The 144,179-nt window shown below is 43.0% G+C and overlaps 1 protein-coding gene across 1 annotated transcript; it reads right to left on the bottom strand.

The window, feature by feature from the left end:
* Positions 1 to 53,258: 53,258 nt before the first annotated feature.
* On the bottom strand, positions 53,259 to 122,472 carry LOC147448022 (protein FATTY ACID EXPORT 6-like). Its single transcript, XM_086524474.1, has 3 exons — positions 122,235 to 122,472; positions 53,911 to 53,998; positions 53,259 to 53,481 (listed from the first exon to the last, which is right to left on the bottom strand). Exons 1-3 carry the CDS (start codon positions 122,431 to 122,433, stop codon positions 53,409 to 53,411), a joined length of 360 nt encoding a protein of 119 aa, XP_086380600.1. The 5' UTR covers positions 122,434 to 122,472; the 3' UTR covers positions 53,259 to 53,408.
* Positions 122,473 to 144,179: the final 21,707 nt, after the last annotated feature.

Raw genomic sequence — 144,179 nt, 5'->3', positions numbered from 1 at the left:
CTCTTCCTTCTTGACGTCAGCACTCTTCACCTCTTTGATGCTAAAAACTTCTTGGATACATTTGACTAGAGCTGGTTACTTCTATTCAAGTGCTCTGTCTCCCATCTTCATCTCCTTTTTTGAATTAATCTTTGTAAAGAAACATGAAGGCACATTGAGCATACCCCGTTGAATTTGTTGAGCCTTGCTAGCTACATGCAACCTCTCTCTTGAAGTATTCAACTCTCTTCCACCTAGTTGAACAAGATTCACAGCACTAGGCATTGGACTACATACCTTCTCATCCATGACCAAACAAAACTCTGCTTTTCTTTGTAGCTTCCACTATCCTTCCTTTGCAAGGTTAACTACTTATTTAAAACTCATGTGCTGTTTCAACTTCCCTTTTAGACATAGGCTCCTTACCAAATTGTTGAAGAACATCTTCTTTATCATACATGGAAGTATGCTCGTTCCAGCGGTGTGCACATAACATCTCACAACTTGCTAAACCTCCTTGATAATCCCTCAATACTCTCATCTTCTTCTTGCTTCATATATTTTAGCATGCACCATATCTCTTCAAAGTCCTTTGTCAGTGCCATTGAGGGCCATTATTGGGATGTTGGACACCCCCTCCTTATTCCCACAAGAACAAGCCCTATATGTCCAAGAAAAAAATTGGATTTGAATTTTGTGAGGTGGCAACATGTCCACCTCCTCCCCCTTTCTCTGCTCATCAAGCTACCATGCTCTCTCTCTCTCTCTCTCTCTCTCTCTCTCTCTCTCTCTCTCTCTCTCTCTCTCTCTCTCTCTCTCTCTCTCTCTCTCTCTCTCTCTCTCTCTCTCTCTCTCTCTCTTTCTGCTCCACACCAACCCTCTTTCCTTGTGCTCCTTTTGAGCATTTCCATGCATGACATTTGTGAATAGCTTGAGGTCGCTTTGGAGCCATTCAAACGCACACACACACACACACACACACACACACACACACACACACACACACACACACACACACACACACACACCATCACAAACCTCTCTCAACCTCAGATTCTCTCTCTCTCTCTCCCCCGCAATTGTCTTCCTTTGTCTACTCTTTCTCTCTCTCTCTCTCGTTCCTTAAATAAGTAGTTGAGCATTCTTGTCTCTCTTAGCATTCACACACACACACACACACACACACACACACACACACACACACACACATAATCTCAACTCTCTCTCATCCCTTTCACCCTCTCCAATTTGAAAACACATACACATACACACACATACACACTTCATAGAACACACCCACTCTTGGATTCTGTCCTACAATCTCTCTCAAATTCATACATATGCACAAAATTGTATATACATACATACGTGCATGCACACACATAACACTCTTACTTATGCCAATGATTACCATAAGAAATCATGAAAAAAGGATAACCAAAGTTGCAATTGTACCATGTGAGGCATTGAATGGTAGAGCACTCATCCATGCACAACATAATTGAGATTTGGAACACTAGTTGTCTATAACTATTTTGCAAGGAAACCCTAGCTTTTTGAGGAATGGCTATGGAGCATATGGCGAAGAGCATCCCTGAATCAATCTCTCATTGGCCGCACTATTGTGAAAATGTGATATACATAAATTTGTGACTTATATCCTCTCTATACCTTTCTTACTCCAAGTCCTTTTTGGCTCTTGCATGTTTTCTTGTAATCTCCATGAAACATGATGTTTTGTATGTGGTATGGATGTATATAAACTGCTAGCACTGACAACCTCTCTTGCATATTATAGAAATAATAAAATTTCATGTATTTGAGTGAGATTGTTGTTCTATGGGTGTTCAATACTAGCACAATGGGATTGCACATTTGTCGACTATTACATCCTAGTTGTAGGCAATGCTAGGTGGTGCCCCTATTTGCTAAGCAAAGTTGTCCATCCTAGATCCATGAGGCGGAGATGGCAGGGAGGTTGTAGAGTTCATGCTAACCCCCCAAGGGTTTTGACGTTCCCAAACTCATTTCGTACCCCCACTGAGGAGAGCTCTTTCTACCTTCACTTTGCAAGACTGATGACGTCCATGCTAAAGTATGGATGAGTGGCACTAGGAGTTTTCCAAGTGGACAATGGCAAGGAGGAAGAAAGTTTTGAAGTCCTCAAGGTGGTCCAAGGTGGTACCAAATGTATTGTATGTGGCATATATGTACGTACTGTACGTTGTTCCATATAGGAAAAAATTTTATGTACGTAAAAATACGTACTCTGGTAAATTAAACTCAATTTACCAAACTTTCTAGGACATTTCTGATAAAAAAACAAGAGAGGTCAACAACTTTTAGAGACATTTATAGACATGTTTTACAAGACAACCACATACTGTGTAACTACTGCAAGAGACTTCAAAGTTTAGACAACATTGATGATTGAACAAGCATATTAAAGCTCAAATGAGAACTCGTTTGGTCGCCCATAAGTCAGCAAAAATGCATCGAAAATCCTCAGCGTGCCACGCTTATCTTCCAAAAATAATTTTTTTAAAAAGTGCCTTGTACGGATCGTACAATACGTCTGTGTAGTACGAAACGGATTCGTACGTACGTTTTGATCCTACCTTGAGGTGGTCATTGAACTACTATTAACAGGCTACACTGTCATCAACATACAAGAAGTAAGTACCTTGTCTCCCCCACATGTTGCTTCATTGCTTATCCTACCCATAGGCAAGGCTTGGTGAGACAAGGTGTTACCGGTTGTCATCACTACTGCCAACAAGCACACTCTACATATCAATGTTCCCACAGGTGAAGTGTGTGCAACTATTTTCTCCCTTGGCACATGCACTGGAGTTGTAACATTAGTGGGTTTCCAAATTGCCCCTAGCTTCTTTGCAGCTACGTCATAGTAGTGAGTTTCCACCAGAATCGCCAAGTTCCAACACCAAAAGAGAGTGTACAAAGTTTGAAAAAGCTTCTATGGGCTAGTGGGCTTATTGTTTCTCTTTATCCAAAAAGCTAAAGTGGTTTTTAAGGGCCAATTCATTGCCACTATAAGTAGAATGGCATCTTGATTGAGGTGAGCTCAACTATCCCATGTTGTTTGCATCCTAATCATAAAGAGTGTGCAAATAGCATGGGCACAGTGTCAAGAGATGCATGAAGCATTAGATGTAGAAGCTAAGTGAGGAGATGAATCAAAACAGTCAGCCTTTTCCTCAAGGGTGACCTTTTGGTGCCACAATGTATCCAATTTTCAAAGGTGATCTTGGTGGATAGGAGAAATATTTTTTGAGCAGATCATTGATGTTTGAGCATTTATGGGGCAGATGGGTTGCCTCATTGAGATAAAGAAAAGAAGCACCAAATTTTGTGAAGAAGGATTGGTTTATGGCTGGGTTATGGCCACCTCTTACGAAGAAACTTTGGGTCCAGGGGGATTCACCATGGAAAACTTACCACACCATGTAAAGGGAGGGGGTATCATATTTAGGGGGGGGGGGGGGGGGGGGGGGGGGAGAAGTGAGAAAAGGGAACATGAGAGGAAGTTTTTATGTTTTAAAATCATGGCTTCCAAAAGATTCTTCCCTCGAACTTGTGAGTCAATAGCTACAAAGATACATGCAAGAACTAACACTGCTTTGTATATAGTTTATTTGTTGAGGGATGAAATCTATAAAGAGTTTGTATAGATGAAAATTTACACTTAGAACCCAATAAAACTTTATAACCATGGTTTTTGAGTAATTTAGATGGGTCAAAATTGGACCCGGGGGATTCACTATGTAGTTTCGTATGGTATCATGTAAGGAAGAGGGATTTTGAATAGGGGTGCCATAAGTGTATACAATAGAGGTAACCCCCTACTTATTTCTTGATGTCTACCGTAGCTAGAGAGGGGTGGGTGCGTGGGTTGTTGGGGCGGGGGGGGGGGCGGGGGGGGGGGGGGGGGGGGGGGGGGGGAATTGGAGGGGGACTCAAAAATATGTAAAACCTTATCAAAAACTCTCAAAGTTGTCAATTTGTATCTAAAATTTTAACAAAGCCCATAATTGTCCTTGACATACATGAACTAATGTGGACTCCATGTAGAGGATTTGTACATAATTTTTGGACAACCCTTCTTCCCCACCCTCCGAAAGAGCAATGTCCATGTGGTTGGAGTCACGGGCCCCTTTACTATAGTTTAATGTGTCAACCAATACGGTTGAACACTGAGCTGATTAGTGGGCCAAGGTCTAGTGTTCAACAGAAGTGTGTCTCAGCTTACACTCATGCCTCTTCAAAAATAAAAAATGCCACTACAATCATGCCGCTTCAAAAACAAAAAATGCCAGTTGAGAGGAAAACGAAAATGACAGTTTCATTCTATATTTTAAGAAAAATAATATAACAATGTGAAACCTCATGGTGGCCTGCATAATGATTTGAAAATGCAATGTCTACTGCATCACTAGCAAGTCTAGCCTAGCAACAAAGAAGTATCTTCTAATGTAAGCATAGTATTCTGATTGTACAACAGTTATGCAGGGTGCGAAAAGTAGAGCAACGTGCTAACCATAAGAGAGAGTGATCACCACTATGTACTACAAGACTCAAGAGCACGGATAGTAAGACACATAGTGCACCCATATTAAGCAATAATTTTTTTTGAAAAGTCATAATCTTGTCATAATGCATTAATAGTTTCCTTAAAAGATCATGAATTGCTTTAGCTACATGGGAAAACGACATGGAATTCCTTTCCATGAGAATATTTTTACACTAAATTATTCAATATTTTACCCCTGTGAATTCATCCTCTATGGAATTTCTATTCGCCTTTCATACCTTCTCTCATGTCAATTATGTAAACCCTAATCTCCATCTCATCATGTTGACCATGCCTACTACAATCTCCATCATCATCTCTTCAATTTATGCCTTCTACTTTCACACCTTCTCTCATGTCAATCACATCTACTACAATCTCCGTCATTACCTCTTCAACGACTTCTACCCTTGTATCGATTGTCGTGTTTATTTTTACTATCATGTCTACGACCACCACCGCTTTTGTGTTGTTCCTCTTATTTCAACTTAGCCTCATGCTCAAGCTTTTATAGGTAAATTGCCTTGATTTGAAGGTTTTTGCACCTTGAGCAAGAGTCCACTTTTTCCGAATTCAAAATTTAGAGGTAAATTGGCTTGATTTGAAGGTTTTTGCACCTTGAGCAAGAGTCCACTTTTTCCCACCTTCAAATTTTAGAGGTAAATTTCAAAATTTGATTTTAGAGGTAAATCTCAAAATTTGTTGGCCAGTGTGAAGTGTATTGGGTAGGGTTTTAGTTATGCGTGAGACTGTCGAGGTAAACATGGCAATGGTGGGTATTGTGCCCAGATCGGTGGAGAAGGCTCATCGACTTAAACGACGCAGCAGACAGACGTGCATGCACCTCCAGTATATGGGCGCAGGGAGTTGCAGACGCACGTGTGTGCAGGTCTTGCAATTGTCGATGTAGATGGGCGTAGGAGGATGAACACATGGCATCAAGGTGACATTCGTGCATCACAAGTATATTCCCCACACAGTGTGTGTGTGTGTGTGTGTGTGTGAGAGAGAGAGAGAGAGAGAGAGAGAGAGAGAGAGAGAGAGAGAGAGAGAGAGAGAGAGAGAGAGAGAGAGAGGGCATCGCTTACTACAACGTGTCACAAAAGCGAGGCGAACAAGGGGCCAAAGAGAAGCCAGCAAGTGTTGACAGGAGAAGATGGGTCAAGAGGGTGATGGGCTGAGGCAGTACTACACCCTCCACATCAATGAACTGAACCTGCAGTTACCAAACTAGAGAAAGGGAAAAAGAAACTAAAAAAGTGAGGGTGCTGTTTGGTGGTGTTGTAGAAGGATTGGGAGAGCAAAAATCCTGGTAGACTACCCACTTGCCTTTGGCTCACATTGTGTGTACTTTCATGAGATGTTTGGCTTAGCAAAATCCCCTGCACATACCAAAGCAAAGAGCTCAAAAAAGTAGCATTATATCCATGATAGATGAGAGAAACCTCTACACTAGCAAGCTCTACATACATCAACTCATTGAGATAGAATAAACACTATGCGCTCCTTGCCGCACTGTCGAAGCAAGGGACTTGCCAATACACCGTGCGCGAGCCACAAATGGCTCCAAGCACACAACAAGCCTAAACTAGCAAGCTAAAGAGAGCAAAGGGTGTGTCACTCACCTCTCTACGCTCGCCTTCGTGGTGGATTCCTCGCCGCGATGAAGAAGAAGCTGCAGTCGTGCCGCGCTCAACCGCTTCGCCGCCGTCGTGCCTTCGTAATGCTCGATCGCACACACACTCTCCCTCTCTCTCTCTCTCTCTCACACACACACACACACAAGGAGGTGAAGAAGAAGAAGATGGAGATGGAGATGGAGCAAGAGCACTCTTCTATTGCACAAATGAGAGAATGAGTGAATTTTAGGTTTAGTTGGCTTTTATATGAGCTCACCCCATTCACACTTGGGCGACCATTCTTAGCCAACTAACTCCTTGAATATTCCAGTTAGAGTGCGCCTCTCATCGGCGATCACTCTACCTTTCCCTATTGGACCGACAAGCCCGGTACCTGACTCTACCAAATACATAATACGCGTCCGTCGTAGGTGATGGGGTGTCCGTGAGCCGTGAGGGTTAACATGCCCCCCTTCCTGATGTAGATTCCGTCCTTGGAAGCTATTGAGTTGAAGCTGGTTCGTCGAGGTGGAAGAGCATTTGAGATGAATGTCCTTAGCCTTCTTTAGTCACTGCAAAATCAAACAACATTGGCACAGTACTTGCATTCTCATATACAATTAAAAATCACATGCAATTTTAGACAGACAAATTGATTGGTAAAAGAATTTCAAACAATTTGTTAGCAATGAACATTAAATTACAATGTAATCAAATGCATAAACAGATGTAAAGGTAGAAAATTAAACAAGTCTGGGATCGCTAATTTGACGGTCGAAAGGCACTAGAGATCGAATATTAATACCATGGATAAGCTTCTTAATTATCTGTGGTCAATTAAGTTGTTTAATCGCGAGAGCCAAGTATTCATGTTCGAGGGCTGACTAGAGGCTATATCTAGAAAACCTTGGAGTTAAGCTACCATAAAAGGAATTTCTCATGAAATCATCGCCTGACTGATTACTTTTTCTTTGACCCCCCAAAGTCTTTTCACATTGATTCAATTATGATGTGTGTGCTTATTTTGTATGCCTTGGGTTTTTTGCTTTTCAAGAAAAAGCGTCTACACTGGGAACCTCTAGGGCTCTAGTACCATAGGCGATACATGTGAGTGAAGTACCAATTTAAGCAGGGATTTCTCTTCCAGCTTAAAATTTTACATTGTGGCACTTTGATTTTTTGTTTGTTCCTTTTCAGCATTTTAATTTTGTAACTTTGGGGGGTCATATAACACTGTTACCCTCCCCAGGCTCATCACATTAATAAACTCCCTTTATAATACTTAAGCTAAAGGTCACTAGGGTTAAGCCCACTAGAAAGCCCTAGTACATTTCATACAATGCTGCCTAAATCGGATTAAGAACCTAAGTAACCATTGTTTATTAGGAAGGCATTCCCCATGGTATTAAGAGAAGATTTCTAATACCTAGCTTGGTCAAACTAGCTTAGTCGGACTGCTTGAGTTTTAAACCTAGACAACTGATTATGACAAAACATTACATTGAATATTATGCTACCAATCACAATCAAGGCAGACAAACATGGATGCAAAAAGATAAGGGCAATGCTAATGGATATAAAACACCTGTTTGTGTTGATGGTCGCGCTTGATTTGAAGTGTGAACGAGAGAAAGGTTCCATGAAGGTCCAAATCCTATCAATAGCAACACGCTCCTGTACACACTAGGAAACAAAAGGAATACCTCCAGGAGGCACATTAGTGGGAAAAGAGAACTTCGCTAATCTCTCAACTCTAAAACAGAAACACTCCTATCGTACTAATCTTACCTACCCTCCATCACTCAAGTGATGAGGATCAAAGGTGTTTTATGGCATAGGTTTCTGTTTCACTGTGCCAGATGTGACATGTGTAGGTCTGAGTCAATGTTTTGACTTTTAATGTGCATACTCGTTTGCTAATTGCTCTTGCTCTTTATTATTTTTTTTGTGAGTATAAAGCTTTATATGTACATTCCCTAGGATTGGGAGATATAGAGGTCAGGGAGAAAGGTTGAGAGGGAAGCAAGTGAATGATGGATGTCCACAAACACTTCCCCCCTTCCTTGGGTAGATCATACCGTTTGAAATGAGCTTGTCACCCTTTGAAACCAATTGTTCCAGTTGGTAATAGGTGAGGATTTTTGCCAGTAGTTTTCTATTACCCTAGGTGTCTCGTCAAGTTGCAAGGGTGGTAAGGTACTCTCCCAGGATCGAACTTGAAGTGGTTCATCAGGTGATTCTTGAACACTGGGAGGTGTGGATTTATTTGTAGCTTCATGGAGGTCCACTACTATAGATGGAGGCTGTGTAGAAGCTTTTACCTCTATGGATGTATTACATGAGGAGCTAGAAGCTTCATGGGACTCCCCCCTTCCTGAGCTAGGTGGAACAAATCGTTCTTTCTTTGGTACCCAAACTAGCTCGGGAGTGGGTGTGTAGCATTCTGTGATTTTTTTCTTTCCACGATCATTGATTCGTTTTGGAGCTACGGGATTGGGCTCACTTGGGTCAGGTGATAGGTAAGAGCACAATCTACGTTTTGGCACCCAGATTTGATCATTTCCTTGATAGTAGCCTTGGCCTTCCAATAGTCGTTTAGGGATCCATCGCAACATTTTCTTACTTTTCTTGGAGTGAGTGGTACGTTTCTTACAAGGCTTTTGTTTTTTAGCACTAGCTATGGTCACTAAAGAAGCTTTAGGGACCCACTTGTATGTTTTCTTCGTTACATTAGGATGAGTCTTGTCGGAAGCGATATGCATTGCTTGTAGCATATTTAAGGGTATAGGCATTTCATCCCCCTCAGGTGTTACCCAAGTCGTCCCCCTATTTCCCCAAGTGTCTATGGTTGCTGCTAGGTGCACCCAATCCACATTGTCCGACTCAGTCATCCCAGGTAGGATATCCATATAAGGAGAATCTTGGCCAATGTCTGTATCCTTCTTACAAGTGTAACAATATTGTAGTGGGGCCGAGTGAACTGTGGTGTTAGAGCGATGATCAATAATGGTTTTACTCCCTAAGGGGTGTACCTTACCAGTCACCAAATCCACTCTAAGGACAGAGTCTTGGAATTGCAAATAAACATGATTTTTAGACCAATCATGAACCATTTGTGCTTCCCTCATGAATGGTCGTCCTAAAATCATTTCATATGACATAAGGTGTTTAGAGAAATCCATTACAATGAACGTATGTCGTACCTTGTGTCCTAGAACTTTGATCTTAAGATCCTTGAGCATCCCCATAGGTTTGGCTATGGTACCATTTGCCATCTTTACCACAATGTTAGTAACACTGAGGCGGGGTTTTCCCATGGATTCCCAACAATCTTTTGTAACGATGCTAACTCCCGCACCACCATCAAGAATTCCCTTTATAGTTAATCCCTTGGTAGTGATGGGTAGGGTCGCATTAGACTCGTCGCCTTCAAAATACTGCCCTAATTCGTTAATGGGTACCTCGATCACAGACTCGTGTCCATCTAAGTCAAGTGATTGCACATGATTTTCCTCATCAATCATAATCGAGTCAGGCCTATTTGGTTGCGCAAACTGCGGTAATCCCGTTCGTAGCTCTCCGTTAAGGAATGCTCGAACTGCAAGGAATAACTCAGGATCTCCATACAGCTTTGCTATGATCGTGGTTCGGACCTCAGAAGACATGAAGTCCACTAGTTTGGCAATAACTCAGGATCTCCATACAGCTTTGCTATGATCGTGGTTCGGACCTCAGAAGACATGAAGTCCACTAGTTTGGCAACATTCATTGGCATTTTGCAGGGTGTAGGTCCTTGACTAGGAAATGGTGAGGATGGAATCTCATATTCCTCAATGGGATCAGGTATTCCTTCGTTAAACATCCTTTCCAACAAGAAGGGTGTATGCTCACTTTCTGATGTCCCGTCCTCACTCCCTTCTTGGATGATACTAGATATGGCTAACGGTCTATGGTTCATGTGGGGTGGATGAACTTGCGTGGGAAACACTGTGTCATGAATTTTGACATGCATGGGTTCTGGTTCTGGTTCTAGTTTCCTTTGAGTCTCCTCCACTAAACCTCTTAGATGTTTCACTTGCTCAATCTCGTCTACTGGGTTTGGGTACGTCCCAATCTTCTTTTTACGATTCTTCCCTTTTTGCCCCTGCGGTTTATCTTGGGGGTCTTGGATTGGATTTGGAAACACTTGTGGTGTTTTCAGAGGCTCTTTATGGTTTTCTCTTATTCGGTTTTCATTTGGTTCCATGTTACGGTTTTCTTTGTCGGTCTTACCCTTTGTGGTATTGGTTCTAGTCTCCATTGTCTCGACTGAATCTGAATCATCCTCGAGGTCATTCATATACACGGGGTCATCTCCTGTTCCTATGTTTGTTTTGGAACTTGACTTTGAATTTCCCGTATTCTGCGACCTCTTTCTTCGTGTCTTCTTTTTCTTTGCTTGGATAACTGACGCGGTATCTCTCTCTTCGAGGATATGGCCTGGCCCTTGAAGCATGGACCGTGTAATCGCATAAGCGGGTGCGACGGGTGGTATTGGCGATGTCACACTAGCAATTTCGACCAAATTTAGGGGTGTGATTTTAGGCGCATTTGGGTTATAGGGGCATTGGGCAATCAAGTGATCTATGCCACAACGATTACATGTGAGTATTGGCATTGCAGACGTGCTCCCTTGATTCATTTGCATCTGTGCAGCATTCTTTTGCAGCCTAATAGGGCACTCCGCTGCCCGATGTGGTCCACCACACTCGTAGCATTGAAGAGGCGGCCTCCTAGCCTGGGTGTTGATATTTTGACCTCTGGATGCGAGAGCAGCAGCTTGATAAACCGGCTTGACTTGCCCCCAACAATCTTCCATGTAGTATATAGGACACTCTTCCAATGTATCAAGTCCGTAGGCAATACTAGTGTCTATTTCCTCCTCACAGCCATCTGCATAAGCATTTGATGGCTCGCAACCCACTTGGTTCATAGGGGCGACTCTTGGATGCAGGGGCTGCGGTCCTAGCACAGGAGGTGGTAGCGGTGTATCTTGTACAACATTTTGAGATCTAGGGACCATGTGTTGCGGTAGTTGCTCAACAGGTGGAGCATGCATCAATACAGGAGCTCGAGGCGCATCCGTCCAGGCTACATGTGGTCTATTTGCCATCATACGTTTGATCATTAAACAATCCTTAGCTTGGTGACCATACCTACCACATGTGTTGCAAGTTCCATTAAATTTTACTCTAAACGTAGGGCACTCACTAGTGCTATGTGGACCTAAGCAAATGGAACACCATTGTTGCTCCCTTCTTGGATACATGTGACTATTTTGAGGGGGTCGATTATCCTTAAGAGACTCTTGGATGGCCTTGGTGAGGTTTGTCAAGAATGTCTCAAATACCTTTGGCTCATTGGCAATGGGCTTTGCAGTCATGGGTTCATACTCAATGGCTTGTGAGCTAGTGGATCTCGTGTCCGTAGACACCCTCATGCCTGCTATCATCAAGTTGTCCTCTAATTGGATTGCATTGGCAGTGACATCTTCCCAGGTTGTGATACCTCTAATCACTAGTCCATTATAGATTCCTTCATTCCTCAACCCTCGAATGAATCGATCAAACAGTTGGTTATTGTTGAAGCGCTCATTTACAGGGCAACGAGAGTTTAAGTGCTTTAGACAACTAATGAAGTCCCTTACTGACTCTCCTTCTTTACGTTCGGCCTTCTGTAGCTGAGATGCTACACCCCAAAGCACACCTTCTCGTATGTACTCCTTTAGAAACAACCTTTGAAGGGTAGGGTAGATTGTTTTCTCGTCCACCCTTAGGGTTCTATACCAATCTCCAGCCTTCCCACTTAATGTCAAGCTTAAGGCATTGCACTTATGTAGTTCGTTGCATTCCCCTAAGAAATCACATACTTGTTCAAACACTTCAATGTGTTTTCTAGCATCTTCGTCCCCATTGAATTTTTGCGTGAGTTTGGCAATTTGTAATGCCTTACTTCTAGGCTCTCTATCAGATGCATGACGCATATTTTCCGCGATAGATCGACCTATGGTTTGAGCAAACGCTGCCAAGTCACCTATGTGAGGAGGCAGGGCCGCCGGTGGAGGTACTCTTGGAATCATATGTGGGAGATATGTGTGGATGATGCAGGATATGGAACATAACCGGGCATAGGTCCACTCGGATAAGGGCTAGGGGGCACTCGAGGAGCATAAACAAGTGGTACAATTGGAGGTGTGGGGGCCATGTGTGCATAAGGGGCTAGAGGCACATACGGTCGAGGCCCCATATTAGGTACTACGACACTAGGTAGTGGCACTGCGCTAACCGTAGATGTCATTGGTACATTCTCTGTCAGGCTTATCCCTGGAGTAAGCACTGAGTTTTCCTTAATAGAGGGTTGAGCCAAGTTAGGGAAGCTAAAGTTGTCGCTCGGAGGCTTAGATTGCATAGAGACCCCAGGTGAAATGACGTAAGATGGGTCCATGGGACTCATTAGAGGAGTCTCCATTTGTGATAGAGTGGGCTGTTGAGCCTTGCTCGTATCCAGAAATCTCATGGGGCCAGTTGAGAGTATATTTACCCCTCGGTTTTGCCTTTCCGATTGAAGAATGCCATGGATAACATTACAGATAATTTTCTGTTGATCTTCGATGCTCGTGGCACTAGACGTGGATTGTACAATCTCTATCCATCCTACATGGTAGGCGTGGCCAGAGTGTAGATCCGTCAACACCTCAGTGTGGAGGTCGTATGTCCAATGATCATTAATGAACAATCCTTCTAGAGTCGACGTGTTAACGGTTTCTTGTGAGGTAGAAGCAATGTTGCTCCCCGTGGTTTTACTTGTCACCAACGGTACTCTAGAGGGAACTTCTGAAGGAGGCAGCTCAAGAGGGCCTTCTTGGTAAGAAGTTGGCAAGATATCCACATGGACACTCTTTGGGGGTGTGGGGTCCACGTGCGATGTGAAAGGAGAGTCCACTTCCCCACCCCCTTCGTGTGCTTCATTTGCATCAGGTTCCGAGCGAGTAGCTCTACCTAATGTTTCCATGAAACGGCTAAACATACCAGTACTAGGCTGTGGAGCTTCGGGAGGTGCATGGTCTTCTCTCTCAGTGTTTTGGGTAGGGTATGCTTCCATGATTTCTGAGTCGGAGGAGGAATCACTAGCGGCTATTTTAGGGTCTTGGGTGGTGCTACCTTGTGTCCCCGCTGAGGGTCTAGAGCCTATCGTGGATGGGTAATGGGTGTCCGTATGAACAGAGGCACCCTCAATATGCTCGTGTTCTAGCACCCGCCCAGAGCGTAAGTGCATGTGCTTTTGATACCCTCAGGTGTCAAAAAGCTGCTCTAAGAGGCCTTGTGACTAGTTTTTTGCGTGTTTTTTGTTTGCTTTTTTGCTAGATTTTTTAGAGCGTGTCGTGGAATGGGCCGTGTGATAGCTCGAAACGAGCGTATCGCTAGGAGGGACGCGCTGTGCTTTACAGCCCACCGTTTGGTTCTATTTTGCTCCAGAAAAGCCCGAAACAGTCTTTTCCTAGCTGGGGAACTAGGCTCCAAATAGCAAGTCTAAGGGTGCAAGTGGGAAGAGAAGGGAGGAGAGTGGAGGACTTGCCCCACATGCTCTCATTCCCTCTTGAGGGAGTAGGGTATAAGAGTGAGTCTAGTATATATCATAAGACTGAGGACTGAGGCCTGGGCTTGGGCTTGGGCTTGGGGAAATGATCCCGATCTAACTTTTATACAAACCAACCTGTCCGTTTTAAAACTCACGTTTTTTATTTTTGAAAATTTAACCTTCCCCTCACTCACGTTTTTATTTTTCGGAAATTTATTTATTTTTCGGATTTTTTTTTCAAAAAATTTAATTTAATTTTTTTTTTGGGTACGCGTTTTGGTGCACGTTGACCTCACCTGCCTACTTTCTGTCTCACCTAATTACTAGCCTGCTTAATTAACTAACTGTGCGTCTAACTGTGCACAAACCAGAAAACACAGAAAATGCAGAAATTAAAACTTGACAGAACTGTGCAGTGCAAACCAGAAAATGCAGAAAACGCAGAAACGCAAGAAATGCTAACTGTGCAGTGCAAACCAGAAAACGCAAAAAACAGAAATCTCCACACAAGTACACACACTCATTCCCTGCCTTTCCTATGATAGAAATTGCACCACAACAAAGCGTAAAGTGCTTAACCGAGCTTAGTGTAGGGCATTTCCCCGGCAGCGGTGCCAAAAATGTGCGCTCCTTGCCGCACTGTCGAAGCAAGGGACTTGCCAATACACCGTGTGCGAGCCACAAATGGCTCCAAGCACACAACAAGCCTAAACTAGCAAGCTCAAGAGAGCAAAGGGTGTGTCACTCACCGCTCTACGCTCGCCTTCGTGGTGGATTCCTCGCCACGATGAAGAAGAAGCTGCAGTCGTGCCGCGCTCAACCGCTTCGCCGTCGTTGTGCCTTCGTAATGCTCGATCGCACACACACTCTCCCTCTCTCTCTCTCTCTCACACACACACATAAGGAGGTGAAGAAGAAGAAGATGGAGATGGAGATGGAGCAAGAGCACTCTTCTATTGCACAAATGAGAGAATGAGTGAATTTTAGGTTTAGTTGGCTTTTATATGAGCTCACCCCATTCACACTTGGGCGCCCATTCTTAGCCAACTAACTCCTTGAATATTCCAGTTAGAGTGCGCCTCTCATCGGCGATCACTCTACCTTTCCCTATTGGACCAACAAGCCCGGTACCTGACTCTACCAAATACATAATACGCGTCCGTCGTAGGTGATGGGGTGTCCATGAGCCGTGAGGGTTAACAAACACAAACACCTGTTGCCCACACTCCCCATGCCTCCTCTGGTTATGCAAATTTAGAGTCACATGATCCTAATGAATTGAGAAAATTGTGTGTATGCATATGTGTGTGTGTGTGTGTGTGTGTGTGTGAGAGAGAGAGAGAGAGAGAGAGAGAGAGAGAGAGAGTGTTGACTGGAGGAACACTAAGAGGAAACACCCATTTTTATAATATCTAATTTTGATAGATATGAGGGATTATTTTTTATGAAAATGTACCTGTCAAGAGGAATTTATAAAACCAAAGTATTATAACCCTAAGGGAAGACTTTTTAATTAATCAATCTTTTGCGTCTACTGTGTGCCATGTGTGTGACTGAGAGAGAGAGAGAGAGAGAGAGAGAGAGAGAGAGAGAGAGAGAGAGAGAGAGAGAGAGATGTTAGCATATACATGTGGTAATGATGTGTGTGAACACACTTAGGACCAATGGGGCATTTTGTCCCTCACTAGGAGGTTTTTCTCCCGTGCATTGTATATACGCCCATCACTCTAGGGCTGAGTCATATTTCCATTGCACACTAAGTAATACACTCTCTGTTGTGTGCCTTGAGCTTCCTTCATCTACTCCAAGTTGTGTGTGTTTTCCTGCAATCCTAATTCCAACAATTGGTATCAGAGTAGGTTGCATCCTCCCGGGCTTAGTCACTAGCAGCTCCAACACATGCCTACTCAAAATTCTCCGAATTTAGTGAGCTTTGGCGAGTGTTCACAAGTCGACAAAAATTTGGGTATACTCGTAGAGCTTTGTTTGCTCAGATTTTTGTTTCGGGCTCATTTCGACCTCTGTTTCCACTACAGAGGCATTACTGCACATGGTATTTCGTCATTTTGTGCAAAATTTTTGTCAGTGCCGCTTTTTGCATAGCACGTCCCTTACAGCCTTCTACAATTTGTGCTACATAGTAGCATTGTTCCCGCTTTTTTCCCCCTCTTTTCAGGCAGTTTTCACATCAGGTGCACGCATTCAATATGGCCGACACTGACACAGATGTGTTTAAGATGTTTGCTGCTGAGGACAGATTGGATGGGGACAATTACCTTATGTGGGCTTATATGATGCAACATGTTCTTGTGTCAAAGGGTGTCTAGAATATTGTGCAAGGCATTGATGTACGTCCTGGTTCAGAGGATGTACGCGATGTTGAGGATGTTGCAGGTCTTGCTGCAAGGATTGCTCCTGTTAGAGTTGTTTTGCCTACGACAAAACAAGCTCGTTGGGATGTAAAAGATGCACAGGCTCATGCGTTGATTGTGTTGTCTATGAAGCACACTATTACTCCTCACCTTCGTTCAACAAAATCTGCAAAATAGGCTTGGGATATTTTGGCTAATCTTTATGCAAGCTGCAATGAGGCAAAAATTGCATTGCTGCATAAAGAGCTGGAGTCGAAGTTTATGCATGAGGAAGATGATATGGACACTTTCCTTGCTGGTTTCAAGGATATCAATGAGCAACTTATTTCTGTAGGTGAAGTCATTTCAGACAGTTCCCTTGTGCAGACTATTCTTGATGCCTTGCCAGATTCTTACGAGACTTTTGCTAGTACTTGGAGACTTATGACCCAAGGAAATCTTGAAGTTGGCAAGTTTGATGCATTGTGCACATTGCTCTTGCAAGAGTCATTTTCTAGAAAAAACAGGACTAGACAGTGTGCAGTTGAACGGGCTTTTATTGCTGCTCAAAGAAAAGGTGGTAGCAGCAATGCAGCCACTTCTCATGGTTCTTTTGCGAATGGAAAATCACCTGTTTCTAATGCTTCTGTTGGCAGCAATTCGTCTGGGAATTCTGGTGTTAAGGGCAAAAAGAAGCTGCGTTACGATTACTGTAAAGCTAATGATCACTTGATCAAGCAGTGTCCTAAGTTGAAGGCCAAAGAGGATAAGAAGAAAGAGGGTGGTTCCATTGGAAATGTTGATTCCACTACAAATGCAACTATTGTTGAGTCTTTTGTGAAAGAAGATTGTGATGTTGATGTTGATGTTGATGCAGAATGGGCTTTTAGTGTAGAGTGTACCTATAATCCTACCGTCCATGATGCATGCATGTCAGTTGTTGCAAACTCACATGTGTGGTATTTTGACAGTGGTGCTACAAAGCACATTACCTCACATCGTGGTTTATTCACCTCTCTTGAGTCTGTCCCTCATGGGAATTCAGTTACTTGTGCCAACAATGCCTCTTATCTGGTTAAGGGAGTTGGAAAGATTGTGCTTTACTGCTGCAAATGGCAGTTCTTTCACACTTATTGATGCACTTTATGTACCTGGGATCAAGAAGATTTTTTTTGTCTGTATCTGCACTTGCTAGACTTGGTCTTGTAGTCAAATTTGTAGATGACAAATGTACGGTACATGATCTCAGTTTTGGTGATGAAATTGTTGCATCTGGCATTTTATGTTGTGGACTGTATAAGCTCACTTTGTATGACAAGTGTGGGTAAAATTTTGCAAATAGAGTTGTGGATTCAAAAGCTATTTCAGATGCAGAACTTTGGCATGCACGTTTTGGTTATCTAAATTTTTCCAATTTGTTGCATTTGTAGAAATCTGATATGGTTGCTTCTTTACCGCCTCTTGAAGCACCTGTCAAACATGTCTGTGAAGGTTGTGTTTGTTGGGATTCAGGCCAACTGACCGGACATCCCACTTACTACTAACCCATCTAGTAACTTAACCATATATACACTTATTCTTTAATACAACAGAATAAGGAGCTGCACAACAGGATAACGTTGCTGTGCGCTCCACCCAAAGCAGGTCTCTCTCTCTCTCTCTCTCTCTCTCTCTCTCTCTCTCTCTCTCTCTCTCTCTCTCTCTCTCTCTCTCTCTCTCTCTCTCTCTCTCTCTCTCTCTCTGCTCTCCCACTTGCACTCGCACACGCTTCCCTTGGCACCTTCAACTGGTATCAGAGCAGGGTTTGTGCTTGTCGTTTTCGCGTTTGCACGCGCGCACATTTTCAAAAGTGCAAACAGGTTTTCGATTTCAGCATCGGCAAATTTAGCATTCCGAGAGCGTTTCCAGCAGGTGTCCAGAAGTTTTACCCTCCTTTCGAAGCTGTTCGTGCAATCGAAAGCTTCATCCAAGCTACACTTCAGGAGTTGTATTTTTCAACTCCACTTTTGCTACAAATACAGATACAGGTACAGGTATAGGACACATGTGCAGGTTGTTCAGAGACTATTTTGGGATGGTATATAGCCGCTTTATGGCTATTATGTGCTATTGAGATGGTGTTTATGGGCTGATTAGGAGCACTATTCGGCATTGACATTGTCTCGGGTTTTTCAGGCATCCATCTCCTCACAGGTTCTTGCATACATACAGGACATCCAGGTTTCTTACAGGTTGCAGTGTTTAGGATCAACACAGATTTCAGTGGGAGTATTTGATGCGCATATGCATTGTTTTGGCACTTTTGATAGTGCTTGAGTTCTTTTGAGAGCGGTTTTACTCCCTGCAGGGATTTGTTTACTGCTTGTATATTTTGTTTGGAGCCTGTTTGAGTGCGTATACTGCACCTTGCAGTATTGTTGACAGTGGATGTACGTTGAGTTGAGGAAACTGCCATATGTACCTTTTGTGGAGCCAATTTGGTTTGTTTCTGGCAGTCCCGATCATTTCTGAGACTCGGTTCGGAGGCCCTTTCCGAGACTGGGCTGGTTTCTTGTCTGCATAACCTTTTGTGAGGGTCGATACCGTGAGGTTTTCTTGAGCTGGGGGATTCTTGAATGTTTAGATCCTTTCAATGATACAAGTTGCTGGAGTACCTCTTTTTTGTGGCTTCGCCGCCGTGTTGGCAGTCTTGGGTCAGCTTTTGACTTTTTATGCACAGTTAGTGGTTGATGCGCTTGTCTTATGCTTTGAGAGCATTACTTTTGACGCGTTACCGATCTCTTGTGACAGTTTTGGATTGAGATTCTGTCAGTTTTTCTAGGAAAACTCTGCCAAATTTTTTCCAAAATTACCAGTGTTTATTGCCATATTATCTTTAGCTTGCAGCCATGTCATCTAGTGGTGAAAAGGATATTTACAATATCCAAAAATTTGATGGGATGAATTTTGCTATCTGGAAAGAGAAGATTCTAGATGTTTTTATACAAAAAGGCCAGCTGGATCCTATCATGGAGCGCCTAGAGGGCGAGTATACAGATGTTGAGTGGGAGAAACTTGATGCTAAGGCCAAATCTACCCTCCGTTTGCATTTGGCTGAATCTGTGTACTTTACTATATTTAGAGAAAGGACTGCTAGAGATGTATGGGATAACTTGTGTTCCAGTTATGTGAACAAAAGTGCCACTAATAAGGTTTTCTTGATGAAGAAGCTGTTTGACCTTCGTAGGAAGGAAGAGGGCACTATTTCTACTCACATTAATGAGATTGATCATTTTCACTCAATTGACCACTCAGGCTTTGGTCTTCGATGAGGAAATCAAATGTATCTTCTTGCTATGCACTTTACCCTCGTCTTGGGACATGTTCTGTACTGCGATTAGCAACTCAGCACCTGGTACCGGTCTAGTGTGCAATGACGTCCTTGGGAGTCTATTTACCGAGGAGATTCGCAAGAAATCTCTCAAAGTCGTGCCAAAAGCAAGGAACATGGGGGCTCACGCAGTAAGTCTCGGGGTTCTATGCGTAATGTCGAGTGCTATCACTGCCATAAAAAAGAGCATGTGAAGAAGGATTGTAAGAAATGGCAGCAAAGCAAGAAGGATAAACAATCAGATGAAACTTCTAAGTCTGATGATTCAAACAAGGGCAAAGCAAAGTTAGAGGAGATCAATGTGCTAGAGTCCTCAAATGGTCCTATGTCGACCAAATCTCTAGGGGGGCCCAACTATTTTGTGACATTCATAGATGACTCTAATCAAAAGGTGTGGGCATATCCCTTGAAACATAAGGATCAAGTTCTTCCTGTGTTCCAAATTTTTTTAGCACTCGTTGAAAATGAGTTTGGCAAGAAACTCAAGAGGTTGCGGACTGACAACGGTGGAGAGTATGTCTCCAAGGAGTTTGACAATGTCCGTGCTAAAAGGGGGATTAAAAGGCAGTTTACTGCACCATACACACCAACTCAAAATGGAGTTGCTGAGCGCATGAATCGTACGGTTCAAGAAAGAGTCACAACCATGCTCTCTAGAGCAAATCTCACACAAGGCTTTTGGGCAGAGGCCGTCTTGACTGCGGTGCACATTATAAATCGTCCGCTTAGTACGCCATTGAATTATGAGATTCACATTGCAGTGAGTTGATGGGCATAGGTTGAAGCCACTAGATTGCTTCACGGTTATACATACCAGGTCACTTGGGCTGCGTTGGCCTTCAAGTGGGAGTTTGTTGGGATTCAGGCCAACTGGCCGGACATCCCACTTACTACTAACCCATCTACTAACTTAACCATATATACACTTATTCTTTAATACAACAAAATAAGGAGCTGCAATAGGATAATGTTGCTGTGCGCTTCACCCAAAGCAGGTCTCTCTCTCTCTCTCTCTCTCTCTCTCTCTCTCTCTCTCTCTCTCTCTCTCTCTCTCTCTCTCTCTCTCTCTCTCTCTCTCTCTCTCTCTCTCTCTCTCTCTCTCTCTCTCTCTCTCTTTGCTCTCGCATTTGCACTCGCACATGCTTCCCTTGGCACCTTCAGTATTTTGGGCAAGATGCCACGTTCTAAGTTTCCAAAGGATGGTTTGGTTAGGGCCACATGTAGGTTGCAGCTTGTGTATAGTGATGTTTATGGGCCCATGCAAACTTCGTCCTTGGGGAATTACCTTTACTTCGTGACTTTTATTGATGATTACTCCAGGCATGCATAGGTATATCTGCTTAAAGTGAAGTCCAAAGTATTTATGTGCTTCAAACAATTTTGCCTATGGGGGTGGTAGCATGAGTGGGTGGTACACTTTTATGGGTTGAAAGCTGTGTTTCCATAACACTTTAATAGCTTAGTCCTTAGCTGCTAGCTTAAAAAAAGTCACGTTTAAATAAATTCAAGAAAAGTCTTTAGCTGCTAAGTTTAAAAAAATCACTTTTGAAAAATTTTCAAGAAAAGTAGTGGGAACGTGTGAGAGAGGGGGGAGTACTCTGTGCGGATTCGCATTCTTGCATGGGCAATAATTCTACAGGAAGGCAAGGTTCTCCTACAGGAACAACACATGCTATGGCTCTACGGTTCTCTCTCTCTCTCTCTCTCTCTCTCTCTCTCTCTCTCTCTCTCTCTCTCGGTTTGGATGTGATTTGTTTCTGTGTGGGAGAAGTATGGTGTGATGGCTAAGAGGTCGATAGAGATGCTGCATCAATGTGCATTTTCAAAAATGGAAGGAGATTGACTTATCTACATAAGCTCCCTCATCTATCATGATCACACTATCATCACTAAGTAGCATTACTTGCATGGACTGTGTTGAAACAAAACTCGAATCTTGTTTCTCAATGGGAGCATCGGTACTAAGAGTGGAAAATATGACCATCTTGTTGTCGTCATTAACCACCATAGCTTGTACACGCTCTTTTGCAAAAGAGGTTTGTGCTGCTGTGTGAATGGGAGTATCCATACATGGAGGGGGTGTTGAATGTGTGCTCAATTTCCTTCTTGTCTTTGCATCAACAACATGTTCATTGATCAAAGTAACTTGCAAAGAGTCCCTTGCGACAGACCTGAAAGATGTTGTGTGAATGGGAGTAGAATCAGGAGGTGCAATTGCTTATGAGATGTTCTCATGTGCAGTCTGTGTATTTGTGTGTATGTGGTTGTGATTTGCCTGTAATATGCACCTGTGTCATTGTGCATGTCTATGTGTGTGGTGTGTGACCTGTCATATGCTTCATCTTTTTGTTGCTAATGTTATGGACTTCATCTTATTATTGCTATTGTATATTCAAGTGGACCCCACCTTACTACACCAAAATACAGCATGCAAAGGCTTGCACTACAAAGGAGGAGTTCCATGAACTTTACAATCTCAGCTTGGATGGGGTTGACATCACGCATATGATGGATGTCTTAGACATAGATTGGCTGTCCATGTTCACGGTGGTAAGAGAAAAAGGGTAGAAAGTAAAGCTCCGCACCTTACGACTAGAGTTTTTCAACAAATTCATCGTGCTGTATCAAATGGTCTACCAGGAGTTACTTGTAAACGGCGAGTGTGTTGCCTGGTTTGCAAAAGCGTTTACTTTCAAAAATTGCCAATGGGCAGAGCTGTATAAGGACAAGTCCAAGCACAAGGTTGCTTGGGCAGCTGTGGCTGCGAGCTCAGTTAGTCCGCTCAAAGCACACAAGCAAGGGCTCTCCAACAAGAGGCCTAGATTAATGACATGCATGAACGAGGGGGAGACGATGAGCACATTATCATTGGAAGGTGCACCACTAAAGGCCAATTTGGCTGCAATAAATATTCAGCATGTGGATTTGGCACTGACCTTGTTGGATGATGTACATGCCAAAATGAGGGATGTGGAGACTGATATAGAGCAGATCACAAAAGAAATGCAGTAAGATGAAGTGGCACTGTAGGTTCAGTCAAAGGGAGACACCTTTTTGCAGCAACTATAGGAAGCTAGAGAAGAACTAGCCACATTAGAGGCTAGTGGGAATGCGCCTTTGGAGCGGTTGATACAATTGCAAGCTGTGATAACTACAAACAAAGTTGTCCTTGCTCTTCTTGGAGTGACCGAGAGTGGCATGCCCGAAAACAACATTGTTGCAGACATACAAGTTAAAATGTGAACACTTTACAATTATTATGTTTTTTATTGTGTGTTTGAAGAGTGAAGACTGATTTTTTAATCTTTGGACACCAGGAGCGGCTCCAACAAACGAACCTGCTATTGGCAACACTTAACAATCAGGAGGCACAAGGCAAAGGTCCACTATTCTCTCCCTCACCTCCTATGCCCAATGTATGTCAAGGATCCATATATATCGAGGAGCCGTGCACCACTTGCAGAATGGGTCTTCAAGATGAGATGATGGTGGGTGTTTGCATGCTACCATGCAAACACCCTTATCACATTTTTTGTGTTGCAAATTTATGCATGTTACATGACTTTTGCTTGGCAATGGGGTGCAACATAGAGATCCTTGCATCTCTGAAGACGATGTTTTGTGCGAATACAACTTTCGTTATAGAAGGCAAAGATACCCCAGCAGGTATGTCCCCAATAATTCACTGATAGCTATACTGCCTTTTTAATAGCTGTTGTACAATGGTTGTTGTTGCTTATGTTATGGTTATAGTAGTAGTTGTTGCTTGTGTTATGTTGCCTAGCTATTAACACCCAGTAACAAGCTATGACATATCCAAAGTTTGCTAAAGCTATCTTACAAGAAGCTTCTAACCAGCGTTTAGTTGCTAAAGACTTTCATAGCTAGAAGGTAATAGCTATGGTCTTACTTAGGTAGCTATTAATACAACTATTACCTGTCTAATAGCTGTTGGCTACCTTATATAAAGCTACCATGTACATCATTAACCATTTAAGACCATTTTGATAGCTATGGAACAACTTCTAAATGCTAATAGTTGCCCAATAGCTTGTAAGTAGCTATGACTTATCCAAAGGTTGCTATAGGTGTTTGACAAGAAGCTTTTAACCAGCTTTTAGCTGCAATGGACTTTGATAGTTAGAGGGTCACAACTTTGGCCTTAATTGAGCAGCTATTAATATAGCTATTGGGAAATGAAAAGGGAATAAAAAAATAAGGGGGTGCTTTTTTGAATGCCCACTCCTTCTTGGATGTGGTCTATAGACACCGAGTCAGGCTCTCCCTCTCTCCCCCCTTCTCTGCTGCTTGTGTTTTGCACAGAGCATCCCCTTTCTCTCCTTCTCTATGTGCGTTTCTCTGCTGTGTGTCCACATCTCTTCTCCATAGATCTCTCTCTCTCTCTCTCTCTCTCTCTCTCTCTCTCTTTCTCTCTCTCTCTCTCTCTCTCTCTCTCTCTCTCTCTCTCTCTCTCTCTATGCACACAGGATGGAGCCTTCTCTTGAGCTAGGTGTGTGATGATATTTTGTTGTCTTGGTGCATTGAACTCTTCTTTGTGGTTGTTATGGATGCATAAACATGCCTTAAGATCTTTCTTTGCAGGTATTCTTGACCCGGCTCCATGCCCACTAGTGCACACCCGAAAGTTTCGGAGTCATCCACAATAGCAACCTTGCCATGGTTCTCCTCAATCACTATTGTTGCAACATCCATTTTGCAAGGAGGGCTATCATCCATGGTTGTGTCCTTGAACATCTGAAAACCATCAGATAGTTCTGTGTTGTTTTTGTCAAATGCAAGCAGAGAAGAACTTTTCTCACCATTGGTTTCTGTGAAGGAATGATCATGTTACTCTTGACGGACTAATCTCATGTCAAGTGGAATTAAGATGAGTATAGTGAACTCAGCCCCACGCTCTGTGTATGCAGTCCCGAGCGCCCAACACTTGGCAATCTCTAGAATCTTTACCATGCACATTGGGAAGGTGCACTATGACATGGTGTTGCATTGTACTGCAAAGCAAAACGGGTGATACTTATGTTGACATTCCAACAAGAAAACCCCTACCATGTGGTTAGCTGAGAGGGTTTTGACACATGCAACACATTCGCCACCAATATGCGCAACCGATTTCAAAAAAGAGGCCATTGTAGGTGGTGAAGGCATCATGAAGGCTCTACTCTCCTGCTGCATTTATTAAATTGTTTTATCATGGATGCTCTTTGAGACGTCAAGAAATGTGATTCAGGTTCCAAAGCATTCTTGCTCTCCTGCCAACCATAACAAAGACAACAACATAGAATAAGATCATTTGATGCTTGGTTGCACTTAAATATGCTACCCAACTTATTCTTAACAATTTAAAACAGATTGAAGAATGCTCAGCAAGCACTTTTGAAACACCTACAAAGCACTTTTCTTGCATTTTCTTATTACTTCCAAGGACCTACTAAGCACTTCTAAACCACACGTGCTCTCTTAGCTCTTTCTAAGCACTTCTATGAACTTTCTTAGCAACATTGAGCACTACAAAGCACCTCTAAGCAGTTGCTACACTGCTTTGTCACCACGCTAGGCACTTTCTAATCACCTCACAACACTTTGTAGCTCTTTTCTAAGAACTTCAAAGTATTGGCTAAGCACCATTGACCACTGTAATGCACTGTAATACCTTTGCTTATCTGTAATGAGAATGGCCTATGAACTTTGAGAGTAGCGGAATTAGGAAATTAGGGGAAGCACTTTTGAGAGATTACTTTGTGAGAATAGTGGGTGAACTTAATTGATGCTAACAACATAAACATGGTACTTAGTTAACTTGGCATGAACAATACTTTTGCAAGAGAGAGAGAGTTTAGAGAACATGTCAATAGTTGAGGACAAGATTCATGTGGAGTTGGTCCCCCCTCCAATAGGCATTTGTATTATAGTTTCTCCCATCAAGAGAGACTTGGTACAATACAATCTTTGTGTTCCTTGTGACCTACGTGATGCAATGAAGATGGAAAGCTTCATGAATCACAAGCATAACATAAACTTGTAGAAAGCATTAACTATCCCAAGCCTCAGTCCCAAGGCCTCAAACACCTTCAAAGGTGGAGAGAGCTAGCGGGGAATCAGGGTAGGGAAGAGGAAGAAGAAACATTCCATAGGAGAAAGAAATAGTTTCTCACTTATTATTACTCTTCTTGCTAGCATACATAATTGCATAGTAATGGAGAGGGAGAAGATGGCAAGCTTAAGCATTGAAGCATGGCTCTTGGTTGGATTTGCATTCCATAGCCAAGAGTGTTGATGTAGGCTCTCACTTCTCACAAGCTTGGAGAAGGAGGTGGTGTTCCTCAACTTTCACCAAGTGAGAATGCCCCTGCAAATGAGTGTGTGTGTGGAGTATATCCCCCTAGCACCCCCCTTGGTTGCTTTGGGCGAGTGGTGACTTTTCTACATGCTGCAAGCTCATTGGACCCCTCTCCCCCTAGCCAATCACATGCAGCATGCAGTCAAGTACATGGGTAGTCTTTTGACAAGTGTCCTCCTTACCCCTTAGAGAGAGAGAGAGAGATTGAAAATATCTAGATATTTGTTGGATGGAGTAGAAGCTCATTGGACCCCTCTTTAGCCCAACCAATAGCATTCAAGCACACCATGTGGTTAAGCTTAGTAAGAGTTTGACATGTGTCTCATGTGCCTTTTTAGAAAAGGGGTGTCCCTTGGGTGAGTGGAAGGTTAGGTCAAGGATTCCCCTAAATTTGGGACTTTTATGCATAGAAAGCTTCTCAAGCAACTTCCTCATTAAGTGTGTAGGGTCTCTTTTTGACTCAATCATCTTACCCCCAATGCATAGGAAGCTTCTCAAGCAACTTCCTCATTAAGTGTGTAGGGTCTCTTTTTGACTCAAGTATCTTACCCCCCATGCATAGGAAGCTTCTCAAGCAACTCTCTCATTAAGTATGACAAGTACCTTAAGTACCTTAGTCATCAAGCATGACAAGCACCTTAGGTGGACTTCCCACCTCAAGCTCAGCCCAAGCTTGCCTAAGGTTGCCTAAGGTCAAAGACAAGTTTAGGTCGGGTTCCCACCTCAAGCGCAGCCCTAGCTTGCTTAAGGTCAAAGGACTTTTAACACTAACCATTGGAGGTCTTTAATGAAGCTAACCCTAAGGTCTTTTAAGCTCCATTTGTTAACCTTGCTCTTTGACATACCATCTCTCATTTGAGCCCCTTTACCATTGGCCCCGTGTTGAGATAGATCCGTAAGCAGATGTCTATATTCTAACCCTTGTTCCCGTTTATTATCCCACATTAGATGATCAGTTTAATATGAGAAAATCATTTGGGTTGGTTAGATATTAGATATTTAATGACATTACCTCTCTCTTGAAATCATAGTCGTCCTCAACTATGAGGTAAAAGAGATAAAGTCATAGTCATTAGTCAATTTTTCTTAGCAAGTATAGGATCCCTTTTTACCCTACGACATCATTCCAAGATGGATGACTAATCCATTTGTGCTTGGGAGATATAGCTGTCGCAAGCATGTCTGCTCTTTAGTCGATTTCATCTTCCCAAATAGAGTGACAAATTCTACATGGTGTTTGAGAGACGTCGTCATCTCAAACATGATTCTTAGTATGCGTATTACTTAAATTTGTGCACAATAAAGAAAGAATTAGTCTTATAAGACAAAACTTTGATCATTAAAAGAAACATGTACATTTGCTTACTCTAATGTAGCATTGTAAGCGTTGACAAGGTTCATACTATCCTTAAGCTGGATTTCTTGCATACATCTAGCATCTTCAAAAGGATAGCTTTTGAACTTAATAAGATACCGTTGGGATAATCTTACCATGTCGTAGTACCTTGTCTTCATGCCGAAGGATAGCTTCAGGTTGTAGTACCTCTTCTTGATCTTCGATTTCAAGAGGGTCTTCAATAATTTGTTCATTTGGAGGCTCTCCTTTGTAGGGCTTGAGTAGGATCACATGAAAAGCATTGTGTATGAGCCAATGGTTAGGCAACTTGAGTTGATAAGCCACCTCGTTGATTGGCTTCAAAATTTGAAAAGGACCATAGTATCTTTTTGCTAGTTTAGCATAATACTTTTGATGGCCCGTAGGATTTTTGCCCGTCGTTTGCCTCAATCGAGCCTTAGAAAACTTAAGTAAGACCCGATCATTTTCTTTGAACGTTAAGGCCCTTCTGTGCTTGTCAGCAGCAACTTTTGCCTTAGTTGGGAGATGGATATAGCCTCCTTAATCTTTTGAAAAGATGCTTGCAGGTCACGGCTATACTCATTCGGCAATGAAGATCTTCCCATGTACTTTAAGTAGCAAGGGACTTTTAGGTCTTCCCTCTATGATTTCAAAGGGTGCTTTTCCCGTAGAAGTATGGATAGTATTATCATACGCATACTCTATAAGAGGTAAGTATTTTTCCCATTGTGAGCGTTGATCTACTTCTGTAACATAGGTCTTTAGTAGATCAAGAATCGTAAGATTGGCTATCTCACTTTGGCCATCCGTTTGTGGGTGATAGGCCGAAGAGAAATTCAATCTTGTACCTAGATTTTTGAAGAGACCTTTCCAGAAATTACTGGTCATTCTAGGATCTCTATCTCACACGATGGATATGGGCAATCCATGGTGTTTGAAAATTTGTGATATGAAAAGAGTTGCCATTTGGTGTGCCTTAATAGTCTTCTTGACAAGGATAAAGTGTGCTTGCTTGCTAAACCTGTCGACTATTGTCCATATCTCCGTATTCCCATGGATAGATTTTGGTAATCCAAAGATAAAATCCATGGATATACTCTCCCATGGTGAATTAGGAATTGGCAATGGCTCGAGTAATCCAGGTTACTTCCCTCTATCATACTTGGTCTTTTGGCATACCACACATTTTGAAAGATACTCTTGTATGTCCACTTTCATGGTAGGCCAATAAAAGTACATCTCTACTCCTCGAAGAGTAGGTTGAATGCCTCTATGCCCCGCATAGGGAGGAGCATGGGATTCATACATGACTTTCTCACGAAGGGAGTGGGTAACACATAGCCTATTGCCATGGAGAAGATAACCATCCTGCAAGGTGAATGGTTCCTCTTTCTTCCCAAAGCAAGGGCTGACATTATTTCTTTAAAGTCAGGGTCAGTAGCATACTCATCTATCATAGAAGATAGATCATTGTGAGTTGCTATTGACACAGCATTAACTTTTGGTCGTTGTGAAAGTGCATCAGCCACTTGATCGTGCTTACCAGCAATGTGAGCAATGTGAAAATTAAAAAGAAAATTTGCCCACCTCATTTGTTTGTCGGGAAGCTTTGTTTGTGTCATGAAGTACTTGAGACTTTGATGGTCTGTTTGTAAGATGAATGGAGTCCCCAATAGATAGTGCTTCCATGTGTCTAGGGCATGTAGAACAACTAACGGCTCTTTCTCATAAATGCCTAAGACCCGTTCATCCGTGTTGAGCCTTCGGCTCTCATATGCTATGGCATGTCAAATGGCATACTCCAAGGCAATCACCAGAAGCATCACATTGGACCTCAAATGGCTTTGAGAGATCTGGAAGCATAAGGACTGGTTGGGAGATAAGCTTCTCTTTGAGCTTGTCAAAAGCACTTTGCTCCTTAGCAGTCCATGAATACTTAACGTTTTTCTTTGTTAAGTCATGTAATGGTCCTGCTATTTGAGAGAATTTTTCTATGAAGCGTCTATAGTATGCACACATACCAATAAAGCTTCTTAGCTCATGTAGATTCCTTGGATTAGGCCATGCTTTTATTACCTCCAACTTTGATGGATCCATACGGATACCATCTTGAGAGATAATATGACCTAAGTATTGAATCTCTTGAAGGAAAAATTCACTTTTCTTTTGATTGAGAAAAAGCGTATTCTCCCTTAATGCTTGAAAAATCACTTGGAGATGTTGCTTGTGTTCCTCCAAGGAATTGGAGTAGATGATGATATCATCAAAGAACACTCCAGTGAATTTGCGGTAGGGTCTAAAAAAATTCTCCATTAATCAATTGAATGTAGCTGGTGCATTAGTCAAGCCAAAAGGCATGACTAGATATTCATAAAGGCCAAATGTTGTACAAAATGCGGTCTTTAGGATATCTTCATTCACTATCCTTATTTGATGGTAGCCACTTTTAAGGTCAATCCTACTGAAGTAGGTAGATCCATGTAGCTTATCAAATAGATCTTCTACCCGAGGTACGGGAAATTTGTTTTTGATAGTGATATGGTTTAGTGCGCAATAGTCCACACACATGCGGTATGTACCATCTTTCTTTTGCACTAAAAGGACTGGAGAGCAAAAGGGAGAGGAGCTAGGCCTCACCATTCCTTTGTCTACCAATTCTTGTACTTGCCTCATGATCTCCTCTTGTTGAGCTTGTGAACTCGATAAGGAGGTTGTTAGGCGGTGAGCTTCCTGATAGGAGCTCAATTCGATGGTCATCATCCCTTCGTTTCGGAGGTAAGTCCATAGGGATATCATCGATGAACTCATCTTGAAATCCTTTTAGAAAGTTAGACAAGTCTAACTCTTCTTGATTCCTACCATTCACCTTTGATGAAACATTAGGACCTTTTAGGGATTCTTTGACAAAAATCATGTACGCAGAAACTGAGCTTTTCATTGATTTACCAAGGGTGAGAGGATTTACAAGTGGTATAGTACGACCAGACTCATTAGTATCTATATACATATTCTTTCCCCTATAGGTGAAGTAGATTCTCCTTTCAGGGAACTTCATGCTGACAGCCATGTGGTTGAACCATGGTAGCCCTAGGATAGCATCCTCATGTTGGAGAGGAGAGATAAAGAAGTCTTCTTTGTCGACATAGCTTTGGACATGAAGCCTCAACTTCCCAATCAAGGGAGTAACGGAGGCTTGCTGTCCCTTGAAAGCGGCATTGGCAGTTACAACATCTCCCATCTCAAAAGCTTGAATGCCCAACTTGGTGGCCAACTCCATTGATATGAAGTTGAGAGTAGAACTAGGGTCAAACAAGATGAAGGCATCATGCTCCTTTACCTTTCCCCAAGCATAGGAGAGATGTGATCCTTTACAATGAGTATCCTCTTTTGGAGCTTTGAGAGTGGAAGCTCTAGGAGTCTCATTGCGAGCAATTCTTTTGGGACAAGAACGATAGCCATGTCCTTGCTCCCCACACTTAAAACATTTGTGATCCTTGCAATAAGTTTCAGCTCTTCAAGAGAGAGTTTATTTTGACCTTTGTAAACTCCTTTCTCCTTGGACCGATTGTTGTTGTTGTTGTTGGAATGGCCGTGGGAAAAATTTTGGGCCTTAATCTTTCTCTTTGCATCACTTTTGTCTTCATTTTCCATGTGTTTGACATTCCGTCTAATCCCTTGTTGGAAATTGATGTGTGAAGCAACCATGGTATGGTGGATTACTTCGCTCATAGAGCCAGGCCGTTGAGAGTTGACATACTCGGCCATCTCTTCAGGTAATTCCGCATAGAATTGTTGTTTTTGCTCAGCAAAGTCTATCTTTTGAAAGACAGTAGCCTTGAGATGTAAATCCCAAAACTTGTCCACATATTTGTGGATAGACTGATGAGAGAGAAGCCTTAAACTCCGCCATTCGGTGAGCACTTTGTCCTTTTCATCGCTTGCAAGGAATTGGTTTATGATGGAAACTCGTATAGTTTTCCATGTCTTTGGGGCTTCGCCATTGCCACGAAGGCTAGCCCACCATTGACGAGCCGTTTTTTGGAAGTGCATAGCTACATGGCATAGCTTGGAGGATTCAGTGAAGCCCTCGTCTCCAAAGGCTGCATCAAATTGTTGGATCAAAGACAATACTTTGTCAGTAGCACCAAAGCTGCCATCATAGGTGAGAAAAGAGATACTCTTTCCTCCCTCTTTGAACTTCTTGAGCTTTTGTAACCTTCGCCATGCAAGGTAAGATTTGCGATGTCCTCCCCTCTTATATTCTCTAGGAGAATAGCCATAGCTTTCATCGGTAGAGGAGGAAGGTGAAGAAGAAGGAGAAGAGGGTGACCTCTTTCTTGCCCTTTTCTTCCTTGGTTTCCTCTCTTCCCTTTTGGAGCGACGAGGAGAAGGACTATGGGTTAACCGTTTCCTCTTGGGAGGAGTTGGCAATCTTTAGTCCGCCTTCTTCGTGGAGCCACATCTTCGAAGAAATTTAGGGATTCATTGCTTTCTTGATCTTTGGATTCCTCCTCTCGTATGGGAGAGAGTCTTCTTTTGGGGTTCTCTTCAAGAGGCCTCGTAAGCTCTCTCTTCTCTTGGAGAGGAAAGGAAATCCCATAAGCACGAAGTTGTTGAGTAACTTCGGCTTGCAAAGTGGGGTTGCCCATAGCTTGTTGCAACATAGTGACAAGATAATTAACAAACATAGGGGCATCATCGTTGGCACCTTCATGTGCAAAATCAAAGTTATCAATGTTCATTCTACTCTCTAGGTTATTGTCAGCCATGCTAAATTAAATTTAAATGTTTACTTAGTGTATGCTTTGGCAAGTCAAAACCTTAGTTGCTACTCCTCTTTGACTTTGAAAATAGGCACTTAAGTATCTACACCCATGGCTCGAATTGGTTAATTATAGAGAGTAGTGGAGTGGGTATAACATAGCGAAGTTGCCGAGGGATAGCTCCTTTTGGACTTCTTATGGCTCAATAATGGTAAAGCCGTAGGAAAGTCTAAATAGACTCCATTATTAAGACCAAAGCTCTCGAGGTGTGCACCATATCCCACATAGTGGGCTCAACAAAACCGATAATAGATCCCAGACCCACTTACCCTAATATAATTAACAAAAACAACCATTAATAGGCTACTTAAGGACCCTCTCTTTTTAAGCAAGAAAAGAGAAACCAAATGCTCTGATACCAATGTAATGAGAATGGCCTATGAACTTTGAGAGTAGCGGAATTAGAAAAATTAGGTGAAGCACTTTTGAGAGATTACTTTGTGAGCATAGCGGGTGAACTTAATTGATGGTAACAACATAAACATGGTACTTAGTTAACTTGGCATGAACAATACTTTTGCAAGAGAGAGAGAGTTTAGAGAACATGACAATAGTTGAGGACCGGATTAATATGGACCCGGTCTCCCCTCCTATTGGCATTTGTATTATAGTTTCTCATATCAAGAGAGACTTGGTACAATACAATTTTTGTGTTCCTTGTGACCTACGTGATGCAATGAAGATGGAAAGCTTCATGCATCACAAGCATAACATAAACTTGTAGAAAGCATTAACTATCCCAAGCCTCAGTCTCAAGGCCTCAAACACCTTCAAAGGTGGAGAGAGCTAGCGGGGAATGAGGGTAGGGAAGAGGAAGAAGAAACATTCTATAGGAGAAAGAAATAGTTCCTCACTTATCATTAATCTTCTTGCTAGCATACATAATTGCATAGTAATGGAGATGGAGAAGATGGCAAGCTTAAGCATTGAAGCATGGCTCTTGGTTGGATTTGCATTCCATAGCCAAGAGTGTTGATGTAGGCTCTCACTTGTCACAAGCTTGGAGAAGGAGGTAGTGTTCCTCAACTTTCACCAAGTGAGAATGCCCTTGCAAATGAGTGTGTGTGTGTGTGTGTGGAGTATATCCCCCTAGCACCCCCCTTGGTTGCTTTGGGCGAGTGGTGACTTTTCTACATGTTGCAAGGTCATTGGACCCCTCTCCCCCTAGCCAATCACATGCATCATGCAGTCAAGTACATGGGTAGTCTTTTGACAAGTGTCCTCCTTACCCCTTAGAGAGAGAGAGAGCTTGAAAATATCTAGATATTTGTTGGATGGAAGTAGAAGCTCATTGGAACCCTCTTTAGCCCAACCAATAGCGTTCAAGCACACCATGTGTTTAAGATTAGTAAGAGTCTGACATGTGTCCGATGTGCCCTTTTAGAAAAAGGGTGCCCCTTGGGTGAGTGGAAGGTTAGGTCAAAGATTCCCCTAACTTTGGGACTTTTATGCATAGGAAGCTTCTCAAGAAAATTCCTCATTAAGTGTGTAGGGTCTCTTTTTGACTTAAGCATCTTACCCCCCATGCATAAGAAGCTTCTCAAGCAACTTCTTCATTAAGTGTGTAGGTGTGAGTCCACGAATGCGATGCGTGTGCGGAGAGTGAGAAGGGGAGAGAGAGAGAGAGAGAGAGAGAGAGAGAGAGAGAGAGAGAGCAGGACATAGGATGTGGGTGGAGCTCCCAAATCTCACTGTGTGAGCACCATGTGAGAATGTGAGTGAGAGCTCCTTATTCTTTGTATGTATAAAGAATAAGGAGATAAATGTGGGCAGCCGGACACTAGACGGCGGACACGAGCAAAGCACGGTGAGGCACACCGCCTTTACCTAACATTCTCCCACTAAAGGCTGTGTACCGATAAGTGGCGAGAAGACTAGCCTACAACTAGTATATACAAGAGGTGAGAGAAGACGACTCTCAACCTATGCCCACTGGCTAACTCCAAACATGCTCTAGTGTAGATGCAACATGCATACCACTAGGGCTAGATCTACAATGACACTCATGATACAGGTATCGAGTGACGACCTGCATGGCTCCACAATGCACAATGCCAGTGTCAGTCATTGCATGACTGACAACTCCCACTGCAAATGCACCAACTGCATAAGCAAGATCAGGTCTCGAAACCAAAAGGTCAGACATGAGAGACCCAAAAGCCGACGAAACATGCACTATGTGTGCCAACCTATCCCTGTCAGCAACCTCAGTGCCATACGCATCCTCATCAGGAACCACCTGACTATGCATCACCATGTCAGCATCCTCTGGCAAAGGCATATCTACTGAGAATGGCTGCAAAACCGAAAAATTAGCACCACTGCAATCACACACAGCTGTCTGAAGGACACTGTCGCCCTCAAACGTATCAGACGCATCATAGAACAATGCATCGGTCTCTGGCTCAATTGATGTCACCTCAACTGATGACTGACAAAGCTGTGCATTTCCAGAGATACCACTGTCTGTGTGAAAATCACCACAAGACAAATGCACAACCTGCTCTCCATGCAGCACATCCGCAAAAGAGACATGCCTCGTCTCTCGCTCCAAACATGGCTGCAAATACACAGAGACTACACCACCACGTGTGTCAAAAATATGCAAAGGGTATACCAAACCACTCCTAGCACTTTTGGCTATCACCAGTGATTCCCTATGCATTTGAAATGACCGCTCTCCAAGCAATACACAATGTCCATTACTCTGCAAAACTGACGCACTGAAATGAGACTCTGACTGAGTCCTGGTACATAACGTACATCTCATAGCGTAAGCAATGCACCGCTAGGTAAAGACAAGCATACATCTCCAGCGCCCTCTATGTCATATGTTGAACCATCAGCAAACTGCACACAACCAAGTCTCCCACTAGAGAAAGAGCAAAACAAATCACGACGTGGTGTCACGTGAAAAACTGCATGTTCCTCTAGTAGAAAACGAGTAGACAATGTGCTATCCCGAGACACAAAGTAGTCTGAAGGCAAGCTAGACTCAAAAGTGACATGCCCGTCACATGCATACTCTCTAACATCTGTCCTCATAGTAGCACCATGCATCTGCCTCTTCCGCTGCCTCATACGCCTGAAGCAATGGCGCCTAATATGTCCCTTGTGGCCACAATACCAACATGTCAGTCCCGTGAACAAAAATCACCTCTCATGGCTATGCTAAACAATGCTCGAGATTACAAAACTCTCCCACCTGAGAGCAAATCACTATCTCAAGCAGACAAAGTGAGCAAACTGTTAAGCTCACAAGCCTCTACAATAGGCAAACAAATTTGACAAAATTTTGGCAGTCTCCCTTGTAACTGGAGCAAAAACTCAACAGTAAACAGCAAATGGAGACAACACAAAATGCCCAAATCCGGGAATGTAGTCGTCCGGAATCACCTCACAAAGTCATACAAAGAGCAAGCACGCTCTAGTCGGAGTACAACTCAACGAAATATTGACAAAACCTGTCAACGTGTTTGCATAAACAAGCTTCAATGGATGCTCATAAACAAGTGCTCAACTGCGAGCATCAACCATGCATCCAAAATACTTAGCCATGATGGCTCCACATCTCCACATCTGTTCCCACATAGAGTATACATCAACACAAAACCATGTGCTGAGAAACTGCATATGGATGTGCCTTAGTCCAAGAACCACATCCCAAATCAACAATTGCAAGTTAAATTAGCACCCAATGGACTCCACAATGTGACGTACATATCCCCATACGCAATCTACACAATGATTTGCAGTATACAAGCCCTTAACTGTCAAATCTTTTGTATCTCAAAAAAATACAGGTTGCTGCAGAGATCAAAATTTCAAAATTTTGATATTGCCATTGCGTCCGGAACGTCAACACCCTGGGGTAGACCCCTAGATCATCTAGATCTGAGTCCGAATGTGCAAGATATGCCAAAAAACACTGTTTTCGGCTCAAAAACGCAGCAAAAACTTGTTGCTGTTGCAGAAATTTTAGAGGTCAAAATCAGCTTAAATGGACATCACCATTGTGCCGGGAGCGTGCCAAAACCCCAGGTTGCACCCTAACCTTGCATAAATCGCATTCCGTATGCAAAAGTTATGCAAAAAACGTTGTTTTTGGGACTCAAAAAATGACCCGCAGAAATGAAAATCTGCATTCTTCCTACAAGTATGGCTGCAAATAACCATATACACTTGCAATACACTCTTCCCTCAAGCTTGGGAATGTTCCTCAAGCTTCGATGAGCACAGATCTGGTGGTTGCTCACAGATCTCAAGCTTCCACCGAAAGCGAGCTCACCATAGCCGAAAGCTCACTTCTCTGTAGCACTCCATCTGTCGCGAAGACAAAGCTCTGATACCAATTGTGAGTGTGCGGATGCGGTGCACGTGCACAGATAGTGCGAAGGGAAGAGAGGGAGAGAGAGAGAGAGAGAGAGAGAGAGAGAGAGAGAGAGAGAGAGAGAGAGAGAGAGAGAGAGAGAGAGAGAGAGAGCACGGCACAGGATGTGGGTGGACCTCCCAAATCTCACTATGTGAGCATCATGTGAGAATGTGAGTGAGAGCTCCTTATTCTTTGTATGTATAAAGAATAAGGAGATAAATGTGGACAGCCAGACACTGGCCGACGGACACGGGCAAAGCACGGTGAGGCACACCGCCTTTACCTAACAGTATGGTCTCTTTTTGACTCAAGCATCTTACCCCCCATGCATAGGCAGCTTCTCAAGCAACTCTCTCATTAAGTACGACAAGTACCTTAGTCATCAAGCATGCCAAGCACCTTAGGTGGAGTTCCCACCTCAATCTCATCCCTAGCTTGCCTAAGGTCAAAGGCAAGTTTAGGTCGGGTTCCCACCTCAAGCACATCCCTAGCTTGCTTAAGGTCAAAGACAAGTTTAGGTTGGGTTCCCACCTCAAGCTCAGCCCTAGCTTGCTTAAGGTCAAAGGACTTTTAACATAACCATTGGAGGTCTTTAATGAAGCTAACCCTAAGGTCTTTTAAGCTCCATTAGTTAACCTTGCTCTTTGACAGACCATCTCTCATTTGGGCCCCTTTACCATTGGCCCCATGTTGAGATAGATCCGTAAGCACATGTCTATATTCTAATCCTTGTTCCCGTTTATTATCCCACATTAAATGATCATTTTAATATGAGAATATCATTTGGGTTGGTTAGATATTAGATATTTAATGACATATCACTTTCTAACCCCCCCCCCCCCCCCCCCCCCCCAAATAGCACTTTGAGGCTCTTTCTAAGCACTTTGAAGATGTTTCTAAGCACTTGCTTAGCACTTCTAAGCACTTTCTTAGCATCATTGAGCAGTATGAAGGACTTCTAGGAAGTTGCTAACTACTTGCTAAGCAGTTTCCAATGACCTTGTAAGCACTTTGTAGCTCTTTCTAAGCACTTTGAAGTACTTCTAAGCACCAATGACCTTGTAAGCACTTTGTAGCTCTTTCTAAGCACTTTGAAGTACTTCTAAGCACCATTGACCACTGTAAAGTACTTCTTAACATTTGCTACACGCCTTTTTGTACCTTTGTTAAGAACTTTCTAATCCCTCCATAGCACTTTGACGTGGTTTCTAAGCACTTATAGGCACTTGCTAAGCACCTCTAAGCACTTTCTTAGCACCATTGAGCACTATGAAGGCCCTCTAAGTAGTTGCTAACCACTTGCTAAGCAGTTTCCAATGACCTTGTAAGCACTTTGAAGCTCTTTCTATGCACTTCTAAGCACCATTGAGCACTATTACGCTCTTCCAAGAAGTTCATAACCATTTGCTGAGCAATTTCTAACCACTTGCTAAGTTGTTTTCAATGACCCATGTAAGCACTTTGAAGCTCTTTCTATGCACTTCTAACACTTTCTAAACACCTTTGAGCACTGCTAAGGAGGTGCTTCACTATGAAGCACATCTAAGGATTTGCATCACCTCTTAGCACTTTTGAGCAGTGTCTAAGTAATTCTAAACATTTTCTAAGCTCCATTGAGTAGTATGAGGCACTTCCCAGTACTATGTAAGCGCCTCATAAGCACTATGAAGCTGTATCTAAGCACTTTCTATGCACCTTATTTAGCATGATAACCACTCATGCATAGCTCAAGTAGTTTCTCAAAATTTCAGAGCAGTACAAGCACTTTTCTTGCACTTTGAGCAACAAGCTCACCTGCAAGGAGTCCAAATCTTCTTTAACCTGGGCCAAATCACTATTGGCACCTGCTTTGGACAGCATTTTGGTGATGGCTTTGACCTCTGCCTCCTTGCAGTCAACCTCTCTTAGATCGGAACTCCTTGCAGTCAACCTCTCTTCAATCGAAACTCGTGAGTTCTTGAGCACCTCTAGCTCCTTGTTTAGTTGCTCCAATAGAAGGAGACCTACTCCTGTCTCGCAGTGGAAACGAGACCACTAAAAAAACAACTATTCCGACCCTATAACTTCCATCATTCAGATTAAGGTTTCCTTATCCAACGCTTTTTTCCCCCTAACATATGTGAGGACACAGCCGTTGGTGGATTCCTCTTCTAAGTGAAGAAGTTTCTAAACGTTTTAGTGCGCGGGAATGGATAGTTACCTGACTAATCAGGTCCACCCGTCCATGATTGACAACCTTAGTCAATCCCCACTTACCACCCCGCACTCACACATGATTTTTGTGTTGTTTAATTACTACCACTTTCTTTTCATAATTAAAACAATGATTTCTTTTAACTTTCATCACTGGATTTCATTAAGACACCCTTGAAAACAGTATTGAAAACATTCTTTTAGCAAACAAACATCTTTAGACTTAAGACAAGGTACTGTCATTCTAAAGAATCTCTGACCAATATTGGCTTGTCTCAAGACCACCTATACAGGGGTGAAAAAAACGGCACCCATTCCTTATTTAGAAAAACCGGGGTGGAAAAAGCCATCACCCAAAGTCCGGGCGCCCATTCGCCAATCGGTTGCCCATAAAACTGGGCGGTTCCTCTAGGATAAACTTGATATCTTAAGTAATATCCACAAACACAAACAAGCACGGGGTAAAGACCCCACGCGCGCTGAGGAAGCCGACTCATCCATGACGGAATCGCCATCATTACTCATTACTTGGAGTACAATATTCCAAGGAATCAGAGGTATCTTGAGACAAGCTGTCTTAAGGATGGTCAAATATTTCTTTCCTATGTCAATCAGTCATAACACAATCATTTCTTTCCTATTTACAATCATTGCTCGTTGGTTTCTTGGAAGTTACCTTCCATTTACAGCCAGTTTATCCTTCCTAACCCTTACGTATGCAATGCTAACTTAAAAATGAACTTTAAAAGATTTAAGCGAACAAAATAAAAATCCACCTGGGACTGCTCGTCCATGTGCTGCTGCGCTGGAGCCTGCAGACTTTCCTCCGTCGGCCTATGGCTAGGCGCAACCTCATGGTCATAAGTGGCTTTATTTCTTTTGTTGCTAATATCCTCTTCCTCGGTAAGAGGATTTCCTCTGGTTCTCTTTGGAGCCATATCGACAGCCTTTATAAAAGGACTTAATTGATTAGAGGTTTAATTGAATAATCTATTTTCTTCCTTTTTTAACTCAAATATTAGAGGTATACTTGATAGTTTATGGGATGAGATCTTTCTCTTGTAACTTCCTTGTACTATTAGTTTTTTTCCATAATTATCATCTAATTAGGAGAGCTATTTTACTGACTTTCTCGTTAGTCTATATTCTATGAGTATCTTATATTTAGCCTTAGTAAATTCCTATTTGCTAATGGATTACTCACCCTAGATGTAATTTGATATGTTCTATCTATAGGAATTTTCATAAAATTGATTGATAACTTTTTCCTCATATACTTATGGTCTAATTTAGGCAAATTTTACCGATAGTAATTTGTTATACCAATCATTTATGCTAAGGTATTTTTCCCAACCTTCAATAGTGATTTCGGACCTCATGTATTTATTTGGTAATTATATAAATTTATTTACTAAATTTTTTTCTCTATTTTATACACAAGATTGGTTACTTTTAATGAAGATAAGTATTTAAACTATTTATCTGAGGTTAGGATATTTATCACGGGTTCTTCAAGGTGTGTTTTACCTCTGATAATTATCTCAAAGGTTTTTAGATTAACTTTCTATTTTCTCCCTTTTATTTTTTTCTAAAAATAATATAATTCTACTAAGATAATTAGTTAAACTATTTATCTGAGGTTAAGATAATTATCACGGGTCTCATAAGGTATGATTTATCTCTGATAATTATCTCAAAGTATTTTGGATTAGTTTACTTCTCCCAAAAACAGTGTAATTCTGTTGAGATAATTAGTTAGACTAATTATCTGAGGTTAGGATAATGATCACGGATTCCATAAGATGTGATTTTACCTCTGATAAATATCTCAAAGCAATTTGGATTAATTTGTTATTTCTCCCTTTTAATTTTTCCTAAAAACAGTGTAATTATACTGAGATAATTAATTAAACTAATTATTTAAGATTAAGATAATTATCACAGATTTTAAAAAATATGATTTATCTCTAATAATTATCTCACAGCATTTTGGATCAATTTGCTATTTTCTCTTTTAATTTTTTCTAAAAACAGTGTAATTCTGCTAAGATAATTAAGTAAACTAATTATCAGAGGTTAACATAATTATCAAGGATTCCTAACATGTGATTTATATTTGATAATTATCTCAAAGCATTTTGGATCAATTTGTTATTTTTTCCCTTTTAATTTGTCCTAAAAACAATGTAATTTTGCTAAGATAGTTAGGTAAACTAATTATCTGAGGTTAACATAATTATCATGGGTTCCCTAAGATGTGATTTACCTTTGATAATTATCTCAAAGCTTTTTAAATCAATTTACTATTTTGTCTCTTTTAATTTGTTCTAAAAACAGTGTAATTCTGCTAAGATAATTAGGTAAACTAATTATCTGAGGTAAACATAATTATCACGGATTCACTAAAATGTAATTTATCTCTGATAATTATCTTAAATCAATTTGCTATTTTCCCCATTTTAATTTTCTCTAAAAAATAGTGTAATTATGCTGAGATAATTAGTTAAAATAATTATCTGAGATTAAGATAATTATCATATGTTGCATAAGATGTGATTTACCTTTGATAATTATCCCAAAACATTTTGGATCAATTTGATATTTTTCCTCTTGTAATTTGTCCTAAAAACGGTGTAATTCTGCTAAGATAATTAGGTAAACTAATTATCTGAGATTAACATATTTATCACGGGTTCCCTAAAATGTGATTTACCTTTGATAAATATCTCAAAGCATTTTGGATTAGTTTGATCATTTCCCCCTTACTTTTCTCTCAAAAATAGTATAATTCTGCTTAGTTAATTATGAAAATTACTCAAAAAATTACATGATAATTTTCCTAACATAATAAGAGTTTAACACAGCTCTGATAATTATCTCATATTAATCTAAACTTAATTAGTATAATTACCATTAATTTATGATTAAAATGGATATAATTTATGATATAATAATTAATTAGCTTAATATCCCTAAGCTTAAGCACAATAATCAGCAAAGAATATTTAATTAAGAGAGGATTTTTTAGTATACATAGGATTAATCTTCAATCAATTAAAAAAATTGTAAATAGGTTAACCTAGCTTTGCTAATTAAGAAAGATTAAGACTAATTATCGTTTAATTAACCAACTAGAGCTTGATCTCTAGTGATTTCTGCGTAGAGGTCTCTCTAGATGAGAGAGAATGTGCCAAGGCTCTGAGTCTAATTTTTTATGAAGGAAGGGAATCTTTTTATAGTTTTTCTGGGCCCCGGGCTGTTCCTTGCACCTCAAGCAAGGCCCCAGCTTCTAGGTAGCGCCACCTGCTTCTAAAACAGACCCAGGTAGGTTTCCCACAGCTCCACACTGCCCCCTCAGCTTCCAGAATCGATTTTGACTATTTTCATTGATTTTTAATGATGAAAATTAGAAATATCAGTAAATTCTAGAACCTTAGGATAAGAAAGTCTTTGTTAATAATAATTACTGAAACCATCCAACTTTACTTAACTAATTGAATTCATAGTGTAACCTTTCAGGGCCCGTAACTTTCCCAGATTTTATTGGAATCTGATTCTGAAAAATACTAACCATAGTAAAGCTCTGGTTATGATTCCAAAAATACCAATATCAGTCATGAGTGAATCATTCTATAGTGTTTTCAAGTTAAATTTACAAGCTTTGTACAATTACTAAGGTTTCAAAAACTGGAAACCTTACATTAGAGGAGATGAGCATGCATTGGAGCTTGGCTCTTGGTTGGATTTGCATCACAAAGCCAAGAGTTGTTGGTGTAGGCCTCCCTTCTCACAAGCTTGGAGTAAATGATGAGCTTTTCATTAAAGCTTGAGAAGGAGATAGTCTTCTTTACTTCACACATGAGCTTGTGTAAGTGTGTCTGTGATAATGCCTTGTGAAAATCAGCCCCCTCTCTCTCTTGGTCGACCCCTCTTGCTAATTACTCATGCTGGCATCCTATTGGCCCCTGCAAAGCTTAGCCAAGGACAATTAAGAAGCGTAAGTGATAGCCTTGTGACATATGTCCCCCTTTCCCCTTTTGTGAGAGCTTTAGGTATTTAAATAATGCAATTAAACTCTTATTGAACCCCTTAGTCTTCTGGCCAATAGGAATCAGGCAAGCCATTGGGCTGCTGAATGCTCATTGGACCCCTTGGGAGACTTTCCACTAGTCTTCAAGAGAGCTTAATTTCTATTGGTTTTTTTATCAAGTGTTTTTTAAATGAATTAAACTAAATGTACTTTAGCCTAATTCTCATTGGTCCACCTCTATGGCCATCCAATAGGATTTGAATGCACCTTGGGGGCTACTAGGGTAGGAAGCTAACATGTGTCGACTATTCCCTGTGTAAAGGGAGCTTGGAAGAGAGTGTGTGTGTGTGTGTGTGTGTTTCTCTCTCATTCCCTACAAGAAAGGCTCACCCCCTCCAATCTAGGGATATGGGAAGACTTTTTGGTCTTCCCCATGACCATCCAATTCCCCCCACACTTTGGCCATTGGACATTACCTTTGAATTTTGGAACCTTAGCATTTTGGAAGTATTAATGGGCTGAACCTTAGGGTCTTTGAAGCCCATTGATGCACATTGCTCTTTTGCAAATGTTCCCCCCCTTTGGATCCCTATTTTCCCTCCTTTGGATCCTCATTGTGACCGGTCTGCCAGCCTAACCAATATTCTAACTTTTTCTCCCCTGGTATTTCCCCATGTTAAATGATCAGTTTAACATGAGAAAATCATTTAGGAGAATTTGATATTAGTTATTATGACAGACATTGTCGGTATTGATGATAGGACGCCGTCACAGACAAATGGTTCTTTGTTGGTGAATCCATAATCAACACGAAACTTGTTGACCTTCCTCTCTAACCCCCCTTTTTGCATCTTGCACTTGTCAAAAGCCTACACTCATCGACAAACTCATCCCTCACATGGTGAAGAAATAGCTCCATGTTTTTCTTCTACAAGCACTTGAAAACACACCCACTCCTCCTTAGGGATATCTTCTTCTTTGAGCTCTTTAGACAACCTCTTGTCTAGGCTGAGGCCATGCTCCTTGTGTAGTTCCTTGATCGAGTAGCAGAATCTGGATAGCTGTGGGTACTCAAACGCTACAAGCACCACAAAATAGAGCTTGTTGAAAGACCATCTTTGCAACCCTTGCAACAATGGAAAACACAATGCAAAATAGTTGCATGCATACCTTTTGATGACTTTGTTGACACCTTTGAGTTGGATGCAGAAGACTCGACCAGGCTGTCAGGCACCCCCTTTACCTCCATTTTCACTCGACTACATAGGGGTTTGCTTCGCTTTGCTAGCTCATAAGGTGGAGGGTCTGAACTTCAAATGCAGGTTCTTGCATCATGTTCTTCAAGGTCTTGTGGCTTGATAAACCGCGGGCAGGTGACTTCATAGTGCGGCATGTGGAAAGAAGGAAGAGAAGGGCTAATGCCTATAGAGTAGCTCGAGAACTTACAGGGTGGGAATGCAAAAACAGGACATGCAAAACACGACATGCAAGAATGATACGCATGGAGAGCAGCTCAAATAGAGATTGGGGTTTACCTTTCAAGTCCAACAAAGCTCCTCAAGGAAGAAAGCAGTCCTAGCACAAAGAAAGTCTGAAGCAGAGTTGCTCTTCATGTGCATCCACGCGGGAAGTTTTGAGTGGAAATGGGAATGCAAAAAACGGTACATGCGAGAAGGACAACACATCCCATCGTTACGTGCAATAAGTGACCCACCCCTACCATACAATGAGTGGTTTACAATTTAGTATTCAAACTAATGGACCATTAACCTTTTAAAATTACCCTTCTCTTTTTAATAAATCGTATTTCTCCTTCCAAAGTAGTCTCTAGAGGTACCCCCTAAAAGTGGAATAGTGGTACCACCAATACATGCTTTCACCCTTGTAGCACCACTGTCAAAGTACTCTTAGGAAATATGATGTAGCTAAATAGATAATTGAGTAGTTTACTTAATGGAGAGAGACAATTTTCACACATGAGAGATATAGAGTAGAGAGAGAGAGAGAGAGAGAGAGAGAGAGACCACACAATATACGTGGTTCACCCAATGTCGGTTACGTCCACGAGAAAGCAACCACTCAATGGCTTTAGTACTTCAAAACAAGAAGTAGATTACAAAGGGATTATTTCCTTTTGGAGCTCCTGCCTTGCTTCACTCTCACCACCTCACATCAACTTCACAATGCACCACAATGCTTCACAATCCGTTTTTGTGCGTAGAAGAGGCATCCTTTTATAGGCCCAAAGGGCTATCCTCTCTCATGAGAGGCAACCGTGTTTAGCCGCCCGTGTGTTGACAAGACCCCGACTTGGGCTCTCTAATGCGCCTATATTTGGTCGCCCTTGAGAATACAAGTCCATCTTGAAATCGGCCACTGATCATTGAATTCGGCCACCAGCCCACCGGCCATTGACTTCCGACCACGGCTGTTTTCGACCACTTTTCGATCGCCGTCCTACCATAATATTCCGATAAAAAGGAATATTCCGACGAAGCTGGCCGTGAAAATTTTGGTTTTTGGTGAGTGATTTTTTCTTCATGCACGATGCCTTCTCCTCATAAAGGGGGCCTTATAAATGTGCATTTTTAATACAAAAAATTAGAAGGGGTAAATTAGGCTCCATACTTAACAAGTACCACACATGAGCATCTGTAGCAACTGACATACATGTATCATGGACATAAGGATCATAAGTGCATTCTGCACTAAATTCCCATTTGCATCTACATCAACATCACAATCTCCTTTCACAGGAGACTCTACAATAGTTGTACTTGTAGTGGAACCAGCCTCTTTCTTCTTAGCATCTTTTGTCTTCAACTTAGGACATTCTTGATCGAGTGATCATTAGCTTTACAATAATGGCAATGCATCATCTTTTTGGCCATTTCACCAGAATTCACAGACAAAGTGCTTCCAACAGAAGCATCAAGAACATATGATTTACCACTCGCAGAAGAACCATGAGAAGTGGTTGTTACCACTTTTCCTCTAAGCAACAATAAATGCATGTTCAACTGCACGTTGTTTAGCCCTATTTTTTCTTGAAAGTGATCTTGTAATAGCAATGTGCATAATGCATCAAACTTGACAACTTATGGATTTTATTGAATCATAAGTCTCCAAGTACTAGCAAAAGTCTAGTAAGGAGCTAGCAAAGCATCAAGAACAATCTGCACAAGGAAACTGTCATATTTGACTTCACCTTCAGAAATAAATTACTCATTAATATTCTTGATACCAGCAAGCAAAGTGTCTATTTCATCTTCCTCATGCATAACCTTCGATTCCAGCTCTTTCCGCAACAATGCAATTTTAGCCTCATTGTGACTTGCTTAAAGACCAGCCAGAATATCTCAAGCCTATTTTGCAAATTTAGATGAAAAAATGTGAGGAGTAATAGTGCGCTTCACACACAATGCAATCAATGCATGAGCCTATGCACCTCTAACATCCCAATGAGCCAGCTCAGCTTAAGGCAAAACAGCTCTGGCAACAGCAACCCTGCCAACAAAACTTACAACATCCTCAACATCGCCTGTATTCTCACGACTAGGATGTACATCAATGCCCTGTACAACATTCCAAACGCCCTTTGACACAAGAACATGTTGCATCATGTAAGCCCACATTGGGTAATTATCTTCAGGATAAAACATCTTGAACACATTTGTGTTGTTGTCAACCATGCCAAATGTCTATACCCGATGTGAAAACTACCCGAAAAGAGGAGAAATAAAACACGACTAACACATGCTATATAGCACAAACTGAAGAAGACTGTAAGGGACCTATTATGCAAAAAATGACACTGACAAAATTCTGCACAAACTGGCAGCATTGCCTGCGCAGAACTGCATTTAGTGGAGACCAAAATGAGCCCAAATTGAAATCTTGAGAAGACGTGTTGACGCTCACCAAAGCTCATCAAAATCTGAAAAAGTGAGTGGGTGTGTGCTGGAAATGTTGGCGACTAAGCCCGGGAGGATGCAACCTGCTCTAATACCAATTGTTGCAAATAGGGTTACAAGGAGACACACACAACTCGGAGAAGATAAAGAATCTCAAGGCACGCAACAAAGAGTATGTATTGCTTAGTGCACAATGAAAGATAAGATAGCCCTAGAGTGATGGGTATATATACAATGCAAGGGGGGAAAAACCTCCTAGTGAGGGAAAAAAAACCTGGAGGTCCTAAGTGTGTTCACACACATCACTACCACATATGTATGGTAACATTACAGCCTTCATAAACATGCTTCACAGGTGCTTCAAGAGACCGCAAAGAAGCAACCATATCAGATTTTTCAAACGCAACAAACTGAAAAATTTTAGATGTCCAAAATGTGTATGCCAAAGTTTTGCATTTGGAACAGTCTTTGAGTCCACAACTGCATTTGCAAAATTCTACCTACACTCTTATACAAAGTGAGCTTATACAACCCACAACATAAAATTCTAGATGCAACAATTTCAACACCAAAATTGAGACCATAAATTGTACATTTGTCATCCACAAATTTCACAACAAGATCAAGTCCAACAAGTGCAGATACAAACAAAAGGTTCTTTTTTATCCTAGGTACATAAATTGCATCAACAAGTGTGAAAAAACTGCCATTCGCAGCAATCAGCGCAATCTTTCCAACTTCCTTGACTGGATAAGAGGCATTGTTGGCACAAGTGACCGTATTACCATGAGAGACAAGAGAGAGGTAAATAAGTCACGATGTGAGGTAATGTGCTTTGTAGCACCACTATCAAAGTACCACACATGTGAATTTGTAGGAACCGACATGTACATGCATCATGGACAAAAGGATCATAAATCCATTCTGCACTAAATGCCCACTCTGCATCTACATCAGTATCATAATCACCTTTCACAAAAGATTCTACAATAGCTGCACTTGTAGTAGAACCTGCCTCTTTCTTCTTGGCCTCTTTTGCCTTCAATTTAGGACAATGCTTAATCAAGTGATCATTAGCCTTGCAATAATGGCAACGCATCTTCGTATTACCTTTTTCACCAGAATTAACAAAGGAGGTGTTGCCAATAGAAGCATTAGGAATAGTTGATTTTCCACTCACTGGACAACCATGAGAAGTTTCACTGGACAACCATGAGAAGTGGCTACATTGTTGTTAGCACCCTTTTTGTTTAGCAATAAGAAAGGCATGTTCAACTGCACACTGTTTAGCCCTATTCTTTCTTGAAAGTGTCTCTTGCAACAACAATGTGCATAATGCATCAAACTTGACAACATCAGGATTTCCTTGGGCCATAAGTCTCCAAGTACTAGCAAAAGTCTGGTAAGAATCTAACAATGCATCAAGAACAGTCTGCACAAGTGAATTGTCACAAATGACTTTGCCTCCAGAAATGAGTTTCTCATTAATACTTTGATATCAGCAAGCAAAGTGTCCATGTCATCTTCCTCATGTATAATCTCCGACTTCAACTCTTTACACAACAATGCATCTTTAGCTTCATTGCGACTTGCATAAAGACTAGCTAGAATATCCCAAACCTGTTTTGTTGATTTAGATGAGCGAATGTGAGAAGTAATAGTGTGTTTCATAGATAATGTAATTAATGCATGAGCCTATGCGCCTCTAACATCCCAATGATAATGCTCAACCATAGGCAAAACAACTCTAGTAGCAGCAATCATGTTACCAAAACCTACAGCATCCTCAATTGAACATGTATCCATAGAAGGCTGACGTTCATCAATGACATGCACAACATTCCAAACGCCCTTTGACACAAGAGCATGTTGGATCATGTAAGCCCACATTGGATAGTTGTCCCCATCAATTTATCCTCAACAGGCAAACATCTTGAACACATCTGTGTTGTTGTGAAGGCTAACATCAATGTCGTGCACAACATTCCAAACGCCCTTTGATACAAGAGCATGTTGGATCATGTAAGCCTACATTGGATAGTTGTCTCCATCCAATTTATCCTCAACAGCAAACATCTTGAACACATCTGTGTTGCTGTGAGCCATGGCGAGTGACTGCACCTGATGTGAAAATTGCCCAAAAAGAGGAAAATGGAAGTAGGACCAGCAAGTGCTATATAGCATCCAAAGAAGATTGTAAGGACCTTTTCTACAGAAAATTGCACTGACAAAAAATCTGCACAAAAGGACAAAATCGCCTGCACAATTCTGACTGTAGTGGATTCCGAAGCTGAAATGTGTGAATGAAAATTTTGAGCAGACGCTCACCCAAATTGGTAAAAGTGAGCATGAAGGTGATGGTGACACTGACGACTATGCTCGAGAGGACGCAACCTACTCTGATACCAATTGTTGAAAATAGGGTTGCAAGAAAACTCAAGACACACAACAGAGAGTCAATTGCTTAGTGCACAATGGAAAGATAAGTTAGGCTTAGAATGAATGGGCGTATATACAATGCACGAAGGAAAAAACCTCCTAGGGAGGGAAAAATTGCATCGGCGATCTTAAGTGTGTTCACTCTCATCACTACCACAATAATATGGTAACACGTACAGTACTCTGGGCGTACCGCATGTCATTTAAAGTGGCTACGGGGTGTACTCGGTTTAAGGTCTTGTTCGGAATAGAAGCAATATCCCCTCTAGAATTCATAGTGCTCATCATGCACATTGGGGTGATTGAAAAACTGATATCTGGGGATTCCGTGGTCTATCGGATACACCAATTGCTGCAATTGGAAGAGGATAAATACACCAGCTTTATATTGATGCAGAAGCTACAAATCAAGAAGAAGAAACAAATGGATAGAGGAATGCAGTTTAAGATATTTAAAGAGGGTGATTTGGTGCTGATGTTCAATTCTCGACAAGGGAAACATAAAGGAAAGCTGAAATTGTTTCAGTTGGGATTCTATTGTCTTCATGGAAGTACAGGGCCAAATGAGTTCCTCTTGCGAAACATGAATGGGACTATGGTTCCAAATCCGGTCAATGGGTTTAAATTGCAGCATTACCTTTGGGCGGTGCCCATGCATCATGATGAGGAGGTTGAGATGGAGATCAGATCTCGATAATCGCATTAATAACGATTATAGACATGGCATTAAGTCTCATGTGGAGTACCCAAGGCATGATGAGCAGGATCTTGTAATCAGTAGGGCAATTGTGATAAGTTGAGGGTTCATTAATTGTCACATGTGTGAACCCGAGACCCTATGCATGGTGTTTTGATTTGGAAATATAAAAGGGATACTATATAAGTGTAGCGATTTCTTTAGTCCTACTTTTACTTCCGGTTCTCTTCTCTGTTTCTTGCTCGCACGCTTCGCTTATCTCTGTTCATCTCTATTCATCGCCAAGCTTTTCGCAGTTTGTGACTCCTCTGTATGAGTTCTCAAGCTATGTGCATGCAATCAAGGGATGGCACAAGCTGTGGATTCTACGAACATGAAGGCTCTTACCCCCCTCAACCATCAGATAACGAAGACGATGAAGGTGTGGGTGGAGCGTAGAGGACTCCTCGAGTATATGCTCATTGATTGGGTGCGGGTATAGACACGTCCCCACACCTGTCTTAATTTAGCAACAAAAGATAGCCAAGGTATTGTTCACCTCCGTGGCGAACTGAAGCAGCTATCATCACAATTGGTACAAGAAGGATGTCACTTACCCTACACATGTGTGACGGTCCCTGCAAAGGAATTTTAGCAGCAAAAGATAGTCAGGGTATTGTTCACCTCCATGGCAAACTGAAGCAGCTATCAGCACAATTGGTACAAGAAAGATGTCACCTACCCAACACAGGGGTGATGGTCCCTGTAGAGAAGATGACCATGCAAGATATGGTAATGGCTTATGGAAACCCAATGAGTAATGAATTTCAACTGCATGGTTATGCGGGTGTTGAAGTGCGGGAGTGTCTTCATTGGGTGTTGGAAGGGGTATGGTTGATGGCCAAGGTATATAATATATCTCGTGCTGCTCATGCCATGATTATTGGGTGGGATCAATTGGACTAAGTACTAATTCAACAGCTATTTAGCCAGAAGGGTAGTCGGCATGATGCACCGAGGTTTTGATGGCCCTACCTTTCGGCTTTATACCCCTACCACTCCATATGTGCTCTTACTCCGTGTTGATGTGACAATGACCTTGATGTTGATCACTTCTGAACAGGGTGAGTCTAGTCGGCTTGGAGCAATCGGCGCTGCTCCTAGTTCTGGTTCTATTGCTACCACAAGTATTGTTGTTTCTATGCCACTGGTCTACAAGACATTGGTAGCATCAAGTGTAGAGGATAGAGTGCAGTAGCCTCTAGTAGAAAAATGGGAAAGAACAAGAAATGCTAGAGAGAAGGCTGCAGGCTTTATCAGTAAGTCAGTCTATTGTTACATGTACTGGTCTCAGACTACTGATGCAGGTCGAACGCTATTTGTCCTAGTCTCTCTGCCACTATCAACTCCTCCGATGACAGAACCAATTACAATCGTCCCTGTACAAACCTATGCTATTGTGGTTTTTACCCAATCTGCAACTGGGGAAGTGGCAGGACGACAAGGAGGTGCACCAACTAGTGGAGCGCCTACAGTTTTCTCAGAAGTAAGAGAATTGGCTTTAGGTTTTGGTAGCAGTGCAGAGTATCCTTGGATGTAGCTAGGGTACCAGTTACAAGAGCAGCATGTTACTCATGTTGCTAATTGTTTACAATTTATGTATCAAGTAAATCTACACTGGCGTAAGCAACGACAGCAATTGTAGGTTGTTCCAGTCCAGCAACATCAAATTTCTAAAGTAACAGCTCGGAATCAGTCTTTAATTGAAAGACTTGCTGAACTGGAAGGCCGGTTGCACGGGTTGAAACACGAACAAGTGTGGCCTGCATATGATCATCCTCAAATTTCTTTGTATGCTCTGATGAATGAAGATATATGCCAGTAGTATTCTGACTTTCTCTGTGTCTGTGTATTGTACTTTTGGTCTTCTGTACCGCAGTTATGGTGTGATGTAAATTTTGTGTTTAACATTCCGATATGACACCCGAGTAACAAGTGATCATGTGTCCTCAAACTACTCGACCTGCACTGCATGGCTCCTAGCACTTCTCTTACCATATCTTTCATGGTTTATGAGAGTGATCATAGGATGATAATCTTTAACTTTTCCCTTCTAAAATTTTAAGGGTTGTATATGTCTCTACCAAAGCTTAAGTTCACATAATTGGGGGCCACCAAAAACTTAAATAGCACTTGCAATGTACAGGAACTTGGAGGGCTACAAAGGTTGTGTGAACAGATTTCATTTCAACCTAGGTGGAAATTTTTTAGGACATGAAGTAGACTTACGTTTTGGGACTTGACAACCAAGGCCCAGATGCTGCTCAAATCATGATAGAAATATCGGCCAATCAAAGGAGACGTCGTCCTCTAATGATTGGGGTGTCTTTAGTCATTTTCATGTTTACACCACCTAATTCTAGGTGATGCCAAGAAGATTGTGGTAGCATAGTGTCACACATGCACCAATAGGTCAATGATTACCTTGGTATCAATTGAAGGTACATTCAATGGAGTATTCAACATGCAATAATAGGTCAACAATAAGCATGCTATCAGTCCACTATTGCGAAGGTACAAGCCAATGGGACAAAAGAGCATAAGAACTAGGCTCACTTGTATGTGCTCTATGACAACCGAAGCAAAAGTGGTACAATGCCATGACCACTCGGAGCAATATAAACTTTTGATAGATTGAACACAACAAAGCAAGTACTGTCGACAATGCAATCTTTTCAATTATCGCATGTGCAGTTTCAATGCTTGTGAGCTGTTGTGTACTTGATTGCAAGGCTAGACACTACTTACATTTTTATAGATTTTGGAGAAACACTAGGACAATTCTTTGATATATTTTTACACGGGACTCACTTTGCCACATGTAAAATTTCGTTGCTTTGAAAAAATTTGTTGTGTTGCAGCTCTTTGAAGACTGGATTTTTTGAATAACAAACATACTCAAATAGACAGCTTGCTCAACAAGTAAATGCTCACCCTCATGCATTGTAGATTGTAGCATTTCATAATGAATAGGCATTTGACAGACTAGTGGGGAATCTCAATCTACCTCATGCATTGTACAAAGAAGGCCCCCCCCCCCCCCCCCCCCCCCCCCCCCCCCCCGCGCTCTCTCTCTCTCTCTCTCATAACAGGTCTTGAGTTCAACTCTTGTTGGATAGATCTTTGAGGTCTCTTGGGATAGTTTCCTACGACGTTAAAATCCTCTTCTTCTGCTCCTCTCTCTTTGCGGAAAATGGAGCTATATACCATGTACACGAGACTTTTGGGGATGCCTTTCTTCCAGAATAAGTACAAACTGGAGGAGTGTCGTATGATTGCTAGCAATACATCATGGTGGCATATAGGAAGACTGCAGTATGAACGACCGAGGAGGTGCATAATGCCATGCCATCTCTCTCTCTCTCTCTCTCTCTCTCTCTCTCTCTCTCTCTCACACACACACACACACACACACACACACTATATACACAGAAATGAACCAGAACCCAATTCCTGACGATTAACTAGTTTTTAAAAAAACGACTGAACTGAAGAAACGTACAGAAAGAGAGTCCAAAACCATTGCTCGTTGATTTAGATGCCATCTCCACTTTTGACACTGTTATTTGAGACATTATCATGTGATAATAGCAGGTTTTATTGTTGTTTCTCATTAAATCTACAATAACAGGAGTTCTGAGCTGAGCTTTGCCTAATTGTCATTCGTGTCTCTTGACAATGTGGTTTCCACCCATAGATAGCTTGTACAAATAGAACAACGCCATGACCCCACTGCAAAGTCAAATGACATTGAAGAGAAGCATAAGCCAGAGAAAACCATGAAGTGATTCCCCCTCCACCCCCTTCCAAAACTTAATGACTTGACGAGTAATGATGAGAGTAAAAAAAGGAACAATATCCAAGACATGACAGGGATCACCAAAAACATTGATATGCACACTCTTATGTTTGATCAGCTACAATATTTGTGATGCGTCGGAGAGACACTTGAAAAAACAATCGGCGTAAGACCATACACCTGATCCTGGAAGAGCCCAATGTACCTTTGCAGGAAACTTGTGGTAACCATACACGACAATACACTCGTCATCACATCATGCATAGTATCGTCTACATAATATGCCCATGGTCACCATGAAACGCATTTCGGCGAGACCAAACATCGCTGATTAAGTGCAAATTTAGAAACCTAAGACGCACCTGATAAACGCTACCATTCCAGCTGGCATTATCTTTCCACTGGCTTGATACCGCTGTCCCATTACCCAAGTCAGACCTACTGAAATAGCTGCAATAAAGGAGCAGATAAGATTATTTACATAAATCCATCCATTTAAAGAGAGAAAATTAAGTCAAATGGGAATAACAAACTAAATCTTTGAAATTTGCCTCATATCTATGCATTATTTGGCACATACTAAAATGTTTACCACGTCAGAAAACACAAAATTTAAGCATACCTTTAAGGTCAGAAAAGTCTAAACTTACGCATTATGATAGAGACTAAAACACACAAAAAAACACATGCAACACACATGATGACTAAGAAGAAAAACTTAACCATCTTATTTGTTTCTAAAAACAATAAATCGTTAAACAAGTTACTATTCTATGATCTGAGTTGCACAATAGTACATTTCTGTTCTTTGCAGCTTACAAAGGATAATTTATAAACCTAAAACCTTGCACCAATCAAAATGTGAAATAAGAAACAGGCAAACTTTTTTCATGCGTCAAAGGCAGGCAAACATGATTTGAACCCTTTCTACGGGACCCTAATTTTTCAATCAATTTCAAATAAGACCACCATTAAAATACATGACAATATGTGGTACTCATAAAAAACACTAAAAAGCGTCATGACTCATGTCTCACTAAAAACAAAGTGCGCGACGCGCATCGCTCATGATACAAGAGGAGAGTGCATGTTTCAAAATCTCTGTAAAATGAATCAAACAATTATGACTGCAACTATGGAACTAGGAAAGCTACACCTACACTATAACCAAAAACATTTTAATATCCCTTGGCAGTAAATCAGCTGAAACATCCAAAGCTTGTTATAACAAGTGTTACATCACAAGCCTCGCTTCATTAATTGGAAGGCGCCAGACGGCGGCAATGGAGAATCCATGTTAATTGGGCACTAGATTGTCACAAAATTGACATTTCATTAAGGGGCTATCCACATTCCAAAATTACCCCGCTGAACAGCTTTCAGAAATAAAGAGCAGGGTGGCTCATGAATTTTGAGGATCGAGGCAATTCCTGAAGAGGAACAATTCATGGTAGGCAGCTGAAAGAAGTGCATGTGCTTTACTACAGACTTTCTTTTAAAGGGACGACTATTTCAACGTTTTTGTTATGCGTGCATAACAAACTTGGAACTTGGACAGTCCAAGTCAAAAATCTACCACAACACACGAGAGCAAACTGAAAGAATTAAACAGAACTGAGAGAGAGAGAGAGAGAGAGAGAGAGAGAGAGAGGCGACACGGCACAGCGTAGTTCCGCGCCCAAAGAGATTGGCCCCAAAGACTGGCACCCCCTTCGGTGTTTCTTTAGTTTTAATGCTTCTCAAAGTACCATAGCAGCCACGATACGAGATGGGACGTTTAATCCGTCGTGTACAATATGCGTACTAGACGTATTTATGAGAATCAAAAATAATATATGTCATGTTTTTTAAATATGATACTTTAATAAGGACAAATGAAGCGGGTTCTGCACCTTTTTAATGACTCTTCAATGTTTAATCATAGCTACATAAACAAGCACCATGAAGCTCTAAAGCATATTGAATCAACTAGCAAAACACATTGGAATAGAATACGTTTTTAGCAAAAAAATGCTAGAATAGAAAACATTATGAGACGTACTGTAAGCTTCAATACGGGATGTCCCATATTCTAAATAAAATACACGCATTATAGCTGCTATGCAAAGTACAATGTCCGAGGGTCCTCGTCTCAACAGTGCTCCCAACGTCTTCTCGTAATTATAGCAACGGCTCTTGGACCTCGTGGGTATTGAGGCAGCTAACTGGGCACTTACCATGCTGTCCTCTTGAAGCTTGCCTTTGCCTTTGTTCTCTAGGCAAATTCGTGCATTTGCGTTTGGCTTCACATTCTCAAGCCAAACAAATCGACAGCTTCCTTGAGAACTTGTGTCGGGCATAGACTGCTAACTGGGTGCTCGCCGATCAACTTTCCATAGCCTTTAGTTGGTGTTGGTCATTCGAGGGCGAAATTTTTTCATGGTCGTTGGGTACCATCTCATGAGATCAAGCCTTGGAAAACGTTGGAATTTCTCCTCGTACTCTAAAGAGACTTCTCAAAGTGTCCAAAGCTTTTGGCCTCCCAAGCCGCACCAAACAAAAAAGGTTCTCTTTGGCCTTCAAACACCCAGGTCAACAAACTTCTGCCTCCCAAGCCCCAAGGGCTATAGCGTTTCAAGGATCCTCCCTCACAAGCCTCGAAGGACAAGGCGGTTCAAGACGCGCTGGGGATGGGGCTTCGAAAGGGTAGCATAGGGGAGTTCCAAACAATAGCCTCTCAAAATGGTACCGAAAAGGAGGAGTTACACCCCTGCCAATACACTAGCATTTCAAAACGCTGGTGATTGGCGGTAGTAGAGTTCACCCCGGGCAAGACTTTGGATGTCGTTTCTAACTGCGTTTTAAAACGTCATGCCGCAACTGCCGCCAATAGAGAAAATGTCAAAGCTCCCTCCACTAACCACCGCCATTCCTTTGTCCTAGCATTTTAAAAGTTAAAACGTTGACGCCTCCACAAATCCCGGTGCCAAATTTTGCCTTGCGTTTTGGAATGCCGCCGCCAACAATGTTCTTCCTCTTGGTGCCAATGGAGCCCATTTCGATTCATCTAGGACCTAGGTGTATCTAACATATAACTATAGAATTTACCAGCCTAGTCAATTTTGTATGAAAACAATTCTCTTAAATGGCAAGCTTTTGCATTTGGAATAATAATAGATTACAATTTCGATTTTGTAAGTAGACATGCGATGTGCCGCCATCCTGTTAAAGTTATAGCATCTCAAGTGAATAAACCAATGTGATCCCAATTTCTATTTTGGCTTTAGGTATTTATTTCACTTATTTGTCAAAGTCTTGGTAGGGTAATTTGCGAAGGTAAGTATATAAGTACCACCTTGCCCTCATTCAGCTATTTATGTCACATGCAGCGGAATTGAAAGAGTGAAGATCGTTGGCTATCGATTGTGACGAAGATAGTGAAGGTGAGGACCGGATGTGCTGCCAAAGATGTGTACAGATCGATGACGATGCAATGCCTCCTCTGGAATGATGCAATTCTCCAAGAAGATGGGAGAGATGGTTGTGCAAATAATGCCAAGACTCCAAAGCTAATAAGCTGATCTGTCTTTCTTTGTCGTCATAGGCCGCTAATACGAATTTCTGTAATTTGCCCTGACCTGCTGATGTGGCAAATTTCTAGAATTCGCGCTAACAGCTGCCATGTCGTAGCCTATACGGATTTCCGCGTTTTGCGGGCTTGCAGCTTTTGGACAACAGATGCTTTTAGAACTTGAAGCTTTTCATGTAACTGCTTTTGAATGGCCAAGGCCTTTAAATATGAACTATGGGCTCTCACTCTGGTATTCTACCACGGGCAGATGCAGAGCAAGAGCCACAGAGTGTACCTTGTTTAAGCAATATAAAGAAATACCAAAACTGTCGTGCATCTCTTTCAGTTCAGTTGTTATTTGAAGTGCTTAAAGTTGTTCAATCTATTCTTTTCCGTTGGCACGTGGTGCCCGTCCCCGTGACATAGAACCACGCACCTTGAGCGTAGGAAATGCAATAACTGTATATTGGGGGCTACAATTGTGGTGCGCCTGCGAGAGGGTAGTTGACGTGGTGTGCATGCTTGACCACCTTGACATAAAGAAATCCTAACATGGATATTTGCAGTCTTAAATTCTTCGACATGACAGATCGCATCATTAAAGACAAGCATTGGAAACATGAAGATGTCGATTGCGAGTATCAGGATTTGTTAGTGGCATGTGACGACAAAGGAAGGCGCCATCCAAATCAGCCTATTAGCTTTGGAGTCTTGGCATTGTTTGCACAACCATCTCTCCCATCTGCTTGGAGAATTCCATCATTCGAGAAGAGGCATTGCATCGTCATCAATTAGTATGCATCTTTGGCAACACACCCCGGTCCACACCTTTTGCATCTTCTTTGCAATCGGTAGCCATCAATCCAGAGCCAAAGGGTTCCAATCTGCGGCAACCACCACGGGAATTTGTAGGCATCGTGAGCCTACATTTGCAGCCACATCCGTTGAAGAGACGAGGATTCATCTAGAGCTTCCATCATACGGCAATCTAGTCGATGCCCCAAGAGGAGCCTCTACCTATGAGGAGTTATTTGGCGGTTTCATGAGACATCATACAAAGGTCTTGCCACGGTTCGTAGGCGTTCCAAAGAACATATCTACCTTTATCTTCCATTCGCCGTTGCTCTTGTCAATCTTCCTATGTGGGGGCAGCATAGGCTGACCGGTTACCTTCATGGGCATCGGTGTTTGCATATCCATCCATTCGCTCTACGTTGTCAATCCGGTTTGCAATTTGGTTCACACCATCCGAGTTGGAGCAGCAAAGGCTAGCCGGTAACCGACAAGGGAATCGTTGATCCAGAAAGCAGCCCGTTGGCTGCAAGTAGATATATCATCACCATCCCTATCTTTTGGACATTTCCACATCACTCGGAGAGGCTCTCTCTCAAAAGTAGCCGTGGAGGACATTATCTAGAATGCCATTCATTCGAGACTATCTTATGCATGAGTGGAGTTCGGTACCAATACCTCACCTTAAGAACGAGGGGATGTTACGTGCACATGGCTCTGTGTGCCACGTGGACATGCTTCATCAACTTCCAGAGCCAGATTTGCACCCATCCCTTGATAGGAGTGCCTAGAATCCTAGGAGGATTAGTATCGGCAATTTTGTATGCGTATTAGCAGGTAATGCATGTCCGGATGAGTCCATTAGATTAGGTTTTCCAAGTTTGGAACCCTCCTGCGTAAATGGTTTGTACAAGCGTTTTGACAGATCTTAGGTTAGAAAAACGTCTCGCTCCAGGCGGTTCATCAAATGGTTCATCGAGCAGGGACTTATCGCCTATGTGCGCACATTTGTACATTTTCCCGACCTAGCCTAAAATTCCCGACACTTAAAAAGTCCTATAAAAGGAGCACATTGCCGAGCGTTTTTGCATAAGTATGGAGCGATAGTAGAGATCCAGCCCTAGCGTTGCAAACAGTGTGACATGAAACGTTTCGTGGTTTCGGTTGTTTCGGGGTTTCGAGGTTTTGAAACGTTTCGTTTCATAGCGTCAAAAACATGAAACAGGTTTCATAAACTACATTAAATTATATATTAATAAAATATGATAAATATGTGTATAATGTAGCACACATGACTCTAGACTTTAATGTCCACAAGAGAAATGAAATGATATAGTAACGTCTTCAAAAGGCCAAAATGACCTATGAGACCATCAGATACAAAGTGGTGAATCTAATACAATGTCTGAAGTACAAGTACAAAAAGTACTGAAAGTAAAAATGAAAACTGAAAATGAAGTGTGAAATGTGAAATGTGAAATGTGAAAATGTAGAATAGGCCCTCAATGACAATTTGGGTATCGTGCTAGAATGCCTCTGATCCTCTGTTGGAGTCTCCGTCGATGGAGTGTGCTCCTGTGTCTCGGTCGTGGTCGTCTCGATCTCCCGAGCTCAGTCGCCCTGTCAATGAGGGTGCCTCTCGTATGAATGCGGGTACAACCCTGTGCTGGTGGTTGGTCTCTTGGCTCCCTCGATCCAAAGAAGTCTGTGATATGTCTCTGCGACTGTCGTGCTCCATGTCTCCTCAACAGACTATCTCTATGTCGGTGTAGCTCAAGTAGATATAAGCCGAGAGAGAGAGAGAGAGAGAGAGAGAGAGAGAGAGAGAGAGAGAGACGTGCTCACTGCTCAGTGCTCACTGCTTAGAAGCGATTTCAAGCGAGCACGATCAAAGAGATGTTCAGTATTGATGAAAGTTAAAACATAGCCACTAGTTTCATGAATCATAACTGATGCATCATTGATTCATTTAGCAAAGTACTTCTATTGAACAAAGTTCAAACTTAATTCAATGTCACAAACCATAAGTTTTAGGGACCACAATCATCTGTTAACTAGAGCTAGACCTCAAAAAAATGGGAAAAAAGCCCCAATTTTAAATGTTTCATAAAAAATGCTTGTCCGTTTCATGCGTTTCGGCAAAATGTTTCATAGGTTTCGGGGTTTCATCTGCATGAAACGCGTTTTTATGTCACACTGGTTGCAAATTAGCTTGTCTAGCATTTTTGCTCCAACATCGCAGATCGGTCCAGCGTCTCTACAAGCAGCAGATCAGCCCAACTTTTCAGCCCTTTTCCTCGCCGGAAATGTGGTGGATTTGCTAACGCTACCTTCATTGCTGCAGCCCTGTGTTTCAATAATCCATTGAGCCTCTTCTCGGCCATCCCCTCGCCGCATCAAATGCTCCCATTCCTGTCCATCATCGGCATCATCAAGATCTGCGTTTTCAGCCCTGCTTTACGCGACAGATTGATGCAGCCAGATTTGCGTTCTTGCAGCCAGCTTTCAGCCCTTGATTCCTCTCACATCGGGAGCTCAAATCAGCCCCAGATCTACCCCTTGGTGGCCATCAGCAATCCCACATCAAGAAGGAACCAAAGGTGCATCAAATCAGCTCCGGAGGTGCTTCATCTTAAAGAGTTACCGAGGCGACATTCCCCATTCGAGACAGTAGAGTCTGCACTTGAGGTATTGCATGTGTGTGCATTCCATTTACGCAATCAACGCAAGGAAAGAAGTAAAGATTTGTGGAAGTGTAAAATCTAGATCTTCACCATTTCAATTCCGCTCCATCTAACATTTGGTATCAGAGCTTCGTAATTTTGCACTAATCCGCTAATCTCTGATTTTTTTTCTCTCTTTCTAGTGTTTGAGTGTGTGTTGTAGCATTTCGCCCAAGGACGCTTCTCTCACTCAAGGAACTGCAAGACATGCCATTGCGTGTAGGACCATGTGCCTTGAGCGTAGGAAATGCAAACATTGTATATCGAGGATTACAATTGTGGTGCGCCTGCGAGAGGGTAGTTGACTTGGTGTGAGCGCTCGACCACCTCAACATAAAGAATCCTAGCATGGATATTTGCAGTCTTAAATTCTTCGACATGATAGACTGCATCATTGAAGACATGCACTGGAAACATGAAGACGTCGATTGCAAGTGTATCAGGAACAAGTCCTACAGCTATATTGGCTTTCTTAGCAAGAGCTTGCTATGGGGGTCTTATCCCCTTTATTAGGACATACATAGAAGGGTTGTGCCTGTCACAAACAGGAGCGCATAACAATATAAAATATTCTTGGATAAATAGAATTTATCACTTAATACTGAAGCCAAAGGATATAGAGAGAAATAGATAGAGAGAGATAGAGAGTGAGAAGATCGACACAGTATTGGGGACCAGAAGATGGGCTGGTCCCCCCCCTTAAAGAGAATTCTTTATTAGGGAGAATCTTTTTACAAGCACAAGAACCGGAGAAAACCCCTCCGTTCTAAATCTCTAACTCGATGGTCGTTCCTTCCCGTAAGGGAAATCCGAGAGACGAGCTCTCAATCCTTTTTCCGTCTGTACTGAGAGTTGAGACTCCACAGACAATTTCTGAATTCCATTTCCGGAATTCCCAAGCGTAGGCCGAAGCCTTCTCGCTTCTCCTTCGCGATGAAGTACCTGCAAACACACACACAAACACACGACAACAATTCGTATGGCGAATCCACAACAGATACCTGTCGCTCTTGCGCGGGAAAAGCGACTTCCGTGCTTCGTAGTCTCGCAATCTCTTGCGTTATTTGGCGGCAGAGTCTTCTCTTGCTGACGCTGGTAACTCCTTTTCAGTGAGGACATGTGGTGCTTTTATAGCTCCTTGGCCACAACAAAAATAGCAGCTCGCGTAGAGATCGCGGCCGTTTTTTTTTTTTTTTTTTTTTTTTGGTTGTTCTACCCGAAATAGGGAGAGAGAATTCGCTGGCTGGTTTTGTTGCTTTATTTTCTAAGTGGCTGCCCACTTATTAAGTGGGTGGCCGGCATATTTTAAAATTGATCTGAACCTGCCCAAAAACTCAATAGAACCTTATAAGTTTAAAACAATGCTTTTCACAGCACTTCCCAGGAGTCCTTGGATGCAATCACATGCACGAATGCAGTACAAACATAGATTCCTCGCGGGAAAGCGTCTCTTCTTCCCAGAAAACTCGTTAAAATATTCCGCTTTCTAAGAAAAGCTTCTCAAAACCCATCTTTATGCGTATTCCTCTTTCCAGTTCGGATTTCCTCTCGACTATGGATATCCCCTTTCCGATGCACCCGTCACCCACCTTGTGACGCATCAAGAATACCCATCACCTAGTCCTTTCCTACCGAACTTATGGTACAATCCCCTTCACGATGCTCTGTCACCCATCCTATGACGCATCAGAGATGTCTGTTCCTGGATGGTCGGATACTTCTTACCGATGCTCCCTGTCACCCATCCGTTGTGACACATCAGGAGTACCCGTTCCTGGTGGCCTTACAGATACTCCCTTTAACACTGCTCCTGTCATTACTTTGAATGACGCACTAGGGATACTCTGTACTCAGATGTTTTCAATGAGAAAAACCCTCTCACTTAAAATTCCAATAATTCATTTAGAATTATTTTTCCTTGGTATTCCAAGCGAGAAAACCCTCTCACTTATAAATCCAATAATTAATTTAGAATTATTTTTCTGTCAGAAAAAGCCAATTTAGCAACATCCCTCTCACTTATAAACAGTTGTCCTCAACTGTAGAGGTCCAACTGAACTGCCGGGGAGAAACCGGAAAGATTCCAAATCTTGCTCAATGGTGAGTTGAGCTGGTCCTTTCTCAAAAGAGAACTTAAAAATTAAATTAAACAGAAATTCAAAAATTCAATAATTCAATAGTTACCTTACTGGTTCATGTCCTTCCTCTAGTACCTCGAGGATATCCTTCACCAATCATCAAACTTACGAGCCATACTCGTCATTCGCGTCTTTCCAACAGATCGGAAGTTTTCCTCATCCGAGAATCTGTTAACTCAATTCCACCTTCTCAATTCCGAGAAGAATAAACCTCCTAGAAATCAATCTAGGTCTATGTCCTTGCGCATAACCTTGAGTTATTAGTCCTGAGGATATTAAACCTCTAGATAGGGAATGCCCAAGTCGTAAGAGCAGTAAGCTCGATGTCTTTCTTTCACAAACAGAGTTCGCTAAAGAAGGTTCTTGTTTCGGGCCGTTGCTCAACGTAGACATACGGTTCTAATCCGAAGATTCCTTGTGCACGGCGGCACTTCTTTCCAATCTTTTCCTCTTGCGGGTTATTACCACCAGCAGTGTTTTCCACTACTTGCTTTGACTCGCTCGTGTTCCTATTGGGCAAACCAATCCCAATCTTCTTGGATGCCTTCCTCAAAGCGTAAAGGAAAAAAATTTGTCGGAAAATTCAGCCTTGAATTGTTGTTGTAAGTTCCTTGCAGAGCTTTGGTATACCACCAAGTACTTGCAATCCCCTTGAGGTGTTTGGTCACATGCCTCACCTTCGAAGCTTCTCAAAAATTGCCGTTTGCAAAGGCAACTGTCGAATGAAAGCGGTAGCTTTCGGGGCATCTTCCGTTCCGTCAAAAGTAACAAACTTGACCGGAGTGTTCTGAGATCTAGAGAGCCTTCTTCATATCCTTCCCGAAAAGACGGGATTTCATGGCTATAGTTCTGGATTGACGTTCATGGATAATTTCTGGATTCTGAAGGATCTCGAGCATTCCGCTCCTTGGATTCTCTAGGTTCTTGAGCATCATGCTCTTGTCGCCTTCTCAGAGAATCCCAAGTCTTGTGTCGACTTCTTGCAGAGAGTAATTTTTTTTTCCAACTTTGCGAGCTTTTCCTGCAGGGCTTAGGGTTCCGCCTGCTTACTTCTCTCTTGGCTTGTCATGGCTTCTTCCCGTATCTTCCCAGACTCGTCCTCCTTTACAGAAAAAGATAGGAGACTATGCTCTGATACCATTGTCACAAACGGGAGCACATAACAATATAAAATATTCTTGGATAAATAGAATTTATCACTTAACCCTGAAGCCAAAGGATATAGAGAGAAATAGATAGAGACAGATAGGGAGTGAGAAGATCGACACAGTACTGGGGACCAGAAGATGGGCTGGTCCCCCCCCTTGAAGAGAATTCTTTATTAGGGAGAATGTTTTTACAAGCACAAGAACCGGAGAAAACCCCTCCGTTCTAAATCTCTGACTCGATGGTCGTTCCTTCCCGTAAGGGAAATCCGAGAGACGAGCTCTCAATCCTTTTTCCGTCTGTACTGAGAGTTGCGACTCCACAGACAATTTCCGAATTCCGTTTCCGAAATTCCCAAGCGTAGGCCGAAGCCTTCTCGCTTCTCCTTCGCGATGAAGTACCTGCAAACACACACACAAACACACGACAACAATTCGTATGGCGAATCCACAATAGATACTTGTCGCTCTTACTCGGGAAAAGCGACTTCCGTGCTTCGTAGTCTCGCAATCTCTTGCGTTATCTGGCAGGCAAAGTCTTCTCTTGCTGACGTTGGTAACTCCTTTTTAGAGAGGGCATGTGGTGCTTTTATAGCTCCTTGGCCACGGCACGAATAGCTGCTCGCGTAGAGATCGCGGCCGATTTTTTTTTTTTTTTTTGGGGCTGTTCTACCTGAAATAGGGGGAGAGAATTCGCTGGCTGGTTTTGTTGATTTATTTTCTAAGTGGCTGCCCACTTATTAAGTGGGTGGCCGGCATATTTTAAAATTGGTCTTAACCTGCCCAAAAACTCAATAGAACCTTATAAGTTTAAAACAATGCTTTTCACAGCACTTCCCAGGCGTCCCTGGATGCAATCACATGCACGAATGCAGTGCAAACATAGATTCCTCGCGGGAAAGCGTCTGCTCTTCCCGGAAAACTCGTTAAAATATTACGCTTTCTAAGAAAAGCTTCTCAAAACCCATCTTTATTCTTGTGCTTGCGTAGTCCTCTTTCCAGTTCGGATTTCCTCTTGACTATGGATATCCTCTTTCCGATGCACCCGTCACCCACCTTGTGACACATCAGGAATACCCATCACCTAGTCCTTTCCTCCCGAACTTACGGTACAATCCCCTTCACGATGCTCTATGTCACCCATCCTATGACGCATCAGAGATGTCCGTTCCTGGATGGTCGGATACTTCTTACCGATGCTCCCTGTCACCCATCCGTTGTGACACATCAGGAGTACCTATTCCTGGTGGCCTTACAGATACTCCCTTTCACACTGCTCCTGTCATTACTTTGAATGACGCACTAGGGATACTCTGTACTCAGATGTTTTCAATGAGAAAAACCCTCACTTAAAATTCCAATAATTCATTTAGAATTATTTTTCCTTGGTATTCCAAGCGAGAAAACCCTCTCACTTATAAATCCAATAATTAATTTAGAATTATTTTTCTGTCAGAAAAAGCCAATTTAGCAACAGTGCCCTGTCTGGAAACATTCGAAGCATCAGCCTTCTTGCTCTAAAGTTTCCGTTGGCAAAGTGTCAAACGAGGTCGCGCGAATCCCGAGGATTTGTGCGTTGTTGTCGAGGATTGTGCATTGTTGTCAAGGATTCTGGGACTTTTTGGTTGATCTTCCGTGACAAATTTCAATCATCCTTTCATAAGCTTGTAGCCGACCGCAGCATGCTCCATAAGCTCTTGATAGTAAAAACTTGCTTGGACAAACAGTATTCCTCTAGAGGTGATTGCAATCCTGCAGTATAGCGTTCGCACACTCGCCCTCCAAGGGTATCAGCTTGAAGAAAGAGAGACACCAGAAAGTAGACATCTAGGAATCTCTGGTTGTAGTCTTCCATAGTTTCCATGGTAAGCATTTTTAGGTTACCCCATTCTACCACAAGCTACACTTCAAAGAGGGATGTCATGTGACTTTGGACAAAAATATTCTTGAATGCTTGCCAGGTCCTTGGAGCGTGCACTTTTGTAGCTATAGAACCCCACCACTACATAGCATTGTCTTCAAAAAAATCGGCGACACGAGATCTTTGATTCTTCAATGCTGTTCCCAAGGGCATAGATGTTGTCAAACTGTTGCACGAGCTGTAAGGCTTTCTTTCTATCTTTCACTCCCTAAAAGGTGAAAAAAGTTATTGTAGATCCACCATCCTTGAAGCCCTTTGGCTAATGTTGTGCAAACAAGATGTGGATAATAGGGGTAGGCATATGGGCTTCTGTCACAAGCTGCTGACGTGTCAAAGCCTAAAGAATGGAGCCAACTTACAGATGCCGGCCGAGGGTCCTAAACCCTAAGAAGAGCAAGTAACAGAAGAGTCCTACCAACTTAAGGGGACCCCATCCGATGGGGCCCCAAGTGACATAATGGATTAAAATAAAGCAGGACCCGCACACACGCAACAACTGATGACGTGGCAGATTTTTGAAAATTGCGTTGGCATGATGACGTGGCATGCTGTACGGATTTCCATAAATTATGCTGGCAGCTTTTGGGTTTGCTTTCTGGACAAGAAGCTTTTGAGTTTTGAAGGCTTTTCACTGTAAGTGCTTTTCAGGCCAAGGGCCTTTAAATATGAGGTTAGGGCTCATTCTCTGGCATGCTTCCTGGAGAAGGTATAGAGTCTGGAGTACCGGCTTGTACTGTGTTGATGCAATATAAAGAAATACCAAAAGAGGCACCAAGGTTTGGGGCCAATACTCTCTGGGGTGGAATTTCGCCACACCGTGTCGCGTGTCGTCTCTCTCTCTCTCTCTCTCTCTCTCTCTCTCTCTCTCTCTCTCTCTCTCTCTCTCTCTCTCTTCAGTTGTTATTGAAGTGCTAAAAGTATGTTTCAGTCTATTCTTTTCTATTGGCACGTGGTCCCGTCTTGTGAGAGCTTCAACCGTTATACCCACATGATGGTGGTGGCAACGGTGGTGGCAAAGGTAGTTGCCCTCGGTAGGGTTGCACCATTTTCATCAAAACTTCCCCGATCGGAATAGAAGACTGAATTGTGTGAGATGTAACGAGACAGACACCATGTGTCAACTCAAAGAACAGACTGAGCCAGACGTTTAGCACTTCAAACAACTGAACAGAAAGAGAGAGGAAATCCACATGAGACACGAAGTCGCGGAGTTCTACGCCCAGTCTGCAATGGCCCCAAACAATGGCACCTCTTTCAGTATTTCTTTATATTGCTTCAACAAGGTACAACTGTCACGAAACTGTGACAAACACTTCAACTTATTTGTTGATTTCCTACCCTTGATTTTTTATTTAATTTTTGGGACCCTCTTTTTGAAGTCACAAATGGCCGGACATAGTATGGGCAGTGTGAAACGGTCAACGACAAAGAGTTTCACCCACAGCAGTGAAGGCCGAGTTGCCACGAGATGGTTGGGCCGATCGGCACTTAAATCCGAGTAGTAAAAGGGTGGCTAGGCTCAATTAAAGTCATTTGGGCCCCACGCGAGACTTCATAAGTTGGTGGATACTAGGAAATTAACTCAAAAGGGCAAAGTGGACACTTGGCAGCTCCAGAGTAGTCTACAAGGACAACTCGGCAAGGGGGGTGCCCAAAATCGATCAAGGGCTGATTTGACTTCATTAAGTGACTATAGTGCGTGAGTGTGTGTGTATGTGTGTGTGTGTGTGTGTGTGAGTAGTGGGTGCAAGTCTAAAGCTTTAATAAAAAGCTTGCCTTCTCCTCTGTCTTATGTAGCACGATGATTCCGTTCTCATGCACCTCTCCCCCCTTATGAATACAAAATCGTGATGCCCAGCTCAAGGGCTATTCATCTGTATGTGAAGTTCTGTGGGTTTATGCGCGATTGCCGAGACAAGAGCCTCTTGCACATGTACAGGTAAGTGTCCAAATCAAAGGGTAAGTGGCCCTACTGGTGCGAGAACTCGGGGGCTTGCTACAGATGCGAGCCCAAAACAAAGAATTACAGCTTGCTGTAATTTCAGATCCGAACTGCTCCGGGGGATGTCTACAAGACAGCTTGGACAACCTTTGGTTTATATGAATATTTGGTTATGGTTTTGGACTTACAAATGCTCCAGCAACATTTAATCAAATGATGGATAGGATTTTCCGAGAGTATCAATCTTTTGTGGGCACTTTCTTTGACGACATTATGGTTTTCACCAAGAATGAAGCAAGGCACAAACATCATTTGCTACAAGTCTTTCAAGCATTGCGGAAGCATAGATTGGTTATCAATGCTAAAAAGAGTGAATTTTTCTTGCCGGAGGCACATCGTCTCAGTAGGAGTGCAGATTGACCAAGCCAAATTTGAGAGTATTCGCGATTGGCATGACCTAAAGAATGTTCATGAAGTTCAAAGCTTTTTGGGTGGGCTTGTGCTCTTACTATCGGCGGTTCATTCGAAATTTTGCAAAGTTAGCTTCTCCTTTCCATTCGAAGTTTATTGTGATGCTCGTGGTCGTAGTTTCGGAGCAGTTTTGATGCAAGAACGCCATGTCATTGCTTATGAGAGCAGGATGTTTTCACGTCCAGAATGGGTAGCATAGATTTATGAAAAAGCGTTATTGGCAGTTATCCATGCTCTTACACGGTGGCGACATTATTTACTCAGAGCTGATTTCACACTCTTTACGGATCATCAGAGTTTACGCTACTTCTTGACACAGAAGCAGTATGATGATTGATCATCACGTCAACATGTGCGGCGTGTGCTCGGCGCGTTCTTACCGCATGTCATATTTTGGTATTTATGAGTGCAAACCCCACTTTTTCTTTGCAATCTTGTGCTCTTAGTGTTGTCTAGTATAGAACAAGTGTTTTTTAACATGCGTCCCTTGACCCGTCCCCCGTCCCCTGACCCCTGTTTTGCCATGTCCCCGTCCCCGTCCCCGGGACCCGTCACGTCCCCGAGACCTGTCCCCGTCTCCATGTGACTATGAGGGGTGATCGTAGAGCTAGCACATCATATGTACATACAGATCCAGAAGTGTAAAGTACTTGACAAGTGTTAAAAGGTATAAAGCTCACTTCTATGATAGACAAAAATGACAAGAGTATAAAGGTTTCATTAAGTCATTTATATCTATGTTTCATGACCTTTCTTGCGGATACATGTGATGATAATAGGGTACTCACCATAGTAAATCATCTAGGACATGTATATCTCGCATACAATCGAGAACATTTGCGATTTCAAGAGGGTGTATGTCACGAGGTTGTGACAAATACTAACCTTATTTGTTAATTTCCTTGCCTTGATTTTCTATTTAATTTTTGGGGGACTCTTTGAAGCCGTAAATGGCCGGACATTGTATGTCCATAATGAAACGAACAATGGCCGAGAGTTTCAGCCACAATCATGAAGGCCAGGTAGCCACGAGATGGTTAGGCCGATCGGCACTGAAATCCGAGTAGTAAAAAAATGGCTAGGTTCAGTTAAAGACAATTAGGCCCCACGCGAGACTTCATAAGTTGGTGGGTACTAGGAAATTTACTCAAAAGGGCAAAGTAGACACTTGGCAACTCCAGAGAAATTTGCAAGAACAACTCAGCAAGGGGGGTGCCCAAAATCGAATAGGGGCTGATCTGACTTCATTAAGTGACTACAGTGTGTGTGTGAATAGTGGGTGCAGGTCTACAGCTTTAATGGAAATCTTGCCTTCTCCTCTGTCTTATGTAGCACGATGATTCCACTCCCATGCACCTCTCTCCCCTTATGAATACAGAATCGTGATGCCCAGCTCAAGGGCTATTCATTTGTATGTTCGGTTCTGTGGATTTATGCGCAATTGCCGAGGCAAGAGCCTCTTGCACGAGTGCCGGATTAGCTAATTGCTAATCCCAAGCAGGTACAAGTTGATTTGGAGAGATTTCTCGCGAGAAATCTCATCCAAATCAAAGGGTAAGTAGCCCTACCAGTGCGTGAACTCGAGGGCTTGCTACGGATGCGATCGGCACGCAAAACGGAGCCCAAAACAGAAAATCACAGCTTGCTATAATTTTCTACAGGGTTAGGGTTTTGACCCTTCTTGATCCCAGGAGCTTCGGGGAAGCTAGGGAACTGTTAAACACGTGTTCCATTGCATTTTAGAGGCGAAAAACAGAGATTTCAGCGTGCTGTCATTTCTCGCCAGATTTGTAAAAGTGCTCTAATGTAACAGACTTGGACACTCAAAGTCGAGAATCTACCGCAACACCACAAATAATCACTTCAAAACAGTTCACAGTTCACAATTGAATCGACATTGGCCAGGTGGAGTTCCGTGCCTAGAGATATTGGCCCCAAAGATTGGTGCCCCTTTCGGTATTTCTTTTTGTATTGATCTATGTTCAAAGTACGAGAGTAGGCAGGCGCTCACTCTCAGACTCTGCGTCCAGATGCTCTGCAGAGTGGGAGACCTGCCCACTTATTTAAAGGTTTACAAGGGATGCTAAAAGCAGAGCCCAAAAGCTGAAAATCAAAAGCTCTCTTTTTTAAAATAAAGCAGTTCAACTCACTAGACTTGCTTGAAAATAAAGGAACTCAAATAAAGCTTTTTGCGTAGAAGTTCTTTTTCAGCCAGCATGCGTAGGAAAAAGCGGGCTACTGCTGCCTAAAAAGGCGTCGCAAAACGCGGGATTCCGTACAGCCAAGCCACGTCAGCCCTAGCAACGTGAAAGCCGGAATCTGCAGCCACAGCCACGTCAACATTTCAGCCAGACAGCCATGTCAACATTTCACGGAGTATGTGTGTGTGTGTGGATGTGTCCTCTGTTGCCCCGGTCCAGGCATGGCACGTCACCAATTTGTGACATACCCCCCTCTTGAAAGCATTGTAATCGCCCTCGATTACGCCTGCAAAACATACAAAAGCCATAACTATCTTAGCAGACACTGACTGTTAGTACCGACGCACTGGGAACACAAAACTGGCACATGTACCAATCGACAGTCACATCACACGACATCACTTGACCTCACAGAACATCACATTCAACATTCATTCGGATCTCAGACCATGATTTATCGGCAATGCAATTAGCAATCGCATCTAGATCCAACCATGTCTATCGAGATCATTTAGACCAAAATGCTGCAATCATTTCGTCTTTCAGTTCCTGCACTCAAACAAGTCAAGAATAAATCAGTTTCATATTTTTCGGAATTCCATTTCATAAAGTCATACAACAGAATACTGTCAACTCTCAATATCCCTGAAGCTCAAAGAGACATCAGCGACTCTAGTATCTAAATCAAGGCATCTGTTGACGAAGGAGCGGAGTGACTCCCCTCTCGTGCATCCCACTGCACCAGATCTCCGACCAAGCTGAATTCTGGGTTCCGTTTGGAGTAGACTATGCTAAACCAAAAGCAGCGAGGTAAAGTTTCACAATCTGAGGAGTATCTGCTAGGTCCTCCTCCTCCATCCACTTCGCATCCAATGCAGGATAGTTCTTGAACTTAACCAAGAACCGCCTTCGAACTTTACCTTTATTCTTCGTATCCTTATGTGCCAAAATCTGTTCAGGAACAAGGATCTCCTCGTTTTCTTCCACTTCGGGTTGCTCATCAAGCTCCCCATCATCAGGCACATCTGTAACTAAGTCAGACTTTGTAAATAATCAATTTATTTACGAGAAAAAGAATTATCTAATTAGTTGTGTGCACACCAGAATAGACCTAGCAGTTCCAAGGCCTCAGGTGAGCCTAAATGCGGGCTAGAACACCTCAGAGGGACCTTAGCAGAAATTACCCCGAAGCCCAAGTGATTGGGAAATCGGGTCTTCAGAAAAGGGTAAGCAGTAGCCTCAGATTTTAGGCTCAGAAAAATACGCGCGTCAGTACAAGCACATGAATGAGATGGGGTCCTTAGAACAGTGACCCTAAGGCTAATAAAGCTAATAAAGCCTTAGGGTAAATTTCGTGAAATTAAATTTAACGGTCCATGCCCGGGCGGGCGGCCGGACAAGTGTGAACAGGTAAAGGCAGTGCAGTGCCGGTGCGGCATTGCGCTGACAGACCTTTGGTGTTCTCATAAAAGAATCATTGGTAGCAGTTGTTAGTTAGTTGCACATTTTTAATTAATGAGCTAGAAGTTTTTAAAGTCAAAAGTTGAATGGTTTTTAAGTTTTTAAAGTAAGTGTGCCAAGTGGCACACTTACCAATGCAAACTAACTCTCTCTCACTCTCACTCTCACCCTCTCTCTCTTCCTAGCGCCCCCTCTCCCTGATGGCTATTTAGGAGGCCCCCCTCCCCCATTTTCAGGGCTGGCAGTGCACCTACCCCCCCTAATGTGAGCGTGCTCTACGCGGTGGAGCCCTCCATTGAAGCCTGAGAGCAGCCCCTTGCGACATATGTGGTAGCCTTGTGCTCCCATTGTCAAGAACAAGGGATCTCACAGTCATAGACACCTTCTGGTGAAGTTTCATCGCGAGAAGTGGCCGTAGACGCTCTCTTAGCAGAGTGCGGCTGCTGAAATTCTCTGTTTTCAGCCCCTAATCACCTCGATTAGGGCTGTTTTCAGCAGATCAACCATAGAAATTCTCTTCTCTCTCCTTATCCTAAGTCTACATCAAGTTTGGCGCGATTCCATCGCGAAGAAGACCCCTGTTTCGGCGTAGGGGTGCGCACAGGTAAGAATTTCAGGTTATGTGCAGAAAATTACAGCAAGCATGTGCGTGTGCATTTTGCTTGTTTCTCTTTTGTGTTCGATGCATGAAGGAATGAGCATGAAGGCAACACATAACGGAAGATGGACTCTCCTCTGTGAGAGCTTCCGATGAGCTGTTTCGGAAGATAGACTCTCTTTTCGAGAGCTTCCAACCAGTCTCGCAGAAGAGGAGAAATCCCCTAAGCAGTAAGAAAGTGGAAACACTTTCTCAGTCAGTAGTCAGAACAAAACAGAAGAAAGAATAGAGGACGGGCGTATGCCCCGTACCTGTGCTTGTAAAGATTCTCCCTTAGTAATAAAGATATTCTCTTTATGGGGGGGGGACCAGCCCATCTTCTGGTCCCCAATGAAGTGTCAAGTTTTCTCGCTCCCTCTAATTCTCTTGAGTATTTGAAGTGCAATTAAACGTCAGTTTACGCTTCCGTATTTTTGTGACAGTGGTATCAGAGCAAGGTCCTCTCTCTCTTCCTGAAGGGATTGACGACTCTTGGCAGACTACAGAAATGGGAGGACGCGAGATAGAGTTATCTCTCCTTCAACAGCAGGTGGAAGAGTTGCAGAAAGCTCTCTCCCATCCAGAAGTCCAAAAGATTCTCCATACTCTTGAAAAAGGGAAGGAGAAAATGCCGATGGGGTCAGGAGAAATTCCGCAGAACCCAAAGGCGCCACAACCAAGAAAAGATCCTTTGATTGGAACTTCCCGCATGCACGAGAGGCAGAAGAAATCTCCAGAACGTCATGTGCGGTTTAATCCAAAAGTTCAAGAGCAGGATCCCCCTGATTCCCCTCAGTTCTCTTTCATGAAGGATCCGGAAGACATAGTTTCTCCGGAAGACATGTTTCTCGACGATCCGTCGCAGCAAGAAGTACATTCAAGGGAAAGGACTCCTGTCCCCAAGGAGTCTAAGCATCGAAAGAAGGAGCACCATAAGAAGAAGCACCACAGGCAGAAAACATTCAAGTCGGGAGATAAAGATGTGAAATTCGACACCTACAATGGACGGCGTGATAATGACAAAGCTTTGGCTTCCATCCGCCAATTTGAAGTTGCATTTGCTGAAGGGAATTTTAAAGAAAGATCCAAGCTTCGCCATGTTAGTTTGTACCTGAAAGGCACCGCAAGCAATTGGTGGTTAACCCTTATCCTGGAAGAACGCAAACCCCAAGATTGGACCGCTTTCAAGAAGGAGTTCTACGCACAGTTCCTTCCTCCAGACTATGAGGAAGAGGTAAAGAAAGATTGGGATCGACTTTCACAGTCAGAGAACGAAACCGTTCCACGCTATGTGGATAGGTTTTGGGACGTTCTCTTGAAAGTCATTCCATTCAAGAAGATTGACGATTCGGAGAAGATGCGCAAGTTTGAAGCAGGTTTGCATGAAGCCTTGCAAAAGGCTATGAAGCTTTACCCTCGAGGTAACTTGCAGATACTTATGGAATCAGCCCGCATAGCTGATGGAATACATGACAAGGGTACTCCCAGGAAGATGGAGCAAAGCACTTACCATGCTAAGCAGAAGGCTCTCCATGAGCAGCCTACCTCTTCTACTTCTTCTCAAAAGAAGAAAAGAACCGCCTCCGAAGCAGAAGCAAAGCCAAATCAGCCCAAGAAAGGGAGATATCTCTCTCCTGCTGAGTTGCGAACATACATTAGTGAAGGAAGATGCTTCAAGTGCGGACAAGTTGGTCATATGAAGGGTGACTGTCCTACCAAACCTCCACAACCACCCTCTTCCAATGCAGTCCCAGATGTAAAGGGAAATACAACCAAGGATGGAAAAGAAAGAGCTCTTCTCAAAGCATGGGGTAGTACCAACAACCAGCGGGCTCTTATTTTGTTTGACCCTGGTAGCACAGACAACTTCATCTCTACCAAGCTAGCTGACGACCTGAACCTGCAGCCCAATCGTTTCGGAGTCTCTATTCAAGCGCAATCTGCTTTCAAAGGGCAGAACTCAAACTCTACTCCAATCATAGGGAAGTTGAATCTAAAGGTCGACGACTATAAGGATCAAGAGTCTTTCTTACTAGCTTCACTTGAAGGATGCGATGTTATCTTGGGAATGCCTTGGCACTACAAGATGCATCCCATTCCTGACTATGTTCAGAAAACCTTATCTTTTGCTCATAAAGGAAAGGAGTATCTTGTACTTGCAGATGCAGGTGATTGGCGTATTCCTATCGCCAACCACATTGCCATCAAGAAAGAAATGAAAAAGTGTGTTTCAGCGTACTTGATTTTTGCAAGAGAGAGAGAGATGTGTCTATTTCACAACTTTCTTCCTCTTTAGAGCAAAAAAGACTTAAGTTAATAGAAAGATATAAAGATTGTTTTGCAGATGAACTTCCAAATGAACTCCCACCTTCGCGACCTGAGGATCATACCATTGATTTGATTCCAGGGAGTTCTCCTCCAAATCAGCCCCCTTATCGAGTTAGTCTCATGCAGCAAGAGGAAATTCTCAAGCAGGTTAACGAACTTTTGGAGAAGGGCTTAATAAGGCCTAGTACTTCTCCATATTGTTCACCTGTCTTGCTAGTACAGAAAAAGGATGGCACATTTCGCATGTGCATAGACTATAGATCTCTAAACAAGATCACAATCAAGAATCGATTTCCAATCCCTCGGATTGACGACATTCTTGATAAGTTACAAGGAGCCAGAGTCTTTAGTCGTATAGACTTGAAGAGCGGTTATCATCAAATCCGCATAGCTCCTCAGGATGTGCATAAGACTTCATTTAGAACAACCTTCGGGTTGTATGAATTCTTAGTGATGCCTTTTGGACTCACTAATGCACCAGCTACATTCAACAGAATGATGGATAGAATCTTCCACTCATATAGAAGTTTTACAGGCGTTTTCTTTGATGACGTCTTAATCTTCTCAGAGACGGAAGACGAACACTATAAGCATCTCGCCTTAGTGTTTGAAGAATTACGCAAACACAAATTATTTGTGAATGCTAAGAAGAGTGAGTTCTTTCTAAAAGAAATCCACTATTTGGGCCATATAGTATCTCACAACCAGGTGAGAATGGACCCTGATAAGATTCAAGCAGTTGTAGAATGGCCTACGCCAACTACAGTACATGATGTACGAAGTTTCCTTGGCCTCTATTCTTATTATCGGCGTTTCATTCGAGCTTTTGCCGCGATAGCAGGTCCCCTCCATGACCTGACAAAGAAGCGGATTCCATTCCATTGGGAGTCTGGACAAAAACAAGCTTTCGAAAAGCTTAAGTATCTACTCACTCACGGACCCGTTCTTACCGTCCCTGATCTTCGCAAACCTTTCGAGGTATACTGCGATGCATCTGGAGATTGTGTAGGAGCAGTTTTGAACCAAGAGGGTCACGCGATAGCCTATGAAAGTCGGCGCCTTAAAGATGCAGAGTTGCATGCCTCCATATACGAAAAAGAGCTAATGACAGTAATTCATGCTCTTTCCATTTGGAAACACTATCTATTAGGAGCTGATTTTATTATCAAGACAGATCATCAAAGTCTTCGCTACTTTCTCACACAGAGAAAGTTATCAGAAAAGCAGATGAGATGGGCCAACTTTCTTTCAATGTTTCATTTTCAGATTTTACACACTTCTGGAACAAAGAATGCAGTTGCAGATGCTCTCTCCAGGCGTCCAAAGATCAATGCACTAACAACAATTTATCATGAGGAACTAGAATCTCTCAGCGAGATGTATCCTCAAGATCCAGACTTCGCCACAATTTGGGCAGATCTTCAAGCTGGTCACTCAAAGCCACCTTATTCTATCAGGGATAATACACTCTATCGTCAACAAGCAATATGCATAGCTCAGCCTTTACGACAAAAGGTGATGGATGAAGCACATAATTCTCCTTATGCCGGGCATCGGGGAATTGCTTCCACCACTAGTGCCCTCGAAAGGTATTTCTTTTGGCCAACACTCCGTGCGGACATTGAAAAACATGTACGTGAGTGTTTAGTATGCCAAAAAGTGAAACATGACAGACATAAAGTTTATGGCAAACTTCAGCCGCTCCCTGTGCCTAACACGCCATGGGAAAGTATTGCCATGGATTTTATTACGGATCTTCCTAGATCCAAGAATGGAAATGATGCAATCTGGACTATAGTAGACAGGTTCAGTAAGCAAGCACATTTTCTTCCAGTAAAAAAGACGATCAAAGCTGATCACATGGCTAGAATATTTCTAGCTCAGATTTTTAAACACCATGGATTGCCAAAGACTATTGTCAACGATAGAGATCCCCGCATGACTAGTCTATTTTGGCAGGCATTGTTTGAAAACTTGGGAACTAAGCTTGATTTTTCATCAGCTTATCACCCTCAAACAGATGGTCAAAGCGAAATCGCTAATGCCACTGTTTTAGATCTCCTCAAGTGCTATGTTTCGGAACGACAATCCGAATGGGAACAGTACTTACCAATAGTTGAGTTTACGTATAATAATACCATACATTCCTCAATTGGTAAAGCCCCCTTCGAAATTATTTATGGAAAGCCACTCTTACTTCCTATTAGGGTGACCAAAGAAAACATCTTCGCCGCAGATGAATTTGTGCGCAATATTGATATTGCCCATCAACAAGTAAAGCAAGCGATTCTTCGAACTCAAGAGCAACAGAAGAGAAAAGCAGACAAGCACAGAAGGAATCTCAATCTTGAAAAAGGACAATATGTCCTGCTTTGGTTTGAGAAAGCTAGATTGAAAAAGCGGATCGGCAAAGGGAAAGTTGTCAAACTTTCCCATAGATTTTACGGCCCTTTAAAAATTACAGATAAAGTCAATGATGTGACTTTCAGATTGGATTTGCCTTCTAACTGGCGCATCCACGATGCTTTTCATGTCAGTCTCCTCCGACCATATGTTGGACCTCCTCCAGTGGCGCCCGTACAAGAAGATCCTCCAGAAGTCGACGAGACTGAGGAAATCCTTCAACCTGAACAGATAATACACCACTCGGAGAGACAACTCAAGTCGGGGAGTCTACATCGAAAGTATTTAGTCAAGTTCAAGAATTACACTCCTTTAGATGCAAAGTGGATGACTGAGTCTGATTTCAAGGACTACCCTGACATCTTGCACAGTTATGTTGACGCTCTACAGTTGAGGTCAACTGTTTAGAACCAAGAGGGATGTAACTAAGTCAGACTTTGTAAATAATTAATTTATTTACGAGAAAAAGAATTATCTAATTAGTTGTGTGCACACCAGAATAGACCTAGCACTTCCAAGGCCTCACGTGAGCCTAAATGCGGGCTAGAACACCTCAGAGGGACCTTAGCAGAAATTACCCTGAAGCCCAAGTGATTGGGAAATCGGGTCTTCAGAAAGGGGTAAGCAGTAGCCTCAGATTTTAGGCTCAGAAAAATACGCGCGTCAGTACAAGCACATGAATGAGATGGGGTCCTTAGAACAGTGACCCTAAGGCTAATAAAGCTAATAAAGCCTTAGGGTAAATTTCGTGAAATTAAATTTAACGGTCCATGCCCGGGCGGGCGGCCGGACAAGTGTGAACAGGTAAAGGCAGTGCAGTGCCGGTGCGGCATTGCGCCGACAGACCTTTGGTGTTCTCATAAAAGAATCATTGGTAGCAGTTGTTAGTTAGTTGCACATTTTTAATTAATGAGCTAGAAGTTTTTAAAGTCAAAAGTTGAATGGTTTTTAAGTTTTTAAAGTAAGTGTGCCAAGTGGCACACTTACCAATGCAAACTAACTCTCTCTCACTCTCACTCTCACCCTCTCTCTCTTCCTAGCGCCCCCTCTCCCTGATGGCTATTTAGGAGGCCCCCCTCCCCCATTTTCAGGGCTGGCAGTGCACCTACCCCCCCTAATGTGAGCGTGCTCTACGCGGTGGAGCCCTCCATTGAAGCCTGAGAGCAGCCCCTTGCGACATATGTGGTAGCCTTGTGCTCCCATTGTCAAGAACAAGGGATCTCACAGTCATAGACACCTTCTGGTGAAGTTTCATCGCGAGAAGTGGCCGTAGACGCTCTCTTAGCAGAGTGCGGCTGCTGAAATTCTCTGTTTTCAGCCCCTAATCACCTCGATTAGGGCTGTTTTCAGCAGATCAGCCATAGAAATTCTCTTCTCTCTCCTTATCCTAAGTCTACATCAAGTTTGGCGCGATTCCATCGCGAAGAAGACCCCTGTTTCGGCGTAGGGGTGCGCACAGGTAAGAATTTCAGGTTATGTGCAGAAAATTACAGCAAGCATGTGCGTGTGCATTTTGCTTGTTTCTCTTTTGTGTTCGATGCATGAAGGAATGAGCATGAAGGCAACACATAACGGAAGATGGACTCTCCTCTGTGAGAGCTTCCGATGAGCTGTTTCGGAAGATAGACTCTCTTTTCGAGAGCTTCCAACCAGTCTCGCATAAGAGAGGAAATCCCCTAAGCAGTAAGAAAGTGGAAACACTTTCTCAGTCAGTAGTCAGAACAAAACAGAAGAAAGAATAGAGGACGGGCGTATGCCCCGTTCCTGTGCTTGTAAAGATTCTCCCTTAGTAATAAAGATATTCTCTTTATGGGGGGGGACCAGCCCATCTTCTGGTCCCCAATGAAGTGTCAAGTTTTCTCGCTCCCTCTAATTCTCTTGAGTATTTGAAGTGCAATTAAACGTCAGTTTACGCTTCCGTATTTTTGTGACAACATCACCCTTAAAAGGTTTCAAGAGACTCACATGGAATGCATTGTGAATCCTCCAAGTATCTGGCATTTTCAATCGGAAGGAGACATCATTTATCTTTTTAGTGATCTGGAAAGCTCCGTAGTATCGCATACTAAGCTTTGGAAAAAGCCTCTCCTTTCCCTTCTTCTTTCTCAGGCGTGCCTTCTCAAAACGTAAGAGCACCCAATCATTCTCCTTCAATTTCAAGTCGCGATGATGGCGATCCGCTGCCTTTTTCTGTCGTTCTTGAGACTTTTGCAAAGTCTCGCGAACCTTGGCAAAAGCCGTATCCAAATCTCGTGTATATTCATCCGCTTCAAAGATCTTATCTTTCGTGCTTAGCAAGGGTGGAACCTTCGCAGCACCTTCAATAATCTCAAATGGCGCCTTCCCCGTCGAAGAGTGTATCGTGTTGTTGTAGGCAAATTCCACCAAAGGTAGATACTTTTCCCGTTGAGTCTTCTGATCTGAGATATAAGACTTCAATAAATCTAAAGCCACTAAATTGGCAATCTCAGATTGTCCGTCAGTCTGCGGGTGAAAAGATGACGAGAACTGCAACCGAGTGCCAATGTTCTCCCAAATTGCCTTCCAAAACAAACTCGTGAATCTTGGGTCCCTGACGGAGACAATCGTTGGGCATGCCATGTAATCTGAGAATCTGGGCCACAAACAGTCTCGCTAAGTGATCCGGCTTGATTGTTTTCTTCACTGGAATGAAATGAGCCTGCTTGCTAAATCTGTCAATAATTTTCCAGATACCATCGTGACCACTCTGTGTTCTCAGGAGATCAAAAATGCAATCCATTGCAAAACTTTCCCAGGGGCGGGTGGGTATGGGCAAAGGTTGTAACAATCCCTGTGCTTATGCCTGTCAAACTTGACCTTCCAGCATACCAAGCAACTGCGCACAAACTCGTCCACATCCTTCTTGAGTCTTGGCCAAAAGAAGTCTCTCTCTACCCCTTTCATGGTGGTAGCAATGCCGCGATGACCCGTAAAAGGCGGACAGTGGCATTCAATCATAACCTTTTCTCTCAACGGCTGTGTAATGCACAACATGGTTTTCCTCATCAAGTAGCCATCCCGAATGGAATATCCAACTACCGTTTCCCCATCCCGTATCCGTGTGAAAACGTCTGCAAAATCCGTATCCGTGGCATACTGATCGACCATATCTTCGAAGCTCCTATGGTGAATCGCGAAAATAGCCAAAACCAAAGGCTTCTGAGACAAAGCATCTGCCACCAAATTCTTCTGTCCCTGCACATGGACAATCTGGAAGTGAAACTGTGACAAGATGTTCGCCCACCGCATCTGCTTTTCCGACAGCTGCTTCTGTGACAAGAAGTAACGTAAACTCCGATCGTCTGTAAAGACAATAAAATCCGCTCCAAGTAGGTAATGCCGCCACTGAGTAAGAGCATGGATAACCACCAAAAGCTTTTTCTCATAAATCTCTGCTATCAATTCCGGCCTTGAGAACAATCGGCTCTTGTAAGCAATGACATCGCCTTCTTGCATTAAGACCGCACCCAGACTACGACCACAAGCATCACAATATACTTCAAATGACTTATGCAAGTCCAGCAAAGTCAAAATTGGTCCCGTAGTCAATTTCTCTTTCAATGTCTGAAAGGCAATCACCTCTGTGGGTCCCCACGAGAAAGGGGCTCCTTTCTATGTCAAGATATGCAAAGGGGAAGCAACCTCTACAAACTTTCGAATGAACTGTCTATAGTACGAACACAATCCCAAGAAGCTTCTAACTTCATGGACATTCTTCAAATTGGGCCAATCACAGATAGTCTCTATCTTGGCCAGGTCCATCTGGACTCCTACTGCTGACACTGTGTGTCCCAAAAAGTGTATCTCTGGTAAGAAAAAGTGTACCAACTTGTGATCTCGTAATGCTTGAAAGACTTGAAGCAGATGATCTCTATGTTCTGCCTCATCCTTGGAGAAAACAATGATATCATCAAAGAAAGTGCCAACAAATAGTCTATACTCTCAAAAAATCATGTCCACCATCCGGTTAAATGTCGCAGGAGCATTGGTTAGGCCAAAAGGCATCACCAAAAACTCAAATAACCCAAAAGTCGTCCAAAAAGCTGTCTTGTAGCCGTCTCTCGACGCGATTCCAATTTGATGATATCCACTTTTCAAGTCGATCCTGCTAAAGCACGAGGATCCCTGAAGTCGGTGAAGTATATCATCGATTCTAGGAATCGAAAATCTGTTCTTGATCGTGATTTTGTTGAGAGCTCTATAATCGATGCACATTCTCCAAGATCGTCTTTCTTCAAAACCAACAACACTCGAGAGCAATACGGTGAAGTACTAGGCTGGACAAGACCCTTTTCCGAGAGGTCTTTCACTTGGTTCATAATCTCTTCGTTCTAGGCTCGGCTCACACGGTAAGGTGGCCGGTTCGGTGGTGTGCTTCCAGGTATCAGATCAATGGTATGATCTTCAGGACGAGCGGGTGGTAGCTTGCCTGGCAAGCCCTCTGAGAAGCAATCGGCATGAGAGTGGAGAAAATCTTGGCGTTCTTTATCAAGTTCGGACATATTTGTCCTATCCTCATCACTCAACTCTTTCATAAAGATCGAGTAAACAAACAGACTAGATTTCATTAATTTGGAAATGGCTGAAGCCAATAAAATAGGGACAGACTCGCCCTTAAGTTTTATATCAAGTACAATGGTTCTGCCCTTCTCTGTGGTCAATGTCGCTTTCCTCGCCCTATAGTCGACCACGGCATTGTTCTGTGGTACCAAGGAATCCCGAAGAGAACATCACAACCTTCCAAAGGCATTATGTAAAAGTCCTCAGGTCCCAAAATACCCCTGACAATGCAACCGAAGTTTGCCAATGACGGGTGTAATGGCTACGTCCCTGCCGGGTGCCGCTAGAACTGCCTCTGCAAGTGGTCCCATCCGATCGGGAGTGATCTCGAGCCGTGCCACCAATACCGGTGAAATGAAGTTGGCCTTGGCTCCTCCATCAAAGAAGATCAGGGCTTCTTGGTCTTTCACTTTGCCCCAAGCTCGGCAAAGTTCCGTACTCTCGTCCAACGTGTTGGGATCGGTACCCACGCAATCTGGAACCAGTCCTATTTTCATCTTGCCTTTTCTTCCACGTTCCTCAGCTGCTCTCGAACTCACGCCTCTCGTCGTCCTTGTCGTTATGTTCTTTCTGTGCCTTTTTAGGGCACTTCGCGGAGATATGCCTAGTTTCCCCACATCCAAAGCACTTCCCCTCCTTGATATAGTGAGCTCTCTCCTGAGGAGTGAGCTTGGGTCGTGCATCCTTCTTTTCTGGGTTGCTCTTCCTTTTTCTACTTTCATTTGTCGAAGTCTGTTCGGCTCTTTGCGTCATGATCTCATCTGTGGGGTAGGTCAAGCTGAGTGAATGGCAAAACCCCGTTTCGCATGACTCATCAACTCCTGAATGGAAGCTGACTTTTGTTCCAAGCAGTGATCTCGGATCTCTATAGGAAGACCCAAGGTAAGCCGCTCAATCTGTTCCTTGAACGAGATCTTCTTGAATGAAGAGACGGGTAGAAAAGAGCTCCAGAATCTCTCGCAATAAGCGTCCACTATATCCTTCTTGGTCATCCGAAGATGGTTCCAAGCAGTTCGTATATCGCGTTCATACTCTCGAGTCAGCCAAGAAGAAATAAAAAGTCTCTGGAATTTCTGCCATTTAATTGGTGCAGTCTTGTTTAATAGAAGCGTGGACCACCAAGTTCGAGCATTTCCCTTAAAGTAAGAGGCAGCTCTCCAAATCTTAGAGTGCTCTGAGTAACGCCCTCCCGAGAAAGCTATGTCAAACTGTTGTATAAAAGAGAAAGCCTTCGAAGCATCTCTATAACCAGGAAACGTGTCAAATTTAATTGACTATACACCTTCCTTAAACTCTCGGACTTCCTTGCTTTTGTCTTCTAGAAAGTCATTCTGGTTGGCTTTGTAAAAATTCTTCTTCTTTGCATAAAAGTTGTTGTCATCAGAGTCCGAACTAGACGAGTCCTCTGTAGAACTGTCAACCACGGGGCGAGATTTAGACTTCTTTGCCTTTTTCTTGCCCTTTCCGAAGCTTTGCTTTTTGCTTCGCTTTTTGCCTTTTCTGTCTTCTTCGCTCGAGTCAGATGAGCTAGAAGAACTGTCAAAAGAAGAAGAAGAAGAACTGGGTACTCCTTCAAATCGAACACGCTTCTTCTGCTTTCTTGCCTTTTCAAAGGTAGACACGACCCAAATAACCCGGGAAGTCAGCGCCTTTCTTCTGCTTTTTGTCGTGCTTTTTAGCTTTGTTCTGCGCGTCAAAAAGTTGAGCAATTCATGCATCAACCACCTCTTCTAATTCTTGCTCTGTATACTTTCTGGGAGTAGGAGGTTTCTTGAGAGCTGGTTTGTGGGGTGGTTTTGTGGTCTTCCGCCATTGAATGTGCACCTCATCGAAAGAAGTCTGGCTCATATATTTTGCAAATTTCGGGTCCTTCGCAAAATTAAGCATCATTTTTGTTGCATCGCCGACCAATTGTCGACGCTCCATCTCTTGACGCTCCGCCTAAGTAGGCTGAGGGGGGCTGTACTCGCGTGAATCTTCGTTGTGATCCCTTCCCGCATCTCCGGATGCAGAGGAAGTCGATTGATCTTTGCCTAAAGCCATAGGTGTCGCGAAAAAAAAGGATCACATTTCCCGTAAAAGAGAAATCGGCCACGCTCTGATACCACTGTAACAGACTTAGACACTTCAAGTCAAGAATCTACTGCGACACCAGAAATAATCACTTCAAAACAGTTCACAGTTCACAATTGATTCGACATTGGCCCGGCGGAGTTCCGTGCCTAGAGATATTGGCCCCAAAGACTGGCGCCCCTTTCGGTATTTCTTTTTCTATTAATCTGTGTTCAAAGTACAAGAGAGTAGGCAGACGCTCACTCTTAGACTCTGCGTCCAGATGCTTTGCAGAGTGGGAGGCCTACCCACTTATTTAAAGGTTTACAAGGGATGTTAAAAGCAGAGCCCAAAAGCTGAAAATCAAAAGCTCTCTTTTTTAAAATAAAGCAGTTCAACTCACTAGACTTGCTTGAAAATAAAGCAACTCAAATAAAGCTTTTTACGTAGAAGTTCTTTTTCAGCCAGCATGCGTAGGAAAAAGCAAGCCGTACTGCTGCCTAAAAAGGCACCGCAAAACGCGGGATTCCGTACAGCCAAGCCACGTCAGCCCTAGCAGTGTGAAAGCCGGAAAGCTGCAGCCACATCCACGTCAACATTTCAGCCAGCCAGCCAGCCACGTCAACATTTCACTGAGAGTGTGTGTGTGTGTGTGTGTGTGTGTGTGTGTGGATGTGTCCTCTGCTGCCCCGGTCCAGGCATGGCACGTTGTTGGGTTAAAGGCCTAAATAACCCCTTTTTGTACATTTTTATACTTTGTCCAGGTTCATATTGAACCTGGACACATTTTTTAAAGGTCACTTATAATAAAAGTGGGAAAACCCAAAACTCACTTATTGAGTTTTCCCCAAAAACGTGAGCTCTCTCTCTCTCTCCCTCTTCTTCTGCTAGCGCTTCCTCTCCTGCTTCTCTTCGCCTCCCCTCTCTACACACACTGCACTTCCTCGCGTGCTCTTTCACTTGCACACACCGCCGCGCGCTCATCAACTAGTATCAGAGACCGATTAGGGTTTGTCCCCAATCCTGCAAACGCTGAATTTCAGCCAAGAAGGTCAACTTTATCGCGAGATTTTGCAATTTCGTTGCCAAAGGACTCGTCCCCTGATACTAAAGAGCTCCCGACAACCCAAATTGACCTAAAACAGGCTGAAATTAGGTCAAAAACAAGAAATTACAGGTTATGACAGCGACAATACAGGTTTTGCAAATGATGTATTAAGGTGTGGGAATACTTTTGCCAAGTACCCGCTCCCCGGAAACCCTGAAATTGCCAAAAAAACAAGCCCTAAAACAGGCGTTTTAAGCAAATTTCAGATTTACGCAGGTTTTTGCAAGTGTTTTTATGGTGCGATTACATTGGGGAAAGTGCAAATTGATGCAATCTACACACGTTTGACAAATTTTGTCTATGTATGACCATTTGTGGCTCAATTCGTGCAATTTTGATGCTACAAATTGGGGCTTTTGTGCTTACATGCTTCTAAAGGCTGTGTTTTAGCCTTATGTATGTCCTGTGAGGGTAAAAACAACCAAAATTGTTGTTTTTGGGCACAAATTAGCTCGCTGAAATTTTCTGCGCAGAAAATTCAGAACTCGATTTTTGTGCCTAAACTGACCCGTTTTGCCTCGAATTGCTCCTGTGACTATTTGGAGTTGTTGTACACACTCATGTGAGGCTGTACTTTGTTTTTGGTGCGTTTTGCCCAAAATTTCAGCAAGTTAGCTCTCCTTTTGTGCAACTATGGCGTCATCCTCCTCGGACGTGAAGAATCTCTTTGAGATCCGGCGCTTCGAAGGTACAGGTTTTGACCTATGGAAGGACAGAATTCAAGGAATTCTCTTCCTTAAAGACTGTGACAGGGCATTAGAGAAACACAAGCCAGAGGACATGTCTGATGATGCATGGGCCACTTTGAACAAGAAGGCCATTACTTACATAAAGATGGCCATTTCTGACGAGATCTTGGTAGATCTCAAAGGTCTTATGACTGCTTTTAGTTTGTGGGCAAAGTTGAAGGCTATGAAAATACAACGCCGGTCAATCAAGTGCATTTGATGCGAAAACTTGTTGGCATGCAATTGGATGAGTCAAAGAGCGCTGCAGAGCACTTGTCGTCGTTTACAGGTACTTTGTCGCAGTTGCAGGATTCAGGCATGCCTCCCTTTGATGATAAGCTGAAAGCTATCTTCTTGCTTATGACCCTCTCTGATTCTTGGGAGACATTGGTGGTTTCACTGTCTAATAACCCCAATCTGACCTTTGATGGTGTTAGGGGTTCTATTCTCAATGAGGAAATCAGGAGGAAAGCAGGTGGAGAGGGAGGCAGCTCAGCCAACATCGTTAGAGGCAGGACAGAGAAGAAGAATAACTATGCAATGAGGAGTAAGAGTAAGAGCAAGGAAAGGGAAAATGCCAGCAAAGGCAAGGGTGATGTGACATGCTATCAATGTGGTAGGAAAGGTCACAAGAAACCCGATTGCAGACTATAAAGCTAAGTTAGAAAGGAAAAAGAATGGCGGAGACAAAAAGAAAGAGAAGAAAGAAGTCAGGACAGATGCACAGGACAGCTCTAAGGACAAGGAGAAGGCCAATGTGGCCTCTAGTGTTGTTATTGAGGAGTTGTCAGATGTAGAGGACATCCTATGTGCTACTTTGTCAACTCATGATGCTCATGAGTTTGATGCCTCTCTCTATGTTCATACACAGGACATGCAGATCACTAAGAGTGATCTTATTGATGCTTTGTTAACTGTGAATGATGCATTGTCCCAGACTTGGATTGTTGATTCCGATGCTTCATTTCATGTGACTCCTATCAAGGAGTGTTTCTCTACTTTTGATGCGGGCAAGCGTGGCCATGTATACCTTGGAAATGTGGGGGAGCAGGAGAGAGAGCCCACTTGCTGTTCTATGCTATGAGAGTGAAGGAGAAGAGAAGAGAGGTGGAGAAGAGGCTCACGCAAAGATAAGCGTGAGAGAGAGAGAGCTCGTTGAAATCTGGGAAAAAGCCACGCTATTTTTTATTTGGGCTTCACCTTTAAGTATATGAGTAAGTGACTAGGGGGCCATTCACACTTGGGCCCCCTCACTTATAAGTCCTTTTAACTTATAAGTTATAAGTACAAGGCACTTAGGCCTTTATTCCCTAACAACCTCCCACCTAAAGGCAATGTACCTTGGGAGATCAAAGAATCAGCTAACTATGATACAACAGCTGATCATGCACTTACTCATCCAACACCCATCATCTGACGGCAATATGCAAACCGCTCTGCTGGAAGACTCTTGGTCAAAAGATCTGCAGGATTGTCATCTGTGTGCACCTTGACAAGTGTAATGCTCTTGTCATCAAGCACACTCCTGATAAAATGATACTTCACCTCTATGTGCTTTGTCTTGGCATGAAAGACAGGATTCCTTGCAAGCATAATAGCACTCTGACTATCACAGTGTAGCACAGGAACCGGTGACTTAATACCAAGCTCTTCTACCAAACGCATGAGCCACAAAGCTTCTTTGCATGCTTCAGTGGCAGCCACATACTCAGCCTCAGTGGTAGACAAAGCAACACATTTTTGCAGTCTAGAAATCCAAGAAACTGCACCTCCTGTGAATGTAAACACATATCCAGAGGTAGACTTCCTACAATCTGGATGTCCAGCAAAATCTGCATCTGTAAAGCCATGCACAGATGTCTCACTCTTCCCAAAACAAATGCACAAGTCTTTAGTGCCTTTCAAGTATCTCAAGATACACTTCACTGCTTCCCAATGCTTTTTGCCAGGATTGCTCATGTACCTGCTTACCACCCCCACCGCAAATGCAATGTCCGGACGTGTAGCAACCATAGCATACATCAAACTGCCAACGGCTGATGCATAAGGAATCTTGGCCATTTCAGCCCGCATATCATCTGTGTTTGGGCAGTCATGTGCAGTCAGTTTTACATATGGAGGCAACGGAGTACCAAGTGCCTTTCCCCCATCCATATGAAAACGATGTAGGACCTTATTAACATAATCTCGTTGAGATAGATACAGACATCTGTTGAGTCTATCTCGAGAGATACGCATGCCCAAAATATGATTAGCATCACCAAGATCCTTCATGTCAAAGCGATTCTTTAAGCTTTGCTGTAATGCATCCAACTCGGTGACATTTTTACCCGCAATAAGCATGTCATCAACATACAAAATCAGCAATAGAAGAGATCCATCACTTGCCGTTTTGATATACAAACAGTGATCAGAATTACTTCTTTTGTATCCTTGAGACCTCATGAATGTATCAAACTTGTGATACCATGCACGGGGAGACTGTTTCAAACCATACAAGCTCTTTAAGAGTCTACATACTTTCTTCTCTTGCCCCTTTGACACAAAACCTTCTGGCTGCATCATATAGATCATCTCAAGCAAATCGCCATGCAAAAACGCTGTTTTGACATCCATTTGCTTTAACTCCATATCTTCAGAAGCAACCAGGCCTAAAACAAGACGTAATGTGGCAAGCTTTACAACAGGAGAAAATATCTCATCAAAATCAACACCATGCTTTTGCTTGTACCCTTTAGCAACCAAACGTGCCTTGTACTTAGAAGAAGCATCAGATGTGACCTTGGTCTTGTAAACCCATTTACATGGCAGAGCCTTATGCCCTTTAGGCAAATCAACCAAGTCCCATGTATGGTTTTTCTCCAAAGACTGCATTTCCGAAACCATTGCTTTGAACCATTTCTTACTGTCTTCCCGTTGCATAGCCTCTTTATAGCAAGACGGCTCACCACAATCAGTAAGCATGACATAGTCCAAAGACGGTTCATATCTATCGGGGGGCCTTGTCACCCGAGTAGACCTACGCACCCAATGATCCATAACAGGTGGATTTTCAGCCTGTAAACCATCAAAAACAGCAGGCTGTTCAGCCGGTTGCATCGCAACAACGGGCGGTCTAGGAGCATCAACCTGTTCCCCTACCTGTGGTGCATCAATGGCAACTTGTTGGGGCTGATTTTCAGCAGCTAATGGCTGATTTTCAGCACCATTTTCAGCATGTAAAGGCTGCTGAACATTGGGCCTTCTTGGCTGTCCATATGTAACATCTTCACGAAAAACAACCCGGCGCACTTCCTCGACCTTTGTGGGTTGTTTGTGCATGCAATTCTCATTGAAGATGACATCATTGCTGCGTATGATTTTCCGTAATGCGGGATCCCATAATCTATACCCCATTTCACCATCCTCACCATATCCTAGGAAAATGCATTTACGAGACTTTGGTTCTAGTTTGGTGCGCAGTTCACTCCGGATGTGAACATAGGCCTCACAACCAAACACTCTTAAATGTGCATATGAGGGTGGCTTGCCAGACCACACCTCCTCAGGCACCTTTCCACCCAAAGCCTTGCTAGGTGAGCGATTAATCAAGTGAATAGCTGTTTGCACAGCTTCTGCCCAAAAACCATGAGGTAATGCAGCATGTGACAGCATACTCCGAACTTTCTCTTGGATAGTCCGGTTCAACCTCTCTGCAACTCCATTCTGAGAGGGATTAAAAGGAGCCGTGAGCTCTCTTTTAATACCTTTAGTAGCACAAAAGTCAATAAATGCTTTTGATACATACTCCCCCCCATTGTCTGAGCGCAAAGACCTAAGCTTCTTGTCTGTTTAATTCTCAACAAACGCAAGAAACTTCTTGAAAGTATCCAAAACATCGCTTTTAGCACGTATTGGATACACCCACACCTTACGTGTAGCATCATCGATAAACGAGACAAAATATTTCTTTCCCCCTAAGGACAACTGTGGCATTTCACATACATCGGAATGCACTAAGTCTAACCTGTCAGACTTCAAAGAAAAAGACCTTTTGTGCGGTGTTTGACTGTGCTTACCATAAATACAGTGCTCACAATGAGAAAAATCAGCATACCTCAAACACGGCAAATAACCACAACGAGACAGAGTTTCCATTCCTCTTTTACTCATGTGTCCCAACCGGCCATGCCACAAAGAAACACTTGGCTGCTCGGTTACGGCGACAACATGGTCACGTACACTAGATACATGCAAAGGATACAAAGTGTCCGATTTACAACCCTTGGCTACAATCCGGGCCCCTTTACAAATTTTCCACTTGCTATCACCAAAAGTGGTGTGATAGCCTGCATCATCTAGCTGTCCTGTACTAATCAAACTCTTCTTGAGTTGTGGCACATGACGCACTTTGTGCAAAACAAAAGTCATACCATCAGCAAAGGAAAACTGGACACTGCCAATACCTGCAATGTCACATGCATAGTTATCTCCCAAAAAAACAGTGCCCTGCACCTCACCTGAGTACTGTGTAAACCAATCCCTATGAGGTGTTACATGAAAGGAGGCACCTGAATCAAGAATCCAAGTATACATGTCCACATCAGAACCCATAGCAAGGGTATGTGCATCCACAGAAGAGGCATTGAGTACATCAGTGCTGCTGTCACTGTCACGACTACTAGCAACATTGATTTCCTCAATCAACACAGTGCTCTTCTTGGCATTTCCCTTGTCCTTTGCATCAGTTTCAGCACCCTTGTTCTTCTCTTTCTTCCACTCATAGCATTCCCGTTTATAATGCCCTTTCTTTCCACAATGATGACACACAACATCTTTCCTACGAGATTTGCTGCGTGTCCTGTCCTTACTGTCAGATTTCTCCCTCTGTTGAGACCTGCCTCTCAAGTGCAATGCATTAGAAGACCCACCTGTGGTGTTCTTCCTGTTCATCTCTTCCATCAAGAGAGAACTCTCTACATCTGCATACTTAAGTGACGCACTTGAGTTACTAAGAGCTGTCCGGAATACATCCCAACTCTCGGGCAATGTGCATAGCAGAAAAGTAGCTTTGAACTCCTCATCAATCGTGAATTTCAGCTCTGTCAGTTGGCTGAAAATAGAATTGAATTCATTGAGGTGCACTGACATGTGCGTACCCACCCTCCTTCATGCGGAGATCCATAAGCTTCTTAAGCCAATACACTTTACTGGCAGCACTCTGCTGTGCATACAACTCGTCTAAACGCTTCCACATGCCCCATGCTGTCTGCTCATTCTCTACATTGAAGAGTAAATTGTCAGACACCGAAAGCATGATCGTGGAGCGAGCCAACTCGTCCACTTCTTCCCATTCTTCAACCTCCATATCAACCGGTTTCACACCCTGTAACTTAATAGGTTTCGCCTGTTTCTTCTACAACATCACATTATGACATTGCTTCTTCCATATAGCAAAGTTATGGGCACCTTCAAGCTTGCGAATGTGCAACAAATTGCCACTTTCACTGCTAGAAGCCATTCTGAGTGATTGCAAACACTGAAACCCCGTTTTGCCGACCTAAACACGCCCAAATGTGCGCAATCGGGCAAAAAACAGCTTGCTGTTACAGAAAAACAGCGAGCAAATTTCACACGAAATCACCCCAAAACTGCGTACATTCACTGCCAAACCCTTACCAAAGGTTTCCACAAGGTGTATACATCATTTGCTTGCTGAAATTCCCTGTTTTAGGACAAAAATCAGACCTGTAAACACCTGTTTTGTTGAATTTTCAGAACCTCGTTGGTGGAAACACCTGTAAGATTGACCTGTGAGACTTGCCCTAATGAAATTGCATCAAATTGACCCCGAAATTGGTCAATTTCAGCAGAAATAGGCTGCTGTTCGCCAGTTTTTGAAACCCTAATTTTGGGGAAACTGTCACCGGAGGTCGATTCTACACGGTGAGAGGATCCCTTCGCGACAGAGTTGATCGAAAATGGTTGAATATCCTTCCCGCAGCGAGCAAGAACAGAATTCTGATCTGTGTTGCGAAAATGGCTCTCTTGGAAACCCTAAAGCTCTGATACCATGTGTGGGGGAGCAGGAGAGAGAGCCCACTTGCTGTTCTATGCTATGAGAGTGAAGGAGAAGAGAAGAGAGGTGGAGAAGAGGCTCACGCAAAGATAAGCGTGAGAGAGAGAGAGCTCGTTGAAATCTGGGAAAAAGCCACGCTATTTTTTATTTGGGCTTCACCTTTAAGTATATGAGTAAGTGACTAGGGGGCCATTCACACTTGGGCCCCCTCACTTATAAGTCCTTTTAACTTATAAGTTATAAGTACAAGGCACTTAGGCCTTTATTCCCTAACAGGAAACAATCATGCATGTTCCATTGAGGGTATTGGCATTGTGCATCTCTCCATAGATGGCACAAATGAGCTTGTCTTGCATGATGTTCGATATGTGTCGGGAATCAAAGAAGAGTCTGCTTTCTGTTGGTCAGATGGATATGCATGGTTACAGCATCTTGTTTGAGAGAGGGTCATGGAAAATGACTAAAGGCTCAAGGCTGATTGTAAAGGGCACAAAGAAAGGGACACTTTACTACATGCATGAAAGGCCGTGTTGGGCAAGTTTATTGCATTGGCTGAAATTAACTCACATGGAGTTGTGGCACAAGAGGCTTGGCCATATGAGCCAAAAGGGCCTTTCTAAGCTTTGTACTTTGAACAAGCTTGATGCTAAAGGCACAAAGCTTGACTTTTGTAATGAATGTCAATATGGCAAGCAAGTAAAGCATTCTTATTACTCTAGTGTCTCTCGTAAATCTTGTGTGCTTGATCTTGTACATTCCGATGTATGTAGCATGCCTACTACGTCTATGGGTGGTGCATGTTATTTTGTCTCCTTTGTTGATGATCATTCTAGGAAAATTTGGGTTTATTTGCTTAAGTCTAAGGATGAAGCCTTTGCTGCGTTTAAGAGATTTCATGCATTTGTGACCACCCAAATTGGTAGAAAGCTAAAATGCTTGCGTACAGACAATGGGGGGGAGTACACAAGTGCTGAATTTAACAAGTTTTGTGAAAATTTGGGCATTAAGAGGGAGCTTACTGTACCATACAGCCCCTCTTCTAATGGTGTGGCTGAAAGATTCAATAGGACACTTTGTGAGAGAGTGAGATGCATGCTGTCCACAGCTAATCTCTCTCATGGATTTTGGGGAGAAGCTTTGACAACTGCAGTGCATATATGCAATCGATCCCCTCACATGTCTTTGAAAGGTGACATCCCTGAAGAGGTTTGGTCTGGCAAGCCTGCTTCATATGATCACTTACGCATTTTTGGTTGCGAAGCTTTTGTGCATGTTAGACCTGAGTTGAGGAGTAAACTAGATGCGAAGTCCATTAAAGGCCTCTTCATGGGATATGGTGAAGAAGGCGAAATGGGTTACAAGATTTGGTTACCTCAGCTCAAAAGGGTTGTACACAGCCGAGATGTTGTTTTTAATGAGGCAAGGCTGCTTCAAAACAATTGTGCCTCAAAGCATGACCATAAAAGGGTGAAATTTCAGCATGACCAGCCACCTGCTAGGCCTATTTTTGACCCTTAGGATGCACCACAAATGGCTGAAAATGTAGATGATCCAGTGGTGTTTGAGCCAGATGATGTTGGACAGCAAGTTGAGGCTCCTGAAGGGCATTTGCAGCCAAGAAACAATGATGAAAATGGTGCTGAAAATAATGTACAGCAGCCCATTGTTGATGATTTTGTCGTGCCACCTGATGTAAACCCATTGCCTGATAATGTGGATCATTGGGTGAGGCGGTCTACTCGTCAAAGACGGCCTATGAGTCGATATGACCCCTCTTTGCATTACATTATGTTAACAGATGAGGGAGAGCCTCTTACGTATAAAGAGGCAAAGACATATGAGCACAGCGACAAGTGGGAGCTTGCTATGCAGAAAGAGATTAAAGCTTTGCATGCTAATCATACTTGGGATTTGGTTGAATTGCCCAAAGGAAGGAAGGCTATTCCTAACAAATAGGTGTATAAAATCAAAACTATTGATGCAAAACCCAAGTATAAGGCAAGGCTTGTGGCAAAGGGATATGTTCAAACCAAGGGCATAGACTTTCACGAAGTGTTCTCTCCTGTTGTGAAGATGACCACTTTGCGTGTATTGTTTGCCATTGTGGCTGCTCTTGATTTGGAAATGGACCAAATGGATGTACATACCGCTTTCTTGCATGGTGATGTGGAAGAAGAGCTTTACATGAAGCAACCCGAGGGTTTTGTCATCCCTGGCAAGGAACATTTGGTATGTATGCTCAATAGAAGCTTGTATGGGCTGAAACAATCATGTAGACAGTGGTACAAGAAGTTTGATCGCTTCATGCTTAAACATGGTTACAAAAGAAGCCATGCAGACCATTGTTTGTATACCAAACGTGATGAGAATGGCAGCCCGATCATTCTTGTGCTCTATGTAGACGATATGTTGATAGCTGCAAAGAAAAGAAGCACTGTTGATGCTCTTAAAGGGCAGCTGAAATCTGCGTTTTCAATGAAAGACCTTGGGGCAGCTGAACATATACTTGGAGTGCGTGTTACACGGCAAAGAGACAAGCGCCTATTGTATTTGTCGCAAGAAAATTACATTGAAAAGGTGCTGGACAGATTTAACATGGCTGAAGCAAAGCCTCTTGGTGTGCCATTACAGCCATATGTTAAAATCTCCAAGGATGATTGTCCCAAGTCAAAGGAAGAAGCCAATGACATGCAAAGTGTGCCTTGTGCTTCAGCTTGTGGTTCACTTATGTATGCTATGGTTGCTACTAGGCCTGACATAGTCTATGCAGTGGGAGTTGTGAGCCGGTTTATGGCTAATCCAGGCAGGTTGCATTGGGATGCAGTGAAGTCCATTATGAGGTACTTGAAAGGGACTAAACAAATGCCTCTGCTATGGTAAAGGACCAATGGAGTTGAAGGGATTTTGTGACTCTGACATGGCTGGTGATGTGGATACACGGAAATCCACAAGTGGGCTATGTATTTACTCTTGCGGGAGGTGCTATTTCATGGTGTTCTAGATTGCAAAAGATTGTTGCATTGTCTACGACAGAAGCTGAATATATTTCAGCCACTGAGGCTTCCAAAGAAGCTATTTGGTTAGCACGCCTATGCAGTGAGTTTGGTTTGCTTGCCAAGGCACCTATGCTTGGTTGTGATAGCTAGAGTGCCATATGTCTGGCAAAGAACGCCATGTTTCATGCACGCACAAAGCATTTTGATGTGCGGTATCACTTCATACGAGAAGTGCTTGAGGATGGCCTTATTACATTGGTTAAGGTCCATACATCACAAAATCCACCCGATGCTCTCACTAAGTGCTTACCCAAAGCACAACATCATCTATGCATAGAGATGGTGGGAGTCACGTAGCTTAAAGGCGCCATTTATGCCTTTAAGTGGGAGGTTGTTGGGTTAAAGGCCTAAATAATCCCTTTTTGTACATTTTTATACTTTGTCCAGGTTCAATATGAACCTGGACACATTTTTTAAAGGTCACTTATAATAAAAGTGGGAAAACCCAAAACTCACTTATTGAGTTTTCCCCAAAAACGTGAGCTCTCTCTCTCTCTCTCTCCCTCTTCTTCTGCTAGCGCTTCCTCTCCTGCTGCTCTTCGCCTCCCCTCTCTGCACACACACTGCACTTCCTCGCGTGCTCTTTTACTTGCACACACCGCCGCGCGCTCATCACACGTCGCCAATCTGTGACATCTAACGCGTGCGTAATGTCACCTTCTACATGGAGATTTTGTCTGTGAGGCCTACTACTATTGTTATGCTGCCAAAATTGGGCTAGAGTAGGCCATTTTCAGCCCAATCAAAGTGGGACAGCTCGTAGAAGTTTACAAGTTTTGTTTAAGTTTAATTGGAATAAAGAAATACCGAAAGGGGCGCCAACCTTTGGGGCCAACAAGGTGTCGTTGTCTACCAGGGAGCGCTCTAGCTGCCAAGCTGTGAATTGTTTTGAAGTGGTGAATTCCAGTTACAAGTCTACTTGTGAAGTTACTTTGTGTCGTAAAGTACAGGTAAAGTAAGAAACGTATAAATCGGGTGAAGGCCAAAGTTCACAACTCTGTGGCTCTGCTTTGCATCTCCAATAGAATGCTAGAGGGAGAGCCCCATAGTTACTTGGAACAGGAATGGGAACGGGGAATGGGAGCGTCCGGAACGGGACGGGACGAGAACGGGGAGGAGGAGGGGGGGGGCGTAACGGGAATGGAGCCGGAACGGTCCACCTAAAGTAAGGCTTGAATTACCTCCATTCAGCTTAGTCCTAAATAAACTTCTAAACAATTCCAAAACTGCTCCCAAATCTGCCCCCTCACCTGCCCTCAAACTGCATCAAATATGTTCCCCGAACAGCCCCAAATCTGCCCCCAAAAGCCCACTTTTTTCCCCCCAAATGCCTACTTTTGCCCGTTCCGCCCCGCGTTTCGCTGTTCCGCATCGTTCCCCCCATTCTGGAACACCGTTCCGGTTACACCCCGTTCCGGAACGGCGTTCCGTTCCCATCTCCGTTTCGAGGACGGGACTCGTCTGGAACGCTGTTTCGGAACATTTGGGCTATGTTCCCCCCGTTCCCTGTTACACTGGGGAGCCCACAACACGTATTTAAAGGCCCTTGGTTTGTATAAAAGCAGTTACATGAAAAGCAGCAAGTCTAAAAGCATCTAGTCCAAAAACAAGCACCTAGAGGGTTGTCCGTACGTTGCTACCACGTCACAGCCATCAACGCAATTCACGGATTTCCACGCAATTTGAAGTGTGAGTGTGTGACCTGCTTTATTTTAAGTTGGGCCCTTGGACCAATGTTCTGTAAGTTGGTTGGGGGTTAGAGTTTTTAATCATAGCCTATTTTAGTAATAGGGCCACTGAGCAAGAACCTGTACGTTCTTCTTCTTCTCCTTCTGCTAGGGTTGAGCCCCTCGGCCAAGATCTGCAAGTTGGTTAGGGTTAGGATGCCCTCAAGTTGGTTAGGGTTAGGCTCAAGGCATCCTAACCCTCTGGGTCTTCAAGGGCTTGACACATCAGCACTTTGTGACATCTCCGTTCTTGAAAGAAGAGTAATCGTCCGCAATTATACCTGCAAAACAACTCAAGTTGGATCAAAAATATTCGAGGGTCAATATGAAGGTCGTTCACTTTTCTCATTCCATATCGAAGCCCTTGATATTCTGGCGCAAACCGCAGTGATCTTTAAAGGGGTGTCTCGATGCACTAAAGTTACATACCCAAGCAACCTAGTTATAAATATTCAGTGGTTGGCACATCACAAATGCTTACATATGCATGTTACAAGAAATAAAAACAAACAGCGCCATTGAACACTGCCCTCGGTAGCACCCGCAATACCAAGTATCCGCAGTACCCATCAACATCAAGCACCACAGTACCCATCAGCACCTCAGCAATACCCAGCATCAGTCACATCACGTACCCATTAGCATCCCAGCATTTAGCATCATTGTATCAGCATTTTGTGCAAGAAATAAAGCAAGTACATATTTCAGCCTAAGTTCAGCGATTCAGTTTTCAGCCCTCAGCATTTTCAGCATCCAGCCCAAAACCTCGTCGCGATTGCAGTCCTTGCAGCAACACCACCAGCGTTTTCAGTTTTCAGCCCATCGTCATCCGTGGCGATAGGGGATCAGCACACAGCCTCCTCCTCGTCGACGCAGTACCAAGCACCCCTAGCAGCACCTTGGTAGCACCTTCAGTACCCAACAATACCCATAGTATCAAGTACCCGCAGTACCCATCAACATCAAGCACCACAATACCCATCAGCACCTCAGCAATACCCAGCATCAGTCACATCAAGTACCCATTAGCATCCCAGCATTTAGCATCATTATATCAGCATTTTGTGCAAGAAATAAAGCAAGTACTTACTCTAGCAATAGAGCAAGGGGGCCCTTGAGGGTGGTTGGGACCCGACATGCCATGTCGTCTCTGCCTGTCACCAGCGTGTGACTACTATCTATCCTTTTTGTTGATTTCTTTCTTATTATCTATTTACTTTCACTTTTTGGAAACACCCCTCGGGAAATCTAACTGCCCTGCATTGCATAGCTAGTGTGGAACTGTCCAGAGGGAGTCCAGGCCTGAGGGCAAGAGAGCACTAAGGTTGGACAAGGACTATGGTTAGCCAAGTGGGGTCATTGACTAGCCAAAGTGGAATCCTTTGCTACAGAGGCTACATTTCAGTTATGGATGTGGCCGCAGTGTACAAAGAGGGTCGGATGACCTAGAAAGATACAATGGCAGCATCTCCTAAAATTTAGGGAACTGCTATTTTGGGACCTGAAAATGTGTTGGCGTCATTACCTCCGGAATGACAAAGGGAACATTTTCTTACTCTGCCGTGAAGTCAACTGGGCAACCGGTTGGGATATTTTTAGGCGGCAACCCCGAAACGGGAAAATGCTTGTAAAAGTGCCAAGTGGCACCTTCTAGTGCACTTGCCTTATGCAACAAGAAGTGGCGCTGAATTTGAAGAGGGGAGAGCCTCATTTTCAGATTTTGTCACAGGTTAAGAGCTATGGAGTGCTTGCTTTCCCTCTTATGCACAGTGCGGTGCCAGGAGTGATGCCCTGCACGCTACGCACTGCCCTCTCTCTCCCCTTTGGCAGTATGTTATGCCCCTCTAGTGGGCTCTTCATTTGACCAATGTACAGTTGTGTGGGTTCATGCGCGATTGCCGAGGCAAGAGCCTCTTGCACAGGTACTGGATTAGCTAGCGGCTAATCCCCCCCGCAGGTACAGGTGAATTCGGAGAGGTTTCACGTCAGAAATCTCGTCCGATTCAAAGGGCAAGTAGCCCTACAGGTGCGGGAGCTCGAGGACTTGCTAGGGATGCGACCGGCACGCGAAACGGAGCCCGAAACAGTGAATTACAGCCTGCTGTGTATTTTTGCAGGTTTAGGGTTTTGGCCCTAAACGGACCCTAATACCCCCAGGAGGTTCGGGGACGCAAGGGGACCGCTGTACAGGCGATCTAGCGCATTTTCAGGGCTGAAAACAGAGAATTCAGCGTGCTGCAGATTCTCGCCAGGTTTTGCAAAGTGCCCGTATGCGTCGGGAAAGTCAGTCAATGCGTGGGAACACTGACCGTGAAGGGTTCTAGTACAGTTATGCTGCCGAAATCGGGCTGGAACAGTGGAAATTCAGCCGAGTTTGTGCGGGGCAGCTTGTAGGAACCACAACGTTTATTCCCTCTTTTGAACAATAAAGAAATACCGAAAGGGGCGCCTAAGTTAGGGGCCAATCTGGTGTCCGTCTACTCATACAGGTGCAATCTAGCAGCCTGTATCCCTCTCCCCTTTGTTGTGTCTTGAAAGTACAGGTAAAATAGACGACTAATAATGGGTGAAAGCTAAATCAAGGTTTAAAGTAAAGTCTACCGCCCTTTTTGGATTGAACAGGCCGGTTTCACTGCCACCATTGTTTGTACCTTTGTTGATGTGAATGCTCCACAAGTTCAAGGATTTATGAGCGAGCAATTAGACGAGGATGCGTTCGAGACACAATTGGTTGCTATTGTGAATGTGTTTTTCGGTGCAGAATCCCAAGTTTACGGACTTTTTGCTAGCTCCACCAGTGTCCCAGCAGGCAAGGCAACTTAGTCAGCCCGTTGAGGCTCAAGCCCAGGTCCCTTATGCGTCTCAGCAGGGCAAGGAGCACTCACATGTTGCGACGTCAATTGGGGCTCCAAGACAATTTTCTTATGTCCACAAACAGGTGGTTAGGACACCAATTCCACAAGCTTTACCAGTTCAGCCAGCCACCTCTCAAAGCCCAAATGTTGGCATGAATGGACAAGGAGTTAATTTCCAAGCTATGCATCACGTATTTCCACACCCCACGGTACATCTTGGGTATTTTGGAGTGGATCTATATTTCAAAGCATGGCTGGTTATGCGTGTAACAGACTTGGACACTCCAAGTCAAGTATCAATCGCGACAACACCAAATAACCACTTCAAAACAATTCACAAATCACAATAGATTTGCACTGGCCCGGCGGAGTTCCGTGCCTAGAGATATTGGCCCCAAAGACTGGCGCTTATTTCTTGTTGTATTAAATCGATGTCAAAGTACAAGAGAGCGGTTAGGGTTTCACTCTCAGACTCTGCATCCAAATGCTCTGCAGAGTGAGCCCCTCACCGCTTATTTAAAGATTACAACGGATGCTCAAAAGCAGAGCCCCAAAAGCTTCCAGTTCAAAAGCAAGTGTTCTCTCTCACAAACTCTCTCTGTGGCTTTAATAAAATAAAGCAAGTATCCTTCTCTCTCTCTCTCAACATATTATGCTTGGAGAAAAGCAAAACGTAGCGTCGCTGGCTGGCTGCTTTTCATCTCCGTAAATTGTGCCGCAAATCTCGAAAATCCGTACTGCTGGCCACGTGGCATTTCAGTCGCCAAACTTAGGGTTTCCACCACATTTAGGGTTTCAGCCACCAGTTAGGGTTAGGGTTTCCAAAAATTAGGGTTTTTGGCAGAAATTAGGGTTTGCAAGAATTAGGGTTTTTGGCGAAAACTAGGGTTTCTGTTGTCAGTAGCCACGTCATCACTTTGTGACATACCCCCTCTTGAAAGCATTGTAATCGCCCGCGATTACGCCTGCAAAACCGACAGAAGCCATAAACCGTCTTAGTACCAATCGACAGTCACATCACAAGACATCACAGGACATTCCACATTCATTCGGATCTTAGACCATGATTTATTGGCAATGTAGCTAGCAATCGCATCTAGATCCAATCGGGACCTCATCGATGTCCGATTGACTAACCCCTATTGCAACCATGTCTATTCGAGATCAATCAAACCAAAATGCTGCAGTCATTTCGTCTATCAGTTCCTGCTGTAACAAACTTGGACACTCCAAGTCAAGAATCAACCGCAACAGCACCAAATAACCACTTCAAAACAATTCACAGATCACAATAGATTTGAACTGGCCCGGCGGAGTTCCGTGCCTAGAGATATTGGCCCCAAAGACTGGCGCCCCTTTCGGTATTTCTTTTTGTATTAATCAATCATCAAAGTACAAGAGAGCGGTTAGGGTTTCACTCTCAGACTCTGCGTCCAGATGCTCTGAGAAGTGAGGCCCTCACCACTAATTTAAAGGTTACAAGGGATGCCCAAAAGCAGAGCCCCAAAAGCTTTTAAAATCAAAAGCATCAGTTCTCTCTCTCTCTTAGAGAGTCTTTTCTCTTTTTTTTTTATAAGAAAAAAAGCAAAAGCAAAATTCGCGTCGCTCATCATTTTCCAAAAAAAAAAAATAATAATAATCCGCCTCCGCGATTTCCGAAATTTAGGGTTTTTGGCAAAAATTAGGGTTTGCAGGAATTTTAGGGTTTCTGGCAGAAATTAGGGTTTCTGCTGTCCGCCACGTCATCACTTTGTGACATACCCCCCTCTTGAAAGCATTGTAATCGACCGCGATTACGCCTGCAAAACCGACAAAAGCCATAAACCATCTTAGCAGACACTGACTGTTAGTACCTACGTACTAGGAACACACATCTAGCACATGTACAAAATCGACAGTCACATCACACGACATCACAGGACATCGCCAGACATCACAGGACATCACATGACATTCAACATTCATTCGGATCTTAGACCATGATTTATCGGCAATGTAGCTAGCAAGCACATCTAGGTCCAATCGGGACCTCATCGATGTCCGATTGACTAACCCCTATTGCAACCATGTCTATTCGAGATCAATCAGACCAAAATGCTGCAGTCATTTCGGCTATCAGTTCCTGCACTCACAAGAAGTCAAGAACAAATCAATAATATAATCAGGAATTCCATTTCATAAAGTCATCCAGCAGAATACTGTCAGCTCTCAGTATCCCTGAAGCTCAAAGAGACATCAGTGACTTTAGTATCAAAATGAGGCATCTGTTGACAAGGGAGCGGAGTAACTCCCCTCTTGTGCATCCCACTGCACCAGATCTTCGGCCAAGCTGAGTTCTGGGTTCCATTTGGAGTAGACTATGCTAAACCAAAACATCGAGGTAAAGTTTCACAATCCGAGGAGTATCTGCTAGGTCCTCCTCCTCCATCCACTTCGCATCAAATGCAGGAAAGTTCTTGAACTTAACCAAGAACCGCCTTCGGACTTTACCTTTCTTCGTATCATTATGTGCCAAAATCTGTTCAGGAACAAGGATCTCCTCGTTTTCTTCCACTTCGGGTTGCTCATCGGGCTCCCCATCATCAGGCACGTCACCCTTAACAGGGTTCAAGAGACTCACATGCAATGCATTATGAATCCTCCAAGTATCTGGCAGTTTCAATCGGAAGGAGACATCATTTATCTTGTCAGTAATCTGGAAAGGTCCGTAGTATCACATACTAAGCTTTGGAAAAAGCCTCTCCTTTCCCTGTTTCTTTCTTAGGCGTGCCTTCTCAAAAGTAAGAGCACCCAATCATCCTCCTTCAGTTTCCAGTCGCGACGATGGCGATCCGCTACCTTTTTTCTGTCGTTCTTGAGACTCCTGCAAAGTCTCGCGAACCTTGGCAAAAGCCGTATCCAAATCTCGCGAATATTCATCCGCTTCAAATTTCTAATTTTTCGTGCTCAGGAAGAATGGAACCTTCGCAGCAGTTTCAACAATCTCACATGGCATCTTCCGCGTCGAAGAGTGTATCGTGTTATTGTAGGCAAATTCCACCAAAGGTAAGTTATTTTCCCATTGAGTCTTCTGATGCGAGATACAAGACTTCAATAAATCTAAAATCACTGAATTGGCAATCTCAAATTGCCCGTCAGTCTGCAAGTGGAACGATGACGAGAACTGCAACTACGTGCCAATGTTCTCCCAAATTGCCTTCCAAAACCAACTCATAAATCTGGGGTCTATGTCGGAGAGAATCGTCTCAGACGTGCCATGTAATCGGAAAATCATCGTGATCATTCTGTATTCTCGGGAGATCAAAAATGAAATCCATTTCAATATTTTCCCAGGGGCAGGTGGGTATGGGTAAAGGCTGTAACAATCCCTGTGCCTTATGCCTATCAAACTTGACCTTCTGGCATACCAAGCAACTGCGCACAAACTCTTCCACATCCTTCTTCAGTCTCCGCCAAAAGAAATCTCTCTCTACCCCTTTCATGGTGGTAGCAATGCCGCGGTGACCCGTAAAAGGTGGACAGTGGCAATCAGTCATAACCTTTTTCCTCAACGGCTGTGTAACGCACAACATAGTCTTTTTCATCAAGTAGCCTTCCTGAAGGGAGTATCCAGCTACTGTCTCCCCATCCCGTATCCGTGTGAAAATATCTGCAAAATCTGTATCTGTGGCACACTGATCGACCATATCCTCGAAGCTCCTATGATGTATCGCGGAAATAGTAAAGACAGTAAAATCCGCTCCGAGTAGGTAATGCCGCCATTGAGTAAGAGCATGGATAACCGCCAAAAGCTCTTTCCCATAGATCTGTGCTGTCATCTCCGGCCTAGAGAACAAACGGCTCTCGTAAGCTATGACATGGCCTTCTTGCATCAAGACCGCACCCAGACTACGACCACAAGCATAACAATATACTTCAAATGACTTCTGCAAGTCCGGCAAAGTCAAATCTGGTCCCGTAGTCAATTTCTCTTTCAATGTCCGAAAGGCAGTCACCTCTGTGGGTCCCCACGGAAAAGGTACTCCTTTCTGTGTCAAGGTATGCAAAGGGGAAGCAACCTCTGCAAACTTTCGTATGAACCGCCTGTAGTACGAACATAGTCCCAAGAAGCTTCTAACTTCATGGACATTCCTCAAATCGGGCCAATCACGGATAGTCTCTATCTTGGCCGGGTCCATTCGCACTCCTGCTGCTGACACAATGTGTCCCAAAAAGTGTATCTCTAGTAGGAAAAATTCACTTTTCTTTGCATTAATCACTAACGTGTGATCTCGTAATGCCTGAAAGACTTGAAGCAGATGATCTCTGTGTTCTGCCTCATTCTTGGAGAAAACAATGATGTCGTCAAAGAAAGTGCCAACAAATAGCCTGTACTCTCGAAAAATCTTGTCCATCATCCGGTTAAATGTCGCAGGAGCATTGGTTAAGCGAAAAGGCATCACCAAAAACTCAAATAACCCAAAAGCCGTCCGAAAAGCTGTCTTGTAGACATCTCCTGGTGCTATCCTGATCTGATGATATCCACTCTTCAAGTCAATCCTGCTAAAGCACGAGGATCCCTGTAACCTGTCGAGTATATCATCGATCCTAGGAATCGGAAATCTGTTCTTGATGGTGATTTCGTTGAGAGTGCTATAATCGATGCACATTCTCCAAGATCCGTCTTTCTTCAAAACCAACAATACTGGAGAGCAATACGGTGAAGTACTAGGCTGGACAAGACCCTTTTCCAAGAGGTCTTTCACTTGGTTCATAATCTCTTCATTCTGTACTCGGCTCACACGATAAGGTGGCCGATTCGGTGGCGTGCTTCCAGATATCAAATCAATGGTATGATCTCAGGCCCTCTCAAAAGCAATCGGCATGAGCGTGGAGAAAAAAAATCTTGGCGTTCTTTTCTTCAGGTCAAAACATATTCAACCTTTATCCATCGTTCAGTTCTCCCAAAAGAATGAGTAAGAAAACTGAAGTTCATCAAGTACAATCTCTAAGCCCTTCATTTATCAAAGTCGCTTTCTCGGCCCGGTAGTCAACCACGGCGTAGTTCTTGTGGTACCAAGGGATCCCGAGTAGAACATCACTCACGTGCCCTGAACACCCCTGTCATTGCAAACGAAGTTTGCCAATGCTCGGTGTAATGGCAACATCCCATCCGGGTGCCAGTCGAACTACCTCCGCCAGTGGCGTCAGTCTGTCGGGCGCAGTTCCAAATCGAGCCGCCAATTCCAAGTGAAAAGAAGTTGGCCTTGGCTCCTTCAAAAGAGCTTCCTGATCCTTCACTTTGCCCCAAAAAAAAAAACGGCAAAGTTTGTACTTTCATTCATTTGATTCGGTGCAAGTCCCACACCATGTGGTACCAGTTCTGCTTTTCTATCTGCCTTTTCTGCCACATTCCTCAGCTGCTCTCGAACTCTCAAACCTGTCGTCGTCTTTATCATTCTGTTCTTTCTGTGCCTTATCAGGGCACTTTGCGGAAATATGTCCATCTTTCCCGCATCCAAAGCACTTCCCCTCTCTGATGAAGCGAGCTCTGAAACCGGCCTGTATGATCCAAAAAGGGCGGTAGACTTTACTTTAAACCTTGATTTAGCTTTCACCCATTATTAGTCGTCTATTTTACCTGTACTTTCAAGACACAACAAAGGGGAGAGGGATACAGGCTGCTAGATTGCACCTGTATGAGTAGACAGACACCAGATTGGCCCCTAACTTAGGCGCCCCTTTCGGTATTTCTTTATTGTTCAAAAGAGGGAATAAACGCTGTGGTTCCTACAAGCTGCCCCGCACAAACTCGGCTGAATTTCCACTGTTCCAGCCCGATTTCGGCAGCATAACTGTACTAGAACCCTTCACGGTCAGTGTTCCCACGCATTGACTGACTTTCCCGACGCATACGGGCACTTTGCAAAACCTGGCGAGAATCTGCAGCACGCTGAATTCTCTGTTTTCAGCCCTGAAAATGCGCTAGATCGCCTGTACAGCGGTCCCCTTGCGTCCCCGAACCTCCTGGGGGTATTAGGGTCCGTTTAGGGCCAAAACCCTAAACCTGCAAAAATACACAGCAGGCTGTAATTCACTGTTTCGGGCTCCGTTTCGCGTGCCGGTCGCATCCCTAGCAAGTCCTCGAGCTCCCGCACCTGTAGGGCTACTTGCCCTTTGAATCGGATGAGATTTCTGGCGTGAAACCTCTCCGGATTCACCTGTACCTGCGGGGGGATTAGCCGCTAGCTAATCCAGTACCTGTGCAAGAGGCTCTTGCCTCGGCAATCGCGCATGAACCCACACAACTGTACATTGGTCAAATGAAGAGCCCACTAGAGGGGCATAACATACTGCCAAAGGGGAGAGAGAGGGCAGTGCGTAGCGTGCAGGGCATCACTCCTGGCACCGCACTGTGCATAAGAGGGAAAGCAAGCACTCCATAGCTCTTAACCTGTGACAAAACTGAAAATGAGGCTCTCCCCTCTTCAAATTCAGCGCCACTTCTTGTTGCATAAGGCAAGTGCACCAGAATGTGCCACTTGGCACATTTACAAGCATTTTCCCGTTTCGGGGTTGCCGCCTAAAAATATCCCAACCGGTTGCCCAGTTGACTTCACGGCAGAGTAAGAAAATGTTCCCTTTGTCATTCCGGAGGTAATGACGCCAACACATTTTCAGGTCCCAAAATAGCAGTTCCCTAAATTTTAGGAGATGCTGCCATTGTATCTTTCTAGGTCATCCGACCCTCTTTGTACACTGCGGCCACATCCAAAACTGAAATGTAGCCTCTGTAGCAAAGGATTCCACTTTGGCTAGTCAATGACCCCACTTGGCTAACCATAGTCCTTGTCCAACCTTAGTGCTCTCTTGCCCTCACGCCTGGACTCCCTCTGGACAGTTCCACACTAGCTATGCAATACAGGGCAGTTAGATTTCCCGAGGGGTGTTTCCAAAAAGTGAAAGTAAATAGATAATAAGAAAGAAATCAACAAAAAGGATAGATAGTAGTCACACGTTGGTGACATACCCCCCTCTTGAAATCTCAAACGTCCTCGTTTGCATCTATGTCGTACAAGCTCCTAGTCAACATTGATGTATTCAACACCTGTCGACACATGTACGACACATACATGCTCATTGTCAACCCTGGTGTATTCAACACCTTGTCGACTCATGTATTGCCTGCGTGTGAACCCTGTCCCAATGACATAGTGGTAGCTTCGCACTCTGCCATTGCTTTGAGTCACTAACTTTCCAATGACAAAATGGTAACTGCACATTTTGCCACTGTCTTATAGTACACGTTGGATCCCGTAACACTTTCGAGCATACCCAAACCGACAGTTTAAGAATGCAGTTACACATGTACTCTTCAATAGAAGCAATCACTGTATCCTTGACAAACTGACAAGAAATACTCACTTCTATAGCACTAATCAAACTTTTGGACATTCCATAAGAGCAATTGCCAAACTGACAATCTGTACAGCTCTAACATTCATGTAACAGGTATTTGATTTGAGCTCACTTTAAATACCATGTACATCATTTGTTTCAGAAGCCATTGTCACACTGACAATCCATGTAGCTTTGAAACTCAAGGGGTCAAGGTAGGTTGCAAATCGAAGGCTTCCAGGTAAAGTGATAACACAGTTGGTGACTCTGCAAGTTCACCTTCTTCCATCCACTTAGCATCCATTGGTGGATAGTTTCTGAACTTTACCAAGTAACGCCTGGCAACCTTGCCTTTCACTTTCCTTTCTTTGTGTGCCAAAATCTGTTCAGGGACCAAGATCTCGTCAAGTTCCTCGACTTCCGGCTGATCTTCAGCTGGCATATCTTCTGGCACATCACCCACATAGGGTCTGAGAAGACTCACATGAAACGCATTGTGAATCTTCCAACTGTCAGGCAATTTCAGCCTATATGCAACATCACTGATTATGTCGCATACTTGAAAAGGCCCATAGTAACGCATGCTGAGCTTTGGAAACAGTCTTTCCTTGCCCTTCATCTTCTTTAACCTTGCCTTTTCAAAGCGTAAAAGCACCCAATCACCAAGTGAATATACCACTTCACGACGGTGACGATCAGCTGCTTTCTTTTGCTTTGCCTGAGTCCTTTCTAAGGCCACTTTGACCTTCTGGTACATTTCATCCATGTCTTGAACATACTTATCTGCTTCAAATATCTTGTTCTTTGTATGCAGTATGGGAGGAACTTTCTTGCCACCTTCAACTATCTCAAAAGGTGCCTTGCCAGTTGATGAATGCACTGTATTATTGTATGCATACTCCACCAATGGCAAATACTGCTCCCACTTTCCTTTATGCTCTGACACATAGCACTTCAGCAGATCTAGGACAGTAGAATTTGCCTCTTCTGACTGCCCATCTGTTTGAGGATGAAATGACGAAGAGAATTTGAGCGTGGTACCCATATTCTCAAACAAGCCTCTCCAGAACAAACTAGTCATGCGTGGATCACGGTCGCTAATAATCGACTGTGGCATGCCATGATACTTGAAAATATTGCTCATAAACAAGCGTGCCATCTCATCTGGCTTTATCTTCTTCCTGATAGGAATAAAATGAGCCTGTTTGCTGAATCTGCAAATAATGGTCCAAATACCATCATTTCCTGTCTGCGTTCTTGGAAGATCAAAGATAAAATCCATAGCAATACTTTCCCATGGTTTATCTGGAATAGGTAGTGGTTGCAATAACCCTGGTGCCTTTTGCCTGTCAAACTTGACCTTTTGGCATATTAGGCATTCTCGCACAAAGGCATCCACATCCCTTCTCAATGTAGGCCAATAGAAGAATGTCTCAACCGCTTTAACTGTAGCATCGATACCACGATGCCCTGCATACGGTGGGACATGACTCTCTTCCATAACTTTGCGTCGCAATGGCTTTGTGACACACAATCTGCCATGCATCATCATGAACCCGTCTTTAAGAAGGTAGTGTTCATGACGTTGTCCATCCATTAGTTGCTCGAAGACCCTTGCAAAATCTTCATCATTTGCATACTGTTCTCTCATATCATCAAGTTCATGATGATAAGGAATCGACACAGCTGAAATTTGTGGCTTCCTTGACAAGGCATCAGCCACAACGTTCTTCTTGCCTTCCACATGCACAATCTGAAAATGGAACATGGACAAGATATTTGCCCATCGCATATGCTTCTCAGATAACTTTGTCTGTGTCAAGAAGTATCGCAAGGTCTGATGATCCGTTTGGACAACGAAATCTGCACCTAGCAGGTAGTGTTTCCAACTTAAGAGCGCATGAATCACAGCCAGTAACTCTTTCTCATAGACCTGCATGGTCATCTCTGGCCCTTGCAAAATTCTGCTCTCATAGGCTACTACCCTGCCATCTTGCATTAGCACAGCACCAATGCTACTACCGCAGGCATCACACTGGACCACAAATGACTTCCTAAGATCTGGCAACACAATGACTGGATCTAAAGTCATCTTTTCCTTTAAGAGATTAAAAGCTGAAATCTCTTTCTGTGTCCATCTAAAGGTGACTGCCTTCTTTTGAAGAGCATGTAAAGGTGAAGCAATCTCAGCGAAATTTCGAATAAACCTTCTGTAATAGGAGCATAATCCCAAAAAGCTTCGAACATCATGCACCGTCTTCAAATTTGGCCATGACTTGATCGCTTCGACTTTTGCAGGATCCATTCTGACACCGTCCTTTGAGACAATGTGTCCCAGAAAGTGAATCTCTTCCAAAAAAAACTCACTTTTCTTTGCATTGATGAGCAACCTATGACTGCGTAGCTCTTTGAACACAATGGCCAAGTGATGCCTATGCTCCTCTTCATTCTTTGAATAGACTATCATGTCATCAAAGAACGTACCAACAAACTGCTGGTGTGGACGGAAAATTCTGTCCATCATCCTATTAAACGTAGCAGGTGCATTTGTGAGACCAAAGGGCATCACTAAAAATTCGTAAAGGCCAAACGTTGTTCTAAAAGCAGTCTTGTGCACATCCTCTGATCTAATGCGGATCTGATGATACCCACTCTTTAGATCTATCCTGCTAAACATAGCTGCTCCTTCTAATTTGTCCATAATATCATCAATTCTAGGTATAGGAAACCTATTCTTGATGGTATTCTTGTTCAGTGCACGGTAGTCGATGCACATACGCCATGAGCCATCCTTTTTCTGCACCAACAACATTGGAGAACAGAATGGAGATGAACTGGGCTGAATCAGCCCTTTTTCTAACAACTCCTGTACTTGGCCCATTATCTCTTTCTGCTGAGCCGCACTAACCCTGTACAGAGGCTTATTTGGTGGGCTACTGCCTGGCACCAAATCTATCGCATGGTCCTCGGGTCTCTCTGGCGGTAATTGAGACGGTAATGAATCGGAAAAACAGTCACTATACTGTTGTAAAAACATTGACCTTTCTTTATCTAGCACAGATAAATTTGATTCATCACAATCTGACACTTCACGTGCAAAAACCAAGTACGCAGAAAGATGCTTTTTCATTACAGAAGTAATAGCAGAAGCTGATACAGTAGGAATAGACTCCCCTTTAAGCTTTACATCCAGAATGTGAGTCTTTCCCCTGCTCTGTACAGTGATCTTTTTGTTGTAGGCATCCATGATTCCCTGTACACGAAACAACCAAGGAATACCTAACAACACATCACATCCGTCCAGTGGCATGATGTAAAATTCTTCAGCATCTACATAGGACTGGATATGTAGACGCAACTTTCCGATGATGGGTGTCACAGCCTCTGTATGGCCAGGACATGCCAAACCTGCCTCTGCTGTATACCCCATCTCTTCAGGTCTGATTCCCAACTTTGAAGCCAATTCTGGGGAAATGAAGTTGGCTTTGGCACCTGGATCAAAGAAGATAAGCACTGTTTGATCCCTAACCTTTCCCCATGCTCTGCAAAGCTCACTTGCATCTGAATTTGGCTTGTCGCCCACCATATCTGGCACTAGACCAGCCATGGGCTTCTTTCCCTTCCTGTCCTCCTTGTCTTCAGAATCAGCTGGCCTTTTCTTTGTAGGACAGTTGTAAGCAATGTGGCCAGGCTGCTCACATATAAAGCATTTGTTCTCTGTCCTCAGGACCTTCTTTTGCTCTTCTGACTTGCGAGGAAAACGTCTTTTCCATTTCTTTGCTGGTCCTTTTTCTGATTCAGCCGTAGCTTTGTCTTTCCCTGCGTTGGCTGACTCCTGAGTCCCTTTAGGAGCCTCATTGGGAACGTGCTTCTTGGCTGAATTTTTCTTGCCTGATCCTGCCTTGACGCCAGTGTTAAATTCACAATCTTCTCCCTTGAGCAAACCATTGCCAGTGTTTGCTACCTCGATGAGCTGCGTCAAAGTAGTGACTTTTGTCTTCGTACAGTACTTTCTCAATCCTTTAGGTAGGCCACAACAGTATTTTTCAATCTGTTCTGTCAATGGCACAAACCTATAGGAAGTTACTGGAAGTAGAGCTTTCCAAAACTTCCGATTGTAATCATCCAGATTTCTGCAAGTGGCAGCATTAAGCTGGTGCCATTCTGTCATGACATCTGCTTCAAAGTCATCAGATAACCATGCTGCTGCAAAAATCTGCTTGAAGTAAATCCATGTGGACGGAGCTTGCCCTTGAAGCAATAAAGTTGTCCGCCATTGTCCCGCATTCCCTGTCAAGAAAGTGGCTGCCTTGCGGACCTTTGAAGCCTCTGTAAAGTTTCCCCCTGCATAGGCCTTGTCAAACTGCTGGAGGAATGAAAGAGCCTTCTTCCTGTCATCAAACCCTGTAAAGGTCGTGAATGACACTCCTTTGCCACCTTCTTTGTACGGAGTTGGCCTCTCCAGCGGCGTTAAATTGTCATATGGAAGTGACTGAAACATGGGAACACTATTAGGGTTCATCTGTGTTCCTTGGCCGCTATTAACTTGACCTGGAAATGCCATATTTGGCTGCTGATTTGTAATTCCAGCCATACCAAAATTTGCTTGTGGCATCCCAAATTGTCCCTGAGTGCTTTGAAACCCTGGTAGCATGCCTGTGACACCATACATGGGGTTAGGCATCATCGTTTGAGCACCCCCAAACACTGTTCCTGGCGTATAAAACTGATTTCCAGGTGCATGACCAGCCATGCTCTGAAATACCGATCCACCTCCAAAATAGCCAGGGTGTACTGAAGGTGGTGGGAAGACCTGTTGCATAGCCTGTAAGTTGCTTCCCTGCCCATTAGAACCAGCTATAGGCTGTTGAAAGGTGGCGGGCTGAATTGGTACAGCTTGAAAAACTGGCATCTCAGCCACCTGTTCTTGCACCTTAGGCACAGGTTGTGGAGACTGCATGTTCTCCGTCAAGTGTAAAGGTGTTTCCATTGACTGTGCGGTATGAATCACCTGTGCTCGAGCCTTAACAGGCTTTTGAATATGATCCAGTGACCCAACTTGCTGAGACGGAACCGGAGGTTGCAGAAAGGCTAAAAACCTCGGATTCTGCATTACTTGTGTGAACATAGCCACAGCAGTAGCCAACTGGGTCCTGAATATATCATCATCAGTCTGTGGTGGTCTTGAGGACTCACCCACTTCATGTGTCTGTTGACCCTGTGAAGAGGAAACCTCTTCAGTCACATCATCTGGTCTGTCAGCCATAATTGCAATTCCCTGTGTTTGGTCTATGATCCCTTGTGTCTTCAAGCCCAAAACTGGCCAAGGCTCACTTCTATGGGAAAAAGTGATTTAATCCCGTCGATGGAACCATGAAACCGGCCTGTATGATCCAAAAAGGGCGGTAGACTTTACTTTAAACCTTGATTTAGCTTTCACCCATTATTAGTCGTCTATTTTACCTGTACTTTCAAGACACAACAAAGGGGAGAGGGATACAGGCTGCTAGATTGCACCTGTATGAGTAGACAGACACCAGATTGGCCCCTAACTTAGGCGCCCCTTTCGGTATTTCTTTATTGTTCAAAAGAGGGAATAAACGCTGTGGTTCCTACAAGCTGCCCCGCACAAACTCGGCTGAATTTCCACTGTTCCAGCCCGATTTCGGCAGCATAACTGTACTAGAACCCTTCACGGTCAGTGTTCCCACGCATTGACTGACTTTCCCGACGCATACGGGCACTTTGCAAAACCTGGCGAGAATCTGCAGCACGCTGAATTCTCTGTTTTCAGCCCTGAAAATGCGCTAGATCGCCTGTACAGCGGTCCCCTTGCGTCCCCGAACCTCCTGGGGGTATTAGGGTCCGTTTAGGGCCAAAACCCTAAACCTGCAAAAATACACAGCAGGCTGTAATTCACTGTTTCGGGCTCCGTTTCGCGTGCCGGTCGCATCCCTAGCAAGTCCTCGAGCTCCCGCACCTGTAGGGCTACTTGCCCTTTGAATCGGATGAGATTTCTGGCGTGAAACCTCTCCGGATTCACCTGTACCTGCGGGGGGATTAGCCGCTAGCTAATCCAGTACCTGTGCAAGAGGCTCTTGCCTCGGCAATCGCGCATGAACCCACACAACTGTACATTGGTCAAATGAAGAGCCCACTAGAGGGGCATAACATACTGCCAAAGGGGAGAGAGAGGGCAGTGCGTAGCGTGCAGGGCATCACTCCTGGCACCGCACTGTGCATAAGAGGGAAAGCAAGCACTCCATAGCTCTTAACCTGTGACAAAACTGAAAATGAGGCTCTCCCCTCTTCAAATTCAGCGCCACTTCTTGTTGCATAAGGCAAGTGCACCAGAATGTGCCACTTGGCACATTTACAAGCATTTTCCCGTTTCGGGGTTGCCGCCTAAAAATATCCCAACCGGTTGCCCAGTTGACTTCACGGCAGAGTAAGAAAATGTTCCCTTTGTCATTCCGGAGGTAATGACGCCAACACATTTTCAGGTCCCAAAATAGCAGTTCCCTAAATTTTAGGAGATGCTGCCATTGTATCTTTCTAGGTCATCCGACCCTCTTTGTACACTGCGGCCACATCCAAAACTGAAATGTAGCCTCTGTAGCAAAGGATTCCACTTTGGCTAGTCAATGACCCCACTTGGCTAACCATAGTCCTTGTCCAACCTTAGTGCTCTCTTGCCCTCACGCCTGGACTCCCTCTGGACAGTTCCACACTAGCTATGCAATACAGGGCAGTTAGATTTCCCGAGGGGTGTTTCCAAAAAGTGAAAGTAAATAGATAATAAGAAAGAAATCAACAAAAAGGATAGATAGTAGTCACACGTTGGTGACAAGCTCTCTCCTCAGGAGTAAGCTTGGGTCGTGCATCCTTTTTTTTTCTCTGGGTTGCTCTTTTTCATTCTACTTTCATTCCCAGAAGTCTGTTCGACTCGTTGTGTCATGGCCTCATCTGTGGGGTAGGTCAGACTGCCAGAGTGAATGGCAAAGCCCCGCTTCGCATGACTCATCAACTCCTGAATAGAAGCTGACTTCTGTTCCAAGCAGTGATCTCGGATCTCTATAGGTAGACCCAAGGTAAACCGCTCAATCTGTTCTCTGAACGAGATCTTCTTGAATGAAGAGGCGGGTAGAAAAGAGCTCCAGAATCTTTCACAATAAGAATTCACTGTATCGCTCTTGGTCATCCGGAGATGGTTCCAAGCAGCTCGTATATCTCGCTCAAACTCTTGAGTCAACCAAGAGGAAATAAAAAGCCTCTTGAATTTCAGCCATGTAACTGGCACAGTCTTGCTTAATAGAAGCGTGGACCACCAAGTACGAGCATTCCCCTCAGAGTAAGAGGCAACTCTCCGAATCTTGGAGTGCTCTGAATAGCGTCTTCCCACGAAAGCGATGTCAAACTGCTGTATAAAAGACAAAGCCTTCGAAGCATCTGAGTATCCTGAAAAGTATCAAACTTGATCGAGTGGCCACCTTCCTTAAACTCTCGGACTTTCTTGCTGTTATCTTCGAGAAAGTCATACTGGTTGGCTTTGTAAAAATTCTTCTTGTTCGCATAAAACTTTCCGTCATCGGAATCTGAGCTGTCTGTAGACGAGTCCTCAGTAGAACTGTCAGTCTCTGGGCGAGATGTAGCCTTCTTTGCCTTTTTCTTGCCCGTTCCGAAGCTTTGTGTCTTGCTTCGCTTTTTGCTTTTTTTCTGTCTTCTTCGCTATAATCCGAGGAGCTAGAAGAAATGTCAGAAGAAGAAGAAGAAGAACTGGGTACTCCTTCAAATCGAACACGCTTCTTCCGTTTCTTTGCTTTGTCGAATGTCGACTGACGACCCAAATATCCCGGGAAGTCAGTACCTTTGTTCTGCTTTTTGCCGTGCTTTTTGCCTTTCTTTTGCACGTCGAAAAGCTGAGCAATCCGTGCATCAACCACGTTCTCCAGTTCCTTCTCCGTATATTTCTTGGAGGCAGAAGGTTTCTTGAGAGTGGGTTTCGGGAGTGGTGTTGTGGTTCTCTGCCACTCCATCTGTACCTCTTCCAAAGAGGTCTGGTTCATATATTTTGCCATCTTCGGGTCCTTGGCAAAATTGAGCATCATCTTTGTTGCATCGCTTATCAACTGGCGATGCTCTATCTCTCACCGCTCCGCCTAAGTAGGCCAAGGCGGGCCATACTCTCTGCCTGAATCTTCGTTGTGATCCCAGCCCGCATCTCCAGATGCAGAGGGAGTCGACTGATCATTGCCTGAAGCCATAGGTGCCGCGGAAAAAAAATTCGGAGATCGGATTTCCCGTAGAAGAGAAATCGGCCGTGCTCTGATACCACTGTAACAAACTTGGACACTCCAAGTCAAGAATCAACCGCGACAGCACCAAATAACCACTTCAAAACAATTCACAGATCACAATAGATTTGCACTGGCCCGGCGGAGTTCCGTGCCTAGAGATATTGGCCCCAAAGACTGGCGCCCCTTTCGGTATTTCTTTTTGTATTAATCAATCATCAAAGTACAAGAGAGCGGTTAGGGTTTCACTCTCAGACTCTGCGTCCAGATGCTCTGAGAAGTGAGGCCCTCACCACTAATTTAAAGGTTACAAGGGATGCCCAAAAGCAGAGCCCCAAAAGCTTTTAAAATCAAAAGCATCAGTTCTCTCTCTCTCTTAGAGAGTCTTTTCTCTTTTTTTTTTATAAAAAAAAAGCAAAAGCAAAATTCGCGTCGCTCATCATTTTCCAAAAAAAAAAAAATTAATACATAAATAAATAAATAAATAATTCGCCTCCGCGATTTTCCGGAATTTAGGGTTTTTGGCAAAAATTAGGGTTTGCAGGAATTTTAGGGTTTCTGGCAGAAATTAGGGTTTCTGCTGTCCGCCACGTCATCACTTTGTGACACCTGCACTTAAACTAGAGCGCTTCGTTAGCTTTGTTCGGATCGAATTAAGATTGAGCAAAATATTGGAAACTATATATGCCATTTCAATACTTCTCAAGTGAAAAAGTTTATGAAAGGATGAGAGAGAGAGAGAGGGGCTATCGATTGTCATGGTTCAGAGGTGTACCTCGCAAGAATGAGATACCGATTGTTGCTTTAGAGGGGTACCTTGCAGAAAACCACGAGAGGGTTTGAGGTTTGTCAAGCTCAATGTTCGTAATCATACAAGATGTCAATGTTATTGATTGTTTGTTGTTCCATTTTTATGTTAAAAAAAAAAAACAAAACATGCAAGTTTCCTTGCATGGGGGAGTTTGCACAGTCCTCCCCAATTTTTATAATACGAAGAAACGTGCCATTCCCACGGCAGCGTGCAATTTTCAGTGTGTTCAATAACTACGTTTGCAATGTCAAAAATCATAATGCTTACTCATCGCACGATTGAATGTCTGTCATCGATGCACCTTACATCAACGATGTTGGGCATCTCCTGCTCTTAACCCGCTGCAAGAGACGACATCCCATGGAGGATGAAGGAGATAGGCTTGTGACTATTTGGGTGGAGGAACTTTAGGAAGAAGCGGGAATTCTTATATTTCAGCTTGTGCCAATTCAGAGCCTATCAAAATTCACTCGTCGCTTCATACGTCCAAATCTGTGGAAGCAAGAAGGATGGTGCTCAGCTGCGAGAGCCAAATTAATAGTGGGCGATCAACATCAACTGGTGTAAAGAGTTCAAACTAGATTATTTCTGCCATCTGCACTATAAGTACTCTTGTTCTGATTAGTTCCAAAGTGAAGTTTGAAAAGTTAACAACATCATTGCAAGCAATAATTACATCAAGGAAAGCGGTCTAAAGCAATTAAAAAAGCAAGCTTGTAAAAATAAGGGGTAGAGTAGCCACGTGGGGTTAAGGAGAGGCCAGGGATTTCAAATTGGCTCCTACGCTACCGAAGTAATGAAGTCAAGAACAAATCAGTATCATAATCAAGAATTCCATTTCATAAAGTCATGCAGCACAATACTGTCAGCTTTCAGTATCCCTGAAGCTCAAAGAGACATCAGCGACTCTAGTATCTAAATCAAGGCATCTGTTGACGAAGGAGCGGAGTGACTCCCCTCTTGTGCATTCCACTGCACCAGATCTCCGGCCAAGCTGAATTCTGGGTTCCATTTGGAGTAGATTATGCTAAACCAAAAGCATCGAGGTAAAGTTTCACAATCTAAGGAGTATCTGCTAGGTCCTCCTCCTCCATCCACTTCGCATCCAATGCAAGATAGTTCTTGAACTTAACCAAGAACCACCTTCGAACTTTACCTTTATTCTTCGTATCCTTATGTGCCAAAATCTGTTCAGCAACAAGGATCTCCTCGTTTTCTTCCACTTTGGGTTGCTCATCAGGCTCCCCATCATCAGGCACATCACCCTTAAAAGGTTTCAAGAGACTCACATGGAATGCATTGTGAATCCTCCAAGTATCTAGCAGTTTCAATCGGAAGGAGACATCATTTATCTTTTCAGTGATCTGGAAAGCTCTGTAGTATCGCATACTAAGCTTTGGAAAAAGCCTCTCCTTTCCTTTTTTCTTTCTAAGGCGTGCCTTCTCAAAACGTAGAGCACCCAATCATTCTCCTTCAATTTCAAGTCGCGACGATGGCGATCCGCTGCCTTTTTCTGTCGTTCTTGAGACTTCTGCAAAGTCTCGCGAACCTTGGCAAAAGCCGTATCCAAATCTCGCGTATATTCATCCGCTTCAAAGATCTTATCTTTCGTGCTTAGGAAGGGTGGAACCTTCGTAGCAGCTTCAACAATCTCAAATGGCACCTTCCTCGTCGAAGAGTGTATCGTGTTATTGTAGGCAAATTCCACCAAAGGTAAGTACTTTTTCCCATTGAGTCTTCTGATATAAGACTTCAATAAATCTAGAACCACTGAATTTGCAATCTCAGATTGCCCATCAATTTGCGGGTGGAACGATGACGAGAACTGCAACCGCGTGCCAATGTTCTCCCAAATTGCCTTCCAAAACAAACTCATAAATCTGGGGTCTCTGTCGGAGACAATCGTCTCAGGCATGCCATGTAATCTGAAGATCTGGGCCACAAACAGTCCCGCTAAGTGATCCAGCTTGACTGTTTTCTTTACTGGAATGAAATGAGCCTGTTTGCTAAATCTGTCAATAACAGTCCAGATACCATCGTGACCACTCTGTGTTCTCGAGAGATCAAAAATGAAATCCATCGCAATACTTTCCCAGGGGCGGGTGGGTATGGGTAAAGGCTGTAACAATCCCTGTGCCTTATGCCTGTCAAACTTGACCTTCTGGCATAGTAAGCAACTGCGCACAAACTCTTCCACATCCTTTTTGAGTCTCAACCAAAAGAAGTATCTCTCTACCCCTTTCATGGTGGTAGCAATGCCACGGTGACCCATAAAAGGTGAGGCATCAGTCTATAGTTTCAGATAGAATTCCCCATTTTACTAGTTTGTTTTGGTTCTTGGAGGGCAATCTGGGAGAATATTGGTACTCGGTTACAATTCTCGTCTTATTTTCACCCACACACAGATGAGCAATCGGAGAGAGCTAATTTAGTGGTTCTGGACTTATTGAAGTCTTACACCTCTCATCAAAAGGCTCAACAAGAGAAGTATTTGCCCTTGGTGGTGTTTGCCTACAACAACATAGTACATACGTCTACAGGGAAGGCGCCATCTAAGATCATCGAGGGTGCTAAGAAGGTTCGACCTATTCTAAGTACCAAGGATAAGATTTTTGAAGTAAATTAGTATGTTTAGGATCTAGACACTGCTCTTGCAAAGGTGCACAAGGCTCTTGAGGAAGTCTCAAGCACAGCATAAGAAGGCACCAGACAAATTTGTCACACGAAAGAGGGCTGAAAAGACGGAGCAATTGATGGGTAGCAATGGGAGCACTCGATGCAGCGAGGGGAATGGCAGAGAGAGAGGCTCGATGGCTGCAAATGGGCTAGTGTTAACAGAGAGGGCTGATCCGGCGAGGGGAATGGCAGAGAGAGAGGCTCGATGGCTGCAAATGGGCTAGTGTTAACAGAGAGGGCTGATCCGGCGAGGGAATGGGCTGAAAGCTGAAAATGCTAGCAGCAGGGCTTAGCTTGCGATAAAGACCAAAAAAGCTAGACAGAGGAGAGAGAAAACGCTGGCAGTTGTTTACTCTCCAATTCACACTAGGCTTCTATGATGAAAACGTTGGCTCTCATGCTCCGTTTATAGGTGAGGTGTATTGCTTAAGAATATTTTAGGACTTAGATAGGGCAAAACCTCTATCAAAGTTTATAAAAATAATTCATAATAAAAACTTATTAATAAACTTGTCCAGGGCGAAGTTTCGGGGTGAAACTGTCGAACATCTTCCGACCTGCAAATCCAATTGACACGGGGAATGGCTCATTGGATTCCTTTATCCTAACACTACATGCACGTCATGCAAGATGCCCACCGTAGTGTAGCAACATCTATCAATTGTCGCACATCTGCCGACTCGGGAATCCAATTGACACAAGGAATGGCTTGTTGGATTCCTCTATCCTAATACTATATGCACGTCGTGCTGTCAAAACACGTGTAAAAACCATTTATACAAGAGGGTTCCAAAACTCAAAAACCTAATCTAATAGACTCATCCGGACATGCAGGTCCTCACGTACACGCTCACAAAATTGCCGACATTGATCCTCGTAGAATTCTACACACTCCTATCTAGAGATATGTACAAGATTGGCTCTGAAGTCAATTAAGCATGTCCATGTAACACACAGAGCCATGTGCACGTGACAATATCCTCATGAAACACTTTCTTATCAATTCCAAGGATCTTGTTATGTGAAGCATATGCAAACCAATCGTAAAAACATAGTGATTGGGCAATTGAAAGCAATGGAAGGGATCCAATTCTTTCTCCAATTTGCAGTAGCAACAACAGATGATGCATCAAATGCACAAATATATGCCTCCTTACCCAATGTACCTCGACATGAACCCAACTCTTTTAGGTATGGGGGCCAAGAGTCAATATGGTATACATCTAGAGGGGTTCGGTCCCTATGGAGTAGGTGGTTTTGAGAAACTTGCAGGGCACGAAGATAGACAATCCCGCCACCAACGACAAACCAATGTAGAGGATACACACCAAGGCCCAGCTCTCAATGCTAGAAGCCAAAATACATGTGTTCCACAACTAAGTATCACAAAGATGTACAACCTTTGACTCGTATGCCACACCATCCTCCAAAGATTGGATAGGCCCTCTAGGCTCTAGCAAGGCCATAGGAGCAATTGTCTGAGCTTGGTACTGAGAGTGAAGTCGGACAAGAGTGCTATGCTCCCGAAAGTCTTTCAGTGCATATGGTGAAGATATAGGTAGATGAAAGCAGGCCGTGGCATGGGTAGCATGAGCTACCTCATCAAAATCAAAATGCCATGCAACCCTGTCCAACTCAGACATCTTCAGCCAATTACTCTGAATGTATCCTTAACCACCATTAAATTTGGGGTCCTCCCGAAGTAATCGAGGCAAGCATTGTACTTCACAGGGAGATGTGTCATCAAAATCATAGCCATATCCTGCAAAAAGTTCAACTTCCCTACATGAAAAATCGCCAATTGCATCTGCTATAGCTTGTGAATGTGATCCTTTATAACCTTGAACGTCTGGCGGTCCAAAGTTTGCAACTATACCTCTAGGGAGATCTCTTCATACAACGTCATCCTATTCTAACGTTTCCAAGTGAATCAAGATCTCCCAAGCCTTAGTCATACTTCAAAAATGTCCAAGTGTTTGTGTAGAATAATTCAAGAAATAAAGGACAAGATCCTAGCATCCATGAGCGTTGGTACAGCTCAAGCTTCTCCGACTCCTTGGCAGCGAGCTTACGATCCTTGAGAGCCTTTGGCTGATCAATCAAGTGTGACAGCTTCACATGCTCTAAGACTAGAAGAAAACAATTTAGAACGATGAAGAACTATATGCAAGCATTGACACACCGCACGCTCCCATAGAGCCCCCTCTTCTAAGTCCAGACAATGACAGCTTCGCAATCTCTCCATCACAAAGAACCCACGATCATGCGCCAAATGCTATGGTTGGAACCATCCAACTCTTGCTCAAGCAAAAATGTCAGAAAAACGAGGTATTTTCACCAATTTTTCTGCCTCGATTACATCTCATACCTACTTCCTCTATGGTAACCAGAAGTAAAATGGTCGAGTGAAGAGGATATACTCAAGCATTTGGAGGAAACCACTCAAAATCAGCAACATATACTCATTAACAAAACAATCTAGATTGCTCCCTTGCTTAAAGAGATCACCCTCATAATAGGAATTTACAACTAGCACACCGGCCACTTATTTATAAACCTTGACTGTTAAAAGCAACCCATAAAGCACCTGCTAAAATACAACCGAGACGGTCATAGCAACTTGACTATTTTGTCCGCGTGAGCTCCCTAAGAAAGGCATCCATGAAACGGCCATGTCAGCAAACATCTGTACGAACTGCCACATCATCACTCTATCCATGCAGTCTACCACGTCAGCTGACAAGTGTCTATAAAGTCCAGCGTCCATACTGCCTGCCATGTCAGCAACATGTACTGTCTGCCACTCATCGACAGTCTATATCAAAAGACTGTTATCATGGATCAACTTTGTCATAGCTGGGCTTTTATGGATCTAGGTCCCCAAAAGCAAAAAACCAATAGCAACCATACTGGAACTTTTCACATCAGAACCACTATTATATGCTTGCTACTACTGTGGAGATCCTTAATAGCATGATAATGTAGGCACATGTATTTGATTGTAATTATGAGGATAATGTAGGCACATCATGTGGGCGCCTTAGTTGTTTTAGTATATAATTACACCCTGGGCAGATAAAGCTCCAATTCATAGACACTGTTGATCTAAAGATCCAATCCAAGGACAAATACAGTAGAAAGCTATCTTCCACATGTATAAGCATTTGGCAAAGAAACCTTCATTTCCAAAATTTCCCTACCAGTCTTACAAACTTGAGTTTTCCTCAATTCACTCCTGCTACACTCTAATTCATCACTCTTCTTCCCCCACATCTTCGCCTAGAACCTTCATCCACTGCTCTAAGAACTTGCATATAGATGGAAATCTATACATCTAATGATCAATACCAAGGTCTACCCTAGATGTTGACTTATTCCGCCATGATCACAAGTCCAGATCCATTTTCAAAAAGTCATTTGGTAGATGGTTTCATGTCGTGAACATCATGCATGACGACCACAGTAATGGCATTACACCAGTCCACTGCAAAAGAGACACGTGCTCGATGAAACTCAAGCAGTGCAGTTCTGACTTGAAAGCTAAACCTGTGCATTTGATTGAGCTAAATTCCAAAGGAGAGAATGTGAATTATCCAACTCTGAACGTAACTACATACAGCACATTAGAGAAGCGTTGGGAGGTTCAATTACCTGTCTCCAGTAGAAATGCGAAGTAGGAGTTCTCATGTTTCTTAAAGGCCTGCAAGCTGAGATAGCCTGCGAGAAGCAGAAGCGAGCCGGCAGCACCACCGCCCATCAGAGAAGTGGAGCTGCCCTTCCGGAGGAAACCCACAAGGCCTCCCAGCAGCACCACAAAGCCATAGGGGATCGTGAAGCAGAAGTCGTGCATTGCGCAGCTCTCCTCTCTCTCAGCTCTCTCGTTTACAAAAGGGCAAATTACCAAAATACCTCTCTAATTTATGGAAATTCCCAAAACACCCCTCAAATTTCAAAAATTCCCAAAACACCCCCAATATTTTGTCACAAATTCCCATTATGCCCTTCAATTTTTCCAAAATTCCCAAAGTACCCCTGGTCGCGAGATTAAATTTCTTGAAAGACGAAAAATTTTGTAGCTTTTCATAAGAAGACTTATTGTCTATCAATACAAGATGCTAAAACTAGAATTTGGGTATGTTACGTAGGTTTTGGAGATGAATTTCTTCATTATTTTTAGACAAAATTACCCTTTTTGCGAGGTAATTTGTGGAAAATTACATGCTAAGCACTCAAAAACGGATCTTAATTGTCAAAAAGGAATAAAGATTAGAGAATCTTGAACAGTCCAACCAAAATAGATGCAAGGGTATTTTGGGAATTTCCACAAATTAGAGGGGTATTTTGGTAATTTTCCCTTTACAAAATTGCCCCCAAGTGCACGGTCGTCCTTCCAACATGGCAAAAAGTGATACAAGGACCTACCACGAGCTCGTGCGGCCTCAACCCCCGGAAACCCTGTCTATATGTGACACGGGGTCATAGTGAAGGGATAAAGGGTGGGAGTGACATCTGACGTCCATATTTTTTAATGGGGGAATTTTGGGCCAGAGGGAAAGCGAAAGCGGCTCTTAAGTGGTCGAATTTTGGGGGTGCGGTAAGTGGAAAATGACGGGAGTTAAGACTATGAGGCTGCCACGACTCTACGTGAGCTCTTCGAGGCTGCTCGAGAATTCTGCACGAAATTACATACCTGTGCAGCACTACGCGAGGAGTTTTGCTCCACCTCCGCACATAGAATGCGACTCTGCACCGAGGTGCACAGTGAGGCTGCGTAATGAGTTGCACCGGCTCTGCAGTGAGCGCAAGACACCCGCTGCACATCTGTGCAGCGCTGAAATCGTCGACCTCAAATCCCAAAACGAAAATGCAGTTTTGGGAGAGGAAAAAAATGCTATTTTACTCTCTATTTGCTAGTCTGTGTAATGGAATTTGCCTATTCAATTTGAGAGTAGCGGAATTTAATGAGAGTTCTTTCAAGAAATGATTTTGTGAGCATAGCGGGTAGAAATAATTGAAGATAGCAACATAATCATAGCAATTAGTTAACTTGTCATGGACAATACTTTTGCAAGAGAGAGAATTTAGAGAACATGACAACAGTTGAGGACCGGATTTATGTGGAGCCGGTCCCCCCCTCCAATAGGCATTTGTATTATGATTTCTCCCATAAAGAGAGACTTGTTACAATACATTCTTTGTATTCCTTGTGACTTAGGTGAAGCAATGAAGATGGAAAGCTTCATGCATCACCATCATAGCATAACCTAAACTTGAAGAAAGCTTTAACTATACCAAGCCTCAGTCCCAAGACCTCAAACACCTTCGAAAGTGGAGAGAGCTAGCAGGGAATGAGGGTAGGGAAGAGGAAGAAGAAACATTTCATACGAGAAAGAGCTAGTTCCTCACTTATCATAACTCTTGTGCTAGCATACATAATAGCATAGTAATGAAGAAGAAATAGATGGCAAGCTCAAGCATTGAAGCATGGCTCTTGGATGGATTTGCACTCCATAGCCAAGAGTGTTGGTGTAGGCTCTCAACCTCTACTTGCTTGGAGAAGGAGAGGGAGCTCTTGCACTTTGCATAGTACACAATGAGAGTGTTTGTGAGTGTGTGTGGGTGAGTATACCCCCTAAGCACCCCCCTAGCTTGCTTGGGTCGACCCCCCCTTGTAGCTCATGCTTGAAGCTCATTGGACCCCTCCAGGCCTAGCCAATCACAAGCAGGAGCCATTACAAGCAACATGGGTAGCCTTGGGACAAGTGTCCCCCTTTCCCCTTTGAGAGAGATGACTTGATAAATGCAAAATCAATTAATTAAATATCCTAAATTATCATTGGACCCCTTGGGTGGCCAACCAATAGGCTTCACGCACACCATGAGGGCAACATGAGGAGGAACTTGACAAGTGTCCTTGTTGCCTCTTCAAGCTGGGGCTTCCCTTGTGTGTGTGTGTGTGTGTGTGTTCTCTCTCATCCCCCCCCCCCCCTTGTAGGCTCACCCCCCTCCTTGTAGGGATCTTTTTGACTTTGGATGAGCAAGCCCCTTAGTCATCAAGCATGACTAAGCACTTGAAGTAGGGGGTGTTCCCACAAGCAGCTCGGGCAAGCTTCTCAAGGCACCTTAAGCACCTTAATCATGCACCAAGTCAAGCACCTCAAGCATGGAGCCAGTCAAGCACCTCAAGCATCTTAATGAGTCACCTCAAGCATGACAAGCACCTCAAGCAGGACAAGCACGACAAGCACCTCGAGCTTGGGCCGGGTTCCCACCTCAAGCTCCTCAGCCCTAGCTTACCTAAGGTCAAAGGACTTTTACACACATTATTGGAGGTCTTCAATGAAGTTAACCCTAAGGTCTTATGCTCCATTGGTTAGCCTTGCTCTTGATAGACCATCTCCCATTTGGCCCCTTTACTATTGGCCCCGTGTTGAGATAGATCTATAAGCACATATCTATATCTTAACACTTGTTCCCGTTTATTCTCCCACATTAAGTGATCAATTTAATATGAGAAAATCATTTGGGTTGGTTAGATATTAGATTTTATGACATTACCGCTCTCTTGAAATCATAGTCGTCCTCGACTATGAGGTAGAAGAGATGAAGGCTTAGTCATTAGTCAATCGTACTTAGCAGGTAGAGGATCCCTTTTTTACCCTACGACATCTTTCCAAGATGGATGACTAATCCATTTGGTGCTTGGGAGACATAGCTGCCGCAAGCATGTCTGCTCTTTAGTCCATTTCATTCTCCCAAAGTAGAGCGACAAATTCTACTCGGTGTTTGAGAGACGTCGTCATCACAAACATGATTCTAAGCATGCATACTAGTTAAATTTGTGCACAATTAAAAAGAGGATTAGTCTTATAAGACAAAAACATGAGTCATTTAAAAGAGAGTTGTACATTTGCTTACTCTAATGTAGCATTGTAGGCATTGACAAGGTTCATACTATAAGTTGTACTCCTTGCATCCATTTAGCATCTTCAAAAGGATAATTTTTGAACTTAATAAGATACCGTCGGATTATCTTACCATGTCGTAGTACCTTGTCTTCATGCCGAAGGACAGCTTCGGGTTGTAGCACCTCTTCTTGGTCTTCAACTTCGGGAGGGTCTTCAATAATTGGTTCAGTTGGTGGCTCTCCTTTGTAGGGCTTAAGTAGGCTTACATGAAAGGCATTGTGTATAAGCCAATGGTTGGGCAACTTGAGTTGATAAGCCGTCTCATTGATGGGCTTCAAGATTTGGAAAGGACCATAGTATCTTTTTGCTAGTTTAGCATAATACTTTTGATGGCCCGTAGGATTTTTGCCCGTCGTTTGCCTTAATCGAGCCTTAGGAAACTTGAGTAAGACCCAATCATTTTCTTTGAACATTAAGGCTCTTCTGTGCTTATCAGCAGCAGCTTTTTGCCTTTGTTGAGAGATGGCTATAGCCTCCCTAATCTTTTGAAAAGATTCTTGTAGGTCACGGCTATACTCATCGGCGGCGAAGATCTTCCCATGTACTTTGAGTAGCAAGGGACTTTTAGGTCTTCCCTCTATGATCTCGAAAGGTGCTTTTCCCGTAGAAGTATGTACAGTATTATTGTAGGCATACTCTACTAGAGGTAAATACTTTTCCTATTGTGAGCGTTGATCTACTTCGGTAACATAAGTCTTGAGTAGATCGAGTATCGTAAGATTGGCTATCTCACTTTGGCCATCCGTTTGTGGGTGATAGGCCGAAGAGAAATTCAATCTTGTTCCTAAATTTTCAAAGAGACCTTTCCAGAAAATACTGGTCATTCTAGGATCTCTATCTGACACGATGGATGTGGGTAATCCATGGTGCTTGAAAATCAGAGATATGAAGAGAGTTGCCATTTGATGTGCTTTAATAGTCTTTTTGACAGGAATAAAATGTGCTTGCTTGCTAAACCTGTCGACTATTGTCCATATTCCTGTATTCCCATGGATAGACTTGGGTAATCCAAAGATGAAATCCATGGATATACTCTCCCATGGTGAATTTGGAATAGGCAATGGCTGGAGTGATCCAGGTTGCTTCCCTCTATCATACTTGGTCTTTTGGCATACTACACATTTTGAAACATACTCTTGTATGTCCACTTTCATGGTAGGCCAATAGAAATACGTCTCTACTCCTCGGAGAGTAGGTTGAATACCTCTTTGCCCTGCATATGGAGGAGCATGGGATTCATACATAACCTTCTCACGAAGGGAATGGGTAACACATAGCCTATTGCCGTGGAGAAGATAACCATCCTGCAAGGTGAATGGTTCCTCTTTCTTCCCCAAAGCAAGGGCTGAAATTATGTCTCTAAAGTCAAGGTCAGTAGCATACTCATCTATCATAGAGGATAGATCATTGTGAGTAGCTATAGACACCGCATTAACTTTTGGTCGTCGTGAAAGTGCATCGGCAACTTGATTGTGCTTACCAGCTATGTGAGCAATATGGAAATTAAATTGCGAAAGAAAATTTGCCCACCTCATTTGTTTGTCGGAAAGTTTGGTTTGCGTCATGAAATACTTGAGACTTTGGTGGTCGGTTCATAGGATAAATGGAGTCCCCAATAGGTAGTGCTTCCCTGTATCTAGGGCATGTAGAACAGCTAAAAGCTCTTTCTCATAAATTCCCAAGACTCGTTCATCACTATTGAGCCTTCGGCTCTCATATGCTATGGCATGCCCTTCTTGAAGCAAAACCGCTCCAAGGCAATCACCACAAGTATCACATTGGACCTCAAATGGTTTTGAGAGATCCGAAAGCATGAGGACTGGTTGGGAAGTAAGCTTCTCTTTGAGTTTTTCAAAAGCATTTTGCTCCTTAGCAGTCCATACAAACTTAACGTTCTTCTTTGTTAAGTCGTGTAGTGGTCCTACTACTTGAGAGAATTTTTCTATGAAGCGTCTATAGTATGCACACATACCAATAAAGCTTCTTAGCTCATGTAGATTCCTTGGGTTAGGCCATGATTTTATTACCTCTAACTTTGATGGATCCATACGAATACCATCGTGAGAGATAATATGACCTAGATATTGAATCTCTTGAAGGAAGAATTCACTTTTCTTTTGGTTGAGAAAAAGTTTGTTTTCCCTCAAGGGTTGAAAAATCACTTGGAGATGTTGCTTATGTTCCTCCAAAGATTTGGAGTAGATGATGATATCATCAAAGAACACTCCAGTGAATTTACGATATGGTCTAAAAATTTTCTCCATGAGACGATTGAAAGTAGCTGGTGCATTAGTCAAGCCAAAAGGCATGACTAGATATTCATAAAGACCAAATGTTGTGCGAAACGCGGTCGTTAGGATATCTTCATCCACTATCCTTATTTGATGATAGCCACTCTTAAGGTCAATCCTACTGAAGTAGGTAGAGCCTTGTAGCTTATCAAACAGATCTTCTACCCGAGGCACGGGAAATCTGTTTTTGATAGTGATATGGTTTAGTGCTCGATAGTCCACACACATACGGTATGTACCATCTTTCTTTTGCACTAAAAGGACTGGAGAACAAAAGGGAGAGGAACTAGGCCTCACCATCCCTTTGTCTACCAATTCCTGTACTTGCCTCATGATCTCCTCTTGTTGAGCTTGTGAGACTCGATAAGGAGGTTTGTTAGGCGGTGAGCTTCCTGGAAGGAGCTCAATACGATGGTCATCATCCCCTCGTTTTGGAGGTAGGTCCATAGGGATATCATCAATGAACACATCTTGGAATACTTTTAGAAAAGTAGACAAGTCTAACTCTTCTTGATTCCTATCATTTTCATTTGATGAAACATTATTAGCTTTTAGAGACTCTTTGACATAAATCATGTACGCAGAAACTGAGCTCTTCATTGATTTATCAAAAGAAAGAGGATTTACAAGTGGAATAGTGCGACCACGCTCACTAGCATCTATATACATGTTCTTTCCCCTGTAGGTGAAGTAAATTCTCCTTTCAGGGAACTTCATGTTGGCAGCCATGCGATCAAACCATGGTGCCCCTAGGATAACATCCTGATGTTGGAGAGGAGAGATGAAGAAGTCTTCTTTGTCGACATAGCTTTGGACATGAAGCCTCAACTTCCCAATCAAGGGAGTAACGGAGGCTTGTTGTCCCTTGAAAGCTGCATCAGCTATTACTATATCTCCCATCTCAAAAGCTTGAATGCCCAACTTGGTGGCCAACTCTATTGATATGAAGTTGAGAGTAGAGCCAGGGTCAAACAAGATGAAGGCATCATGCTCTCTTACCTTTCCCCAAGCATAGGAGAGTGATGATCCTTTGCAATGAGCATCCTCTTTTGGAGCTTCGATGGTGGAAGCCCTAGGAGTCTCATTGCGAGTATTCTTCTTGGGGCAAGAACGATAGCCATGTCCTTGCTCCCCACACTTGAAACATTTATGGTCCTTGCGAAAAGCTTCAAGCTCTTCAGGAGAGAGTTTGTTTTTACCTTTGTAAACTCCCTTCTCCTTGGACTGATTGTTGTTGTAGTTATTGTTGTTGTTGGAAGTGCCTTGGGAATTATTTTGAGCATTGGATTTCCCCTTTGCATCATTTTTATCTTTGTTTTCCATGGGCTTGACATTACGTCTAGCCCCTTGATGGAAATTGATGCGTGAAGCAACCATGGTGTGGTGGATTACTTCGGTTATAGTACCAGGCCGTTGAGAGTTGATGTATTCGGCCATCTCTTCAGGTAATCCTGCACAGAATTGTTGTCTTTGCTCGGCAAAGTCTATCTTTTGAAAGACAGTAGCTTTGAGATGTAAATCCCAAAACTTGTCTACATACTTGTTGATAGACTCATGAGAGAGAAGCTTCAAGCCGCGCCATTCGGTAAGAACTTTATCTTTAGTATCGCTTGGAAGAAATTGCTTCATGATGGAAACTCGTAGAGTTTTCCATGTCTTTGGGGCTTCTCCATTGCCACGAAGGCTAGCCCACCATTGACGAGCTGATTTTTGGAAGTGCATAGCTACATGGCGTAGCTTGGAGGACTCTGTGAAGCCCTCGTTCCCAAAGGCCGCATCAAATTGCTGGATGAAGGCCAACACTTTGTCGGTAGCACCAAAGGTGCCATCGTAGGTGAGAAAAGAGATACTCTTTCCTCCCTCCTTGAACTTCTTTAGCTTTTGTGACCTTCGCCATGCAGGAAATGATTTGCGATGTCCTCCCCTCTTGTATTCTCTAGGAGAATAGCCATAACTTTCATCGGAAGAGGAGGAAGGTGAAGAAGAAGGAGAAGAGGGTGACCTCTTCCTAGCCCTTTTCTTCCTTTGTTTCCTCTCTTGCCTTTCAGAGTGATGAGGAGAAGGACTATAGGTTGCTCTTTTCCTCTTGGGAGGAGTAGGCGATCGTCTAGACCGCCGTCTTCGTGGAGCCACCTCTTCAGAAGAACTTAGACTTTCATTGCTTTCTTTCTCTTTGGATTCCTCCTCTCGAATGGGAGAGAGTCTTCTTTTGGGGGTCTCTTCAAGAGGCCTCCTAAGCTCTCTCTCCTCTGGGAGAGGAAGGGAAATTCCATAAGCACGAAGTTGTTGAGTAACTTCGGCTTGCAAAGCAGGGTTGCCCATAGCTTGCTGCAACCTAGTGACGAGATAATTCAGAAACATGGGAGCATCATCATTAGCACCTTCATGTGCAAAATCAAAGCTATCAATGTTCATTCTACTCTCTTGATTATTGTCAGCCATGTTAACAAAATTTATGTTTATACTTAGTGTATGCTTTGGCAATACAAAACCTTAGTTGCCACTCCTCTTAGCCTTTGAAAATCGGCTCTTAAGTATCTACACCCACGGTTCAAAGTGGTTAATTATAGAGAGTAGAGGAGTAGGTCTAACATAGCAGAGTTGCCAAGGGCTAGCTCCTTTCGGACTTCATATGGCTCAATAATGGTAAAGCCGTAGGCAAGTCTAAAATGACTCCATTATCAAGTCCAAAGCTCCCGAGGTGTGCACCATCCTCCACATAGTGGGCTTAACAAAACCGATATTAGATCCCAGTTCCACTTACTCTATTATAATTAACAACATCAACCATTTATAGGCTACTTAAGGACCTCTCTTCTTAAGCAAGAAAAGAAAAACCAAATGCTCTGATACCAATGTAATGGAATTTTCCTATTCAATTTGAGAGTAGCGGAATTTAATGAGAGTTCTTTCAAGAAATGATTTTGTGAGCATAGCGGGTAGACATAATTGAAGATAGAAACATAATCATAGCAATTAGTTAACTTGGCATGGACAATACTTTTGCAAGAGAGAGAATTTAGAGAACATGACAACAGTTGAGGACCGGATTTATGTGGAGCCGGTCCCCCCCTCCAATAGGCATTTGTATTATGATTTCTCCCATAAAGAGAGACTTGTTACAATACATTCTTTGTGTTCCTTGTGACCTAGGTGAAGCAATGAAGATGGAAAGCTTCATGCATCACCATCATAGCATAACCTAAACTTGAAGAAAGCTTTAACTATACCAAGCCTCAGTCCCAAGACCTCAAACACCTTCGAAAGTGGAGAGAGCTAGCAGGGAATGAGGGTAGGGAAGAGGAAGAAGAAACATTTCATACGAGAAAGAGCTAGTTCCTCACTTATCATAACTCTTGTGCTAGCATACATAATAGCATAGTAATGAAGAAGAAATAGATGGCAAGCTCAAGCATTGAATCATGGCTCTTGGATGGATTTGCACTCCATAGCCAAGAGTGTTGGTGTAGGCTCTCAACCTCTACTTGCTTGGAGAAGGAGAGGGAGCTCTTGCACTTTGCATAGTACACAATGAGAGTGTTTGTGAGTGTGTGTGGGTGAGTATACCCCCTAAGCACCCCCCTAGCTTGCTTGGGTCGACCCCCCCTTGTAGCTCATGCTTAAAGCTCATTGGACCCCTCGAGGCCTAGCCAATCACAAGCAGGAGCCATTACAAGCAACATGGGTAGCCTTGGGACAAGTGTCCCCCTTTCCCCTTTGAGAGAGATGACTTGATAAATGCAAAATCAATTAATTAAATATCCTAAATTATCATTGGACCCCTTGGGTGGCCAACCAATAGGCTTCAGGCACACCATGAGGGCAACATGAGGAGGAACTTGACAAGTGTCCTTGCTGCCTCTTCAAGCTGGGGCTTCCCTTGTGTGTGTGTGTGTGTGTGTGTGTTCTCTCTCATCCCCCCCCCCCTTTTAGGCTCGCCCCCCTCCTTGTAGGGATCTTTTTGACTTTGGATGAGCAAGCCCCTTAGTCATCAAGCATGACTAAGCACTTGAAGTAGGGGGTGTTCCCACAAGCAGCTCGGGCAAGCTTCTCAAGGCACCTTAAGCACCTTAATCATGCACCAAGTCAAGCACCTCAAGCATAGAGCCAGTCAAGCACCTCAAGAATCTTAATGAATCACCTCAAGCATGACAAGCACCTCAAGCAGGACAAGCACGACAAGCACCTCGAGCTTGGGCCGGGTTCCCACCTCAAGCTCTTACCTAAGGTCAAAGGACTTTTACACACATTATTGGAGGTCTTCAATGAAGTTAACCCTAAGGTCTTATGCTCCATTGGTTAGCCTTGCTCTTGATAGACCATCTCCCATTTGGCCCCTTTACTATTGGCCCCGTGTTGAGATAGATCTATAGCACATATCTATATCTTAACACTTGTTCCCGTTTATTCTCCCACATTAAGTGATCAATTTAATATGAGAAAATCATTTGGGTTGGTTAGATATTAGATTTTATGACAGTCTGTGTGGGCTGTTTTGCTTTAGTGCAAATGTAACCTTGTTATCCTATTATATCAAGCAGCATCTACTTTGCATTTGATCTTATGGTCCCAAGAAGAGATGGAAAAGCATGCACCTCTATCAAATTCATTTCGTGAAAATGGTCAAACGTTTCAATATGGTTTATGCTGAATTGTGTGCAGGGTGTAGGGTACGTCCTACTGTTGAAGTAAGATTACTATTGAAGTCATTCAAAGGTGTGCAAAGATTACCGTTGAGGTATTTCAAAGCTGTGTCGAGATTACACATGCAACGATTTCAACTCAAGGGAAGTCCAAGGTGAAGTCCTTCTACAATAAGATGGTGAATCATGAGGTATGTCACGAGCTCACATTCTCAGAATTTGTCACACCATGTCGTCGTGAATTGCATTGGATATGGAGATTTGGGGCTTTTGAAGCATGTAAATAGGGATTTAAAAAAATGAATGTTGTTTTTCGTTTCATTGTCAGGAATTTTCTCCATTCATTGAGGTTGTGGGAACAAATGGGAAAGTTATTCATGAGTGTCATGCATCGCAAACATGTATTGACCAAAAGGTTGCTTACAAAAGGCGATGTCTTCTTTTTAGACATCTAAAGAATGTACACAAATCACAAATGTTCAAGTTCCAGAGCATTGTACAGGGGTGACCTAGAACTAGTTGAACGACCACCACAACCAGTGTCTCCTAGATCTAAAGGCCAATGTATAGCAAGGTTTGGGGATGTTGCACATAAAGTTAGGACGGCACGAAGAAAGTTTTATAAAGACTTACAAGTGTGGGCAACCAAAGAGTGGGGTAGAGTCTTTGACCCAAAAGGAAAATCTCAATCAAAGTAGAAAGAGGAATGGATTGAAGCACAAAAGATTGCATGGGAAGTAGACATGCCGAGTAGGGTAGCAACGATAGAGGAGAAAATTAAGCGCGGATACAAACCTCACGCTTAGGGGGTTCCACATTATGTTGACATCCCTCGAGAGGAAAATGAGAGTGCCGACGAAGAGGACATTAAAGATTCAGACGATGAGTCTTCCATTATAAGTTTACTTTCCTTAACTACACACTCCCGTTCTCTTTATAATGACAATTGCTAACATTTATTCCAAGTTGTAATTTGATTTTGTTATTGTAGCTTGTTTCATAACCAACCTCTAGCTTTGCGCATGTCGAGACCATTACTTTCTTGGTGAGCCATGATCGCCTTGTATGTGAGAGCCACAACTACAATATGGATCAATTCTTGGATAGGTTTGTTACTAACATAGGTTTACTCTTTCACGTGTAAATCTTTCAAGTGTAATTAGCAAAGTAAACAGTGTAACTGTGTGCTTTTTTTCATAGGTGTTGTAAGGAAGTTACTTTTCTCTTATGGTCTTCTCGAGCTGGTGGGCTCGAGTCGTGGTTAGATGCCCATATCATTGACGATGTTTTAGATCTTGAGGCTTCAACAAAGACGATTAACCTTTTTTCATTGTGAGAAGAAAAACTTTATGCCTGAGTAACATTATATATTTTTTCTCTATTCACTTGCTAAACTACTACTTCACAGGTGGATGGAAAGCATATTGCCGTCCGATCTTCTCTCAGCTGTTTGGTGGGTAGACAACTTATGGTTCCCATTTGTCTCAGAGCATACTATAGGAGACCATGCGTTCGGCAATTTCTTTGGGACGCCTGATTTAGGATCTCAAATTTTTACCTTCTTTCCCATTTTGGATGCGTATGGATGTTTTACTTTTATGTATTATTGTAGTATCAAAACTTTCAAAGTTTCAAATCTAAATGCATGTTTTTTATATAGATCCCAGTAGCTTCTTGTGGCATTTTACAATGCCCATGTCATATGCATACCTGCTCTTTCTCGATGACGATCAGTTTTACTTCTCTTTGACTCACTTTCAATTGTCAGCGTGGAGAGACTCTTACCACACGTTTCTAGGTATGCATTGTTTTTGCGCCAAACATAATGTTCAAGTTGTTTGCATACTTTTCACTAAGCGAGTGCTTGTGCTTCAAGGGTACTAAAGCATTTTAGTACACATTGTTCAAACCTACAAGTCAAAGAAGAACTAGAAGATCCTCGGAAAGCTAGCGAACTCATCACTGCTTGCACAGATTTATAGCACAATTTAGTATTATGTGCTATTGCATTGTGTACCGACATTTCTGTTAGTCACTTATACATATGTTTGTTGTCTATAGTGTCCTCAATAGCCAAATTCAACCGACTGTGGTTATTATGTAATGACGGCAATGAGATTATTGATTAAGACCACAATCAAAGATCAAAAGCCTCAAGTCAATTTGGTAATTGCATGTCTTAATTGAAGCACTCTTTATTATGTGAACTTCATAACTTCTTTCCTTTCTAATGCATTGTGTTTTCTTTAGTTAAAAAAGAATTGGTTTGCACATGACGAGGTCGACTTCACAAGAAAGAAGCTCAAGGACTGGTTGAACAAGGCTTTGGGTGAGGTCACACTTGGATAGGCCACGATTGTCATCTAGAGCTTCTTTGAATGTAGATCAAATTGTGATCTACTTTTTTGTATCGAAGGCAAACTTTGGATATAATTGGACCACTTTGTATCAATGTTAATGTCAACAGAACTTCTCTATCTCTAGATTTTGAAGTCGAGTGTGTTGTACATAATAAGCCTTGACAGCTTACAGTCATTTTTCAATGTAACTTATTGTGATATCTCTCATGTACAAAAAGTTCTCACTATAGAATTGTAAAATCTCAACTAGAGAGTCCTTGTGCAAATAGCTATCAGAATTGGCTTGTGGAAACACTCTTGTTATGATTGCCTTTTAGGATTGGTTTGTTAAAACGCTCTCATGACAGCTTGATCACTTGCTTGAGTTAAAGAACTATTACTGGTTTATTGCGACATGGAGGTTGCCTTGTGCGGGCATTGAGTCAAATCACTATTTATGCGTGGTTGCCTTTTAGAATTGGTTTGTTGAAATGTTCTCATGACAGCTCGATCACTTGCTCGAGTCAAAGAGCTATTACTGGTTTATTGCGATATGGAGGTTGCCTTGTGGTTTTGGTTTGCTGAGCAACGAACAAGACGGGTCGATCTCTTGCAACGATTACTTTGGTACGGGAATAAAGTAATCTCTACCCAGTGTGCAGAGATTCTAGTAGAGAGTCTGAAATTGCACTGCTCTGAAAAATAAGTAATCTCTGCACACAGTGTGTAGTGTTCACCTTTTGGTAGAGAGTCCACAATTACAACTCTCTAGAAAATAATTAATCTCTGCACACAATGTGTAGAGACTACCTTATGTTCTTCTTTGTTATTACTGGTCTTCTTTTAATATATAAATCAATTAAGGTTTTCATTTATTAAAACCAGTGCAGATTATGAGCTTACGGCTTCTATTGGTGTAGGTAATTCTGTGTTTCTTGCAAGGGCTATAGTTTTCTTATGGCCCCTTTTATAGTTTTCAAGGTTTGGCATGGACAAGGTTATATACGATGGGTAAGAGGCATTGGATGCTATTTCAAATTCAATGGTTTTGTAGCTTAAAGCATGTGCCAGGTCAAGGCGTTGGGAAAGACATACGACGGCAATGACTCTGTCTGTTTGTTAGCCGATGGCTTGATCTTTCAGATAAAGGGCTAGAAATTAGATCAAGGTGCTTTGCTCTACAAATGCATTCAGCTTGTCAAATAACTTCAGAAACAACTTACATTGTGTTGGGTAAAAAGATAATCTCACTTGCTCTCTGTTAAAAAAGTAATCTCGGCACATTGAGCAGAGATTACTTTTTTTTGTTTGTTTTCGAAAAAAAAGTAATCTCTGGACGTGCTAAAATTACTGTTATAACAGACAGATCTAAATTTCTAGCTCTCTGGAAAAAAAGTAATCTCGGCATGTCGTGCTCAGAATTTTTCACGACCCGAAAAAAAAGTAATCTCTGTACGACGTGCCGGGATTACTTTTTTTTCAAAAGAGTTGCTAATTTGGAACTGTCTGGTAAAAAAGTGATCTCGACACATCGAGCAAAGATTACTTTTTTTGCAAAGTTCAAAATTGTTGGCAGAAAGGTCAAAATTTACAGGGCACGAACTATTGAGATTACCTTTGAACTATTTTGGTAAGGATTACTTTATGGTACACGAATAATGCTTGTATTAAATCAAAATAGAATAAAACTCCTCAAAGTTTACCACTTGTATTAAAAAAGAGACTTGAAAATAGATTTGTCATAAATACTTTATTACATGGCTTCAACTATAGGAATACAAAAGTAACATTCTGACTCTAGAAGCATTGATGCCTAGCAGTTGTTCCCCATTTTCACGGGTAAGTGTAAAGCAATACTCAACATTCTCTAAACTACCAGATTGACAAGTAGAGATACTCCCCCTAAAACTCTCAGCTTTATTACAAACGCGAATCATTTGACCCACTAGAGTTCGAATGACATTTTCTTTGATGTGCATAGGGTTTACTGGGAGGAGAGCATGGCACATGTCACACGTGGGTGTGATTTGGGAATCCACTAGCAAGGTTTTGGTGCAACAATATGGACACCAAATACGGGGCTGTTTATCAAAACGGACACGAGATCTACCCCTTTGGTGCTTGCTTGAGTTGGTCCGTTTGGCGCAGTGGTTTGGAAGGTTGGCTAGTTCCACTGAGATCTATGCTTTGTTGTTCTTCATTTGTGCGAACTAGTGGTACACCATGATTGAGCCGAGTTGTTGTAACATGGGGCTAGATTTGTCTAATACTTCCTTTGGCAGGGAGATCAATCTTTGTAGGGATAACAAATGTTGAGAGCGTCCCTTTAATGTTTTGCAAATGTTGCCTGATGACTTCAATCTCTTTGGGATCCTTGGAATACACCCCTTTCTGTATAGTTGACAGTGCACTCTTGAGGTGGTTGATGAGATCCACCACATCATCTTCCCTCTCTTGTATATCATTGTCACCATCGTGTGCTTCAAAATCACGATGCATGGCATGTTTATAAATATTGGATGCGTCTGTATACCATGTAGGAATTCTTTTAAACATGAAAAGTGGGTCAGCACTATTATTCAAACACCATTAAGATGCTTACATTGGCTGCTCCAATCCGAACAATCACAATAATTGCTTTGCAAGCTGACATGATATCGTATACTCTCATTTGTGATACTTTGTGTTTGGGTAAAGGCATTGCGTCTTTGCTCGAGCAGGACGTCCAGTGTCTGACCGCCCACTATGTATACACACTTCCTTATTCTTTCTATACATAAAATAAGGAGCACCTCACTCATACACTTGAGTTACTACTTGAGGCTGCTCCACCCACATCCTGTGTTCTCTCTCTCTCTCTCTCTCTCTCTCTCTCTCTCTCTCTCTCTCTCTCCTCACATGCATTGCATTCGTGCACTCACAATTGGCATTAGAGCTACGGCGATGAATGGCGTGCACGATGGCTTCCCGGCGAGACGGAAGCGACTGAGCTCAGCTATGGCTGCTTGAGTTCGACGACGGTGGATACCGCATCAACGGTGTCAGATTTCAGCTTAGGCATGTATATTTAGCTTGTATAGAGCTTGTGTAGCAAGCCATTTTGAATTTTGCAGAGAAAGAACAGGAACAAGAAGTGTTGCAGTTCGTTTTTGGCTCCCAAAACAGTGTTTTTTGCATATCTCCGTTACTCGGAGTCGGATGGATATGATCCAGGAGTCTAGGTTGGGGTTTTGGCACACTCCAGACATGATGATGATATCCATTTTTTGAATTACAATAGGTGCAACAACAACAAGTTTATGCTGCGTTTTTGGGCCAAAAACAAAGGTTTTTGACATATCTCTCACACCCAGACTCGGATACATGTGATTTAGGAGTCTACCCTGAGGTTTTGGCATGTTCCAAACACATTGGTAATATCATAATTTTAAAATCTTGAGCATTGAATTTTTTGCAGCAGCTTGTCAACAATCTCGACATATCAAGGTTTTGCGGCTTGATTCCTACAATGTAGAGAGTGATGCAGTTTGCATCTTTGGCTATGTATGGCGCACTGTGGTGCTATTTTGAGAGAGAATTCACCTTGTTTTGCATATGCAAGTGATACTTTGGGATGTGACTTTCGGATTGTTACACATCCGGATGCGGTTTCATGCACATTGTTTGACTGTGTGGGGCATTTCAAAGAGCGTTTTAGCACGGTTTTGTGCAGTTTCATGCTATGTATGCATTATATTGCGGATACAGTTTGAGCTAGCCATAGCTCGCATGTAGCAGGTTTACAAGTTTGCAGTATTTTTGGACAGGTACACTATAAGGACATGGGTCCTACGGGTAAGGCCACCGGCACGACCGGACAGTGTGTACATTAAGGGGAGGCTATAAGATAGCACGACTGGATCGAGATTAGCACACGCATTATCACCGCCCTTTCATTGGTATCCTAGCTATTTTTGGAAAAGGGAAAAAGCAGGTTGCATGTGTATGCGACACACTGCTTCTTTCCCACGATCTGGAGACAACGACATCTTCACTGTGCAGCAAAAAGAAGGCAGACATAATTTTTTGCGCGCAGTGCGCGAAGATAGACAGCGACAATTGACCATCCCTCCTACGCCCTCCAACGGGCGATTTTAAGGCGAGCGACCAAGGCAAATTCGATCGACAACTCTACGGCACCGAGGCTTCGAAGGCTTCCGTTGGCATCATTGGATGTGCGCATAGGAAGACCTACTTAACCCTTGTATGAAGGAGGGTTGAACCCACCCCATGAGGGTAAGAGGCCAACACTTTATTATCAAGCTATTGAGCCTTGTTGTGTATAACAAGGAAATATATCATACTTGTGATGAAAAGAAAGCTAGAAGGAAAGGGAAAACTTCAAACTTCAAGGAAGTAGTTTCACCCTTCCTTTTCACTTCTTGGAGTAAGGCAAGTTTTCCTCCAAAAATTGCTTTTTCCTCAAGGAGGTAGCTTTAAAGTGAACAAAAGCCTTCACAAAAATAACGCGTTTTTGTGAAGAATCAACAAAGGTGTTCTTACGACGAACGATATGTGAAGCGCTACAATTTTCGCAAGGCAAGGTTCGCATGCAACGTAAATCGCGGAGCATAAAAAACACAAAGACTTCAAGCTTCACAAGGTGCAAGTTGACTTTTTTTTCTCTCTCTTTACTTTAGTGTGTTTTTACCATGGCCAGTGAGGATATTCCACCTACACATACTTTTGAGTTTGAGCACGAAGATCAAAATCAGGGCACCACGTGTGTTGCTGACACTAATACGCATGACGATGATGATCTAGGAGATCATGGCCTTGTAGATATGACTGCTTTCAAGACTTTGTAAAATCACCAAAGTGTACTTAAACACAACCTCTCTGCACTCAATGCAAATGTTACAAATCTTACGGAGCTACTTGTGAAATTTATGAATTCACAGACGGCTCAAGGAGCCGCAAGTGACACGGTTCAAGGAAACCAATCTTGCACAACTCAAGGAGTCCAAGAGACAAGTGCTTTAGAAGATGTAGAAGCTAGCAATGCATTACTTAAGAATATCACCATTCTCGAGTTTCACGGGGAAGAGCGTGATCGCAACAAGGATGTGGTCAATACGTTCTTACACAAATGGAGTGATATTCATAGATTGAGAGACACCCTGGATATAAAGACGGCTGTGGAAACAAGTCTATCTATTAAAGGCAAGGCCTATAAGTGGTGGATGCCATTTCCAATAGATGCTCATCCTCTATCTTGGGCTACGTTTCAAGCTTCTTTTTCCAAAGAGTTTTTGGACTCCAATGAAGAAGATAAGAATTGGTTAGCATGGGATGCATGCCGCATGTCTGGCCTCTCTCTCACATAGTACCTTTCAAAGTATCAAAAAAATCATATTAAAACTAGAAGGTCTAGATGAATTTCAAAAGATACGGGGTTTTAATAGGGGTCTTGACAAAGACTATCATCTTCATGTCAAGACCCAACATCCAAAAACTTTGGAAGAAGAGTCATGTCCAAAGATATAATGATGGCCAAGAGAGGAAAGGAAATGTTCCATACTCTAAGAATAATTTTGCTAAGAGCAATGTGGCTAAGAGCCAATGGCAAGGTAGATCTCCCACACGTTCCAAGAGGAATAAAAGACAATCTACCTCTCCACACCCACAAGAGGCTAAGAAGCCTAAGCAATCACGAGATACTCCATGTGGGTCTCTCAGCACTGCCGATTTTGAACGTGCAAAGAAACACAATTTGTGTTTTAGATGTCTTTTGGACCAACATAACAAGAAAGATTGTCCTCTTTTGCAAGGCAAAGAAAGGGCCATGCACACGGTGCAACGCCTCACATTAGATTCATCTCCTAAATATTATGCTGTAGAGGTTCTTCATATGGAAGAAAAGCACAAGTGTTGTGTGACTGCTTCAATGTGGCAACCCACCTTTGGCCCCCATGATTTGATTCGCATGCACGGCACTATTAACGGACAACGTGTTCGTATTTTAGTGGATGATGGTGCAACTCATAACTTCTTGAACTATAAGCTAGTCAAGAAATTGAAACTTACACAGACTCCCTGCTCTCACAAGTATGTGGTTGAACAGATGTCTGGCAATGATAAAGAAGTATGGGACACGGTAGTTCAAGGGGTTGAGCTTATTGTTCAAGATCATATGATGACCCTTGACTTTCAAGTTATGAACATGGACCGTGCTGATGTGGTTTTAGGACGGGAGTGGCTGCATGGTTTAGAAAACACATTGCACACTAGTTATGAACACGACTCCTTATCCTTTATGGCCAATGGTAAACATGTGCTTTTGCTTGGTGAGAAAAATATACCATCTGTACCTCTTATATGTACACTTGAGCATTCTATTTTGCAAAAAGCAGATGTAATAGATGAAGTATTTTTGTGATACTGCTTGTCTCCAAGTCTTGTGAATTCTCAAGACTTGGAGACAAGCAGTAACACAAAAAGACTTCATCTATTAAATCTCCTTTCTGCAAAATAGAAAGCTCGGGTGTACATATAAGAGGTACAGATGGTATATTTTTCTCACCAAGCAAAAGCACATGTTTACCATTGGCCATAAAGGATAAGGAGTTGTGTTCATAACTACTAGTGTGCAATGTGTTTTTCTCAAGAGCAAAGTGCGATGAATTCTAGTAATGGTATGCAAAGTGTAATGAATTCTAATGATAAGCAAAGTGTTAACAAATCTAACGAGCAAAGTGCTCTCAATTTTAATTCTACTGAGCAACGTGCAAATGTTGTAAAACAAACATTACAAGAAATACAAGATATTCCATCCCATCCTAGCTCTAGTTTACTTTCTTCTTTTGCACGGCAAAAGCTGATTCACTTACTCACAGAGTATTCTCAAGTGATTTACCGCCGGGTTTACCCCCTACACGTGATGTGCAGCATGGCATATATGTTTTGCCAGGCACTAAACCGTTGAGTAAACCACTTTATCGTATGAGTTCTAAAGAAGCCAAGGAGGTTGAGAGTCAGTTGGCTGACTATCTCGCCCGTGGTTTCATTAGACCTAGCACTTCGCCTTGGGCATCACCAATTCTATTGGTAAAAAAGAAAGATGGTACTATGTGCATGTGTGTAGATTATCGCGGATTAAATGCCATAACCATTAAGAACAAGTATTCTCTGCCTCGAGTGGATGAGTTGTTTGATCAACTCCATGGGGCAAGATACAATACAAAGATAGATCTTCGTTCAGGATACCACCAGGTGCGTATCCTTTTGCAAGATATCTCCAAAATTGCCTTTAGAACACGGTTCGAGCATTTTGAATTTTTGGTTATGCCTTTTGGTCTAACCAATGCTCCAACTATATTTATGACACTCATGGATAGTGTCTTACATCCCTATCTTGGAAAATTTGTTGTGGTTTTTCTTGATGACATTCTCATTTATATAAGACTGAAGATGAACACATAGAACACTTACGATTAGTGTTTGCTACGAACTCACGCTCTGTATGCTAAGCAAAGCAAGTGCAATTTCTTTAAAATAGAGACACATTAACTCGGTCATGTGATCTCTTATTCTGGCATCAAGATGGACACTGATAAGGTCGCTGCCATTCTTCGATGGCCACATCCCAACACGGTTGAGGAGCTTCAAATATTCTTAGGCATGGCTGGATTTTATCGACAGTATATCTGTGATTATGCCAAAATCATTGTTCCTATGACGGATCAACTTAAAGCAAAAGGTAACAATTGTGGGGTATAACTCCAAGAGGGAAGGGAAATATGGCTAATAGATAATGTAGAGGGGAGAGAGAGGGGGGGAGAGATAGATAGATAGATTGAATTATCATCCATGGGAGGCTAGATATGACCTATGGAATGGAAAGCAAAACATTATTGAGTATGAGAGTATCAAATGGTTTACTCTGCAAACGGACTTGAAGGGCCGTAAAGCTAGATGGGCAGAAATCCTTCAAGATTATGATTGTAAGCTACAATATCACAAGGGGCGATATAATGTAGTAGCGGATGCACTAAGTCGGATGCCTCAGATTAATTCACTTGCTTGCACGAAAATAAAGAGTGGATTTTTGGATTCGTTACGTGGCAAGTGTGCACAAGATCAATCATATGCTAAAGTGTGAAGTGCAGTTTTAAAAAGGGATCCCTCACACTCACATGTCTCTGTACAGCTAGATCAACATGTCTCTGCACAAGCAGATAAAAACTCCAACACACGGAGCTCCACCCCTACTCAGGAAGATCTTAAGCGATGGAAGAATTTTTCCATTGATGATGGCTACTTACTCCACAAGGGTAGAGTATGTGTGTCAAAGGACGCATACACTAGGCGCCAAATCTTATTTGAGTGTCACGATAGTCCAAGTGCTAGTCATCCACGTATTCGTAAGACATATGCCTTGGTTCGTCTGCAATTTTATTGGCCGGGCTTACATCATGATGTTCAAGAGTACGTACTAAACTGCCAATAGTGCCAAGTTAATAAGGCAGAGCGCCTCAAGGTAGGTGGCCTTTTGACATCCTTTAAAGATTGCACAAGGTAAGTGAGAGAGTATCTCTATGGATTTTGTAGTAGGACTACCTACTACAAATGATGCCATATGGGTAATTGTAGACCGTCTCACAAATATGGGTTGATTCATTCCCACTAAGACTACGGTTAAGACATCGAAATTGGCACGGCTATTTGTAGAGCATCTATATAGACTCTACGGGCTTCTAGCTAGTATCATTAGTGATAGAGATCGAAAGTTCGATAATCACTTTTGGAGAGCAGTGTTTCAAAAGTTGGAAACTAAACTTAATCTAAGTATGGCTGATCATCTAGAAACAAATGGTCAAGCCAAAAGAGTTAATCAATTGCTAGAGAATATGCTACGAGCGTACGTTAGCAAGAAGCAAACCAATTGGGAAGACTACTTACCTATATTGGAATTTGCTTATAATAGTTCAAAGCTTGTGACTACAGGGTTTAGTCCATTTATGCTTTTATATGGGTTTCAACCTAGATCATTCGTTACGGTGGGGTTGGCTAAGGAGAAGATACAACAAGCGAAGGATTTTGTCAAAGACCATTTTGACATGCTTTGAGTTGCTCGACAGAATGTTAAGCAAGCTCAAGATTGATATAAGAAGTACGCAGATGAGCATCGTTGACTTGCTACTTTCAAAGAAGGAGACAAGGTTTTCCTCAAAGTTCCAGAGCATTCAAAAAGTCTGAAGACGGGAAAAGTTGCTAGACTTTCAACACTCTATTGTGGACCATTTACCATTCTCAAACGTATAGGTCAAGTGGCCTATAATTTAGCTCTTCCAGAGCACTCACGAGTTCATCCTGT

Source organism: Adiantum capillus-veneris, chromosome 11 (assembly GCF_014529385.1).
Source record: "Adiantum capillus-veneris isolate H3 chromosome 11, ASM1452938v2, whole genome shotgun sequence".
Classification (NCBI taxonomy): Eukaryota; Viridiplantae; Streptophyta; class Polypodiopsida; order Polypodiales; family Pteridaceae; genus Adiantum; species Adiantum capillus-veneris.
This window is presented reverse-complemented; position numbering and strand designations above follow the sequence as displayed.

What these genes read in the sequence shown, in the direction of transcription:
- LOC147448022 (XM_086524474.1), bottom strand. Translation starts at nt 122,433, where the DNA reads ATGCACGACTTCTGCTTCACGATCCCCTATGGCTTTGTGGTGCTGCTG. An exon ending in CGCATTTCTACTGGAGACAG is followed by an intron (nt 53,999 to 122,234) that starts GTAATTGAACCT and finishes CCTTTATTGCAG; the next exon opens with CTATTTCAGTAGGTCTGACT. An exon ending in GGAATGGTAGCGTTTATCAG is followed by an intron (nt 53,482 to 53,910) that starts GTGCGTCTTAGG and finishes TTGACTTTGCAG; the next exon opens with TGGGGTCATGGCGTTGTTCT.